At 35.5% G+C, this 144,179-nt stretch overlaps 1 protein-coding gene and 1 pseudogene across 1 annotated transcript in view; both read right to left on the bottom strand.

The window, feature by feature from the left end:
* Positions 1-26,859: 26,859 nt before the first annotated feature.
* LOC129923275 (dynein axonemal heavy chain 6-like) lies at positions 26,860-120,637 on the bottom strand (annotated as a pseudogene).
* A 21,764-nt stretch (positions 120,638-142,401) lies between these two features.
* LOC129923310 (coiled-coil domain-containing protein 1-like) overlaps positions 142,402-144,179 on the bottom strand; it is a 10,426-nt gene continuing 8,648 nt past the window's right edge. Inside the window, exon 4 of the mRNA XM_056013584.1 lies at positions 142,402-142,473. Coding sequence (XP_055869559.1) covers positions 142,402-142,473 — 72 coding nt within the window. The remainder of the gene's footprint in view (positions 142,474-144,179) is intronic.

The following is a 144,179-nucleotide window of genomic DNA, read 5'->3' as shown; positions in this document are numbered from 1 at the left end:
CCATGCTAGCAAATCATCCAAGTTCCCCTCACAGTCAGATTGTCTTGCTAACCGATGCAAAAACAACCCTCCAAAGCTTGCAAAACTCTGATTCCTCTTATGTTATATTAAAAACCTCAGAACAGCACTTACAAAGCTCAACAACAACAGCAAAAAAACTGTTATTCAATGGATACCAGCCCATATACAACTAGAAGGAAATGAGAAGGCTGACACACTCGCCAAGAGTGGGAGAACTAACTCTCAAATAAACTCTGCACTTTATCCAGAAGAAATGAAGAAATGAATTGTAAACAAAATAAATGAGAAATGGACGAGCTCTCATCCAAATCACAAGAAAGATGAAGCTTACTATAAGCTATCCCGACAAGACCAACGTCTAATCTTTCTCAGGACCGGACACAACAGAATGCGACAACACATGCACCGGAAGCTCAAAATTGGAGCCAGTGAAATCTGCCCATGTGGAGTATCACCAGAGAATGCTGACCACGTCCTCCAAAACTGCTCTCTTTACCAAGAGGCCCATATAAGACATTGGCCCCAAATCACCCCAATAGAAAGAAAACTATATGGAGAGCTCCCTGATTTGGAAACCACTGCGCAGTTCATCTCATGTATTGGTCTAGTCATATGAACACTCCAACATAACAATGAGAACGATGAAGAAGAAGAAGAAGAATTAGTTATTAAGAGTTACGAGCAAAGTAATCATTCTTACAAAACGTTGTCAGCTTCATAAAGGAGGAATTGTCTTTTTTTTTTAAAACTTTTTTTTATGTTACTTGCATACTTAGAATGAGAACAATAAACTGACCTAGACAAGAATAGTGAAAGAAAGAGGGACAGAAGGAAAAAACAAGAGAGACTTAGAGTGAGGACAATGGAAAAATCAAGCTAAACTAAGCAACAAGACCTAAAAGACAGTGGTCTATGTCTAGCAGAATAGAACAAACTAAATGTTGATGACTAGCGTGTGCCTGTGATAAGTCAGCTACTGGAAATAAAAAACAGACTAGCAGCAAACACCTAAACCTTTTGCAATTCAACATCTTAGGCCTACAAAACAAGACAACAGAACTCCAACACATACTCAAGAAGCATGATATACACATAGCGCTATTGCAAGAAACACTACTGCCCAAGAAAAAAATAAACATCACAGGCTACACACAGTACAGATGCCTTTGCACCAAATGCCAGGGAATTATGACCCTCATAAGAAACGACACACAAGCCACAGTAAAACAAATACAGAACACTACAGATATCGACATGCAGGAAATACTTCTATGGAGAGGAGGAACAAAGTACACCATCAAAAACTACTATTGCCCACCATCATCAACAGCAGAAATAGACATACAACTACCACACTACACAAGGACAATAATAGCTGGTGACGTCAATGCACACACAACTTCCCTAGGCTATCTCCACTACAACAAGCGTGGCAAAGAAATATAGGATGTAACAAATGCCTCTAACCTACAACTTCTGCAAAACAAAACTTCACCTCCAACTTTCCTCCACAGAGCACACAACACAACTAGCAGACCTGACCTAACTTTTATCTCTACAGACATTACCGACTCTTCTAAAATAAAAGTACTTGAAGACATAGGTAGTGACCACAGGCCTATACTCCTCAATATTGGAACGCCAGGTAGATACCAATCCAACAAAACAACTAGATGGAACTATAAAAAAGCTAACTGGGCAGCTTTTTCACAAGAAACAGACACAAGACTATCAAGCATAATTGACACAGACGTCAAATCAACCTACACAACTATAGTCTCCAACATCTTACAAGCAGCAAAAAAACACATCCCTCGAGGCCAAGTTAAGAAATACAAACCTTTTTGGACACCTGAATTAGATAAATTAGTAAAAGAAACAAACATGGCCAGGAAGACTATAGAAAAAAAACCTACTAGAGAGAACAAGACAACCTACAACAAATTGACAGGGCTTATAAGATACAAAATTAAAACAGAAAAAAAGAAAAAGTGGATCACAACATGCGAACAACTAGATCTAAACAAGGATGGTCAAAAGGCCTGGACCCTTCTGCACCGGTTAGCAGGAAAGAAACAAATAACAAACCCCCAACCTATAAAAGGCACTGACGACATAATAACAGAAAACCTTAAAAAGGCTGAAACCTTCAATAAATATTTTGCCAGCATTAACAAGTCAAAGCCAAGAAAACAACTGGACCAGGCCTTCAGTAATATCTTAAAGAAAGAAGAAAAAGATCCAACAGTCAACTGTCAGATCTTTGACACTCCCTTCACTCTACATGAGCTCAATACTGCCCTAAAAAGCCTCAAGTCAAGAAAATCCCCTGGACCCGATAAAATAACAAATGAAATGATTCGGGGACTAGGACCACAGGCCCAAAACTGTATACTTAACTTTATCAACCATACATGGAAAACTGGAGACATACCACAGGAATGGAGAACTGCAAACATAATACCCATTTTAAAGAAAAATAAACCACCTGGAGACTCAAAAAGTTATAGACCAATATCTCTAACATCCAACATTGGCAAAATGGCAGAAAAAATGATCAATAACCGACTTTATTGGTGGCTAGAAAGTACTTGCTCACTCCACAATGCACAAGCTGGCTTCAGGAAAGCAAGTAGAACAGAAGACCACCTCTTTCGTTTTATCCAGGACACAGTAGAAGGGTTTCATGAAAACAAGCACACTACAGCAGTATTTATAGATTTGCAGCAAGCCTATGATAGAGTGTAGAGAAAAGGTCTATTTTTGAAGATGAAAAAAATGGGCATCCATGGAAAAATGTACAGCTGGATCAGGGCATTCTTAAAAAACAGAACCATCCAAACCAGATTCGAAGGTGTCATCTCTAGTAAAAAAAGTTTGGAAGAAGGACTACCACAAGGTTCAGCCCTTAGCTGCACTCTCTTTCTGACCTTTTAATTTGGACTACAGAGAAATATCCAGTGCTGACTAGATCCAAACTAAATAGAGCCCTCACAACTATCTCCACATATTCAAAATTATGGAAAATGGAAATAAACAAAGAAAAGTCAGTTTATTCAATCTTTAGCCACAGCAACAAAACAGCAAAAAGAAACTACATCCTAAAAATAGACTCTCAGCCAATAAATAAAGAAGAAAATCCAACATATCTTGGTGTAAAACTAGACCAAAGACTGTCTCTAAAACACTTTATGTCAGATTTAAAAGAAAAGGCATCACAAAGATTAAACATAATAAAACACCTAGCAGGAACATCCTGGGGAGCTGAAAAGAAAACCTTAAGACAGTTATACACTGGATATGTCAGATCTGTAATGGATAACTGTCTCTCCATACAAGTAGCTGCCAACAAAACCTATCAATCATCATTAGATACAATCCAAAACCAAGCCTTGCGGCTAATTAGTGGAGGTATGAGAACTACTCCCACAGCAGCCTGTGAAATAGACTCCAATATTGAATCTCTTAAGTTAAGGCGCAACAGAGCAGCATTAGAAGCTATTGAGAGATACAGAAGGTTGGAGGAAATATAGGAAAAACAACCAAAAAAAGCAAAAGACTCTGAATTAACTTACTGATGAACTAGCCCTAAAACACAACCTACCCAATAACAGAGAAAAAATTACCAGGTTTTCAAACATTACACCCGGACTAAACTACAAACAACCAACCATCAAAACACATTTACTAAATAACACCTTAACAAAAGAATCAAATCAGAGCTCAAAGTAGGCACGCTTGAAACAATCAAAAGCTATCAAAAAACAGCTTTCCATATTTATACAGACGGATCGGCTTTCAAAGCTACCATCAATGCTGGTCTTGGTGCCTTCCTGGTCTTCCCTAAAAATAAACACTTTGAGATAAGCGCACCCTGTGGCGATTACTGCTCAAACTTCCAAGCCAAAATTGAGGCAATTACCATAGCACTTCAGACAGTGGAAAACAAATTATATGAAGGAGCGCAACCACCATCAGATATTGTTGTCTTTACAGACTCCCAATCTACTCTGCAAGCACTTAACAGCAGCACCTCAAACAGCCCAAGAGAGTTGACAACACTCATTGTGATAATCCACCAGATGATATCAAAATTAAATATCAATATCACACTACAGTGGATCCCTGGACACATTGGCATCATGGGAAATGAAAAGGCAGATAAGCTATCAAAGGCAGGTTCATCTATGGAACAACCAGATAGACCTGTTAACTACCTCACCCTTAGGTCAATGTTAGTCAACAATCACAAAGAGGAGTGGCTCAACCAATGGGCATCAGGAAACACAGGCAGAGCCATGTACAGAGAAATGACTACGCCTAACAAACTGGACAGTATTAACTTCCTCCCCCGCAAAGAACAATCTACAATCTTCCAACTAAGAACAGGACACACACCACTATTAAATTACCACCTGAAAAAATAAACTCCACACAACTACCCCTTTGCAGACACTGCGCCCACCCCTTTGAAACCGTAAACCATATCCTCTTTGAATGCCCCTCCCTAATCCACCTTAGGCAGACCCTACTTCCACTACAGCCCAACATAACCAACAGCACACTTTTTTTCCTTGGCAAAGTTTGCAAAAGAGCTCACAGCTCAGCAGCAATAAAGCTGGCTAGAAGAAGAAGAATGTGAAAAGTTAAATAGAACTAACAGTATTGAGATATGTGCCTGTAAATGTGCAGCTATTTAATAAGCTTTGTTTATTTTTAATTTTGCTTGTTACATTTCTTTCTTATTAGAGGCTCAATGTATTGAGAAACTATATTGTGATCTTATATTTCTGTATTACAACATTGTTTCTTTATAAAATCAACTTGTCAGGATGTAACCTTATAAATTGAGAGCTTTAATTCATTCTTCTTCTAGCCACATTTTTGTTGCTGAGCTTTAAGCTCTTTAGCTGCCCACTTTTCCTCATTTAGACCTTGTGATGTATAAGACAGATGATGTATAGGTCATCTGTTTCTGTGGCCCACAGTTAATGAGGGTATCATGTGGCCAGCACAATGACCAATGGCCTTTACATTTCCCCAACTATTTCCAGGTACCCATTACAGTTTTGTTGACTCAGGAGCGCCCTTAAAATCCTGAAATTAAAAACCCAGTCATCACTCAGATTCAAACTCGAGACCCCTCAGTTTGAAAGCCAAGTGCTTTACCACTTAGTCACCACAACCTGTCCCATAGAAAAAAATGTGCTGTTTACTTTTTAGCTGTTCTACACTGCCATACAGTCTTGGTTATTTTGTGGTAATTGGTTCTGTCTGCGATGAATTAACTTCTGTGAAATTTCCTTTATTAATTCACTATTGTGTTTATTATATTTCTAAGTAAAAAGAGAGAATGGTGTCAGATCATGTCTCAGTGGTTCAAGTGTAGTTACATAAACAATTTAGTGCTCTTGCCACTAGTCTGGAGCATAAAATTGAAAAAATTTCAGAAACTCAATGAAGTCTCATACAAACTAGAAAATCTTGATGAATTTTATTTTTATTTAATGTACATAATCCAGCTCAGGCTTTAGAACAGTCACAAAAACAGTGTTTCTTGTTTTAAACACCAAAGAGTTGTTTTTTTTAATATTTGGCATGTTCAATAGAAGTGGAAGAAAGAGAGAAAGAAAAATATTGTGGGGTAATAGGTTGAACAAATTTGCTTCTTTAATTCTTAGTTATTTTTTTGTTGCCAGTTTCAACGTGACGCTAAATGCTGAAACAATGAACAATGCATACATATAGCATATGTGAAGCACTAGGGTCCACATTTTTATAAGAGAAATTAGTGAATTATATAAACACAATGAGGGACTGTAACAAGCAGGGCAATAACCAGTAACCCCAGAAACATTCTTTATATATGTAATATGTATGCATCATTCAGTTTCGAAGTGAGACTGCAATTTGTGTTTTCAGTTAAACAGGAGATTATTGCAAGCTTCATTCAAAGACCAATGTCTGAGTACCACTCATGGAATCAAATTTTTAGACAGTCTTACTTACATGAGGTTAAGTGAAGAAACATGAAGTTAATCTTAAAAAGAAATTTAAAACAAAAATCTAACATAAAATGGAAAAAAATCTTACAGTCTGTACTTTGTCTTGTGTTAAACGAACAGCCAAAAGAAGCAAGCAAAAGCTTCATCAGCTTGAAACCACATCAGGTCCACATCTTTTAGTGCTGATCGCTTGATGTACATGACTCTATCAGACCTCTATTAGAAGACTTGCTTACTGGTTTCCAACTCACGGGGACACAGCAGAATTACATCTCTATTCTTGAAAAAAAAAAAGATATATAAGGTTAAGCATTCTGATAGCTGAATTGAACATTTTTAAGTTTCTTGGGTTAAATTTTTTCTTTACAACTAATCAAGTTTTCAGTCCAATTTCTTTTGAAATATAGACAAATGGTCAACATCTTAACAAACTATATTTATTACAACTGTTTCTTATTGCTTTAAACTCAGATCTCAAAAGTGAAGTTTAGGAGATAGGTACTTGCAATCTATGAGAGATGATATAAAGCTCTTCTGTTTATGTGGTAATGGTTAACAAGGGTGTCATGTGGCCAGCAAAATGACCAACTTATTTCAGGTACCCATTAGAATTAGGTGGATACCCCCTTTTGCCAGCACTGCTGAGGAAATGTATGTATTCCTATTCATTTTTTATTGATAAATTCTTAAAGTACAATGAGTAAAGAAGTGAATACACTTAAAATAAACCCAAAACCTTCCACTTTAATTTTTGGCCTAAAGTGACACTTTTTGTCACCAGTACTGGAGAAACACTCATATTATATATATAAATATATATATAACATATAGTTCGTCCATCGTGGTTCGATGATGACCACTTTGTCATCCAGGGGGCTGAGGGCTTTGCACTGGGGTTTTATGCCTCCTCATGTGGCTGGTGAGACCTATGTGAGCCCGGAATGTTCGGACGCACACTGGGCAGGTTATTCCAGCTGGAGCTAGTGTCGTTTGCCTTGCTTTTCTTTTCTGGCGTTTTTCTTCTGCCAGCGTTGTTCTTTTTTTCTTAGCAACCTGTGCGCCAGTTTTCACAGCGCGACGCCATGATGCTCTGTCATGTGCCTCTGTCTCCCAGGTGCCTGGGTCTATGCTGAACGCCTTCAGAGAAGCTTTGAGGGTGCCCCTGAAGCGCTTTCTTTGACCACCTTGCAAGCGCTTTCCTTCGCTTAGTTGGCCATTCAAGAGTCGTTTAGGGATGCAGTGGTCTTCCATTCTGTAGATGTGACCTGCCCATCGCAGCTGGGACTGCATCAGGATTGTGTGGATGCTTTGCAGACACACTCTTAGAAGAACTTCTGTATCTGGTATTTTGTCTTGCAATTTGACATTTAGTATTTTTCTGACATGTCATGTGGAAGTGGTTCAGTTTCTTTGCATGTTTACTGTACACTGTCCATGTTTCTGAGGCATAGAGCAATGTAGGGAGGATGACAGCTCTATAGACCCCTAGCTTTGTGTTTGTGGTGATGCCACGTCTGTTCCAGACAGTTTTAGACAGTCTGCCATAGGATGCACTGGCCTTGGCGATACGCAGATCGATTTCACTATCGATTTTTCCATTCCTGGAGAGTGTGCTGCCAAGATATGTGAATTTGTCCACTTCGTTTATATCCTGTCCATTTATAGTGATGCTTGGATCCAAGTAGGCTTTCCCAGGAGCAGGTAGATATAAGACTTCAGTCTTGTTCGTATTGATGGTAAGGCCGAAGTCTGAGCATGCTCTTGAGAAGTCACTGACGATGCTCTGCAGATCGTTTTCAGAGCAGGCATTTAGGGCACAGTCGTCAGCAAATAGCAAGTCTCTGATTACTGCTGCATTTGTTTTTGATTTTGCTTTAAGCCGCCTCGGGTTGAATAGGCCACCATCAAATCTGTATGATATATTTATCCCGTTGTTTTCTCTATTTGTGAATGCATCTGTCAGCATAGCGGAGAACATGATACTGAACAAAATAGGTGATAGGACACAGCCTTGTTTTACCCCGTTTGATACTTCGAAGGGCTTATATATATATATATATATATATGTTCCATCAAAAGACAAGATAATTACTTTGCAATTCTTATGTCAATCTAGTCGTGCAAGTCAATCAGTGAATTACTCTGCTAAGTCATTGGTTTCCCTTGCTGATTCAGGCAACCCATATGAGGTAGGCATTAGAGTTTAGTGGACTCTAAGGCATCCTTGATTCCAGAAGTTCAAAACACAGTCTTCACCTGTATTTGAACTCAAGATCCCTCAGTTTGGAAGCCAAGCATTTTACGACTCAGCACCCATGCTCCCAGGTATGTTTGTAACTAATTTTTATAACATTGTTCCCTGGTCATATGTTATGCACTCTGGGATCCCCACCACCCAAGAGGAGGTTTGGATTACTACATAAACTTCATTTTTCAAGGAACATAAAAAAAAACTTTAAAAGAAACACTTTTTTTGATAACTAAAATCAAAATTTTCAACTAATTAATTAATTAATTTATTGCTTTTATATAGTGCAACTTTCATGCATATAGCATGCTCAGAGCGCTTTGGCTCAATCTCATTTGTGGACCAGTAGGGGGTAGTTATCTGGGAGAAGGTTTTCCGTGCTGCCAATCTCAAGCGTACTTAGCCTCTAGATCCCACATCTAAAGGCAAAGATTAGTTTTAGATACTGATGAAAATAAATATTTATAATGTCAAATGGCCAAGTCAATACATGCCCATGTGTACCTTTCTAGATTATTTGTGTATAGTTGTGTGTAGCGATCGGAGCTCATGACGACCTGCTTACTATTGTGAAAAAACGAAAGCTTAAAACCTTTGGCCACATTACAAGATCTACGGGGCTCGCAAAGACCTTTCTTCAGGGAACAGTGCCAGGGAAAAGAAGAAGAGGCAGACAGAAAAAGCGATGGGAGGACAACATTAAAGAATGGACAGGCCTGCCATTGAGAGAGGTTCTGAACAAGGCAAAAAAAAGGGAGGAATGGAGAAAGACGGTCGACAAATCTTGCCTGGTGCCCCAACGGTCCAACAGACTAAGGGATAGGTAAAGGTAAGGTAAAGAACAAGGTATAACTAAGAGACATTACAAAATATTATTAACTTAGCTTCATAATGAAATATGTATATGATTGATTAATAAGATTATGAAATACATTAAGATTATTTATTTGATAATGCCCAACTATATAACATTACATTGAGACATGGTGGCTGAGTGGCTTCCGAACCAGGGGAAGTTCTGGGTTCAAATCCTGGTGAAGACTGGGATTTTTATTTTGGGATCATATGGCACTTATGATTCCATCCAGTTCTAATGGGTACCTGACATTAGTTGTGGAAAAGTAAAATCGGTAGGTCATTATGCTGGCCACATATCACCCTCATTAACTATGGGCTACAGAAACAGATGACATTTACATGATCTTCCCAATAGATCACAAGGTCTGAAAGGGGAACTATAAAATAACATAGCAAAATTATGAAATAACTGTAAAAATACTTAGCTAGATTATGAACTAATCCTAAAAATACTTAGACTAGATTATGAGACTTGAGTATGATTACCTGGCTAGGTATAAAAACAAATGCCAGGGAAATGGTTAGAATCATTAAGAGTCAGCCCAGCCAAATGTCAGAGGAAACATCTCCATAGCCAACAGTGGAGAACGTGACAACAGCAAAATTGAAAGACTCAAAAATGTTGAAGTTTGAGCTGCTGCTTCCTCTCTGAATGTCTTGAATAGTGCAGATACTTGAAGGAAGGAAATCAAAAAGAAAACTTAAGTTAACTCATGTAAACCTATGTCTATTTATGTTTATTACTGACAAAAAAATAAGGCAAGCTATTAACTCAAGAAACTGGGTCAGAGAATACATGGTCACTTAATTATAACTAATTATTTAGTCAATTTAACTCACACTCTGTCAAAAACTAACTCTACAGCACAATTTCTAGAGGCTATATTTTAGATTCTGATAAAAAAAAATTTAGGCTATATTACATTTTACACAGCACTATATCTAGTCTAGGCTACATAGCACATAGACACACAGAGATTTATTTATTATTGTTCTTTGGAATATACATATTATAATTAATAATTAATAGCTTTTATATAGCGCTACTTTCATGCTTATAGCATGCTCAGAGCGCTATGTTCCAATCTCATTTGTGGACCAGTGGAGGGGGGGGGGGTATCTGGGAGAAGGTTTTCCGTGATGCCTTTAGGTGCTTTGCTCAAGTTGGGTGTCGAACCTCGAGCCCACTTAATAGGTAGCCAACACAAACGTACTTAGCCTCTGGGTCATGCTTCCCAACATATGTCAAGATCTGTAAGTCTGTTAATAAGAGTAATACTATGTGTACAGAAACAATCAATCTTCTGATCAACACAAACTTGACAGACCCAGATTAGACATATTATTGATCTAAATCAGACAATATGAATAATAATAACAATTGCTAGAGTTCTTAATGTCAAACGTGAAAAAGCTAATGAAAACATTGCTGCTTATGTAATGTGTCTAGAAGAAAGTGGACTCTTCTAATAAAAATAGTCAAAAAAGTTTGTGATACTCGCTATAGCTCTGCATCAGCAATCGTATACAAAATAAAACTAAATGAATCTGAAAATTGACACAAAGAGATGCAGTGATAAAGGAACAGCAACATCAACAAAATACAGATGACATCATATGTAGCATCACCTTGAGTGATAGTTAAAAAACAAACAGATTAGATTTTGCTGTGTTATTAGAGATCACATTAATGTGAGACACTTGAGACTTATTTAAAGAGCTAGGCAACTCATTTATTAAATGTTTTTGAGTTCAATTATTGTGCTTTGGAATATGTGCTTTGTAGCCTAGATATAGTGCTGTGTAATATGTAATATTCTGTTCTACAGAATCTAAAAGATAGCCTAAAAATAGTGCTATAGGGTTAGTTTTTGATATATTATATTGAATTGAGTACTAGAAATACAGATGGATGCCTGCCTGTTCATATGGTAATCGATCAGGCTGACTGTGTATTTTACATGTTTCTGATATTCCTTCAGATTTGAATTTTAAATGTATTTTATCCAAGCCTAAGGATTGCAGGAGATGATGACAGGCAGAGTTTGAACCCAGGACCATTAAGACCAGCAACCAGGCAACCATCCTGTCATCTAGATGTTGTTCCAAGTTTTAACCCAGCTCATCCTCTGCCATCCAGCGAGAAGTTTGGGCTTGGTTGAAGAAATGGTTATTTCTGAAAGATGCGATAGGGTTAACTGTGTGTGATAACCTGACAAATGTGACCCAGGCCAGTAAAACAGTTCAGCATACTGTGTTGGTGTACAAGGGACAGTACTGGTATGAATGTTACACATAAATATGTCCCATGTGATTTTTGGGGACCAAACTGTCAGTCTACCGTGAAGTCGGTCTAGGGACAGTGAATCCTTGAGTGAAGCAGTCACAAGTCCAGAATGAGATAGAGAGATAGTTTTTTATTAAAGTACCACATTATTTTGGAACTCTTGTTGTCAAGTTCTTGAGTTAGATGTGTTCTGTTGAGCAGTGTTTACAGAAGGCCTGTTAGAGAGAATCAGAATTATTACAATATACAAAACCAAACAAATATATATTTTTTCCAATTAATATCGAGAGAGGATTCTCCAGACAGAATAATTATTCTTTTGCCATTTCTTCACTAAACACTGTGTAGGTTGAAGCTATGTGTTCAAATTGATCCAAGTAATTTTCAAGAGTTTCCTCTTTGATGTTAAAGTTATGGAATTTGGAGATGTTTGTTGGGTCGATATATTAAGGTTTACTTTGGCTGCTTCTACTTTTGCTAGTTCTATCCATTCCTCACTTTCTTTTTGTCTGAGTTCTAAGTCTTTTAATTCTTTTTGATGAGCTTGTTGAGCTGCTCTTTCATCTCTTTCTCTTATTCCCCTATATCTGTTTCTAGTTTATCCCTCTCTTTCCTTTCAGCTTTTTCTAATTCTTATTCAATAAATTGTGAGAAATTAGTGGAAGGATCCACAAAGGCTATGGCACCTTACCTGAAAATAAAGGCAGCTATCCAGAGAGCTGAAAGGGGCAGCCTTAACTACTTTGTCATATAAAAAACAAATACTGTTATGAAAGCTTCTACTCACAAGAAAACCTGGACAGATCTCAAAGGAAAACGGCCTCGGCCTGGAAAAGGACATGCAACATGCAAAGCCTTTATAGAGCAGGTGCGCTAGCCCAACTTACTGAAGTGTTAAAGAAATAAAGGATACCTCTTGAGGCCATACAGGAAACCAGGTGGAAAGACATTCTCAGAACTAAGGAGTATATACATACTATATTTTATAGTGGTGGAAGCATTAACTTAGGTACAGGTTTTGCTGTAAAAAGAAAATGGCAGATAATGTCATTGGATTTATACCTGTAAGTAATAGACTCTGCTCACTACGTTTGAGAGGAAAATTCTTCAACATATTATTCATCAATGTCCATACCCCTACTGAAGATGCAGATGGTAACACAAAAGAAGCCTTCTATGATGGACTGGAAAGAATTTATGATGAAGCACCAAAGCATGACATCAAAATAAATCCTAGGAGATTTGAATGCAAAAATTGGAAAAGAACCAGCATACAGACCAACAATTGGCAAAGAAAGCTTACATGAATAGTCCAACAATAATGGCATAAGATTAGTGAATTTTGCATCAGGAAAAGGAATGTCTATCTGCAACACTAAATTTTAACATGAGAGTATTCACAAGGTAACCTGGATCTCACTCGATTTAACACCCAGAATCAAATAGATCATATACTCATAGATAAGAGACATGGATCAGATATACTAGATCAGAGGTGGGCAAATTACGGCCCACAGGCCACATGAGGCCCACCTAACTGTTTTATGCGACCCGCGCATACCTACAGAAATTAGGTGAGCTCATAGATTATACATATAAAGAATGCAAATATATAAAATAACTAATTTTAAATATCTATATAAATTATTGAAATTTCTGATTCTTAGTTATGATGAAGAGGTGAAAGAAATAGTCTCTACACATCATTCTAAAAGCCTAAACTAAACGTAGCATAAATTCTTATTTGCAATATTTTAAAGATCCAGTTAAAGATTCAAACTCAGAGAAGTACTTGAAGATTTGGAAATAAAACATTCCAATGTTCGGTACCACAGTAGTGTCCGCTGGCTTAGCATGGACAAGATATTGAGAAGAATATAGGATTTCAAGGAAGAAATTGTTATGTTCCTTGAAGGACATTGACTATGACTTTGCTACTAATATTTCTAATGAAGAGTGGAAGACTCAAACTTTTTTTTCTTCGGAGGTAATGCACATGAAATGTATGTGAATGCTAAATCTTTTCAAACAAAACTTTCCCATTTTTCCAGGCAAGCAAGTGAAAACAGATTTTGACATTTTCCTTTGCTGAAAGGTAAAACTATTTCTAGTAAAACGGTTGAATTATTTAAATTCTTTGATTGTGGAATGGGCTGAATACTTTGAGGGGACAATGAAGTATATGAACTGTCACATTGGAGGACCAGATCCCTTAGAGAACCAACACTCATTGAAACATCAGAAATAATTAGGACCACGAAGAATCACAAAGCACCAGGAGAGGACCAAATTACAGCAGAACTAATTAAATATGGAGGAAAAGACTTAGATTCCCAAATACACAGACTAATATCCAGAATTTGGGAAGAAGAAGTAATACCAAGAGAATGGGAAACAGCTCTTATAATCCCAATACACAAAAAAGGATCCAAGCTAAAGTGCTGCAATTACAGAGGAATCTCTCTACTAAATGTGACTTATAAGATCCTGTCTAGGCTTATAACTAAGAGGCTTGGAAAATACTCAGAAGAAATCTTAGGTGACTACTAATCTGATTTCAGATCAGATAGATCCACAACTGATCACATCTTCACACTAAGATTTATAATAGAAAAATGCCTTGAATACAGCATACCTATCCACCAACTCTATTTAGATTATAAAATGGCCTATGACAGTATCAAATGGAAATATCTATATGACACTCTACAAAATTTTTGAATACCTAACAAACTGACAAGACTTATACATATGACTTTAAATAACTCAAAAAGTAAAGTCATGATAGAAGGAGAACACTCACTGGAATTTAAAATTAAAAGAGGATTAAGACAAGGTGACTCACTTACTTGCATGCTTTTCAATTTGACACTGGAGAGTTATAAGAAATAAACACATAAACTTGAGGGGAAATATTACTAACTTTTTAAATACTTCAGGAGAGAAAATATGGTTCCACAACCAACAGGGACGATATACAGCTAACCTCTACAATACCTTGCTTATGCAGATGAATTGCCTTATTGGGTAAAGAAACCTCTGACATTGCTAGTTTTTTCACACAACTAGAAGCATCTCGACCAGCAGGACTTGAGGTCAATGACAGTAAACCCAAGTACATCGCAATGACAAGAGACAATCAAAAAGATAGGACCATATATTAAAATCATAAATCACAAATTTGAAAATGTCAAAGCATTCAAATATCTAGGAAGTACAATTGATTTAAAAAATGACCTACTAAACAGAAATAAAGGAAAGAATATCAGGAGGCAACAGGGCATTTTATAGCACCCACCATTTACTTAAGAACAAAACAATATGAAAAAACAAGAAAATAATATACAAAACCATAAGACCAGCTGCAGTGTATGCAAGTGAGACCTGAATGCTGACAAAGACAACCGAAAATATACTAAATACTTGGGAACGTAAAATTCTAAGGAAAATCTATGGTGCTATACAAGATGAAACAGGGTGGAGGACATGTACTAACCATGAGATATATCAATTGTATGAAGACCCACAGATAGTGACGGAGATAAAAGGCTAAGGAGAGATCTGAATGGAGGGATGTGTTGAAGCCAGCTAAAGCCCTCCATGGGCTGTAGTGCCATTGGGATGGATGGATGAAAAGTGTTTCCTGCAAAATGACTGAAAAATAATGACAATATTAAAACAAAAAAAAATATTAGCTCTATTCATATTTTACGATGTCTTAAGTATTTCTTTCAAAATAACTATTTTGTATTAAATAGGTTAAATAAGATCTAGATGTAGTGATAAATCTCATCATCTTGACATCATATGTGATACATATACATGACTTGATCATCATATACATAAATCATACAGGAATGGACTGGATTTCTAGATGCACTAAAATTCTACATCATGCAACAATACAGGATTACAGGCAGCACTTTGGCTTTCTTACTGTCACTAATACCGTAGTCTAACTGTAATACTTGATCTAGATTCAGATCTAGACTCTAGTAGACTGTCACTTAGTTTACTCATAGTCATAGTCACCATATAGATCTAGATATCATAGTTTCGGTCAGACGTGAAGACCACCAGCAGGAGGACGGTGGATGGGAGTGGGCATGGTTCGATAAATTCAAACGACAGTCCAGTGCACAAACCGCACGACCAGGCAGCCATCCACAAATACTACATCTAGAGATATAAATATATATAGAGAGAGAGATAGATCTAGAAACTAGAATCTATATATACTAATAATGTAATATAGATCTAATATAATTATATAGAGAGTAGTTTATTTAATCCGGACATTACATGAATTCGGACACTAGCTGTTTGTGTGGTCATTAAATCTTTATTTTGATATTTAATATGAAACTAGCATGTCCATTTCCAATGATTCTGACCCAATTTCCTTCCATTTAGTTGTCTTTTTATGTAAGAAAAAAGAATTTCAAATGTCTACATCAGGTTTTTGTTTTTCCCTATGTTACCCGGAGGACTTTACCTCTTCCTAGGGTTAAGACTATATTTTTTGGTTTGCTAAGTCTATGCTAATGAGCCCGGCAATACTTATTCTGTTTTTTGGAGCTGTTTTATTTGATTCATAAGCCAAGTTGTTTGATTTTATACAACAAAAATAATAGGGTGTTGGAATTAAATTACGATTTTCTTTACCAAAATTTATTTCAGACAGCCAGTTTTGGACATCAATGTTAATGATCTTATATATTATATTTGTTTGTTTGTTTTTTTCATAGAGAATAAATGGGCAAATGTTTGTAGTGAGCTTGATACATTGAATGTAGTTAAATGCCTAGATCTAGACCTACTAGATAGATTTATGGAGAGAGAATATATATTGTTTGTTTTTTTCATAGAGAATAAATGGGCAAATGTTTGTAGTGAGCTTGGTACATTGAATGTAGTTAAATGCCTAGATCTAGACCTACTAGATAGATTTATAGAGAGAGAATATAGAGGATTCAGCTATTTAGGCAAGAATGGCTATCCTAACCTGTACTATACTACAAAAGATCATCTGTATTAGAAATTTATTAAATTAATTTAATAAACAAAAAACAAAAATTTAGTTAATGTTAATATAGAATTAAAATCAGAGTTTATTGATGCCTAAATATAGAGACTGTCTGAAATAAATTAAATGGTCTCCGGAATAAAATAATGTGGGTCAAATTTGTCTGCATTAAATGAAAACACACGGCCTCGTTGCCCTTAAATATAATAACAAACATAGGTTAGGGGTACAAATATAAGTAGTCATCCTTATTCTCCTTAAACTTAAACTAAAGAAGATTTTGATACTTATTTCTTTTCTATGTCGAACCATTGTCAAATAACGCGCTGTCAAAGTCAAACAAAGTCAAATTTTGGCCTATAGGTGTCCAAATAGCATAAACTACTCTAGATCTAGTTTATAAAAGATCTATTATAATTTATTATTATTTATATAAAATATATTACTATAGATCTAGACAATCACAATAGTCATTATTATCATAATAATAATAATAATAATAATCTTTATTATCCATAAGGAAATTTGTCTTACAATTTGTGCATTACACCAAACAAAAAACATTATAACTATAAGAAACCAAAGTGTACATACACACCAGACTCACTCATAATTTACATGTGACAAAGTTTATACCAGATTGTTCTTATTTAATGATTTGATTGCCAGGGGAACAAAAGAGTGTTTGTGTCTGTTTGTCTTTGCTATCGGTGTCTTGTATCTCTTTTGTGATGGTAAAATCACAAAATCCTGACACAAAGGGTGATTCTTTATTTCGAGGATCTTGTTAGCTTTTTTAGAGATGTTTGTCTCAAACAACTGCCCAAATGGGGTTTGTTTTTTGCCAATGATTTTGCCAGCAGCATTTAGGATTCTATAAAGTTTATTCCTATTTTTAATGCTCAGATTGCCATACCAGGCAGTGATATTGAAACTTAAAATATTGCAGATGTGAGCGTGATAAAACATAGCCAAGGCCTTTTTGCTAACATTAAACGAGGACACCTGACGCACCAGTAGTTAAACTGGGTGATTTTAATAAATGCACCTTGAAGGGTGACCTACCCACCTTCTATCAACACATTTCATGTCCGACAAGAGAGCACAGAACTCTGGACTTATGTTATTGTAACATCAAAGGAGCATTCACATCTCGTGAAAAGCCACCACTAGGATCATCGGACCACAAAACAATACAACTGCTGCCTACTTACCGTACAAAACTTAAAGAAGGAAAAATCATTCAAAAAAACGTACAAGAATGGACTCAAGACAATATTCTCAAACTACAGGGATGTCTAGACTGCACTGACTGGAATTTGTTTAAAGAGACCACTTCCAATCTGGAAGAATGGGTCGACGCAGTGACAAATTACATCAAATTCTGCGAAAACATGTGTGTCAGCACTAAGAGCATCAAGATATACCCCAACAATAAACCATGGGTCACTGCAAAAATAAAATGGGAAATAATAAAAAAGAAAAGAGCATTTATGAGTGGCGATGGACAGACAAGGAAAATTGCTCAACGAAATCTCAACGTCGTTCTTGAGGAAGGGAGGAGAAACTACCGCACCAAGCTGGAAGACTCAATTAATACAAGTGGCATGAGACAGACGTGGGGCATCATGAACAAAATGGCAGGAGCACAAGTCAAAATTAAAAATAATCTTGCTACAAGAGATGAAAAAACATTGGCCAACGAGTTAAATGATTTCTATTGTCGCTTCGACACGAAAGATTTTAATTATCTAAGACTCAAAACCCTTGAGGATGTCAATGTTAACAACTATTTTGAATTATACTATGACTATCTCACACTATCTGTCTATACTATTAGTCTGAGTATAGTCACTATAGACTAGTCACTAGACTATACTTAATTATAATACTAAAATAGTATGACTATCTCACACTATCTGAGTATCCGTCTATACTATTTGTCTGACTATACCATCACTATAGTCACTAGACTATACTTAATTAAAATACTACTATTTTATACTATATTTTTTCATACTAAATAAAATTATAATATAGTTAATGGACCTTATTCACTAATTGTAAACAAACATTTAGCCATGTGATTATCTATATCCTCTATTACTATACAAAGTATGCCATCCGTAGTGGCTGTCACGTGATACATATTTTTTATTGTTTTATCAATATTACAATATTATGCCGTGGCTAAATGTGTTTATTTACGATTGGTGAATGAGGTCCATTAATATTATTTATACTATATTTTTATATTATATATAGTACTTATAGAGTCTATACTTTATTAAATTATTATAGTATTAAATTATAGTTACACTACTAACTAGTTATAGATCTAGACAATGTAGTCATCTAGTCAGTAGATCTACTTATACACATTATAATAGTATTATACCATTTAGTCAGTTTAGTATAGATTTCTATAGATCTAGATCTAATCTATCTCTAGAGATCTATATATTATTATATTTTAGATCTAGTCTATATTAACCCTTTCACCACTAAACAGTTGTCAGAAACTATCTATCACCGAAGACAGGCTTAGAGAAGGGATATATAACTATAACTCTGATGTATCAGAATTTAAAAAAATCAATTTTATGACTAATTTCACAGGAAAAAACTAATTAGATTAGATCTAATAAAACCTAACAAAAAAGTCAAAAACATTCTTTTTATAATAGAAAAAAATACAATAGACCTAGGGTTCACATTCAGCATCATTGAATGATTATAATGATATTATTATTAGATCTAATTATTATGATGATCATTCACTGGTGACTGATTCTTTCATCATGTTTTAAGTCATAAATAGGCCTGCAGAGCTCAAAAACATTAAAATATCACGTCATATTTAGATTTAGATCTAGTTGCCTTCCAATCTCCCGTTTCACTTTCACTAGATCTAACATATAATATTCAATACTGAATTCTAATCTAGCTGCCTAGCATCAATTTTTTTTATTCATTTTCACTACTAAAAAAAATCGTTCTGAACTCAAATTTGTCAAATCATCATAATGAGACAAATTCAACAAATTTATACAAATGGCTCTAGAAACTCTAGATTAGTCTAGATCTAGATCTAGTCTAGACCCTGAGTAGTCCTAGCCTAGTCCTAAGTCAATACTTAGTAAAGTTAAAGTAGACTATAACACTATTAGTAAATAGTATTAGATCTATATTACTATATTTTACTATATAGATCTAGATCTAGTAGTCGAGACCTAGATTCTAAAAGTTATTAAAAATAAAAGTAAAACTAAAAAATTCAATTGAAATTCTAAATTAAGTAAATTACTTACCCCAATCATTGTTTATATCCATATATTTCATATAATATATAAACATTAATATTCCCATTAGAATCTTATTCTATTAAAGCCTACACGTAAGCCTAAATATGTTCCATTTTAAAGGCTAGCAAAAAAAAATAATTTTCAAAAAATCTTAAAACTCCATGCTGTAGAGATATAGTCCTGGTCCCTGGTGCTGTTATTCATTTATGTTTAATATATGTATGTAGAGATATAGATCTAGATAAACATCTAAAAATAGCTTCACTATCGCTCTTCTAGGTCAGAGTTAGTAAAGGTATAAATTTTTATTTAAAAACTAGCAGTGCATGCGTAAACGAAACAACCCAAAATCGGCGACTTTAGTCGGCGCCTTCGACATTGAGGTCACGCTCTAGTTGTCCAGAAGGGCGTCGGCGCCGTAGGCGCCATTATCCCATTGGTGGTTAAAAAGGCTTTTTTCTAACTACCAGGCCTGGACGTGGGGCTCTTTACCCCTGTTCTGTCTGAGGGCTCCCAACGGTAGACGGCCATATCGATTGACTGGGCCAGACCGGACCGTGACGTGTAGGCTACACAGCGCACCGTTCCTGGGCCCCACTCGCTACAAGTGGCTGAGAGCAATGCTAACTGAGGGGAGCTTGTCCCATATTCCTATACTAATACTGTAACCGCCACTGTTCCGTACAAGGACCGCCACTCCAGCTAACGGGACACTGATGACGGCCCCCTTGTGGAACGGCGTGACGGACTTTTTGGACTGGGTTCCGGGCGTTTTTTCCATCCCAACCCCCGAGTGAGAGAAAAAAACAAAACAAAAGCTCACCCAGGGAAGCCCGGCCGGGCCTGGTTCGCTACACGTAAGCTACTTAGACTATCTAGTTTCCACCACTAGACGTTTCCTCCGGAGGGCCACGCTGAGGCGACGTGTAGCTGGAATTTCCTCCGGCTAGTTGACTACCAGTAGCGGCGTATCCCGGCCACTCTAGTTGTCAAATGGTTAAATATTGACTCTATAGCTTGCCATGTTTGTGTTTCAGGACGTCAATAAGATAAACTTCTTGCAGAAGTAATCTTTTTTTGTAATTCGTATTTATAATTTTAAGTTCTCACTTTCTGGTCTTCGCTTTAAATGCTCTAAATTTTAAATTATCTCGAATTATGTAATTTGAGATCGATCTAAGTAAGAAGGAATACTAATAAAACAAATATTGATCAATAGTCTAGGCCAGGCCCTAGACTATGCTGACATAGTTTGAACGTAGAATTTGTGTACGCTATTAACTTACCCACATTTTAACATGTTCAGATGATTCGTTTAAAAATGTTTTTTCATTGAAAAAGTCATTGTGATAGATAAATTTAGATACAGGGATTTAAGTTTGTAATGAACATATTGGTTTTCAGAATACGCACATAGATTACTTTGAGTGATCTTGCTCCTCGTCAGCAATGCAAATTACCTGGAACAAAAAGGTCTTTTAGAAGTACTGGATACACTATCTGGACAAGAATAGGAACATAAAAAAGGCAAAATATGAAAATACTTTTTAAAAAGCTTTTCTATGGTATGGGGAAGAACTCCACATTCGCAACTATAAATTTCAATATTGTAAAAGGAAAGTTTCCCTTTCAGACCTTGCGATCTATTGGGCTGATGATGTTAAGGTCATCTGTTTCTATGGCCAACACTTAACGAGCAGGGTGTCATGAGGCCAGCACAATGACCAACCGCCTTTACTTTCCCAAATTAAGTCAGGTCACCATTATATTTGGGTGGACCGAAATTCAAAATCCCAGTCTTCACCAAGATTCGGACCCAGGACCCAAGGTTTGGAAGCCAAGCGCTTAGCCAATCAGCCACCACGCCCCAGTACAAATTTGTTAATTTTGTTGTTATTGATTCATGTATTTTCTTCGCCAAGGAATAATTGTGCAAAAGTTTCACTCAACTTGATCCAAGAATGAGAATGGGTGAAATGACATGTTCAAACTTTTTACAGACAAGATTTGGTATACGCTTTGTAAAAAACAGGTCTATTGTGTATGTGATGTGGTTTTTTTTTAAAGTTTCTGACACTTCTTTTGAAATGAAGATCATTCATTCCAGGCCAAACCACATGCGTGACGTCGGGGGGATGACGTCATTGACGACGAGCATTGAAGTGCATATCACTCGAACAGGCGGCCACCAGGGGCGTAGCTAGGAATTTTCCATCGTTGGGGGGCCCAGGGCTTGACCTCTTTTGAGGCCTCTGTATTTTGCGTAATATTTTTTTTATGTAAAAAACACACTAATTTGGGTGCTTTCTCAAATGGGGGGGGGGGGCCGTGGGGATTTTCAAATACTCCCCCCCCCCCCCCCCCCACATTTTTTTGTACAAAGCTTATATCAACTCTGTCTGTATGGTCAAAAAGTTTTGTAGTTTTTTTGTTCAAAAAGTATTTTTTTTATGTGTTCTTGTTCATATATTAATTTTTAAGATGGGAATTTCAAGTCACTGTCCACTGAAGGAAAACCTAGATCAAAGTCAGCGCTATTGTGTCTCTAGTGCAGTGTTTCCCAAACACTTCGCACGTTCTGAGTATTTAGCGAAACTTTTCGCTTATTTGTTTTTCACTTGGTGGCCTTAATATGGATTGTGTATGTGTGTGTTTATATTGTTACGATCTTCTCTATTAGGCCTTCTGCAAACACTGCCAACAACACAACACATCTAAAACAACTTGACTACAAAAGCTTCAATAAACAAAGTGGCGGTTTAATGACAAATTACATCAACAACAGCCAATGAACACAATTGGCTACACTAACTGAAATGCTTTTCTTCACAACAGAACTGCCTAACTAATCCCTACAAGTCTCTCTAGCTCGTACAGCTACATCTTCGAGGACTCTCAAGGTACTGCACAGTTTTTCTCTTGCTGTCCTGGACTCAACTGTCCTTTCTTTACACTTTAATAACACACTCTTACATAACACGCACAACAATAGGAGGTTTCTTACCAAGGGGAATAACTCTACACACAAACACATACACATCAACACAATGTCAACATCTCTAATTTTTTCTTTCTCTCTTTGTGTTTCTCTTCCTCTCTCTCTCGTCGTTTGGTATGCTTTGATTCTAGTATCCTCCCTTTGTTTCTACAAAACTGTATAAAAAAAAAATTGAAGATAGCATTAGGGGCACGAATATTTGTACAATGGGCTGAAGGTGACTAAAGATTCTCTCTTTCTCTCTTTAGGCACTGGAAAACATTGAAAAAAAAACATAACAAAAACATAAAAATAACATTTTTAAAAAGCACCAAAAAATAAAACAACAACAACAAAAAAAAAACAATGTTACAAAGACATTAAAAAAAAAACAACTAAAAAACAAAACAAAAAAAAAAAACGGACAGAAGCGAGGCTCACTACCCGATGTTCGCCTATCCGCTTCCACTAACATTTCTACCTAGGCGCCACCTTAAGGCCAGGGTGATCTGGAATTAACTCGGTGTCATTGAACCAGCTGTCTCTGCACCATTTGTCGTGGCGCCTTTATTGACCTCAACCTATCCCTTGGTTTGTTAGCCCGTTGGGGCACCACTCACGATCGCTCAACCGTCTTCCTCCATCCCTGTCTATCCTTTCAAAGACAAGCCCCTCCCATTCTTTTATGTTTGTTTTCTAATCGTTTTCTAATCGCTCTGTCTGCCTCTTCTTTTTCCTGGTATTGTTCTCTGAAAGAAGGACTTTGCAAGTACTGAGGACATAATGGTATTGCCATAATATATTTTTTAACAGTGGTCAGCAGGCCTTCATTAACCTATTATAATGTCTTGAATTACTTTCCTACGCTCTTGCGCGCGCTCCATTGGCTTCCCGTGAAAGCGAGAATCGATTACAAGGTCGCCACACTTTGTCATCAGTGTATATATAACAATGAGATGCCCTTGTACCTTAGCGAACTGATTACTCCATATGTCCCCCAGAGAGCCCTGCGCTCAATGGACTCAACGCTTTTAGTAGTGCCACGTTTCTCCCTCAAAAGCTACGGTCTGCGTGCTTTTTCAGTTCACGGCCTACATTTTGTTTGTTAACAGCACTTTATAAATAAAATTATTATTATTATTTCCGACCCAGTGCAGTCTTGCCAATGTTGACATTATTTTGACGAGAAACTCGTGCGCTAATGGACACACACGATGGCTGTGTAGAAGCACGGAGATAGTTTTGGGCTGTATGACACGTTGCGGGGTTGATTGCAGACACTTGGTAGGCCTACTAGATTGACACGTGATATGACGTAATTATCTTCCTTTTTGAAGTAAAGTTTGTAATATGTAAGATAATTTTTATCGACCCAATCAAATGAAAATTGTTTGTCTAGAACTGACCATCTCAAGTAACTACTGTAACAATAACAATATAGATGCACGATATAGATACACATACGAACAACATTCACACACGAAAAACACATACACACTCATAACCAGCGCTTTATAAAAATAGACTTCTATGAATTCTCGATGACAGAATGTTTATTTTAAATGAGGCTAAACATGGCGGGCTCCCTTTAATTATTGTTAACGAAAATCATGTAAAAATAATTGGTATTTTGGTCATTTTCAGCTCTTATTATGAAAAGATGACCATTATTAAATGTATTTTTTACATATTAATTTTTTTTTCAATGTTATCATTAAGTAAAATACGTGCAAAACATGGTGAACTATTTGAAACATGTCAAAACTAAAAATCGATTTTTTTCCTCAAAACTATCATTTTTGAGTGTTTCTCCTGCCCTTAAAGTGGCCAAGTAGACCCAGTTGCGAACTGCATATTTTGCCACAAAAGCAGGTTCTCTGGGGTCTAAGTTCTTTTTTTTTGCGTCGACTGCGCCTGTCTTATCTGATGAATTACAGACGTTACTTCAAAAGAAAATATAATTACGGCCTGTGAGAATACAGTTATGCTAGTTAATTAGTGGTTTAGTATTTGCTAAGTCATAGCTTTTCCTGGCTGATTCAGACAACCCATTCCATGCTCTAGTAACACTATTGAAAAAGGAGCACTGGTACACATTTGTCCTAGCATATGGAACAAGTAATGTGTTTTACCCATCTGTCTTTCTGAGTATTTTATTATGTTTTGTTTTCAGACAAGATAATTTTTATCGACCCAATCAAATGAAAATTGTTTGTCTAGAACTGACCACCTCAAGTAACTACTGTATTCATAATAATATAGATGCAAATACGAATAAGATTCACACACGGAACACATACATACTAACAACCAGCGCTGTATAAGTTAGACTTCTATGTGCGTCTCGATGACGTCAGATGACCTTTCGTGTTCCTTTTTTTTTTTTACATTTTTATCATCACTGACATATATATATATATAGAACACTAAGGCTTTTTACATACGAATGACAAAACAGTTCATAACGATACAGTACACACACACACACACAAGCTGACCTATTCTATGGCTGTGCAGCTGGATGAGTCAACCTTGCCTGGTATTGGTAATGTTGCATTAATTTTTTTTGGTCGCATGGACATATGGTCATTTTATTAGGATCAAGCTTCACTCCCCCCCCCTTATATTATTTTCGAGCTCTGCCAAGCGCATTAAATTAGATCCATTGATTTCTATTTCCAATAGACTTTTAGGCTAAAATGTCTGTAAAAGCTAAGAAACTTTTAAAAGGTAGATTTAATTGAAAAAAATTATTTTGGGTAAGGATGATTTTGGTAACAGGAATTTCTATTGGCACAGATAAAGGCAAACAATTGAAGACAAGACCTCACTAAATGTAGCAGGCCTATATATAGCTGGATAGTCCATAAATTAATAAAATTAAATTAACCATTTAAAAAATGTTCCACTTAATAAACAAACATGCTCAAGCCAACATATGTGAAACACAAACATACATATGCAATAAATAATATATCACATTTATTATTGTGCATAGTGGGAGCTATGAAACTACGGGTGGCTGCCTGGTCGTGGGATATTGTCTAGTGATATGTGGCCTGGAAAATCCCGGGACAGTACTGCTAGTTCACGCAAGTATGACCTGTGTTGTGGTCATGTGATCAAGAGCCTTCACGGCCGAGAGACACGGTGTGTAACGAGAGACAGTTGAGTCCAGAACAGTAAGGCAGTAAGGACTGTGGTACCTTTGGTACCTTCGAAAATGTAGCTGTACGAGCTAGAGAGACTTGTTAAGTTAGGCAGTTCTATTGTGTTAAAGCATTTGAATTTGATGTAGCCAATTGTGTTGAATTGGCTGTTGATGTAATTGTCATTAAACCGCCACTTTGTTACTAGAAGCTCTTGTTGTCAAGTTCTTGAGTTAGATGTGCTGTGTTTTGTAGTTAAGTAGTGTTTGCAGAAGGCCTGGTAGAGAAGATCGTAACAATACTTTAAATGACCCTAGTACAATAAATATTTATACTTTAAATGACCAGTACTCATTGCGCTATACATTTAGTATCACACCCATAATTCTTGCACAGTTGATTTTCTACAGTTGAGGGCATGGTATGATACCCCACTAAGAACCAAACCAACTTCCACCGGACTCAAAATATATGAGCCACACATGAATTAGACTGGTTGTCAAAGGCTATTTGAGATGTATGCCATTAGGAAGCAGATATAGGTAGTGGATTGCTTATATCCATTACCACTTCCAACAATTACAACTTTGCGGACCTTGAGAATAATTTATTGCTTAACTATGCAATGTGATTCTGACTGAATGAGAGTGGATTTGAATGCCTGGATCATATAATTTCAACTGTATAGATACAAGTCTCATATTATTTTCATTCATGTGTCAAGAGAAGCTCAATGTATAAAAATTGTATTTTATTATGACTAAATAGAAATTTTTATAAAGTATTTTTTACTTCATTTTTATAGTGGTAAAAAATATAATTATCTTAAAGTAGTTAAAGACTTTATTTTAGTGATATGAACACAAGATGTTCTAGATAGTGATCAGAGAAGAAAGTTGCTCACTAACATATCTAACATTGTGTGAGCCTACAAACAAACAAACAAAGAGGAGAACAAACACAAAATAATAACTAGAGAACCATTTGAAATGGACATTGTTTTTATTGTTAAATGCTTTACAACTTATCTGTAAGCAAAATTAATCAGAAATTTGACATAAGAGTGCTGCACCTTTGGCTATCCAGTAATCTTGTGTGTTGCTTGAAGGAAGGTGGACAGTTACAACAAAGTTAGTAGAATGTCCTGCCAAAGAAACAAGGAAAGCAAAGTTAAAACAGTGGAGTTCAAATATTTATAGATCATACTATACACCTAGGGTGCAGCAGCTAAAAAAAACTTTTATTTTTTAATTATCTCTAAAATGTGAATATAATAGACCAGGGCAGAGGCTCCTAACATCATTGCATAAAGAATGTTACTGCCTATTATTATAAAACTACATCTATAGGGTTATTAAATCAAAGCCTGAAGCTATGGTCTTGGTTAGGAGATCTTGTCATCCACAAAGAAGCCCCTCACCTGGCAGCTGCTAATTCCAAAGGAATGACAAAAAAAAAAAAAGGATATATAATATTATAACGACAGCTGTACCAAACTATACAGGCCTTTCCACCTCATCCTGGATTTAACTGTTTCCTATTGCCTTCACAATGAATCGTGAGACACTCAATCATGAATCATCTAGATTGACACCTTTGTTCTTAATATAGGGTTCTCAAAGACCTTCTAGAACAGGGGTCTCAAACAGGTGGCCATGTGGCCCGCGAAACAATTTTGTGTGGCCCGCGGCCAGGTCCGCGAATTAAAAAAAAATTAGATAAAATTTACAATGACCACATATAAGCCGTGAAATGATTTACAACTGCACAAATCAGTAAATGAAGTGTCCGCCCACTGCAAGCGAAGATTCTGTGAAGACAAGCTTTGTTGTTAGCGAGATGATAGCAAATGCATCACGACCATTCACTGAAAGCCAGATTGTAAAAGAGTGTATGCTACAGGCGTGTGAAATTATCTGCCCCGAGAAAAAGAAACTCTTCGAAGGCATAAGTTTGTCTGCGAACACAGTTGCAAGCAGGATCACCGAGTCAGCGACAAATGTTCAACTGCAACTGATTGCCGCTGCAAAAGACTTTGTAGCATATTCCATTGCACTGTACGAGTCTACTGGTGTAACAGACACCGCATACTGTGCTGTATTTATTCGTGGGGTCGACGAAAACTTGAACATTGTTGAAGCGCTATTGGACTTACTAGTAATGAAAGGAACGACGACTGGACGAGACGTGTTTCAAGAACTGGAAGCTTGTATTGACAGGTGTGGGCTACGGATGGTGCACCAGCAATGTGTTCAGAGAAGGTTATTGTTTCAGAGAAGGTTATTGTTGTTGGATTAATGGTAGAGAAACGGTATCAGCTCAGCTTGGCCGGACTTTTAGCAGCCATACACTGCATTCTGCACCAAGAAGCACTCTGTGGCAAAAGTCTACAAATGAAGAACGTGATGAATGTTGTCGTGAAGACGGTGAACTTCATACGTGCACGGGGTCTCAACCACAGACAGTTTGTGTCATTGCTAGCTGATTTAGAAACGGAATACGGAGAGTTGCTTTATCATACGGTCAGATGGTTGAGTCGTGGAAAAGTGATTTTTTGAACTGAGACGGGAAATAGCATTGTTCATGGCAATGAAAGACGGAGACACACCTCAGTGCCCCAATGTTTTTGTCAGATCTTGCTTTTCTTACTGACATCACGCAACATCTCAATGCACTCAATTCACAACTACAGGGCACAAAGCATCTGATTATCATGATGTTTGACCACATCAAATCATTCAGATACAAGCTGACTTTGTGGGCCACTCTTCTGGCAGATGGAAAACTGGCTCATTTGTCTTTTCTACAGAGCATTACGGTTGAACCACAGCGCCTGAAAGACTACGTAGACATCCTCTTCAGACTACTGGAAGATTTTGAACACCGCTTTCATCAATTCACTGCTCTCGAACCACAGTTTTTCCTTCTTGCCACTCCGTTCGCAGTTGAAATGAAAAACGTACCAGAGAAAGTCCAGATGGAACTACTGGACCTGCAGTGTGACACTGTTCTGAAGCAAAAATACGCTGATGTTGGTGTTCCATTTTTTACCAGTTTCATCCCAGAGAGAAGTTTCCAAACTTATTCTGCGCAGCTGCTAGAATTCTAGCGATGTTTGGGAGTACGTACGTTTGCGAACAGTTTTTTCCAGAATGAAGATTAACAAAACAGCATTACGATCAAGACAGACTGATAAGCATCTGAGAGCAACCTTGCGGCTTGCCACTACACGCGACTTCAGGCCTAACGTCGTTGGTCTGGTCTCTGCCAAACGCTCTCAGCTGAGTGGACAGAAACATGAGTGACGAGCCATCTGCAGTAGGTTTTTTTTTTGGTTTTTTTTTTTTTGGGGGGGGGGGGGGGGAGGAACTACAGTTTCTGCTTTTTAATTAGTGACAGAGTCAACGTCAACTTATTTCAGCAAACTAAACTGCCTGTGCAAGTAATAAACTACACTAAATGTAATTAATAATTATAAAAACTTTATTTTAGCATTTAACTGCAGTGACAGTAGTGTTCGTAAAATTTAATGAAAAAACATTCTCTTTTTGTGGTGCGGCCCGCTGAATGGTTGTTACTTTCCACTGTGGCCCACATGCTGAAATGAGTTTGGGACCCCTGTTCTAGAAAGTGATTGATGATCATAAGACTATCATCATCAATTGCATATGTAGTATTCAGAATACAGATCATTCCTGAAGTGTCATCCCTCATCACAGTAGACCACTTACCTAGTTCTGGCCTGTGCTATCAGTGTCAGCTGATTGCACACACAATTACCCCAAAAGAATCAATAATAACAATATTCTAAAACACAAAAACACCCCTAGATGTCAGCCAATCTGTTTTGTATGCTGCAATCTTACACAAATAAAACACTTTTTAAATCTACTTAATATTAAAAACCAATCTATTGAATGGTCAAAGGTAATCTTAGAAATGTCAATGTGAACACATTTCATCATTAACCCTAATAAATTATTGCCTATTTTAGCCTTCTATTATAATATATAAATATAACTTTATGCTTATTATTTAAAATCAGAAAAAAAAAGTGTAAAATAAAATTAATTATGATGAAATAAGAACATAAAAAAATAGACATTAAAAGCACCAATTAAAAAATAAATGCTCAAAGCAGGCACTGAAGCCTGATCATAATTTTAAATTCAGTAATTTCTACTACTAAATGGTTGATTTTTTTTTTTAAGTTTCTTATTTTTAGCATTTTGTTAACATCATTTCTCAAAATAGTACATCTCTTGTTTCAGTCAACATATAGGAAAGAATAGGAAACATGTCTAGCTTTCTATAAAGTACAGTTGGTCCAATCCATACTACATCAAAGAAAGCTTCTAATCAAACTTAAACTTAAACAAACAAAGAAACCAGATAAGCCTACTATACCAGTATTGAAATACATAATCTGATTGGACAACCTGAAGTCATTTTCTGGGCAAACATGTCATCGGCCATTGTATAGAAGTAATGGCATATTGCTATTAGAAATACACTCAGCTCATAATCATAACATAGGAGGCACGGTGGATGACTGGGGTCCAGGGTTCGAAACCTGGTGAAGACAGATTTTAATTTTTTGGGATCTTCTGGTGCCTCTGAGTCCACCCAGCTCTAATGGGTACCTGACATTAGTTGGGGAAAAGTAAACGCGGTTGGTTGTTGTGCTGGCCACATGACACCCATAGGCCACAGAAACAGATGACCTTTACATTATCTGCCCTATAGACCACAAGGTCTGAAAGATGAACTTTACTTTACTTTATAATCATAACATATACACTTTTTCAGTTCCCTTGAATGTATCCCAAACAGTGGCATCAAATAGATCTATACCTAACTATTGTCAGGCAATCACAAAAACTATGTACTGAGCTGAGATCTGGACATATATTAAAACTAAGCTGTAAAGAAAATGGACAGCTTCAGGAAACCAATCATGTTAAACCAATGGATGTACTAAAGCTAAAAAAAACAACAGAAAGCAAACAGGAACTTATCAAATACCTCAAATACAATCTTTACACTGGAAAACCACTAGAAAGATCACATGCACTCTATATACTGTGACTAGCACAGCCAAAATGCAAACACCATTATTGATTTGATGAAACCAATGAATAAATCTGAGAGTTCCTGAAACACAAACAACACGGCTAGAAGCCTTATAGTAATACTATGACATCTTATATCTCTCTGATGCAGGTCTATTTAACACACAGAGACTGAAGACTAAAATATTTCTGCATTAGAGATTTGCTATGGACTGATGCTTGCACCCTGAATGCCTCAAATGAAGCAGATCTTATGCCTGTACACATTTTGGCTTCACAAACACAGTAGGCATGGAACCAGAAATACTATGACCATAAACTGCCTGATGTCAGGTCATTGATGGACAGGTTGAGCAGTATGCACTTTGGATTGTCATCAACCTAGTCCTGAGTTCAAAGCCTGCCAGCTGGCCGTCATGCAGGAGGAATGAGCTAAGGGGTAACAATCTCCATTTCTAAAGGAACATCCAAAATGTATAAAACAAAGAGTCAGCATGCAATAATGTGTCCAGTTGGGGAGCACTGTAACAATATATGCTAATATAGATGATTAAACAAACTTTGTGTTACACATGCTAGTGCAGCATTTGGTAGACTTCAAGAACAAGGAGGGCCAAGGCGAGGACTCAGCATCAACAAAGCTGAAAGTCCACAGTTCTTCCCTCACTTTTATAAGCCATGGTCTCTATAGTCTTGACACATTCAATAGCTGAACTCTTTTTTGATCTGTGCCTCCTAAGAAAAATTTCACATGTAATAGTAAGATCCTATAGATCTCAAATAAACAGTGTCCATACTTAAAAAAAAAAATTCCAAACTCTGCTGGGCTGGGTATGTAGTAGGCATGACTTTAGTCAATTTCCTAAAAGAATTTTTGAATGAATAGCTGTGCAAATGAGGATGTTCTCAACACAGAAATGATTGAGACATTCAGGAATCCTCTTCATATTCACAGAAAGACTAATTGTACTAGCTACAGAAAGACTAATTGTACTAGCTACAGAAAGACTAATTGTACTAGCTACAGAAAGACTAATTGTACTAGCTACAGAAAGACTAATTGTACTAGCTACAGAAAGACTAATTGTACTAGCTACAGAAAGACTAACTGTACTAGCTACAGAAAGACTAATTGTACTAGCTACAGAAAGACTAATAGTACTAGCTACAGAAAGACTAATTGTACTAGCTACAGAAAGACTAATTGTACTAGCTACAGAAAGACTAATTGTACTAGCTACAGAAAGACTAATTGTACTAGCTACAGAAAGACTAATTGTACTAGCTACAGAAAGACTAATTGTACTAGCTACAGAGAGACTAATTGTACTAGCTACAGAGAGTCTAATTGTACTAGCTACAGAGAGACTAATTGTACTAGCTACAGAGAGACTAATTGTACTAGCTACAGAAAGACTAATTGTACTAGCTACAGAAAGACTAATTGTACTAGCTACAGAAAGACTAATTGTACTAGCTACAGAAAGACTAATTGTACTAGCTACAGAAAGACTAATTGTACTAGCTACAGAAAGACTAATTGTACTAGCTACAGAAAGACTAATTGTACTAGCTACAGAGAGACTAATTGTACTAGCTACAGAGAGACTAATTGTACTAGCTACAGAGAGACTAATTGTACTAGCTACAGAAAGACTAATTGTACTAGCTACAGAAAGACTAATTGTACTAGCTACAGAAAGACTAATTGTACTTGCTACAGAAAGACTAATTGTACTAGCTACAGAAAGACTAATTGTACTAGCTACAGAGAGACTAATTGTACTAGCTACAGAGAGACTAATTGTACTAGCTACAGAAAGACTAATAGTACTAGCTACAGAAAGACTAATAGTACTAGCTACAGAAAGACTAATTGTACTAGCTACAGAAAGACTAATTGTACTAGCTACAGAAAGACTAATTGTACTAGCTACAGAAAGACTAATTGTACTAGCTACAGAAAGACTAATTGTACTAGCTACAGAAAGACTAATTGTACTAGCTACAGAAAGACTAATTGTACTAGCTACAGAAAGACTAATTGTACTAGCTACAGAGAGACTAATTGTACTAGCTACAGAGAGACTAATTGTACTAGCTACAGAAAGACTAATTGTACTAGCTACAGAAAGACTAATTGTACTAGCTACAGAAAGACTAATTGTACTAGCTACAGAAAGACTAATTGTACTAGCTACAGAAAGACTAATTGTACTAGCTACAGAAAGACTAATTGTACTAGCTACAGAAAGACTAATTGTACTAGCTACAGAAAGACTAATTGTACTAGCTACAGAAAGACTAATTGTACTAGCTACAGAGAGACTAATTGTACTAGCTACAGAGAGACTAATTGTACTAGCTACAGAGAGACTAATTGTACTAGCTACAGAAAGACTAATTGTACTAGCTACAGAAAGACTAATTGTACTAGCTACAGAAAGACTAATTGTACTAGCTACAGAAAGACTAATTGTACTAGCTACAGAAAGACTAATTGTACTAGCTACAGAGAGACTAATAGTACTAGCTACAGAGAGACTAATTGTACTAGCTACAGAAAGACTAATTGTACTAGCTACAGAAAGACTAATTATACTAGCTACAGAGAGACTAATTGTACTAGCTACAGAGAGACTAATTGTACTAGCTACAGAGAGACTAATTGTACTAGCTACAGAAAGACTAATTTATAAGCTACAGAAAGACTAATTGTACTAGCTACAGAAAGACTAATTGTACTAGCTACAGAAAGACTAATTGTACTAGCTACAGAAAGACTAATTGTACTAGCTACAGAAAGACTAATTGTACTAGCTACAGAAAGACTAATTGTACTAGCTACAGAAACGATTGAACACAAAAATCTATCTTGATATTTAACCAATCTTGTTATGAACAGGAAAAAATGTTGTATATCTATATACAGAGTAAATCAGTGAGAGATGTACAAAGAAGAAACAAGTGAGAGCTAGATCTTAAAATAAACAAGTTAGGTCTTGGAGAAAATAAACCTGTGAGAGCTGTAGCAAGACTTAACCAGACATGCCCATGAAAGCTATGGTAGGAGTTAACAAAAGATAGAAAGTGTTTTGTGAAAACATTGATCCCAGCTGTAAAGAAATTTGTTAACTTGTTACCTGTAGTGGAAAGTGTGCCAGCTCTTGCAGCAGTTTTGTAGAGTGGCGCTGGATAGAGAGATAAATCTGGTTCATAGTCTAGGCGAGGATCCATGTGCATGACAGGCAAACTGGATATCATTTAGAAACAAAGAATTAAAGATGACTCAATTTGTATAGAAATAATGAAAGCAGTAATTTCTTTTTTTCTGATTTGTTCCCCTCAATATGACTATCAAAACAGAAAGTTGTTTCTTTTTTTTTATATTATGGTCAATTGATGGAGGTCATAAATAGTCCTAAATGTTTCAAACTGCATAGTTCTTTTTACACTTTTATTAAGGTTAGCTTGAGGCCAGTGTCTTATGAAGAAAGCACAGATCTGAGCAACATTTTTTAGAACTATTCTACTTGGGTCTGTGTCGCTGGTTCAGATTTTCATCTTCCAGGGAATGCATTTCTAAATTACATTGTCCTATGTAGTTGAGTTATTTTTATTTTTTTTTCTTCAGGCTGAATTTTTTGTAGTGTGTATAAGAGTCATGTTCACATAAATTGTGATGAGACTAGGACACTCTTGGTTTCATTTCTGTCATCACTTTCTCTAAGTCTAACAATATTTGTTTGCATTATTTTGGATCTTCCATTTTGTCAGTCATTTTTTTTATAGTTGAAACATGTTTTCAAACTTGCTTTTTGAACTTCAACAAGCACTGAGACTTCAGTCAGTAGAACACAAGACAAATTCTATTCAGTCAGTAGAAGACAGATGGCTTCTAACCAGTCAGTAGAAGACAGATGGCTTCTAATGTCAGTAGAAGACAGATGGCTTTTTTCAGTCAGTAGAAGACAGATGACTTCTATTCAGTCAGTAAAAGTTAGATGGCTTTATTCAGTCAGTAGAAGTTAGATGGCTTTATTCAGTCAGTAGAAGTAAGATGACTTCAGTCAGTAGAAAACAGATGACTTTTATTCAGTCAGTAGAAGACAGATGGCTTCTATTCAGTCAGTAGAAGTTAGATGAGATGGCTTCTATTCAGTCAGTAGAAGTTAGATGGCTTCTATTCAGTCAGTAGAAGACAGATGGCTTCAATTCAGTCAGTAGAAGACAGATGGCTTCTAATCAGTCAGTAGAAGACAGATGGCTTTATTCAGTCAGTAGAAGTTAGATGGCTTTATTCAGTCAGTAGAAGTTAGATGGCTTCTATTCAGTCAGTAGAAGACAGATGGCTTCTATTCAGTTAGTAGAAGTTAGATGGCTTCTATTCAGTCAGTAGAAGACAGATGGCTTCTATTCAGTCAGTAAAAGTTAGATGGCTTCTATTCAGTCAGTAGAAGTTAGAAGGCTTCTATTCAGTCAGTAGAAGTAAGATGACTTCTATTCAGTTAATAGAAGACAGATGGCTTCTATTCAGTGAGTAGAAGTTAGATGGCTTCTATTCAGTCAGTAGAAGTAAGATGACTTCAGTCAGTAGAAAACAGATGACTTTTATTCAGTCAGTAGAAGTTAGATGAGATGGCTTCTATTCAGTCAGTAGAAGTTAGATGGCTTCTATTCAGTCAGTAGAAGACAGATGGCTTCTATTCAGTCAGTAGAAGACAGATGGCTTCTAATCAGTCAGTAGAAGACAGATGGCTTTATTCAGTCAGTAGAAGTTAGATGGCTTTATTCAGTCAGTAGAAGTTAGATGGCTTCTATTCAGTCAGTAGAAGACAGATGGCTTCTATTCAGTCAGTAGAAGTTAGATGGCTTCTATTCAGTCAGTAGAAGACAGATGGCTTCTATTCAGTCAGTAGAAGACAGATGGCTTCTATTCAGTCAGTAAAAGTTAGATGGCTTCTATTCAGTCAGTAGAAGTTAGAAGGCTTCTATTCAGTCAGTAGAAGTAAGATGACTTCTATTCAGTTAATAGAAGACAGATGGCTTCTATTCAGTGAGTAGAAGTTAGATGGCTTCTATTCAGTCAGTAGAAGTAAGATGACTTCAGTCAGTAGAAAACAGATGACTTTTATTCAGTCAGTAGAAGACAGATGGCTTCTATTCAGTCAGTAGAAGTTAGATGAGATGGCTTCTATTCAGTCAGTAGAAGTTAGATGGCTTCTATTCAGTCAGTAGAAGACAGATGGCTTCAATTCAGTCAGTAGAAGACAGATGGCTTCTAATCAGTCAGTAGAAGACAGATGGCTTTATTCAGTCAGTAGAAGTTAGATGGCTTTATTCAGTCAGTAGAAGTTAGATGGCTTCTATTCAGTCAGTAGAAGACAGATGGCTTCTATTCAGTTAGTAGAAGTTAGATGGCTTCTATTCAGTCAGTAGAAGACAGATGGCTTCTATTCAGTCAGTAAAAGTTAGATGGCTTCTATTCAGTCAGTAGAAGTTAGATGAGATGGCTTCTATTCAGTCAGTAGAAGTAAGTTGACTTCTATTCAGTCAGTAGAAGACAGATGGCTTCTATTCAGTCAGTAGAAGTTAGATGGCTTCTATTCAGTCAGTAAAAGACAGATGGCTCCTATTCAGTCAGTAGAAGTTAGATGGCTTGTATTCAGTCAGTAGAAGTTAGATGGCTTCTATTCAGTCAGTAGAAGACAGATGGCTTCTATTCAGTCAGTAGAAGTTAGATGGCTTCTATTCAGTCAGTAGAAGACAGATGGCTTCTATTCAGTCAGTAGAAGACAGATGGCTTCTATTCAGTCAGTAAAAGTTAGATGGCTTCTATTCAGTCAGTAGAAGTTAGAAGGCTTCTATTCAGTCAGTAGAAGTAAGATGACTTCTATTCAGTTAATAGAAGACAGATGGCTTCTATTCAGTGAGTAGAAGTTAGATGGCTTCTATTCAGTCAGTAGAAGTAAGATGACTTCAGTCAGTAGAAAACAGATGACTTTTATTCAGTCAGTAGAAGACAGATGGCTTCTATTCAGTCAGTAGAAGTTAGATGAGATGGCTTCTATTCAGTCAGTAGAAGTTAGATGGCTTCTATTCAGTCAGTAGAAGACAGATGGCTTCAATTCAGTCAGTAGAAGACAGATGGCTTCTAATCAGTCAGTAGAAGACAGATGGCTTTATTCAGTCAGTAGAAGTTAGATGGCTTTATTCAGTCAGTAGAAGTTAGATGGCTTCTATTCAGTCAGTAGAAGACAGATGGCTTCTATTCAGTTAGTAGAAGTTAGATGGCTTCTATTCAGTCAGTAGAAGACAGATGGCTTCTATTCAGTCAGTAAAAGTTAGATGGCTTCTATTCAGTCAGTAGAAGTTAGATGAGATGGCTTCTATTCAGTCAGTAGAAGAAAGTTGACTTCTATTCAGTCAGTAGAAGACAGATGGCTTCTATTCAGTCAGTAGAAGTTAGATGGCTTCTATTCAGTCAGTAAAAGACAGATGGCTCCTATTCAGTCAGTAGAAGTTAGATGGCTTGTATTCAGTCAGTAGAAGACAGATGGCTTCTATTCAGTCAATAGAAGACAGATGACTTCTATTCAGTCAGTAGAAAGGAGGAAAGAGTTACAGTTAAATATTGAATACAATGAAAAAGTAGATATTAATTAAAATACATTTTGTTTGTTATATCCATTACAAGACACACACTGCAATACATGTCAAGTGTGTAAGTGTGTGGTTTTACAGGCTATTAGTTTGCCCCATGTTGTACTATCTAAGAGTATTTAAGTATTGGTTCATTTTGCTAGATGATATGTAGCTGAATGAAAGTTGTATACAATACTTACTTTGCCTGCATCTGGCCTTTCAATTGGTCACCAACAGTCATGTGATCCCAGTCCCAGGCAAAACCATCCATATAGAGTCCATGTACAAGCACTCCATCATCAGGAACATCCAACTGAAAATAGATAGGATTGAATATAAGTTTACTAGTTATGCTGTTTTTTTTTAAAAATTAAACATGTTTGGGAAACATTTAAGTAAAGTAAAAGTTTCCCCCTTTCCGACAATGTTTTCTACACGGGCAGACGATGTTAAGGTCATCTGTTTCTAAGCCAACGGTTAACGAGCAGGGTGTTATGTGGCCAGCACAACAACCAATGGCCTTTACTTTCCCCAGAGTTGGGTGTACCCAGGGGCGCCCTAAAAATCCTGAAATTCAAGATCCCAGCCTTCACTGACATTCAAACTCTGGCCCTCAGGTTCGGATGCCAAGCCCTTAACCATTTGACCACCACACCCCCTGGGAAGCATTTAGTTTCCTCATTATGTTATGATAAAATTGAGATCTGACAGAGGACGAGGAGGAGAAAACAACAAAAGTTTAAATAAATTTCTCTAATTTTTTTTTTAATTAATGGGAAATAATTTCATTGAATCAAGTGAAATTCTTTTTATACTTCCTAAATTTCCATATCAAGTCTGATCATTTGTTAGTGTTTTTAATTTTGAAGTTCTATATTTTGATTTCGTAAACTGATTTAACCATTGTTTTAAAAATAAATATTGATTTATTAGAGAAATAATTTGATTTTAACTTAGAGTTTACATTTTGATCCATAGGTATTGTTTCGCCCTTTTTAACTGTACGCAACTGCTCCATAACTAGTGCTTCTTCTCTAGAATATGGCAGGAGAATGAACTTGAATGAGAGATGATCAATAGGCTGGTTGTACTTTCTAGCAAAATTTTGAAGAGTTCCAGTCAAGAAACCTGTAAATAAATAGAAGATATAGTCTTCAATAAGTTTTGATTTTTTTTTTTTTACTGTTTAAAAAAAAAATGCTTGCCAACTAAGTACAAGTGGAATCTTTTACACATTTTTTCTTCCACTTCCCATTCTTAAACCAAATTGAAAATGAGCACAGTTATTGATTGTTGATGACAACACATGAATCAATCACAAAATTAAGCAAATAGTTAAAATGTTTGTTTTACATGTTTCGGATGTTCCTTCAGAGTTGAAGATAGTTTACTTCCTAGTCCAAACCTCCCGCAGGACGACGGGGGATGGGAGCGGGCAGGATTTGAACCCTCGACCATCGATAAATCCGAACGACAGTCCAGCGCGCAAACCGCACGACCAGGCAGTTAATTACCAGACAGCAGGCTTATTGTGAACAAGACAGCAGTAGGTCTGTTACAAAGGCAGAAGGATACATAATTTGAGATCTAAAGGAAATCTACAGAGGACAGACGTAGACTACTGAAAGAGAACCTAAACGGATCACAGCAATGTCTACAACAATTATGTCTGCATTGGGTGTGGCAAAATATGTAGGTCACAGCTAGGACAGCCTAGCCGAGTGAAATGCTTCACTCCCCCTTGAGACTCAAATACATGCCTTCTCATTATTAGTCCTAAATGTACTAAGCAAAGTGAGATAAGCCTTGTGTAGAGAATAAGGTGACACATTTTTTTTAAGACTGTAAAACCTTCTATTTTTTTATCAGTACTTGAACAGCTCAGTGACTAGTACATTAGCCTTCCATCCTAGATACTTGAGACCTCCATTTCAAATACAGAATCAAGCAACTTTCTTAGTTTAAAAAAAAAAAAATTGGTTTTGAAAGGGCAGCACCAAAACTTTCTCCCAGATTCAACCCCTTCCCCAACAGAAACTTATTGGACCATAGTGCACTGAGCAAGCTATTAGCATTAAAGTGGCAATAAACAAAAACAACTAATTAAAGTATTTCCAAATGCACAAGTTTATTATTATTAGTCTAGCTCTGTTAAAAATTAATTAGATTATTGATTCAAAATAAGTAATGCTATTAGTTTTTTAAAAGTACTTTTTATATTTTACTTGTTCCTGACATGGTTTTGACACTTTAGTTTTAACAGCAATCACCTGCAGTTGCCTTAAATCAATGTGATCATAAATGGGAAGATCAAAACTCATCCTTTAATATAGGGCAATAAAGTCATACCCAATCATATTATGTTACAACTTAAAAATAATACTCCAAAAAGACAGTAATTTATTTTCAAACACATTTTCATGACGTTTATAGGACACATAAAACTTTGTGAAAAGATATTGTAAGTATCTGACATTTAGATCTACAACTTCCCAACAAAATTACAAACCTTGTGGAAAGAAGAAGCCAGACAACCAAAAAGACTTAGGAGGTCCATTATTGATCCAATTGTCAATAAAACAACACCTCATTATCAGGTCTTTAACCCAAGATGCTAAAGACTTTAACGAAGGATAAGCGTTTCTGGCCCATAATTCTGGGACCTGAAAATGAGTATCAAAATGTGTATCAAATATACTAAAGTGCTTCTAAACATATCGTTAAAACTATTTGATTATTATTGTTACATAAAACACATTAGTGATTTGAAAAACTCTGGATTAGTTTAAACCATTAGTAAGCACAGTGGATTTAAGATATTCCATAATTTATTTTCATTGAAGTTCTAATAATTTATTTTCCTTGAAGTTCTATTTTTCTTTTTTGTTATAATATGTGAGATGTGTGGCTGAGTAACAAGAATTCTGTGGCAACCCATCGAGAGGAGGGGGGGGGGGGGGCTGAGTTTTATTCCAAACTTGACCAGACTTGTGTTTGCTGAGTGCCTGAAGGCAACCCATTGTCTCCCCCTGATCCACAAAAGGAATTGGACTATAATTCAAGAAGCTTGCTATAAAGCAAGAAACTTGTGCTTTACAAACAGAAAGAAATAACCCTAACCAAATTAAAAATCTATTGAAATTGAGTAAGTCATATAATTTACACAACAATGATTTTGTTAGAAAAAACATAATGAATGGAAAGTTGATCCATACATGTGTCAGGCTGTATTTTAAAGCCTTGCCTTATCTGTCCTGGCCCCCTGACACAGTTAATCAATTATGTCAAACAAGAAACACCACTACAACAATTCATATATATTGACTTGATGAATGTTTAATCTTATGATACATTGAATGAAGAGTGAGGACTAGAAACTCAAAATACCTAAATAAATGAAAAGCTACCAGTATCTTGGAATTCCCATATTGACATAATAAAGAAATCAAACAAAAAAGACTATAGTTTATCATAAATGTTTGCAAATCAGACAGTAATATCACAACAAAATTCTATTTCACCTTAAACCACTATGCAAAATTGCATCTTAATTTGGGGGATCCTTCAACATGTGATAGATAAAGAATCTAAAAGATGTCATATAGAGCTATGAGGAATATCACAAATGGATACTTACATTAAACTAAATTAGCACCTTAGGATATCACTAAACATTTAGAGGAATTCCAAGACAAAACACTAGAAAAGAAACTACAGGTAGTAGTAATACCTAAAACACTAAATTGTAGCTTGCAAGTACAATAACATTACCTAATATAATAAATACTCAGAGACACAAGGCTAAAGACACATTTCTTATTCCATATGCTAGAACAAATTAATATAAATAATCTTTCTTTCCAAGAACAATTTGAGAATGAAAAGGAAGGAAGGAAAAGAAAAACAATGAGTTAAAAAAGAATTTTAAGCTCTTTTTCACATGAGGTATTTGAAGCTGCAAATACCTCGGAGCTATTGTCTCAGATGAGGGAAGAAAACCCAAACTATTGGCCCGAAAAGCACAGTCCACAGCAGCCCTTTCAAAACTTAAAATAATATGGAAAGATAAGGGCTTAGCCCTCGGCACCAAAATCAGACTGATGCGCTCTCTGGTCATGGCCACATTTTTATATGCTTGCGAGTCGTGGACGTTGAATGCAGAGCTTGAGAGGAGGATCCTAGCAATGGAATTGAGATGCTACAGAAAGATCCTAGGCATCACATTCAAAGACCGCATCACAAACCAAGAAATCAGAGACAGGGTTACTGTAGCGATTGGAGCCCATGACGACCTGCTAACTATTGTAAAAAGACGAAAGCTTAAAACCTTTGGCCACATTACAAGATCTACGGGACTCGCAAAGACCTTCCTTCAGGGAACAGTGCCAGGGAGAAGAAGAAGAGGCAGACAGAAAAAGCGATGGGAGGACAACATTAAAGAATGGACGGGCCTGCCATTGAGAGAGGTTCTAAACAAGACAAAAAAAGGGAGGAATGGAGAAAGACGGTCGACAAATCTTGCCTGGTGCCCCAACGGTCCAACAGACTAAGGGATAGGTAAAGGTAAAAGGTAAAGGTAAGGTAAGGTTTCACATGAGCCAGTGGGTAACAGGATGAATTCAGGTTGGAATTATTATCTTCTTTTTTAACTAAATTTGTATAAGAGAAGCTGACGTTAAGTTGAAGCTTCCAATAAAATGTGTGAAGTTTTTCGGGAAAAATAAAACTAAAATTTAACAGATAGATCTACGTTCATTCTAAATGTAAACAATAAATTACTTACATGGTTATTTAAAAAAGCATTGTATACATTCTCCAATTCCTCACTCATCACTACGAAACCTTTGATGGCTTTTTTCAGTTGTTCTAATGATGTCTAAAGGAGTAAAAATAAATTTGAAAAAACTTGACCAAATTATCTCTTAAAATGAAGCTCTGACTTACTATCATTTCACCATTATCACGAGAATTCCAACAGTTATTGCTGGGTATTTTCTATTCTGGTATCCATTGAATAACAGTTTTTTTGCTGTTGTTGTTGAGCTTTGTAAGTGCTGTTCTGAGGTTTTTAATACAAGAGGAATCAGAGTTTTGCAAGCTTTGGAGGGTTGTTTTCGCATCAGTTAGAAAGACAATCTGACTGTGTGGGGAACTGTGTGGATGATTTGCTAGCATGGTAGCAGCTAGTGCTCCCCTTTCTGCTCTGTGACTGTCAGAGAGCTCTCCAGTGGCAATGGATTTTTCTAGTTTTCCTCCATCTGGCCATTCGATGAGTATTCCAGCTCCTCCATTTGTGGTGGCTTTATGGGATGAGCCGTCCCTGTAAACTCTGATCCACTGATTGCTAGGATAATTGGTTTGTAGAAAACAGTTCACTATTTCCTTGAGCTCTGTTGATCTGTAGTCAGATTTTCTTTTTATGTTTTCAATATGGTCCCTTATAGTAGGAAGAGGGCTTTTGTCCCAGGGTGGAGATTCATTATAGTGTATCGAGGATTCCAGAGTAATTTTTTCAAGTTGTTGAATGCATTGAAAGCCTAGAAAATTGAATGGAGCTACCAACTTGCTTTTACAAGAAACGGCCAGTTAAGAATTTTTGATTTCACTACATGAGATATTGAGGGCACGGTGGCTGAGTGGTTAAGTGCTTGGCTTTGTGATTTTTAGGACGCCCCTGAGTCCACCAAATTCTAATTTTAATTTAATTCTAATCCAAATTCTGACTTTAGTTGGGGAAAGTAAAGGCGGTAGGTCATTGTGCTGGCCACATGATACCCTGCTTGTTAACCTTGGCCAGCAAAATAGATGACTTTGACATCATATGCCATAAATATTGCAAAGTTGAAAGGGGAACTTATTCTATGTCAATATCATATCATAAGCAATCTTAATTCGCCTCGTGAACTATTCGTTAAATAAATCTAGACTTAAGATTTCGTTTACATAAAACCTTTTATAATAACAGTAAGGTCTTTGTATACAATAATATAAAACATACTCATTAATTATTCTATATTTAAATCTTATTAACATGTACCTTGATTATTATAAGCAGTTTATTGAATCTTTCAGTTTCTTGCATCAACACTATGGTTAAAGAGTTTATGCGACCTTTGGCGTCAGGCTAGTGAATAAAGAAACAATATTATGCAATCAATTTGTCAATTACTACTAAGCGTATCTAATATTATTGAAAAAAACAACAACATGGTTTTTGATATTTTAAAAAATATTGTATGCACTATTATGTTGTTTTTCTTTAAATAAGAAGCTTTTAATAATGTAGTAGTTTTCACATTCAGCCAGATGTAAGACTGACTTATAACAATTTTGTTTCACTCAAATGTCATAAGATGTAAATAATAAAACAATGACTTAAAATTTTTCAATGTTTAATACAGTCATATCCAAAGAGCTAAATTGTATACAGTTAAGTCATTTGGCTATTACATGGCTGTATCATTAGAGTCATAGTATTTATGTTTTTTAAAGCAGTTAAAATAACTGAAAACAAGCTGGGAAATCAACTGGTATATCATAATCTTATTGTTAATCTATATAATTTGTTTGTGTATTTAAAGTCATGGATATTTTTTTTCCTGCTTTTTCAAGAACACTATTTTTGTAAACTATCACAAAGCTTATAGATATATATTAAAAAATTAATCTTGCTTAATACAAAATAATGGCCATGCTACAGGTTTCTTTTTTTTTTACAGGTTTTTCTACGATTTGCTTAACAGAGCTATGATTCTACTGGTTAGCTTGTCTATTAAAACTTGTACATTTTAACAATTGTCCTTATATATGTTTTACTTATTTCGGATGTTCCTTCAGAGTTGAAGATAATTACTTCCTAGTCCAAACCTCCCGCTGGATGACGGGGGATGGGAGCGGGCAGGGTTTGAACCCGGGACCATCGATAAGTCCGAACGACAGTCCAGCGTGCAAACCGCACGACCAGGCAGCCATATAGGGCAGATAACACATGCAACACATATTTCTACAAATGTAAATAAGGTCTTAGTTTCTTTTTTCTTTTTTTTTTTTGAGTAATGATGCTTCTTTTTTTTTGTCTAGTCATTGTCAATATTCCAGTATACCAGAGACTCATATCCACAAGTTGTACAGAAGTGCTACATCAAAACAATCTCACTCGTACAATAGCAATCTAGAAACTAAGCAAAGTTCAGAACTATGACAATAAATGTTAGACTTGGAACTTATATTAAGAACAAAGAGAGCAATCGATTATGTTAGGTATTATTGCATGCTAAGAGAGCAATCTACTGTTAGGTATTATTGCATGCTTAGAGAGCAATCTACTGTTAGGTATTATTGTATGCTAAGAGAGCAATCTACTGTTAGGTATTATTGCATGCTAAGAGAGCAATCTACTGTTAGGTATTGCATGATAAGAGAGCAATCTACTGTTAGGTATTATTGCATGCCAAGAGAGCAATCTATAATGTTAGGTATTATTGCATGCTAAGAGAGCAATCTACTGTTAGGTATTATTGCATACTAAGAGAGCAATCTACTGTTAGGTATTATTGCATGCCAAGAGAACAATCTATTATGTTAGGTATTGCATGATAAAAACTAAGACACTACTATATAAAGCTAGACACTAAAGCATCACAAGAACTAAAAGACTATCATGTAATACTAGGAACTATGGAACTATGGATCACTAACAATATTAGAAACAGAAAGGCCTACTAAGAATTAAAAGGATGGCCCAATAAATGGGAATATGGAAATCCATTGCTGGTGGCCCATACTTCAATAGGGGTGATGGGCTGTAAGTAAAGAAAGTACTAAGAATTAAAAGGATGGCCCAGGATAAAGGAATATGGAAATCCATTGTTGGTGGCCCATACTTCAATAGGGGTGATGGACTGTAAGTAAAGTAAGTACTAAGAATTAAAAGGATGGCCCAGGATAAAGGAATATGGAAATCCATTGTTGGTGGCCCATACTTCAATAGGGGTGATGGACTGTAAGTAAAGTAAGTACTAAGAATTAAAAGGATGGCCCAGGATAAAGGAATATGGAAATCCATTGTTGGTGGCCCATACTTCAATAGGGGTGATGGACTGTAAGTAAAGTAAGTACTAAGAATTAAAAGGATGGCCCAGGATAAAGGAATATTGAAATCCATTGCTGGTGGCCCATACTTCAATAGGGGTGATGGACTCTAAGTAAAGTAAGTACTAAGAATTAAAAACTACCATTTTTACTTGGAACTAATAATATTAGTACATACTGTAAACATATTGGGATTCACTCTTTCAATATCCAGTTCGTCAATCAATCGATCCAGGACAGCCTCAGCAAGTTCATAAGTAATATCATCATTAGACATCCCACCATCAGCTGCTACGATTCTCGGTTGAACATCAAGTATTGTAGCTAGATAAAAATTTGTTTTACTCCTTTAGTTCTGCATGAACAAAAATTTTTGTCTTAAATTCCAAACATCTCACCCTTTTTTTGTTGATTTATTTGAATAAGAAGAATCAATTGATTTATTAGTGCTGCTAACAAAACAGTAGGCTCAAGGTAATAGGTGAACAAAACAGATATATAAAGCGAGAGTTTCGAACTGGTTTGAACATTCTTCTTGAACATTATCAAATGTGGTTCTCCTGAGATCAACAAAAAGCAAGTTCTAAATGACCCTGTATCTTTTTAGGGAGAAAAGTGGCAAAGGAGTCTGTCCATAGAGCATAAGACTCACTGATGGCTACAATGTTGTAAGCCATAATAAAGCAGTGTAAAAAAGATTATATGACAATTTATTATATGACAATGATTTATATTCTTAACTAAAGTATTTCAAAACAAAACCAGTGTAAGTGTATATAGCAGTCAATTGCGACTGTTACCAAAACAAACACAGACTTACCAAGTAAAGCATTGGTTTCATTCAACTGAAAGGCTATGTTTGCATTCTCATGGAGCCCAAAGATTTCTGGCTCATCTATAAGTGGTAGAGATTCAATGTAAGCCTTGACAGTAGCCAATGTCTTGACAAGAGGTGGATAGTAAATACCTTCAAAAATAGATTAAATTTAAACAATTACCTTCCATGGCCCATTGTATTTAATACAAAACAACATAACTTTTTTTTCTCAAAGACATTATTTCTTATGAGGCTGATGACTTTTGGTAAGCAATTACTTTGCTTTTAATTACTAATGAATAATACATTTTAAACAAAAGAACAATTCCCTCTCCCCCATACCTGAAATAAATCAAGGTTAAGGGCATGTATAAATCTAGTCAGAATATATAAAATTCTAATTAGATGATACAGATGCAGACATGGCAATATTAAAAAAAAGGGTAGCCTAGACTAGAATACTGGATCTAGATATTAATACAAGTAATACAAGTTTCAAAGATGTCAAATGTTCTTGAAAAAGTTCATGTATTTATTGAACTCTTTGACCTCCAGACAAAATTTAATTGTAAGAAATTTATATTTTGAAAAATTATAATGGTCAAACAAGTTTCAAGTGCGGCCAATTAGCTAGTTATTCTTTTCCCAAAGTTATACTTAAACTGTTAAATTTGTTAGAGCTATTTTTGAGATCTGTGTCCATCCAAGTTTGTCGTTTTTTTTTAACCCTTTTGCCAGCTGATAAGAGGAATAGTAAAATAAACAATGTATCACGAGCTAAAATGTTCCTCACCCTGACAGACTAAAACAGTCTTAATCAAATCTACTTTCACTATGTTAAATCTTTGCTCAAGTTGCATAGGATTCTGAAGTCAGATTAGAATGGATTTAATCTAATTTGTTATATCAATTTTGATTAGGCTCATACTTCAATTCTGTAACTGGTTATAATTTATGTATGTTTTTTGTTTGCATATTTTTGAAAAGGAATTTTGCTTTGATCACTTCATGCAACTATTTTAAAATGCATGTTACATGCCTCTCTATGACATGCATCTTAATAGCAATACAGACTTTTTTGATCAGTTGTCAATGCTTCTAAACCTGCAGCTTCTCTACAATCAATAGAGATCTAAATAATGTTGATGTGCCATAAACTATTAACTATACCAGCACCTTAACCTAGTTAAATCCTTTTACAAATTATTAGTAGAACATTATACAAACTTACAGATGAGAGAAATCAATTTGGAATATTTGTATTTTACATCAAAATATGTTGATCTGTGTTAAGGACAATGTGTGTATGTGTGTGTGTACTGACTGAAGTAATACTTGTACGAAGACGAAGATGCTACTTTCAAAGGTTAGATCACAGAAAAAAAGGAAACATACTCAATTTATTTTAGTTCTAGTTTGAAACCTGCTAATAAACATCAACATCTGCCACAAATAAATTAAAAGGACTTCCCTTATAATGTACTTTATATTGAATATACATTACAATTACCTGATTCTGAGTATTTATATTTTGGTTTTAAGGTTTCAGGTCTGAAAAAAAACTTTAAAATTGTCCTTAGACATCTTTGATCTTGGGCATCTGTGACTCGACCACCATAGGTAATCTGTGGTGATAAAAGAAGTTTTAAATCATTCAACTAATTGTGTATTATACTGTACAAAAAAATAATCATTCATAAATGTTAACCTAAAATTTGAAAATTAACGAATATAGATTAATGTATGAAGTCTTTTATGGATGTATGTAGTTTGAAAATTGTGGTGGTATTTTATTTTAAAATGTTAAAATGCACAATTGCATTTTAAGAAATGTGATAATAATTCAATGTGAGCCATCTGTGGTCTGATGACAAAATGATACTTTTCTCTCTTGACTCAATTTAGCCCACTTCTGTTACTCCTTTAATCCAGCTTGGTCTCAAAGCCTGATATTGCATGTCTAGCTGCTGAGCAAAATCCATATAGAATATATGATATAATGTGCACTGTTTTGTCATTTTCGCTCCACATGAAGTGGGCATACATGTCTGGTCAATTCCAATTACAAAATTATTAATTAAGTTGTCTCAAACTATTACAATAATTTCCTTTAAAATTTTTCTTTTTAATTACACGTTTATAACAAAGTCATGAAAAGTCAAGAGATAAATATTTTTGGCTTAGTGTTTTAGAAAGAAACTAAAATATTTATATCTCATGCGCAAATGACAATACACACAATACTCTACCTCTCTTGTTATATAGATCAGTGTCTCCCAAGGGATGTAACCATCTTTACAAAACATTTCCATGTTGAGCAATGCACACTCTCTATCACTATCATTAAAAGCGTACTAAAATAAAAATAGATACGACTTATTTATAAGAAAAACTGTATACACACATTTTTTTTTCTAAAAAGATAATATTTTGAAATGAATTACTTTAGGAAAGTGAAGAAATGATCATCCAGAGAGGACTAGTGACATTCAGAAACCCTATATAAAGAAAGAGAGAGAGTTGCAGAGTCAAGACAGTCTAGCACAGTGGAGTCCAGTACAAGATCAGAACAGTACAACAGTTATTCAATTAGAAATTTTGTGTTGCCAATAGTACACTATTTGGTATGTAATACATCAGACTCAATAAAGTACACTATTTGGCATGTAATACATCAGACTCAATAAAGTACACTATTTGGCATGTAATACATCAGACTTAATAAAGTACACTATTTGGCATGTAATACATCAGACTTAATAAAGTACACTATTTGGCATGTAATACATCAGTCTTAATAAAGTACACTATTTGGCATGTAATACATCAGACTCAATAAAGTACACTATTTGGCATGTAATACATCAGACTTAATAAAGTACACTATTTGGCATGTAATACATCAGACTCAATAAAGTACACTATTTGGCATGTAATACATCAGACTCAATAAAGTACACTATTTGGCATGTAATACATCAGACTCAATAAAGTACACTATTTGGCATGTAATACATCAGACTCAATAAAGTACACTATTTGGCATGTAATACATCAGACTCAATAAAGTACACTATTTGGCATGTAATACATCAGACTCAATAAAGTACACTATTTGGCATGTAATACATCAGACTCAATAAAGTACACTATTTGGCATGTAATACATTAGACTCAATAAAGTATCACCCTATTTAGAATCTGAGTTGCCACATTCTCGCAAATGGTGGTAGCTGTTTTGATTTCAATCAAGAAACAAAGGAGAGAGACACAACAATATCATTATTGTTAACTGTGTTAGGTTCATTATGATTTATTAGTTGTTTAATTAACAGGTCCATATTGCTGCATGTTTTGATGCTGAATATTTTCTTTTTTAAAAAATAAAAGAAATATTTATAATTTATATGTGTGTTTGTTATATTTTTGTGTGTGTTGAGCATTTTTTTTTTTTTATATTCATGAGCCACCAATTTTAGAACTTGCATTGCCAGGATGGTCTGTACTGAACAAAAACACATTTTTCTTCCCTAATTGCATTTTCTATTTTAAATTGAACAAATCTAGTCTACCATATATCACAGTAGCTACTCCCATAATACAGCCTCTCATTACTTTCAAACATTGATTATCTCTTTATCTCTTTCTCTTTTTTTTTTCTACACAGCACAGGGAATACATTTTTCTAATACATAACTTCCTTTACCAGTTGATTAATGTCTGTCAGGAGTCTTTTTTTCCAAATAAGATTTAATAACAATATTATATAAGTAATCATCCAGCTTCAATTACTTCTGACTCTATACTGGTATAGTCTTTCACAATTGTTATAAGGAAAGGTCAAAAAAATTATTTTCAATATACCAGCTAGATGAATTTTCTCGAAAAAAAAAAGGTTGTTAGACAATAATAAATGTTTAACAAAATTTTTTCCTAGTAACCTAGAGAAAAGTTTTTAGTTTTGAATATCCAGCACTAAATGAAAGTTAATATCTTAACACAGTCAGATGCCACATGCCTAATTAACATTAATTAAGGCCAACTCTCGTCAATTTATTATTTTATATCAGCTTCATGTCATAATTAATTTAATGGGACAAGCCTTAATAAACAAGTTGATTCTTTTGGAAAAAAAAAAAAACAATTTCTAATAATAGCAAACATTAAAAACAATAATAATAATAATAGCAAACATTAAGTTCTAATAATAGCAATAGAAACACAGAAGAAAAAAAAAGAAACCCTTATTCTCTACCCCAAAATTCTTAAGCTTTTTCTTTAGGGCCTCACTGGTTTTTTTTTCCAGCTATTTTTTAACATAAATAACTTATTTTTTTAAATAACTTCATGACACATGTGGCTGAGATTGCTTTTCTATTTCTTTTCATTGTTCATATTGTAAGGTTTTCTTTGCTGGTAGTGGTAATGGCAATAAGCACTATACTACTACAGCATTCATTTTCATGACTGACGGATTATATATATATATATATATTACTATGAATAAAGAGAGGACAAAAGCAATTAAGAAAACTACATGACAAATGTAGAGAGTATAGATTCCCTACTCATCATGAACTGCCAGGTTTCTTTTATCCACTTAGTTTGCAATCTTAGGTACCTAACCCTGATTAAGTGTTGCCTGAAAAAGTATTTTGAGCACTAGTGCTAGCTCGTGGCTTAGTTCTTTAAATGAAGCTAATATGAGTTTTCTTTGCCTCAACTCTTTTCTTCTGACCCACACATAAGTCAGCTCTGCAAAGATCTCTATCTGCAGCTGGGCAGATTAGGCCAGATCTGACCATATTTGACAACTGAGTCAACAAAAAAAAGTTAGCTGTGATATTCATACTCTCCTGCCTTGACTACTGCAATCCCGTGCTAGCAGGGGTATACAGGACAACAACATCATTCAGCTAGAGCAGGGGTTCTCAACCTGTGGGTCGCGACCCCCCTTGGGGGTCGATTGACAATTTGCCAGGGGTCGCCTAAGACCATCGAAAATATATATTTTTTTTTTCTATTCTTCTATTGCTGTGTGTGTTAGGGGGGGTCGCGTTAGAGTGGGAGATTCTAAAAGGGGTCGCCGACTTTAAAAGGTTGAGAACCGCTGAGCTAGAGCAAATTCAGAACAATGCTGCATGAATGGTCCTATGAAAAACAAGAAGTGATTCTGCTACTGCTCTCTTGTGTACACTCCATTGAATGCAAGAATTGACTACAAAACTAAGAATGTCCTTTTACTTTAGTGAACTGATCACTCCATATGTTAGAGAGAGAGCCCTGCAGTCCATGGACTCAATGTGACATGTTTCTCACTAAAAAGTTACAGTTTGTGGGCCTTTTCAGTGCTTGTCTAAAGGTTTCGAACTCACTCCCCATTGATCTCAGACAAACAGCTTGCTTCACTACTACATTCAAGAAGAACATTAAGACCTATCTGTTCAAAACTTTTTTTTTAGATTAATGGGTCATTTTAACACTTGAGTTTATGTCTGTTATGTAATAGCTTTAATAGTATCTAAAAAACAAAAAAAATTGAATGGGTCCTTACACTAATAGATAATATTCCAGTTCTTAACATAACTCTTACTGTAATATTATGGTTCTACACTCTAACTGTAATATCCCAGTTCTACAGTCTTAACATGACTCTTACTGTAATATTCCAGCCTAATGGTCCAAATTTTTTCCTCTCAAGAATAACAGCATGAAAAAAACAAATGCCAAAAATGATCTTCCTCCAGTCCATTCCCAGAGCTGTTATAAAAAATTTTTTAAATTTATATAGAAACAATAACACAAGTTAAGTCAGTCATTATTATTACTAATCTTTAAAATGTCTTTTTTTTGTCATTTTTAAATTAAAAAATCAATCAACCTACACTATAATAACAAATATAACAAATATGGAAAAGCTCCAGACCTTTGTTAACAGATGCCTACGCCGCATATTAGGAATTATGTGGCCAGAAAAGATAACTACTATCGATTTGTGGGCGAGAACTAGACAAAAGCCCATAGCCCAAGACATCACAAAACGAAAATGGAGCTAGATAGGACACACCCTGTGAAAACCAGCTACCAATGTTGCAAGGCAGGCACTTGACTGGAACCCACAAGGAAAGAGGAAAGTGGGCAGACCCAAGCAAACCTGGAAGAGGTCAGTCATCAGTGAAGCTGAGGGTACTGGAATGACATGGCAGCAGATTAAGAAAGCTGCTCAGAACCGAGTTCAGTGGAGAGGTGTGGCTGCGGCCCTATGCTCCCCTGGGAGTGCACAGGATTAAACCAACACTATAATAATCCATACACAATACATAGTGTAAATAACATTATTACTATTAACACAGAGGACTACATTATCATCTCTCAATACTATCATAGTGTTGGAATTTATTGTTAATTATTAAACAATTTTTCTAACAAAAAACAAAAAAGTCTTACGGTGGTCTTCAAAAAATGAAGTTGACATATCTATGAATGCCCTTCTTAGATTGGCTCTAATGCCCTTAGGTGGCTCATTAGTGACTTTGATACTATTCTGAAGAACACTGACAGGGAAATGTTTGGCAGGCATTGAAGACAGATAGAGTCTAAAGTTACTGTGTAAAAGTGAACTGGTCTCCTGGATATTTTTAATAATGTCTTCCATGGCATTCATCCATGAAGCGGCTAAATGGCAATTCTGAAAAGAATTTTATCAGTTAAATTTAAACTAAATGTTTTGGTTTAAATAACTTTTTAAAGCAAAAAATGTTAAGTCTTTTAAAAATAATACAATCAAATTTTTTATTAATATATTTATAAATCTGGGAAAAAAAAATCTATGTTTATACAAAAATAACAAACATTGGTTTCTGTTTAGTCAATGGCTAGGAGAGATTATAATATAACAGTTACCTATTTACTTTTTGAAAATGACAATTGGAAAGGTCTAAGAAAAAAACAAAATGCTAGCTTCTGTTCCTTACCTGTACAAAAACCCATTCACCAAATTTGGTTGCATTCTTGATCATTTTATCTGCCACTGGACCTTGACCTTGGCCAAATGAAATTGATTTCACACTATAAGTGAATAGTTAAAATAAGGAATCAAACCTACAAATTACTTTCTAAATGTGATAAGGATTTAATAAAAACAACCAAAATGTAATTAAGCAATAACTAATCATACATAAATAAAATTTAGCAAATGTCATGTCTTTCGTTAGCTCTAATAATAACATAATAATTAAATTTCCCTCAGGAGAAATTCAGAGAGAGAGACAGACCCGTTTACATCGTTTTCGTTGATCTTACTAAAGCCTTTGATATGGTCAGCAGAAGTGGCCTTTTCAAACTCCTAAGGAAAATAGGTTGCCCTCCCAAACTACTGAAGTTCATTGAGTGCTTTCATGAGGAAATGAAATGTACTGTCAAATTTAATGGAGCCCAATCAGCACCTTTTGAGGTTAGCAGTGGTGTCAAGCAGGGATGTGTGCTCGCACCTACTCTGTTTGGCATATTCTTCTCCTGTCTACTGCATCATGCGTACAACGACATCAAGGAAGGTGTGTTTCTCCATACAAGATCCTCTGGAAAACTATTTAATGTATCAAGGCTGCGGGCAAAAACCAAGGTTAGGAAGCTACTTATCAGGGAACTCCTGTATGTTGATGATGCAGCTATTGTTGCTGATTCTGATATTCAGCTTCAATTCCTAGTTGACAAACTATCTGCTGCTAGCCAGAAGTTAGGCTTAAACATTAGTCAAAGCAAGACTAAGATACTAGTCCAGAACACAAATACTGCACCTCAAGTAAACATTAATGGCCAACTACTAGAAATTGTGGATCACTTTTGCTATCTCTGCTCCATCATATCCAACAATACTCTACTGGATAAAGACATTAACAACAGGATAGCCAAAGCAATGGCCACCATGTCACAGTTGCAGAAAAGAGTGTGGGACAACATATTGCTGACTAACAATACTAAAGCCCTAGTCTACCGGACCTGTGTGTTGAGCACCTTGCTATACGGAAGTGAAACTTGGTCAACTTACTCATGGCAGAAAAAAAGCTGAATGTCTTCCACCTCCGATGCCTAAGGCGGATCTTTAAAATAAGGTAGCAAGATAAGATAACCAATAAGGAAGTGCTACAAAGAGCAGGATGCCAGGACATGCACTCTGTTATCAGCAGCAGATGCCTTGGCTGGCTTGGCTACGTTCGTAGAATGCCAGTAGATCGACTTCCACAAGATATTCTATATGGTGATCTAATAGAAGGCAGGAGAGCCGCTGGTCACCCAGTTTTACGTTATATGGATGTATGCAAACGTGACATGAAGCTCTTCAAAATCAACACAAGCAGCTGGGAAAAAGTAGCAATGGATAGATCTACATGGAGAGAGAGCATAAAGGAAGGGTCTCGGATAGCAGATGCCATACACTACAGAAGCAGAAAGAAGGGTGATAATGCAATGGCACCTGGTGATCACATATGCCCAACCTGCAATCACAGCTGTGTATCAAGGATTGGCCTCTTTAGTCACACAAGATGTTGCAAAGGGAAAAGATCGTCTCTCCTGACGTAAAATGCCACAGAAATTTCCCTCAGCCAGCTTGCTCCAAATTAAAAGTTATACAAAGAAGAATTTATTAAATATATAATTAAACTGTATAAAGATAAAACAAATAAAAAATTGATAGGTTTCAAATAAGTAACACTTCTATCCTTCTGATGGTATTTTATCGTATCATCAGAGGGATAACATACCATCAGAACTTATAAAATACAATGGCTCAAATATAACAAAATTTTTAGGACTATCTGCCAGAAAATATGGGATTAAAAAAAACATTGCCACAAGAATAGAACCAAATTTTTTTTTTATTCCACTGCTCCAGAAAGAAAACTTGAGACAATAAAAAAAACAAACAAACTATAGAACGATAAAGTCTAATAGTTATCCAAGCAAAATAATGCTAAAAATAATTTCAACAGACTCAAAAGTTGAGGAGGTCCTTTGCAAAGGTAGAAGCATTCTTGAACATATATTTAACATTAGACTGTTAAAGGAGAAAATGTCTTAAACAGCTAAATAAACTGGTACACGACTTCACAGATTTAAAAAAAAAAACGTTTGACTGGTTTTGGCATCATGGTATGTGGCAAGGGATGAGGGAGATCAGCTTGGATAAAAACATTATCAATAATATCAAAGCCCTATACCCTAAGGTAAACAGCTCAATACTTCTGAACAACCAAGTTGGAGAAAGTTTTAGGACATCCATTGGAGTGAGGTAAGGATGCATTCTCTCTCCAGCTCTTATTAACATATTTCTGAAGCATATTATGATGGAAACTCAAGAAGGATTAACTCCTACTTGACCATATGGGCAGCCTTTGTTCATCTCAGGTTTGAAGACGATATAGACCTCATTGGGGAAATTTCAGACCAGGTACAAGATATTATGGTATTTATGGTAGAAAACTAATTTAATGAATATATTTATTGATATTATTCTGTATTTACTTTTCATGAACTCCCATATCTTTAGCAAAACGTAGAAATGATGTCATTGGATCTGATCCTGGAGAAAGAACGAAGACCAGTGGAGTAGTCTTAGACATACTTTCATAGAGTTCTGGCAATGTGACAGGAGGACTTTCAACAAATTGTTTCCCTAAACATTCAGAAACAAACTCTGTCACTGCAAATGTTGTCTAGGATAAAAACAGAATTGACTTAATATAAAAGTTAACAATAAATCTAAAAAGGATATAATTAATTTTTATTCACATAAAACCCAAGAAAAATATCTTCGTTGAACAAAATTTACACACAGTGCTTTATAGTTAGAAGATTATTTTGATCCTAACTGCTACTTTTTTCTATCATTTTCAATGGATCAACAATCTCAATAATGCCCCAAGATATCTATTAGCATTGAAGGATAACCCTGGTATCATCAATTTAGATTAATCTAGATCTATTCAATTAGTCTTTCTACCTCAACATTAAGTTAATTCATGTTACAGAGAATATCAAGTCCTTTTAAACATTTGAACATTGTGATTGTAAGCATTGTTTTTAATTCATCATATTGTAAAAAGCCAGAATGAGCCTTTAACTGGGAAGGAGTTGCTAAGCCAGAATGAGCCTTTAAAATGTTTTACATATTTCGGATGTTCCTTCAGAGTTGAAGATAGTTTACTTCCTAGTCCAAACCTCCCGCAGGACGACGGGGGATGGGAGCGGGCAGGGTTTGAACCCTGACCATCGATAAATCCAAACGACAATCCAGCGCGCAAACCGCACGACCAGGCAGCCATCCTTTAACTGGGAAGGAGTTGCTTAGCAGGCCATAGATCTAGATTATCCATTTGACTGTCCTAACCTAGGGATCTACGATGCGATGTGATTTTACAGAGAACCTGTGCCGCAGAACATAGATCTAATTTTTAAACTATGACCATGGTAAGAAAACTTAAGGATATGGCGCAAGATCCTTTGATCCCATTTGCCAGTTTCACAGTTAGAATAGTAGGTCTATGTACTGGTTTGTAAGACGTGAGTATGATGCTCTTTCATTTGGGCACACAACAAAACTTTTAATTGAAAACTCACCCTTTCCTCATGGAAAACTTTAACAAACATTAATTTTTGAAAAGCTGTCAGGCGATCATTCCAATTTCCATTAACTCTATCTGGAAGAGGCAGATCACCATCGTTATATTCAGCGGGATCCAAGACAGCGTAGAGATAGCGCTCCGGAGGAGGATTGGCTCGAACCTAAAGTTTTTGATATAAAAAAAATCATGCTTTCTCAGTTATAATCTATACAATTTTAAAACGCAGAAACTTTCACAAGCTTCTTGCATTCATAATATTGTAAAACCTAGACCTAAAGGCCCAAGTCAAGCTGAATATAAAATACATCCTTGTTAATAAAATGAGCCTTTTTAAAATTCTGTTAACAGTTATTGTAAAGAAAAACACTTTTTTCTCTTGCCTCCTGTTAGGAACATAATAGTACAATAGAGTCAAAATACACTGAATGACTACACAACACACATCTCTAATATTTGCTGAACACATTCTTATGGATAGTTACAAGCACACGTTTACATAACAACAACAACTGATACATTAAATCATTTTCATAACCTTCACCCCAGACCCCCTTCGGTTCAAATTGTGCCTAGGATTTACAAGGAAAGAACTAAACTAATCATAGACCAAAATAATTGTTATCTTGTTCATTTTCTTTATTTCCAACAGTTATTGTATAAACTTTATGTCCATTGCTTACATAGATTGATAAATCATTATGTAAAATGGGAATACCCACTAGAGAAAGTGAAATAAAAAACTTTATTTTCGTCACAAGGCACTATTGTTTTGTTATTGTCACAAGCACTACAATTTTTGTGTGAAAGATGCCAACTCACTTAATTGTTCCTAGTTGGAGGCTCAAATTTACACTCTTGAATTTAAAGGTTTATGTCTGCATCTTCTGCCTGTTGTTCCTTATGTCTGTATCTTCAAGGTGTTTTTCTTATGTCTGCATTTTCTGCTAATTGTTTCTTGTCTTAATCTTCATGCTTGTTTCTTTTGTCTGCAAGCTTGCTGGTTGTTTGTTAAGTCTGAATTTTTGTGGGCGTCTCCTTAATCTGCATCTTCTGCTTTTGTTTTTTTTTTTATGTTTGCACTTTTGCGGTTGTTTTTTCATCAGGTAACTGGCTTAATCAATAAAATGCATTTCGACCTCATGAATATTATCATCATAAGGTTCAACAAAAGCTGTTGCATTTTTGGTGCAAAGATAGCAACTATCTGCTCTTTATTTTACGATCTTCATTTGGTCCATGTGTTCAGCTTTTTAAGATAGCAATAGAGCTTCGTGAGTGATTTTGTAATCAGGAAATCCTGATATGAAGCCAAGAACTGACCAACCCAATAAATGTGACTGGACTCGCCATCTGAGTCTAATTCAGTAACACGTGAACTAAAATACAGAGAGCTGTACACAGTATACATTAATGATTTCAACGAAAGATTTTTATTATAGGTTCATCCAAATGTGTTCAGACTAATGTGAATTCTTTAGGGCCATAAGAAATATAGGGGTCTTATTTTGATTGTTCATCGCTTTATGTGTATTGGCTCACCAGGCTACATACTATTACAGAAAATGTGTTTGGCTAGCATTACAGAGTAAACAGAAGGGGTAGCAAGAGTCTCTTGGGCACAGTATTAAAACAATGAATCTAGAATGACAAAACTAAATTTAGTCATCCTGTATGGAGGCCCCATCAGTTTCTTTATCAAATTGCAATATACTGCAGACAATTTAAAAATTATAATCACAGAATTAATGGGAAATAAAATAATGTAATAATTCAAAACATTAAAACACATTTTTTTTTTAAGAGATTGGTAATGAGCCTGGGCTCACGGAACCCATTTGTGCCATGGTTACTATGCCACAAACTGTAAAATATTTTGTATAATTTAAAACCACAATAAAACAATTTAATATAAGACAAGTGATTAAGGCATATTTCTCATTCCAAATGCTAGGACAAATTCTAAAAAGTGCTATTTATTTCCTACGCCTGAAATGGGTTGCCTAAATCAGCCAGAAAAACAATGCCTTTGCAGAGTTAAGTCTCTCATTATTATGTACAAATAGATTAAAGAGACAGATTTCAAAGAATGAAACGATCTTTTTTGAAGATGTCCTAATTATTAAGATATGTAGCCTTCAGTTTGATTGAGACTGATTGTTTTAATATTTTTTTATATGGGTAATGCATTTTGTTACCATTATTATTACCTCAGGGCCTTCATCCAGTCTTATCCATACAGGTGTTTTATTCAAATCATAATGGATGTAACGGAAGTCTTCAAATGTGTCACTCATCTCGCAGGCCATTTTCCAAACATTTAATGGAAGCCACGTTGTGTTTTCTGGTTTGGGGACATTTTGCTGTAGAAAATGTAATGGCTTTTAATTACAAAAAAAGAAAAAAAGTTTTTATTTTGATAGAAGTTGTGTGTTCTATAATTGTTTAACCTACCTCTTTCAGGGAGTCAGTTACACAGATCGGGTCTTAAACAAGGAAATCCTATGCCGAACTGGGAGTCGAACACTTAGTGAGGTTGTGACTGAGCGTCGCATGAGGTTTGCAGGACATGTTCTACGTCAAAATGAATTACGCACACCAAGAGTTGTGATAACATGGAAGCCAAAACGAGGAAAGCGCAAACATGGACCTCAGAACAGTGGACACCAGGTGGGAGGAGGCTTCAGACATTTCCAGTGACAGATCTTTCTGGAGACAGCTTGCCGCCCAATGCGCCGAACGGCGCGGGAGGACCTAAGTCTAAGTCTTTCAGTGAGATTCTAAATAATCCATAAATATGTCAAGTTGTCAGTGGTGACAAAGTGTGTTGATTCTCAATGGTTATATAAATTTAAACTCTCAAATCTAATTGATTTGAATAAGCTACATTCTTTAAGATGTACAGAAAATTCTGTGGCATTCAGCATTTTACATCTCTTGAAATTTATAATCCTCCCTTTGTAACTTCTCTTCTGCATAAAGAGGCTAATCATCGATACACAGCCGAGGTCACAGAAAATCACTACTCCATACAAGTGTACTATTATTTAAAACTTTTTATTCCTAATGTATATAATAAAATGATAACATATTTATATATCTCTAGGATCTCTAGAAAGTCATTTCATTTCTGTGAAGGCATTTCCTAAAATAAATGAAGTTGAAATAAGAGAAGAAGAGAAATAATAATCAAAATGTCTAGTACCTTCTCTATACCTCCAATAGGTCCACGGAGAAAAAAATTCCACTCCAAGGGAGTTATTTCCCCTTCAGTTTTCATAATCTCTGAGCAAAGCAAAAATGAAAATACAAGCTTGTGTTTTTCAAAGAGACCTCTGAAAGAAAATCAAAGCAATCACTAGAGGAATATCTCATTTCACATGTCACATTAATCTGTAAGTAAGATCAAAGTTAATTTAGTTAATGAATTCTTTAAGATTTACAATATAAATAATGGGTACTTGACATTAGCTAAGAAAAGGCTAGCTTCATAACACCCTTGTTAACCATCAGTAATAGAAACAGATGACCTTTGCATCATCTGCATCTGAAGGATGTGAAAGGGGACCAAGCATACTACAAAATAAAGCATGACCCACAAAACAAGATATACTAGAGGCACTATGAGATACATTTAAAATAAAGCATGACCCACAAAACAAGATATTCTAGAGGCACTATGAGATACATTTAAAATAAAGCATGACCCACAAAACAAGATATACTAGAGGCACTATGAGATACATTTGATTATTTTATGGCCTCCTTCAGTCATGAAACAACTATTGGTCTCATGTAATTGAGATGAATACATAGGCTATGATTGGAACCATGTCACACACGCAGCAGTCCTCCCCCCCCCTCCCCTCGCAACCAGCTGATCTATCCAAATGAAGGTTAATGCCAATAAAGTTAAGGAGTAAATTTTATCGGCATCCCAGACTCTGCCAGGGTGTAGCACTGTAAGCTGCCCAAGGGTCACTGACTCTTGATTTTTCTTCAGGGTTGACTCCTGAAAACTTTCCCCATGTTTGGATATAGCTGCAATGAGTAGAGATTTGAATTAGAGTTTTCCTTCTCCTAGGTGGGTAGCCAGCAAGCTAAGGAGCCCCTTCCTGCCTGAAGATTACTTGTTAAAGCACCAGTGCTCTTCTTTACAGATAACAGTTCAAGCCGGATCCAATATCTTAGTTGGACTAGTTATCAGAGGCTATTTGAGACGCATGCCACATGCGATTGGAAGCATTTTATAGGCAGTGGAGTGCTTATTTGCATTACACCAATTCCAGTAATGTCAATATTACTGAAACCATGAGACATAATGCAGGTAACAATACAAGAATTACCTAGAAACATTCTTGTAAATACATACTGTAGTCTCTTCTAAGCAAATGTCTAGTCGTGTTTGAAGGTCATCAGACTTCTCACTGGTTGAGATTGTATTGTTAAATAGCTGAATAAAATTTTAAAATAATAAAATGGTTAAGATGTTTCTGACTAAATCCTAAGCATTTGAAACATTGGAAAAATAAAGGCTAAAATTCAAATTAAACTCAGACATGATTGCCTAACTTTGGACTGGACCAATTTTCCTTTCAGACAATCAGATGATGGGGAGGGAGATTTTTTTTTTTTTTAAATTTTATTAGTAATGTGGGTGTAGGGGAGAAAACTACTCTATTCTAGCATCATTTCATTTTTCAAATTTGTTTCAGATTTTCTAAAAAATACACCAAACTAATTTCTACTTCATACTCATACAGATGGCTCCTCGGTCCTTTTGACTACTGCCTAGTCCTGTTTTCGAACCCTACCAATTTATTACAGAGGCACAGATGACAAAAATGTTGACACCTTGTAATTCATTCTTTTAATCACAAAGAAACAATGGATTTTACAGAAGAATCCCATCTAGCCTTGTCAAGAACCATAGCTGCAGTGCTAAAATTTGTTGCAGGTTGGCGTCATTATCATCTTATATACCGTCATTGTCATCTAATATACCATCTAGCAAAGCATTCATGGATAATAAAGATTATTATTATAATCGGTTTACAGGGGTAATGTTTAAAGTGGTTCTGCCCATCAGCAACACAATACACAAAGAAGCTAAACATTTTAAAATGAATTTTCTAAATTAGTTAATAATGACACTGTATTTCAAACTTTAACTGTAAATAATGGATATTTTGGATAAGACATATACTGATTGTCAAAGAATATGAGAAAAAAACACATGTGCTTATACATGAGTAAATTATCTGTTTTTATTGTTATGACTATCTATCTATCTGCCTGGAAACACTGGACTCAGATTGCTGGGTACTTTATCAACTCTAATAAACTATGTCAAATACTGTACAGTTGGAAGTTTGAAAGACTGCACAAGCACTTCACTGTAGAGAACCTTACAAAAAGGTACTGCTCTACTTAATTGAATCATACTAGACTATCTGTTTTGTCCAGAACTGAACTGAACCTGGACTCTACCAGACTATCTTGACTCTGCCACCTCTTCTCTTTATAAAGGGCCAATGAAGGCCTTCTAGGAAATGACAGAATGTCCCCAGACCTTTTTTAGACAAATCACATGACCACATCACAACCTATTTTCAAGTAGAGTGTTCCTGAAGGGCCATCCCTCATCCTGGTTTAATGCTAGCAGTAGATGGCTTCTGTCACCTGTGTGAGCGTGTCATATGCACATCTAACCTTACCCATATCAATAAGTTCATTTATAACAATATCCTTTTTAAATACTTGCAAAATGTATATGAAGTAAATATGGGTAAAGTTAAAAATTTTACATTTATGCATGGGCCCACTACAATTTGAAAGAGACCAACTTTGGGTACTAAGATCAATACTTATTGGTTTAGGAATGTAAATTACACATACTAATGTGATGATTTTATTGGCTTATCCATTCCTTTACCTGTTTAAAATACTTGAGAGAGAATTGATACATGGGATCTACTTCCCCCATGTCAGACACCACAAAGTACATAACCGAACCCCTCTCAGAAACACAGCGATATTTCTCCCGGGCCACACTGATCTTTTCTTCTGTTGTCTCGGATTCAGCAAGTCTTTGTTTGATAACTGTTGAGGTGACCTGTCAAGAAACAATTCAATCTAAGTCTTTGATAACTGCTGAGGTGACCTGTCAAGAAACAATTCAATGTAAGTCTTTGATAACTGCTGAGGTGACCTGTCAAGAAACCATTCAATATTTTTCTTTAAGTTGATCAGAATTAAAAACTAGTTAATACATGTCTGCTATACATTTTACATCTGAACTTAGTTCAACAAGTGTATCTACACTGTTACTTGATGTTTTTACTTTAAATTGGCAACTAAAACCAATTTTTTCCCAATAGCAGTAAAATTTATTGGTAGACACCCTCATGATATAATTTTCTGGTAACATTGTTAGACCCATTTTAATCTTAGAATTTTGTTTAACTTTATGAACATTGTTTTTTCTTGAACCAAGTCTAATAAAACATAATGGTATTTTTTCTGTTTGATTTCTAGTCTTCTACATCTTTGTTTTCTAAATCACATTATAATTATATGATCATTATTACATATTAAACTCTGCTAGCGGAATTATAAAAAAAATTATTTTAGTGCTGTGTTACTTCTGCCAAGAGATATAAGGAATGAGAGATCCTCAAGATGTACTTGGGACATTTGATTGATGCTTTAATGGTCATAAACACCCACATTACCAATGGAAACAAGTGAAACTCACACATGTGAAACTCTCACATTTCAAGGCCTATGTGATACTTGCCTTAGAATCATTCAATGTATTGATAAGTACTTCATTGTCCAATATATTTCCTTCCGATTCAAAAAGTAACTTCAGAATTTTATCTTCAATAGATTTCAGCTGGTTCTTATCAGCATTGATTCTCATGATGAGTTCATTTCTTTGTTCTTCCAAGTCTGGTCTCTCTAAACTGACAACATCACTACAACCAATAGAAAGAAAAACAACCTTTTCATGTCTGACCTATTAAATGTAACTAGTTGAAATTTTTACTGCTCCTAGTTAAAAATTAGTCTATTTAAAAACAGATTGTATTCCCAAAAAAATTATATATTTTCATAATCAAAACAATAAAACAACATTTACATAAAAGTAGATTTTATAGTAATAATAAAAATTGTAATGTATTTAGTTTAACCAATCTTATTTTTTTTTTTAAAATCTTTTTAACAATTCGACTGGTTAATTTAGTCTTGAAAGAATGCTTTGGATGTTAAGCCAGAGCTAAAATAAAATGTATGTAACAAGAAAAAAAAAAATAGATGCAAAAGAAATTTTCAACCTAAGAAGTTGATCTTCAAGGCCTTTCTTGGTGACTGTGAAATTGACAACTGTTACTTTGATGCAGACTTCTGGCAAGTAATGTGGATTAGACAGTTTGGTGGTCATATAGAAGCGAAAGTTTCGATCATAGTCTATATCGCTATCCCCCAAGCGAATCAACACACGCCCACCCTGAAAAAGACAACGAAAAAAAAGATTAAAAAGTAATTTTTATTAAATCAGAATGTTGGCCTAAAACTCTATACATTGGGTATCAATTTGAAAATTTAGTTTTTAACTGCAAGTTCTATCCTTCCAATTTCCTTTTAAGCTCATTCATGACAAATTCAATTATAATTTCACTCATGTTGATTTTATTTATAATAATCTCATTCATTACTAGTTGATTCATCATGATTCTATTTATGGTCATTTCATTTATTATAATATTATTCATGCTAAAATTTGTCCTTATTATTTAATTGATGGGAGTCAGGTAGTGTGATATGCTGGCTGGACTGTTGTTCGGATGGTCTCAATAGTACCAGATTCATAACCTACAGTTCAGCGAGAGGTTTGGTTAGGATGAAATTACCATCAAATCTGAAGGAACATGTGAAATATTTTACATGTGAATAGACTTCATTACTTTTAGAAATATTACAAGATAAACTAACTTTTGTTTTAATTTTAAAGATTACATCCAAATAGCTGTTCATTGAATATTTCCTGTAAACATGAGACACGAGTTAAGTAAAAGTAAAGTTGCCCCTTTCAGACCTTGCTATCTATGGGGCAGATGATGTTAAGGTCATCTGTTTCTATGGCCAACAGTTAACAAGCAGGGTGTTATGTGGCCAGTACAACGACCAACCGCCTTTACATTCCACAACTAAAGTCGGGTACCCATTGGAGTTGGGTGGACTCAGGGGCAAATGAACTCCATCTTATATTTTCTTATATTTCCAATAAAATCTATTGTGAGCCTAAACATAAAACTTAGTTCATTCCCTTAGAAAAGGAAAGAAAAATTAACATAGTTATAATGAGAATGATATTCGAGAATGTTTAAAATATCATTATCTAGATTTCAATCTACAAAGGAATATGGTAAGCAGACAAGATAGGATAAGATGATCTGTTCTCTGCTATAATATAACAAGTAGGCTCTGACCAGAAAATAATTTTCTAATTGGAAATACGTTATGACTACATATACTCTATTAAAAAAAAACCAGGAACATTCCAAGACAACCACTAAGGAGACCAGATACAACACTAAGAAATTCATTGAAAGCATTGGCAAATGGGGAGGGGGGAGGCATTCCATAAAATCATCCTTAACCTTTTATGTATTATCATTTTAGCCTCGCATTTTTTCATTCACAGTTACCTACAACACTATACTATTTATTTTTGTACAAAATATATTTTGATAACTTCAGCAACCAAGATTGGTGTTCTAAAAGATTACAGTAACATTTTTTTTCGTCTCTGTTCAACAATACATTTGCATCTGAACACTCTGCATTAACACTGTTCTGGGCATCTCTTTGAGAATCCTGGGATTAAAGCAAGCAATAGCTTTACTTCACACAAATACCTAATTAGGAACACCAAAAAACTCAAAATTTTTGAATCTACTCTTATAGAGAAACATGTTAAGTCCTTAGAAATGAAGCATTTTCATAATGTCAAATTTGATAAAAGTGACCTTACTTATGAATATATAACTGAAAAAGTCAATAAGGTTACATAAAAGGTTCAAATACCTAAAGGAGTTTAAAGCTTGATATGTTACTTGTCATGTAAAGCACTTTAGTTATAGATGGAGAAATGAATTGAATGTTGCACTGACCAAACCCTCAAAACAAGGGTAGATTACGTAAAGTTGTAACAAGTCAGGAGACATAACTCCATCATTAAACCTTTTTGCTTTTACAAACACAGCTTTTACACACACAGAGAAAATTTTGGTATACAGTAAAGTGTTTAAATGTTTAGTTGTAATAGAAAAATGTTACCTGTATAAATGTTTGTTTTAACAAGACAGGTTCTAGTGCTGGATCCAAAGCTTCACCAACATCCTCCATCAAAACAGGTAAACCTGCTCTTATGCAAGCTTCCAGTGTTCTCAGAAAGTTGGAATTTGATAATTTAATAATTTTAAGCTTATTTAGAGCCTCTCTATTTCTGATCCATCTATTGGCCTGAAAGAAGTGTCAACAATAATACTCAGCTTTAATCAATACAAGTACATACTAGAAACATTATTTGTTTACTTAGAAACTTTACCTGTTCTTGTGGGTCAATCATCAAAGGCCACCTGCGACCTTTAGTTACAAGAACAGCGTTTTCAATTGACACAGCATCTCTTGGCAGACCGTCAGCATTCCATTGTCGAATTTCATATATATCTGCCAAGACTGACACAAGAGTCATATTTTCTGTTGCAGGTATTTGAAGCTCAATCAATCGTTTAGTCCAACCTGTAGAAAAGTTTTTGTATCCAAATTATTAAATACATTCAAATGTCTTATAATGAATCTAAGTATTCATGCTAGATACATCAGAGTATTTCAGTCATATCAATTGGTCGTTGTGGTAATATTTAGGTTATGTTATGCTACTTTCTTAAAAATGTTCTTTCTTAATATAAATATTTCTAAAAGTTTTTAACAAATAATTAAATGTGAGAAATACAAGATACAGTTAAGTTAATAATAGTTAAGTAAAGTTCCCCTTTCAGACCTTGTGGTCTATAGGGCAGATGATGTAAAGGTCATCTGATTCTGTGGCCTACAGTTAACGAGGGTGTCATGTGGCCAGCTCAACGACCAACCGCCTTTACTTTTCCCCAACTAATGTAGGTACCCATTAGAGCTGGGTGGACTCAGAGGCACCCAAGGATCCTGAAATTAAATATCCCAGTCTTCACTAGGATTCAAACCCCGGACAACGGTTAGGAAGTCAAGCCCTTTACCGCTCAGCCACCGCGCCTTCTAAGTTAATAATAATTGAAGTAAAATATTTTGTTTCTAACTACTAAATCATATATCTGAGAGTAAAGCATAACTAAATAATGAAAAATCAAGCTAGACCTAGTAATATTTTCAAGAGTTATGAGAACAAGAAGTTTGTATAATTTGATGTTTGGCCAGGAAGGTATACAGTCTCAAATGATCAATTCAAAAGCAGAAAGCAGGAGGTTTGGACTAGAAAGTAGATTATCTTTATCTTTGAAGGAACATCCGTAACATGTAAAACATTTTATAAACATTTTTTAGAAACAGCCTTCACCATTTTCAAAACCTAATTCATTTTGTACTATTCATATTTTCTTATTGAGGATGATTAGTTGTCATGTATCAAGATTAATGGGCGATTAGGAAAACTTACAACTGAAATGAATCAAAAGCTGCTACAAAGGTCTAAAAAATGTATTTATGTATCCAACACAAGACTTAAGCTAGTCAAAAAACAATCAGTTAATATGGTATAAGCAGACATTGCATTAATAAAGGTTTCGTTTTTTAAGTTTTGGACATTCATTCAGAAATTAAGATTATCATGTACCAATCTAAACTTCTTGAGAACCAAAGCAGACAGCAGTGGGAAGGGTTCAAACTGATGACAGTTCTAAAGGCATACCACACGACCAGTTTGCTCTCTTAATGGTACTAGTTTTCAAGGGTGTCTGTATCTAAACATTTTAAAAGTACATTGTTTTTGATGTTTAGACTTACCTTCTACAAGTTTTTGCCTGTAAGTAGAAGTAAAGGCTCCATAGTAAGCTACACAAGCTGCTGCTATAAAAACATCTCCTACTACATTTTTCAACTGTACATCAAAGTTGGCAACACTTTCCTCCCAGCGAACCTATAAGAAACATGATGTAGAAAGGGAATAAATACAATGGCCTCCTTCAGTTGCAAAATAACTATGGAAATGAGAAATGAGATGAATGCCTGGGCATTAGTTATGGTTGGAACAATGTAACCCAAACAGCTATTTTCCAATTTCTCTGCACAGCTGATGAATCCAAAGGAACAGCAACTGCTGATACAGAATGCGAAATGCGGTGGCGCAGGCTCTGCAAACTGCCTTGTCTGCTCCTTATTTTTCCTCAAGATAGACTCCCAAAGCCTTTCACATATTTGGGTATAGCCGCAAGGCAGCAGAGGTTTGAATTCAGTTTTCCTTCTCCTAGGTGGGTAGTCAACCAAGGCTAATGAGCCCCTCCTGCCTGAAGCTTACTGGTTTAGGCACTGGTTACACATTTTCCCCAGTTAGTGATAACAATTCTCCCATATCTAACATCTAACGGGTAGAGGCTGTTTGTCAGAGGCTATCTGAAAGCCATTGAAAGTATTTTTTAGGTAGTGGAGTGCTTATATCCATTACCACTTTTAACAACCTTGCAGAACAGAGAATAAATATTTCAAGGAGTAGAGAATAAATATTTCAAGGAGTAGAGAATAAATATTTCAATGAGCAGAGAATAAATATTTCAAGGAGCAGAGAATAAATATTTCAAGGAGCAGAGAATAAATAGTTCAAGGAGCAGAGAATAAATAGTTCAATGATAAAGATGAGAAATAAATGAGTTTTTAGTAATGTCCCATTTCTTATTTCAACATGAAATCATGAGATTGAGATGTTGTTTTGGGATTCAAAGATAGTTGAGCTACTGAAATGTATATTTTTTAAAGTAGAAATATGAAAAAAAATCACACCAAGAAAGTGACAAAATCATTGTAGTCTCACAATTCTTTCCAAGATTGTGTGTCATGCATGTCTCATCTCCAATATGGAAATATGGTTTTAGTGAATGAATGCACATATTTTAAAATCGTTAATTTATTCCTCAAGGTGATATTTTTGTTTGATCATTTCAATTTATCTTTGATATTATAAAAACTACGCCCAGTAGGCCAAGTCTGACTAAGAATCATATTTTAATGTTATAATAGTTCTCATAGATTTTAAAATAACCTACTTGTTCATCAGCTAAGGCTGTTGTCAGTTTGGAAGAGCGTTTCAATCTGGCGGCAGTCACAGCCATGTTTCTTTCCAAACTTTTTTTTTCAGCCATACTCTTGTCAAAGACAGCCTGAAGATTTTTAATTTGTTTCTCCACTTCAGCCAGTTGGTCTTGTTTAGCTTTGAGGACACTTAAAACCTCATTGAGAATGTCTTGAGCCTCAGCCAGTCTGACAAGGAAGAGATAATACATCTTGTAATAATAATATGCCAACTATACATATACTTCTGTAATAAAACTATATATATCCCATGTTCAAAGTGACATCATTATGATTTAGTACAAAGTTTACTAAGTAATGACCACTAAAGTTATATTAAAATAAGTCTAAGAAAACAAATATAATTGAATATTTTTTTACTTATACCTAGAATGATTTAAAAAATAGCAACGCTTTGACTGCTAATTATTTAATGCTTTGACTGCTAATTATTTAATGCTTTGTCAGCTAATTATTTAATCCTTTGACTTCCAATTACTTACGCTTGTTTCTTTGGCTCAACTTGTTTAGCTACAGCAGAGTAAACATCAATTGCTCGAACCCATAGGACTAAAGTTTTACAAGCCTAGACGAAGAATAGATTTATCAAACAACATTCCATCATTACTCGGTGGTCATAAGAATCTTCAAAACATTATATCACAAATATTTTCAGATAAGTAGTTAATGATTTAAGATTTACATTCACTATGAAACTTTTCCATAAACAATGTAATTACAAAATATAATGTCTACTAAATAAAAAAAACAATAATGCATCTATAGACATTTTTTTTTCACACCAAATACAGAAATTGTTTTTCAGCTTAGAAGATTGCTGGTTGGCAAATAAAAAAGAAGAAAAAAAACAAACAAAACAAAACAACATTCAATGAAAAGTGGAATTGTTTTGACATACTATGGGCTTAACTTATCAGACAGATCATTTTATTAGTACAACATTTGTGGGTGAATGTTAGACTGTGTTACTCTTCAAGTCTCTGATCCAAATAAAAGAAATGATTTCACATTCACATTTTGTTGTGTTTTTTTTTAACACCAGATCTTCTGTAGAATATTAAACACATGACTAGCCTAGTTGATCTAATTTTAAACATCTATGTTAATCATCCCTCTTTGCTTATGATGCTTTCAATATAGACAGTATCATCTCTTTCTACTAGGTTTTCTCCTTGAAGTTGTAGTTGTGCTTCTATGATTTTTAAATCAGTTTTCTCCACTTCTATAATGATCTTGTTTCATTTGAAATGAGCATGTTGTAGTTTTTGGAGGCAGATATCATCTTGTGAAATCTAGATCCTCCATTTTTTTTTTGTCCATTGAATGCATGTGTTGCCAGCTTTTTACTTTTTCATTATTCAGTCTAATCATAATCATCAAACTCCATTAGAGTGAGGGCTTGAGAGGCTCAAATCCTCTCTTGCAAAAGCCCTGGCCAGAAACCCTGCTGTCTTGCGAGTGCATAAATGTCGCCATACAGGTTGAGAATTTTGGGTTTCCCAGACCTGTCGAGACGGAGATCAGCAAATCTGGGGCAGTCAAACAGAATATGAGGCAGGGTTTCCTCTTCTTCCTCGCAGCGGGGGCACAGTGAATCAAAATTTGGCCATAGCCGCGAGAAATATGAGCCAACAGGACAGTAGCCTGTCCTGCACTGTGCTATAATAGCTTGCTCAGGCCTGGACAGCCAGCCTCCACCACGGGGAGTGCAGTCAGGGCGCCTCATGTGCTCCCAGACTCCACAGGCTTTTTGGGACTCAGTCTAATGAGTTTTTAGAAATAATTTAATGATTCCTCTGACAAATAAGTTACCTTTGAAACTTTGGCTACAACGTCAGGTACAAAACTTGGCATGGATGTATATTTCCTGACTTGAGCCAGCTTGGCAGCTGGGACATTTTCTTTGTCATATTCATAAATTTTTTTAAAGAAGTTTGTGTTTGCCAGCATGGCTTTACAACTCGCCCAGTCTGTCCTGAAAGACATTATTGCATATGCAATCAACATTTAAGTGCAATGAATTACTGAAGGTCACAGTCATTAGACATTCACCAAGTATAAAACCTTAATGTTTTGTTTATTTATTCCACTTACTTGTTGCCTAAGAGAATGGCAACAGCTACTAGAACTGTCTGAACAAGTTCTGGAGGTTTGGTAAATACTCGTATCTCAGCAATGTCATTTTTGTCTAGTGCTAACAAAGCCTGAAAATACAGATCATAGTCATTCTTATTATAATATATCTGAGTGATAGATTTTCTGTGTTGTAATTAATCTTGAACATGATGTTAGTATATGAGGTGGAATCATACAAGACTGTCAATTATTTTCTCACAGAATGCCACAGTTTAATTGAGCTGAACAACCTAGACTAACTAACACTCTGTAAGGCAGTGTGGAACAGCTGGGAAGAACAGCATGCCACTGCAAAGAGCCTACAGCTAAGCAGCTAGAGCTTATGAGTTTATTAAAATAAATTTACTGTTCCTCCAAACGCTTCAAGAGTGATAAGTAGCAATACTTCATTTGAATAGTGGTTTATAATGAAGTTTTTTTGTGAGTGTCATTTGTTCATATATATACTCTTTTTAAAGTTTAAATTTAACATCAGCTATTTAAAATCTAAATAAAGTGGTTTATTTGAAGTTTAAAATTAGCAAATTATTTTATGTTTTTAACATTTGAAAAAAAAACAGGATAAAAACAAGAAAAATCACAGAGACATTAAGGTAAAGACAAAAGCCAAATATGATTAAATCAGTGATCTGCTAGTCACAGATGACTGCGCTCTACATGTCTTAAATTAAGTGGGTCTTCAAAAGAGCTTGATCCTCTTCACCAAGGCAAAAAACTTGTTCTGAAAAAATGTTCTGTACTAACCTCCTCCCAATAAAATAGCCAAGGAAGACATTTTTAAAGATGACCAGAAACTAATAAATGTGAAAGAGTTTGTCTGTTTGGGATGTAGATGCCAGCCTAGATGATGAGGTATACTTCCATGTTGCTTGCCACAGACTTTAAAAAACAAGTATGGTCAAGAAGACTATTCACTTCTACAAAATTAAAAATTGACAATACTGTAACCCTGCTATGCTTCAGATTCCTGGAACTTATGTTCCAGTCACATCAAAAAGCTGATCTCCTCCCATCTCTAATGCATAAGAACTTCACCAGTTAAAAATCTTTGACTACATATGAGATTTTAGGATGTTACAGCTGTCACAGACAGTATTCATGCAACAGCAAAATTGCCTCCCCAAATGTTTAATGGGGAGCTGTGTGCTGGAAAGTGCTACCAAGGGGAACAATCAAGTGATATATAGACAGCTCTCTAGAGATGCCACAAAGAATATGAAATAAAAATTCATGACTGTGCAAAGCTATTTCTAATTGCTCCTCGTGGCATGAAGTCGTGTATGGCAGTATTTTGAGATTTGAGACACGGAGATTATGGTCATCAGTAAAAGATAAAAAAAGGATCAAAGTGGGCAACTCTCAACATACCCAACCTTCACATGCCTTGTGTTTTTCAAAATGAAGATAATCTTCCATAGCAGTCTTTGAGTTAAAAGAAAATGAGATTGCGCTCATTTTGGATTACAAAGGAACAATTACCTTGCCAAGTAATAACAATTTATGACAGAAAATTTAAAAAAGTATAGTAGTAATACATAATATACTCAACCATAACTTATAGATACAATAACACAACATAATGAAATACTCCAAAAGACACAAAGATATAGAAACATTTCTTATTCCATCTGGTAGGACAATTGGTACAAGTGCTTCTTCCCTATTGCTATTGGAGCAAAAAACATGTTGCCTGAATCAGCCAGGAAAATTAATGATTTAGCTGAGTTTGAGTCTCTAATTACCTAGATTAAAAGAATGCTGAAGATGTAATTATCTTGTTTAGAAAGAATGTCTGTAATTTATAAGATGAAGAAATAAAAATGTTTTACTTTCTCTGCAACTTCCAGCGCAGGTAGCGCCTCGTTCAAGTCTCGCTGAGCATCATCTGCTATAGCCTGAGTTTCTTCAGCAGTTGTTTTCGCTTTGGCTTCATCGATAGCCACATGTTTCTGAACCTGATTGACAAATTGAAAGAAATCCATACATATCAAATATTGCTTAAACTGATTAGAGCTCTGAAAAATACACAGAAGCAATTTCTGAACCTAATCAGAACATAGTAAAATATATCAAAAACAGCCTAGAATCTTATTAGTGCACTGACTAGAGGTCTTATGTTCTTAAATAATGAATGGTTGCTAAATCAAATTTTAATTTGAGTAATCACTAATAATTGTTATTAGCAGTGAATTAGTTTACACTGCTATTGCTCAGTACCAGGAGAAAGAAGAAAAGGCAGACAAAGAAAGTGAATGGATGACAACATCAAAAAGTGGACAAGCCTGTCACTGGAAGAGATTCTACTTAAGGCGAAAGACAGAGAGGAATGAAGGAGAATGGTCAACAATTAAACAGACTAAGTGATAGATGAAGGTGATGTTTTCCTCAAGATCTCATGGTCTAGAGGTGCAGACTTTTCAGTTATTTGAAACAAGAACATTAATTTTAATAGCCTTAAATTTCAATATAATATAGAAAAAAACAGAGCAATTAAGATTTTTGTTTCCTTCTTATTTCCTACAAATCAAAGATTAAATAGTCCCAAACATAGTTAAGTCATAGGTCTTCAGACCACAACTATAATTTATCTACATTAATAATGTCTCCCCTTTTTTATTTATTGATTGAATCACGTACATTTGCATTTGTATCTTTTTGTGTTAGGCACTATTCAGACCATAGTGTTTTTTTGTTGTTTTTTTTAGATACTCCACACCAAAATAGCCCTTAGTTCATCAAATCTTAAAATTTAACATTAAAAATACAATTAGTAAATATAAAAAATTGAAAATATTAAAAGTAGAATGATAAACTATGTAGAATTTTATTTTCTTAGCCAACACATTTAAAAAGGAACATCAATACTATATCACTACTAAAAATCAGTAAGTTTAAAGAAAAAATTATATCTTGGCATGATTGTTTCTTTAAAGTAAACTCTATTAACATAGACTGACTTCTTTACTTAAGCTTTGTAATACTATTTCAAATATAGTGATATATATTTTTGGTGCTTAAGCTTAACAAGAGTTTGACAACAATCACCCTATACTTTTTTAATAATTACCAAGATAATTGAATGATGTATGTACAAACGTAATACATTATGTTATAAATAGAAAAGTCCTATTTTCAAATGTCAACTTACAACATTAGCTTTCTCTTGATCTATTTTAAGTCTTTCCATCAATGCAGCAGTATCAGCAGACTTCTGTTTAAGTTCAGGCTCTAAGGCAACAAGTTCTTTCTTCATATTGTCAACCAAATCATTGGTCGAAAACAGCTTGGAAAGTCCATTAGCTACCCTCTCACGAGCAGTCTTAATATTACTACAAGAAATGTATGCAATAGAAGCATGTTAAATAAAACCAACATGAATATAGCTAGTAACGTTTTCTACAGCCTAATCTAGTATGTTAATACTCTTTAGTTGATCCTGATTTGTGCTTGCATTATAAGATATCTGAGTAACAAATATATTATTCTTATTATGACTAAAGATAATCCTAGCATTAAAACATGTCTATAATAAAACTAGTTGATGGTTGTGGACACAAATTTTACCATTTGAACTATTAACTATCACTTTTTAGTACAACTGCACTATAATAATAGTAAAGCTTTCTCTTTGAGACCAAAGATTAATGAGGAGTACAGTATTTTACATGGCTACACAGTCCAAGCTGTGACCTGCAACTGCACTATAGAATAGTAGCACAAAAAATGACTAAATTAGGATAAGCATTAAGAATTAGCCACCAGCAATATATATCAGTGCATCCAGAACCAAGGAGATGAACCATTTAGTGACAGTCATAACTTAGATAGAAAGATCAAACTTCCGTTATATCCAGATTTAGCTTACTATATTTACAGCCATCAGCTCTACTACAACTTAGCTATTTTTAACTAACCTCATTTGACAAATCTAATAACTTATTCTAAACCAATAATATATACTTATGTCAAAGTCAAGCAAAAGAACATTACTTTAAGGATAAAAAAATAGAGAAAGATTAAAGGGCTGAGAAGAGTCTCTCTGAAAAGGATAGATTTGTGCAATGGTCGAAAAGGATAGATTTGTGCAATGGTCGAAAAGGAAGAGCAAGATTTAGTACAATCCAAGATAAATGTTTTTTTTTTACATTAATAACATCCAAAAATGTGAAATAAGTCTGGCTTTATTTAATAAAAAAATATTTATAAGGAAGAACTGACATTTTTATTTTGAAATATTAGAACAATAGAAGGTAGTTTCTATTCTAGGATTTAATAGGAAGTGCAATTTATGATCACTTCTTTCAAATTATATTTATTTAGAAGAAATTAGTGTACCTTGTTTTCTCTTGTACCATGGTAATGTACAGGTTGATCAGCTCAAGGTAGGAAGTGGGTGTGGTGTAGTAACGACGCTTTAGCTCGGTGAAGAATCTCTCTGACATTTCTGTAACACTCATATGAATTTCTACACACATTTTAGATACATTGTCCTGTAAATGAAATACTCAAACTATTACAAAATTTGTGGGACATGATAGTCAAGTGATGAAGCACTTGGCTTCAAACAGATGAGAGGGATTCAAGTTTGAAAATCAGTGAAGACTTGGAGTTTTAATTTTGAGATTTTTTGGAGGCCCCTGAGTGCACCCAACTTTAATGGGTACCTGATATATGATTTCTGGATGCCCCTGAGTGCACCTACTCTAATGGGTACCTGATATATGATTTTTGGATGCCCCTGAGTGCGCCTACTCTAATGGGTACCTGATATATGATTTATTTTGAGGCCCCTGAGTGCACCCAACTCTAATGGGTACCTGATATATGATAGGTAAAGAAAAGGCAGTTGGCATTGTGCTGGCCACGTGACACCCTAGTTAACCTTTGGTTATAGAAACAGATAAGCTTGTTTGTTTAACATGTTTCAGATGTTACTTCAGAATAGAATATCCTTATTTCCTAGCCCCCACCTCCTTCAGGTTGACAGAGGAAACCAGTGCGCAGAGTTTGAACCCGGGACCATCAAGATGACAGTCTGGAGTAAATACTGCTTGATCAGGCAACACAAGTTTTATTCATCTGCCTTTATAGATCACAAGTTCAGAAAGAGGAACCTCTATATAATATGTGTTTAGGGCAATAAAATAGCAATGTCAAACCTATGTAATCAAGTCCTTTTGATAAAACACCAATGTAAAATGAATAAGAACTTTCTTGTTGTAATGGTTCAGATGCTACACTTAATTGTAACTTGTTGACAAAATATTTTGCTACAAAATATTCAAATTTGTTTTGCTCTAAATTAAACATTTCTTGTATGTCTATTTGTATTAAGTGTCAATATTAATATTTTTTTTAAGAACAATTTTAACTATTGAGTTTTGTTTGTTTACTTAAATAGTAAACATTATTTGTTTGAAGATTAGTTTGCTTCATATTTTTTAAGTGGTAGTTTCTAGAAAAATGCAAGTCAAGTTTTTCAATTGAAGACTTGAGTGAATGTTAATGATCATAGATATTTGAGAATCACATTTTCTTTCTAATGCTCAATAAAATAATAATTTAGTGTAAAACTTACTTTGATTTCATCTGAACATCCTAAAGATACGGTTTTAAAGAAAGACTGTGCCACTCCTAAAAGAGCTTCTTTCGGCCATTCAATGAACCAGTCTATGGTGCAACAGTTGACCAAAGATGGAAACATCCGGCATCTTGATCGAAAGGCAGAGCCCACCGGAGACATGCACAATACTATGTGCAGATTATTTCTGGAAAAAAATACAGACCGATAAAGTGCAATTAAATTTAAAGGACAGCTTTACAGAAAATAATATTAAACAAATTTATTATGTCTGGATTAAAATATTACAACAGTACAGAGTCTTAAAGAATTTATTTCTCTGAAAAGTTTTCTTCATAACCATCGAAATAATTTTTTTATCTTATCAGTCTACAGATATTCCTTGTTAATCTAGTTATGCACATTAATTTTAGACCTTAACACTTTTGTAATTTCAGCTCTTTTGTTTTCTTTTTAAGAATGTCCAAATGAAGATCTAAAGGGTAAAAGTGTTGACTCTATCACAACATGATATCTATACTCTAAATTCACTTTAATTGCTCTCAACAAATCTGCAACTAATAGTTCATTCTTGAGTGCCTTCTAATCATCTTGTCTTACTTTTTTTTTTATTTTGTAAAATAATGTTTTACATGTTTCGGATGTTCCTTCAGAGTTGAAGATAGTTTACTTCCTAGTCCAAACCTCCCGCAGGACGACGGGGGATGGTAGCGGGCAGGGTTTGAACCCTCGACCGTCGATAAATCCGAACGACAGTCCAGCGCACAAACCGCATGACCAGGCAGCCATCCTAACTTTTAACTTTTACTGTGACTGTTCATTCGTCAAATATATATTTACCTATGCATGCACAAATTGTTAACTTCTATCACATACAAAGATTATATTTTCAAACTTGGAAATCCAAAACAGGATTACAATTTACAATGGCAACCAAGCCCCATGATGACCTTCTGACCACTGTTAAAAAACACAAGTTAAGACTGTACAGTGAGATTCTCAGGGCTCGCAAGAACTTGTCCGCAGGTAACAGTACCAGGGAAATAAAGAAGGTGGTGTAAATGGAAAGGATTGGGAGGACAACATTAAGGAATGGATGGGGCTGTCTACGGAAGAAACTCTAATCCTGATAGAGAGAGAAATGGAGAAAAACTGTCAACAGATGTTTATGGTGCCCCAACAGTTCAACAGACTGAATGACAGGGTAAGGTGAAGATGACCATATGTATGTAGTGCTACACACCAGTCAAGTGACAAGCACAATTCTCTGAACATATGTTTATGGTGCCCCAACAGTCAGACAGACTGAATGACAGGGTAAGGTGAAGATGACCATATGTATGTAATGCTACACAACAGTCAAGTGACAAGCACAATTCTCTGAACAGATGTTTATGGTGCCCCAACAGTCAGACAGACTAAATGACAGGGTAAGATGAAGATGACCATATGTATGTAGTGCTACACAACAGTCAAGTGACAAGTACAATTCTCTGAACAGATGTTTATGGTGCCCCAACAGTCAGACAGACTAAATGACAGGGTAAGGTGAAGATGACCATATGTATGTAGTGCTACACACCAGTCAAGTGACAAGCACAATTCTCTGAACAGATGTTTATGGTGCCCCAACAGTCAGACAGACTGAATGACAGGGTAAGGTGAAGATGACCATATGTATGTAGTGCTACACAACAGTCAAGTGACAAGTACAATTCTCTGAACAGATGTTTATGGTGCCCCAACAGTCAGACAGACTGAATGACAGGGTAAAGTGAAGATGACCATATATATGTAGTGCTACACAACAGTCAAGTGACAAGTACAATTCTCTGAACAGATGTTTATGGTGCCCCAACAGTCAGACAGACTGAATGACAGGGTAAGGTGAAGATGACCATATGTATGTAATGCTACACACCAGTCAAGTGACAAGCACAATTCTCTGAACATGATGACAATGAACTAATGACTTTCTATGAACAGGTGCTAGATATCCTCCACCCACACATTCAAATGAACAAGGCAGTTTCCAAGGGTAAAGGATTGAACAATTTTTGGTTCCATTAGCCATGATATGTTGGATACTTATCTGACACACTGAATGCAACAAAAGCTACATGTACCTGACAGTGAATACAATAAGCCTGTAATGACACAAGATGCATAGAAGTTGAGGTTAATCAGGTTTTTCCTAAGTGATGTGACGAGTAAGAACAGAGTAGGATTACGAACTAGAAGAATAACGGACAAGACGCCTTAGAGGACGACGCTAGGCTAGCAACAACAGAGGACTGTGCCCTTTTTATTGTTCATTAAATTGTTGAAGTTATCAGCCTGCGTTATCAAGTATATTATTTATTCATTCTGTTGTTGTGTCTGCTATGAACTCACATGCACCATTAACATATATAATCATCAACAAAATAGATCATCAACAAGCCAAATGAAACTGTTATAGGGGGACATTGAAAAGTCAAATGAACGTGAAAAATGGATAAAGAAAAGTCTAATGACCAGGTACAAGTTCAAAGTTCAAACATACTTGACACACTGGATACAGTTAGGTCTAGAGTAATTTATACATGAAATATAGTAAGGTCATAAGTGCCTGAGGGTTAAAACAATAATGTCAACTGTACCTGACACACTGGATACAGTTAGGTCTAGAGTCATTTATACATGAAATATAGTAAGGTCATAAGTGCCTGACGGTTAAAACAATAATGTCAACTGTACCTGACACAATGGATACAATAGTCATAGATAGCATCTTTATTTCCTTCAGGAATTCCTGCCTCTTTAGCACCTGGTCTGCAGCCTATTATCAACCTTTCATACTTGTCAGGTTCAAACAAGTTTGGAACTTCTCCAGAGTTCAACATGTTGTTAATATCTTCTAGAAATTCTTATACCACAATCTGTAAGATGACAAAACTCACATATTTTTTTCTGTCTTTATGTTGTAGTATAGCTAGCACATTAAAAAACTATTGAGCAGTGGTGCACGTGTATGATTATTGATGTTTATGGTCAATTATATTGAAATTAGTGCAAGGGAAACATTGATGACATGGCATTTGACCACCATCTTTTGTAAGACAAGTTTTGTGGATGTTATTTGTTGTGGCGAAATTTAGAGGGGATTTCAATCTGCATCATTGTGACCTACTTGTAAAGTAATGTTATCTAAACAAATTAAGTGGACACCCATAAAGGCAAGACACAGATAATTGGTAATTGTACTGAGAAAGGCTTCAAGATAATGAATTGCTTTGTTTTGGAAAAAATTCCAAGAGGATGGGAAAAGGGTTGCATTGCAAAAAAAAAACAATTTCTAAAACTAGTTAAAATGTAGATTCTATTGTTGCTAATTGAAAAAAAAAAAAAGAAAGTGCATAAACACTAAATATTTAATAAGACATAATAATATGGACTAATTAATTAAAATAAGTACTATATGCATAGTTATATACAGGATTTTACAAATCAAGTTTTCATATAAATCTAATGATTTTAAAAATGTTTGTTATCTTTAATGATCTCAGTATAGGCATAAAATGAATATTTGTATATGTAATAAAAATTTTTAGGTTATTTAAATATAAAATATTTATGACTATGAAACTGATCAAATAGACAGTTTACACCAATCTACTTTTATCTACCATTCTATCATCAAAATGAAGAAACTGCATATCCTGATCAGGGACTGCTGTTCACGACAATAAGGTGCACACCTACCATTTGCAAGAAAGATCACAAAAACTAGTAAATGCTCTGGTTGTTGCATGTCAAGGGTTCAGACTTACAATAAGTCTCACCAAGACTCAAGTCTTGCACAAGAAAAAGCTTCTGCAGCAGTGGCAAGACTCTCTAATTATGTCTGGGAAAATACCAAACTGACCACAGCGACCAAAAAAGCTGCATAGTGTGAACTCTTCTTAATGGTAGTGAGAGCTGGTCAACAAGCATACATCACGAGAATAGATTAAACAGTTTACCCTTGCACTGCCTGTGACACATAATGTCCTTTTCCTGCAGGGTTTGTGTCTCCCATCAGGAAGTTTTGAAATTAGCCAATACACACAATATCTATAATATTATGACACAGAAAAAGACTAAGTTGGCTTGGACATGTCACTTGCATCCCAAATGGAAGTTTCCTAAGCCCAACCACTATGCCAAGATTATGGAGTCTCACCCAAGGGATGCCCAAGACTAACCAAGCAAGATTTGATGATCACAGGCTTCAATGAAAGTATGTGGGAGAAGAATCACCCAAGATTGGACATACTGGTACAAACATCACCCAAGATTGGACAGGGTGAAGGTAGACTGTGCACACTGGTACAAACATCACCCAAGATTGAACAGCATGAAGGTAGAATGTGCACACTGGTACAAACATCACCCAAGATTGGACAGGGTGAAGGTAGACTGTGCATACTGGTACAAACATCACCCAAGTTTGGACAGCATGAAGGTAGACTGTGCATACTGGTACAAACATCACCCAAGATTGGACAGCGTGAAGGTAGACTGTGCATACTGGTACAAACATCACCCAAGATTGGTCAGCATGAAGGTAGACTGTGCACACTGTTACAAACACCACCCAAGATTGGACAGCATGAAGGTAGACTGTGCATACTGGTACAAACATCACCCAAGATTGGACAGCGTGAAGGTAGACTGTGCATACTGGTACAAACATCACCCAAGATTGGTCAGCATGAAGGTAGACTGTGCATACTGGTACAAACATCACCCAAGATTGAACAGCATGAAGGTAGACTGTGCATACTGGTACAAACATCACCCAAGATTGAACAGCATGAAGGTAGACTGTGCATACTGGTACAAACATCACCCAAGATTGAACAGCATGAAGATAGACTGTGCATACTGGTACAAACATCACCCAATATTGAACAGCATGAAGGTAGACTGTGCATACTGGTACAAACATCACCCAAGATTGAACAGCATGAAGGTAGACTGTGCATACTGGTACAAACATCACCCAAGATTGAACAGCATGAAGGTAGACTGTGCATACTGGTACAAACATCACCCAAGATTGAACAGCATGAAGGTAGACTGTGCATACTGGTACAAATATCACCCAAGATTGAACAGCATGAAGGTAGACTGTGCATACTGGTACAAACATCACCCAAGATTGAACAGCATGAAGGTAGACTGTGCATACTGGTACAAACATCACCCAAGATTGAACAGCATGAAGGTAGACTGTGCATACTGGTACAAACATCACCCAAGATTGAACAGCATGAACACACATGATCACACAGATATTCACATACATACAGTTTGACAAACACACATGATCCCACAGATATTCACATACATACAGTTTGACAAACACACATGATCACACAGATATTCACATACATACAGTTTGACAAACACACATGATCACACAGATATTCACATACATACAGTTTGACAAACACACATGATCCCACAGATATTCACATACATACAGTTTGACAAACACACATGATCACACAGATATTCACACACATACAGTTTGACAAACACACATGATCACACAGATATTCACATACATACAGTTTGACAAACACACATGATCACACAGATATTCACATACATACAGTTTGACAAACACACATGATCACACAGATATTCACATACATACAGTTTGACAAACACACATGATCACACAGATATTCACATACATACAGTTTGACAAACACACATGATCACAAAGATATTCACATACATACAGTTTGACAAACACACATGATCACACAGATATTCACATACATACAGTTTGACAAACACACATGATCCCACAGATATTCACATACATACAGTTTGACAAACACACATGATCACACAGATATTCACACACATACAGTTTGACAAACACACATGATCACACAGATATTCACATACATACAGTTTGACAAACACACATGATCACACAGATATTCACATACATACAGTTTGACAAACACACATGATCACACAGATATTCACATACATACAGTTTGACAAACACACATGATCACACAGATATTCACATACATACAGTTTGACAAACACACATGATCATACAGATATTCACATACATACATATGTAACTCTCTCTCTCTCTCTTTCTCTCTCTCTCTCTCTCTCTCTCTCTCTATATATATATATATATATATATATATATATATATATATATATATATATAAACTCTTTTGCCAACCTGTGTATCAGTAAATAAAAAAATTGTGGGTTTATTTTGAATGCCTGCTGTATCATACAATTTTTTCAGGTCATCATGGAATGAAGAATAGTCATAGCCTCGAAAGAGCTCAATCTGGAAGCAGCGATAGTTACACATGTGGGCAGACAATCTGCACACAAAAAAAAAAAATCACATACTTAGGTGTGTTTTTATCTACTAGTATATATAAATGTTCTTTTAAAACTGAAAAAAAATGATTATTTTAATTCAACAATCTGGTAAAAATATTTATACATATTTATATATGGAACCTTGTTAATGACTGTTTTCCTGTTCCTCCCACTCCAACCAATAAAGCATTGCCTCTTTCTTGTTGAATCATCCTGACTAGTCGAGTAATATGTTCCAATGCATCCATAAAGAACATAAGACGCATTTCTTTAGGTGATGTAAGGTTAAGGTCATCTAGATACTGTCTCAAACAGAAGGAATTTCTACATAAGTAAGTATTAAAAGCTTTGTAGAGTTCTATATATTTTAATTTAGTTGATTTAATAAAATATAGAGGTTAGACTATGAAGTGCTTGATGATAACTTTTGAAATGGTTAAAAACATTATACCTATGTAATTATTTGAATATAAAACTAAGTTTCTAAATGTCTAGAACTTTATCGTTTTATTTTGATATTTTTATATGAAATTTTCATTACAAAATATAAATTTTAGAAATCATTAAATAGCAGTTTGTTACCTCCCGTTTGTTCATGTCAGATATCTCCTCATAAAATTTCTCTTCTGGTGGGCATCCCATCTTCATGAAATTACCAAACAGTAAAGGATCTTTGATAAATGAATGCGGATCAAAGTTCTGATGAGGGTCAGATGTTTGGAGTTAATTTTAAAAATTAAAAAAAATTGACATTTGTATTTTAGATAGGATGGCCAAGTGATAAAATGATGGTCTAATAAATAGGGTAGTAAAATCTTGACAATCTCAGTTCAGGTCAGGAGAATGAATGAGATTTAGGCTGGTTTGTAGCTTCATTATTCATGCTTATGGTAGTGCGCTATGGCCCAATCTCTTTCTTTGTGCTATCTGGGAGAAAATTTCTGTGCTGCCTTCAGGAACCCAGAAAACACAACTCAGCTCTTAGTCTGGAATTTGAGCCCCTTTGATGGATAGCACAGCAGTTTAAGCTATTCCACCACTCTTCACAGATCCTCTCTCCCCCCCACTTTAAATGAAATATAGATTCCATTGCACTGATCTAACTAAAAACTATTAAACATGTTAGTTATGGAGTGCGTGCCCATGTTTGTACTGACAGAGAACTGTTGCTGCTAAAGTCAGATTTCTACAGATGAGTTGGTAAAAGAAGCTTAGCAGCTGATGAAAGAAGTAGGAGATGAGAGACAGAATGTGTGTTGATTGTAGGTGTTGAAACATTTTCAGAATTTATTCAGAGTTTTGTATCAAGTAAGCTAAATGCTTACTAGAACTACAACACAATGACAAGCTCATCAACAATGGAATAAACTTCTATACAAATATTCATCAATCTGACTGAATGTTCACATTGTAATATGAATAGGAACAAGACTGTTTGCACTTTTTACACCAATTTAAGAGCATTGACCTAAATGTTCACATTTTAAAGAGTTATTAATAAAGATTAATTTGCCTTTATTGATGCTATTACTTCTATTGATGATTGTATTTATTTCAGTTCTAATTAACATTACTGATTAGATTGGAAACAATAATTAAATAAATTAAAAATAATGATAACAGTAATTTAAACATAACCTCATTGAATGTTTTGTACAGAATTTCTGCCATAAGATTGTGGAAGAAAAGCTTGTCTTCATTGTTAATCAGTCGATCATGGAACACTCTTTGAGTCTCGTGAATAAATAGACGAACAGTTTGAATTTTTTCACGGAAGATTCCTGCATCAGCCTGCAATATACCTACAAAACAATAAAATGTCATTACAAATTTGAAAATTCTAACAGAAAATGAAATTGAGATTCTAGCAATAAAATTACAAGGAAATGGTTTGTTAAAAAAAAAGTCCAAACCATTTTTGTGAGACTTTGTAATCTATTTTTAAAAAATTTGTTTAATTAACCCCCGGCTTTTGTTACTGTAAATTAATGTAGCTCTAATTAAAAAATCTGTGCTTTTATTGTGGAACTATTTAAAGTTGTTTGATATGAAATTGAATTTATCAACTTCTTCATTGAAGAGCTGTTTCTCAATAATGTTAGTTTACTTTTATTTGTAATCAGAACCAGTCTGCATTCTAGGCCTTATGGTCACTCTCGAGCTTTGAGGTGATAATAATTTTCAAACAACAATTCTTTCACTTAGACATTCTAAAGCTTTGTTTTCTTTTCATAGTTTCTGATTCACAGTACTAGTTGAACAATATTTTCAGTGGTATTTTAAAGCTATTTTCATATCATCTTGCAATTAATTATAATTATATCAACAGTAATTATTATAATATGGGATATTGAAAAGGTGAAAATTTCATGAAATTTTGTTGTTTAAATGCTTAGTAGCAGACAATTTATAAAGTAGAATGCTGACCTTGGACTACTTTAGAAAGGTCTCTCAGATTGAAAACGTAGTGAGATTTGGCAGGCGTAGGAAGTAGGTCTGAGCTCATTCTAAAATAGAGTTCAACAGCTGAGTTAACTATTGGTTCAGCTAATGTACGGGCATTGCGAGAGAAGTCTAGTAAAAACCCATTGATGATTGCCTGGAAGTAAAAGTGAAGTCAAACATAATAGGCCCAATAACCTAAACTATGTTTTTATTATTAAGTAAATACTTTGTTCAATGACTAAAAGAGGCCAACAAAGTCTTTATCAAATTTATTTTAATTTACTAGTCAAAAAAGTTATATTTTATCTAATTATCTTTTTTTTTTCCACAAATAGTTGAAAACATTTTATATTTCAATAAATTGTAATTTATTTCAATGTGTGTTACAGGACAGACATTCTATCTGAATTGAAGACTAGAACATCCTAGTCCAGACCTGACAGGAGTGACCAACATGACAACATTCACAAATACTAAATGACCAGGCAGTTTACCCTGACATTTGAGAATGCAGTCAATACAATTTACAATCACTATTTTTTAACTGAAAATATATATTACACTCAATATTAATATTTTAAGTATAAAATATCAATACCATTAAAAATTAAATTATAACATGTTTAAGTGAGGCCCTTGTTAAAATGGTTGCCTGATGATACGGTAGGAGCTCTGGACTATTGTCTGAATGGTTCCTAGTTCAAACACAGTCACCATCCTCCACTACCTGAGGGAGGTTTGGGCTACAATGTAATAATCTTTTAATTTTGAAGGAGCATCGAAAACACATAAAAAGCAAAAACAAATATTGTACTAAAGAAAAGTATCCATAAAAAAAACAACTTACTAAAAACATCTGTTTTAGGCTCATTTCAGTTGGGGATGGGATGGTGAACATGGAAAAATGTCGAAATAACCTTGGTGACACAGGATTTCTACCGCCACCAGGAGGCGAACAGGCAGCAGCAAGGGTTACATCCTGTAACAGAAAAAATTGTTTGAGTCAGTGCACAAAGCTGTGTAGCAGTGCATCAGCATTTTTTTTCTTTTAAAATGGACTAAAAGAGAATTTGAAAGATTATTTCATGGAATCTTGAACACAGGATTAAATATGTCCACTTTGCTGATTGTCAGTAATGATTTCTCTGGTTTGATGATAGATTATTTTGTGAAAGCCTATATATCTCCACACCTGTACCTTCTTGTCAGCACTAAATTCTCTATATAATTCTGATAATATAACTTCTGGTAGCCCAACTTTCACTTCAGAATAGATTCAGAAACAGGACTATCATTTCAAACCAAATTTCTTAAGTGAAATAAACACTCAAAATATCTTTAAGAATGTTAAATATTAAAAGTGCTACTTGAAACTCTTTGCTGAGTGAAAATATTTGAATTAAATTGATCATCTGAACTTTTGTGTTGCAAAGCCTATTTATTCTCTTATCAAAATCTATCCCATCATTTAATGACATTAACACACACACATATATACTTTTTTTTGGGGTAAGTTTCTACAAGGCTGGAGGAGTAAAGATGATAAAGACACTTTTTAAGATTTGCAACAGGATCTGGCAGTCAAGAGACTGGCCCAAGCCCTGGTTTCAATCACTCATCATCACCCTGCTAAAAAAAAGGCTATTTGCAACTCTGTCAAAACTACCATGCCTCATAAGCCATCCCAGCAAAGTCCTATTAAAAATTATATTATACCATCTAAAACCAATAGATGACAAAAATTTTAGTAGGACAAGCAGGTTTTAGACAAGGTCACAGCACAACAGAAAAAAAATCCTAAGCTTCAGGATACTCTGTCAAGTCTTAATAGATTTTAAGAAAGCTTTCAACATCAAAGGTTACAAAGGTACTGCAAGCATTAAAGGAAGAAAAATTACTAACTTGTGCTTTGCTGAATACATAGATGGTCTAGCAGGGACTAGCTTACTAGTTGCTCAAAGACAAGACTTCCACAGCATAGGGTGTGCAAATCAATGTTGAAAAAACACTAATTATTACTCTAATAGCCAACAGACATTAGTATTGGAGGCTTAAAGAAAGTTGACAAGTAAATTTAAATACCTAAGAGCTATTGTTTCAGATAAAGAAACCAAAACTGAACTACTGGCCAGTTCACAGGAGCACTTGGTTAACTCATAGCAATTTAGAAAGACAAAGGTATAGCCCTCCACACTTAAATCAGACTTTGGCCATGGCCACATTCTTATATGCTTGAACTGCAGAACTATAGAGGAGGATCCTGGCCATAGATATATGCTACAGAATGATCCTAATTATCACATACAAAGACTGAAACATAAACAAAAGATTAGATACTGGATCACAATGACAATCGGGCCCAGAGATGACCTGCTAACCACTGTCAATAACAGAAAACTAAAACTTTATGACCATATTCCTTTATGACCACAAGGTCTTCAGGGCTCGCAAAAAACTTTCTGCAGGGAACAGAACCAGGAAATAGAAGAGGCAGCACAGAAAGAGATAGGAAGACAACATAAAAGAATGGATGACCAGTCATTGAAAGAGATTCTATTAAAGGCAAAAAAAAAAACAACCAGAGAGGAATGGAGAAAGACAGTCGACAGATCATGCGTGGTGTCCCAACAGTTAAACAGGCTAAGGGATAGGTGAATTCTTTAAATGATATTTGCAATGACAAAATTGAATACTTTTATATTTATGCCTATTTAAAACAACTTTATAGTCTCTTCACAGCTTGTCAGTCCAAGGTGGAATTAGTTTTAATGATTTCAAAATTGCAGTCAAAGAGGGTTTCCAGTATGAGCCATTCTGAATCTTTTAAAATTATTTAACATTTTATATCATGGCGAGCCAGTATATTAAGAATGCTACCCTCTAAATACAGACATGCCTACCCCCCAAGACCCAGAATGTGGAACACTCAGGTTGAAAATGTGGAATTTTGGGCCCCAATGTGGAACATAAACACGTTTATGTTTGTCAGCCATACTGTATGCAATATAAATAAAACTTCAATTATATTACTTTAACAACAATACTAGTTTGCTTCTTATAAATTAGATGTAAATAGTATTTATATAATTAAAAGTAAGAAAACCTTTAATTCATAATTGTGTCCTTTGTTTTGAAATCAATAGTTCTAACTCCTATAACTATATGATGAATTCTAAAAAAAATGTATTCTAATGACCAAGACTCAAATGTTACTAGATCTATCTATTTTTTATTTGTTACTACTAGATCTACATCTAAATCTAATGACTAGATCTAGATTATTCTAGATCTACTTGATTATCTATCCTTTCTAGGGCTCTACTCTAGTCACTCTAGATGTCTCTAGTTGTAGATCTAAAATAATTTAAGAGTCTACTAGTCTAGGCCTACATCTAATAAGTCCTCTAAGTCTAAGAACACAGATTATAATAATTATATTATAGATCTAGATTTAAATATTTATGTCTAGATCTATGGACTTAAAAATCTAGAGATCTATCACCTTCTAAGTCTATTCTATTTAGTATTTCTAGATAGATCTAGAATCTAGATTTAGTATCAAGTATCATCTAGTTATCTAGTATTATGATTATCTAGTGCTAGCTGCCTAGACCTAGAAACTAATTTAGACTATGGAATATAGATTAAGTAGATATATAGCCTTATTTAGGCCTTAGCCTTACACTGTACAGTGTCTAAGTTAATTAATTACATTTAGGTCTAGACTCTAGATAAAGTATTAAAAAAATAATCATTTTTCTTAGATTACTTAGAAACCTAAGAAACCAGTTCAAGTTGTCTGAGTTGAGTTAGAATACTAGAATAGATCTAGACTAGACCTAGTGACAATCTAGTCTAGCTAGACTAAGACTAGTACTACTAGTTACTAGATCTACTACTTACTTACTAGTAGTACTAGTAGTAGTAGTAAAAAGTAGTAGTAAGTAGTCTAGTAGACTAGTCTAGAGTTAGATCTAGATCTAGAGTCTAGAGCCATTGTCTGATTTGTCATTGTCGGGAAAAGAAAGGGATTTGAATGGAACATTTGGGCAATTTGGCTTATTAATTACTTATTAGTACTTGCGGTCCGCACTTACTAGATTCTAAGAATTCCTCTAGTATCTAGATTCTATACCTAGACTACTAGATCTATGTCTAGATTCTAGATCTATGGTCTATGTCTAGAATCTAGATCTAGCTCAACCATATCTAGATCTAATATCTTCGTAAATTACGGGTCTGGAAGGAGATGAAAAGTAAACAATAAACACAGACCTATATATATTTTATTTTGCATTCAGTATTTTCATTTCGCACTATTAATAAATAATGAAAAATCGGCGATTTTTTTGTGTGTGTGTGTGTCGGAATTCAGACTTGGCGGAACAAAAAATCGTGAATGTGGAACGGCGGAACATGTGAGCTTTTTTGATGCTTTTGCGGGACGGTCCCGCATAATATATTTAAAATATATAAAGGGTAAAAAAAAGTGGTCCACATTGCAAGACTCTCCCCATTGTTCTTTGGCTGTTGTTATCATGCCAGGTACATCAGTTTACAAGAATCGATTACAAGGTCGCCACACTTTGTCATCAGTGTATATAAAAACAATGAGATGCCCCTGTACATTAGAGAACTGATTACTCCATAAGTCCCCCAGAGAGCCCTACGCTCAATGGACTCAACTCTTTTAGTGGTGCCATGTTTCTCCCTCAAAAGCTACGGTCTGCGGGCTTTTTCAGTGCACGGACCCAAGGTTTGGAACACACTCCACATTGATCTCAGACAGACAACATGCTATACCACTTTTAAGAAGGACATTAAGACCTACTTGTTTAAAACTTTTTTAGATTAGTTTTTTATTTCTATTGTCGTGTTTGTGTTTGTAATGTTATTACAGCGCCTTGAGCCTACATTTTGTTTGTTAACAGCGCTTTATAAATAAAATTATTATTATTATCAGTTTCATCAAAAATCTTCAACTCATACACATGCACTCAAACAGTAAACATTTTGTTATCCTTTATGAAAAAAAAAACGTTTGCAATTATTTTTAGCACCTGAATCTCTTTCCAGGTCATTGTTTCTCTGTCATATAAACCATCAAAGTCTAGATACTGTCGTAAAAGTTCAATAGGTGGCTGAGAGCCGTAGGTGTCAAGTTTGGGCATATTGAGATCGTCAATAAATATGACCAATCGTTTACCTTGAGGTGCACCTGTACACAGAGAAAAGCATGACAGAAGGACATTGGTATGAATAATGAGCATTGATAAAAGTTTTGAGCAGGAATTAAGATGTAAGTATACCGGTACTTTTCAAGAGTTGTATGTTACTACTATGGTCTTGTATGTCAGCCATTAAGGATAGGATGGCTGCCTGGCCATGCGGTTTGCGCACTGGACTGTCATTCAGATTGGTCCAGGGTTCAAACCCTGCCCGCTCCCATCCCTGTCATCCTGCAGGAGGTTTGGACTAGGAAGTAATTATCTTCAACTCTGAAAGAACATTTTACAAATATGTAGGTAAAGGCGGGGCTTTAAGTCAAAAGGGCAGGTCGTCACAAATCCTCAAAAACATAATCTGATGCGCTATCGAAAATGTAAGACTACAGTTGAGATGCTTATAGAAACATATATAAATGATGGTCAATTATAGCCCCTGCCACTTCTTTGTTCCCAACCTACATCTATTGGACTGTATTGTTTTTTTAATTGTTCTAAAAGTGGAGTTCAATTTTCTGAAATTCTGTAATTAAACATTAATACTACTGAAACATTAGGTCAGTTTTAAGCTATAATGTCACCATGCATTAGTTAAACATTGAAATTGTTCTTATTCTTAATTTCAATCAATCAAAAAGTTAGTTAATTTAATGTATTAAAAATTGCTCTAGGACATGTTGACCCCCAATCATGATGAAGCACGTGGAAAATATTAAAAGTACAATTAGGCTACAAGCAGATACCATGTCACTATGCTGTCATTACTCTGAACTACCTAACAGCACAATGTTATGTACAAAACAAAACTACAGTTGATGTGTGGAAAGCAAACAAGAAAAAAGAAATGCAGGTTAAATTAAGACCTGACAAGTTTTCTTGAAAGAACTTGAAAAAAACATTTAATGGTGCAACTGATCACTGCTTCAGAAACATTTCATGAGTTTACTAGGTAGACCTGAGAGAATCAGGAAAAAAATAACTAAAAATACACAAAGCATAGACTAAAAATCATCTTGCTGAGTTAATTGGGTCAGGGCATTATAAAAAGAAATGCCAAAGCTGAAAGGGAAAAAAAATTGTTGTAGCTGCTATTGGAACTGTCCAAAACAGGATATAAAAACCACTCTTTCACCACCAGCAGGTATATTGAAAGGACAAAGTCTATTTTTCATACTGCTTTTAGCCACAACCATGATCCAATTATGGTGATTTGTGTGTGGGTGATTTGTTACCCCAAGCCATGTAACTTTAAAAAAAAAAGAAAAAAAAAAGAAATGTAGCCTATTTTGTTTGTTCTACTAATTGTTTGAATGCATTTGTTGCAATGTGTGAAGTGTGTTACTTATACATAGATGTAACCCATCCAGACATCATTTGTTATACAGATGTAACCCATCCAGACATCATTTGTTAAACAGATGTAACCCATCCAGACAATCATTTGGGGCAGGGAACCACTCTAGATCCTTAAAGCATAGCTGGCAAAGCGTATCAAGTGAACATAACTTTTTTAATATGTGTTTCAAACATTGAAGATGTTATAGAACTCTATGTGTGTTAGTCATTAAAGACATATATGTTAGTTTTTAAAAGTTTTTTGTTGGTCATTAGAGAAGTGCATATTAGCAGTTGAACACAAAATGTTTGTTAGTAGCGAGGAAGAACATGATCTCTTTCTCAACTTGCGCTCTTCATGTAAATTTTTTTTTTTGCAATAAGCCCCTGTCGATTCTTTTTGCACATAAGATCAAAACAGTAGCCTATATAGCCTGCAAACCTTGACTCAATTGGTAGGGTTTTGAAAATATAGAAGATTATTTTATTTTAAGTAATCAATTTTTAGCATAAAATGATATTTAATTTTATAATTACTGAAATTAATTTTAGTACTAAAAATATCTTGAGAGAGTAAATAAAGAAATTAATAAGTCAGGATATTAACCAAAAAGACATACAAAAAAAAAAAAAAAAAAAAAACTGAGATCAGACATTTAGTTTAAAACATAAGACTGTATAAGAAGTTAAAATGTTACAGTTATAGACAAAAAAATAAATTTACCAATAACATTTTTCTTTCGTTTCTCCAACTTCCCTTCAATAATTTCCTGAGTTCTTCCGCTGCTGGTTTGTGCAGAAAAGTTAATGTAAACTGGTACGTAGTTCATTCTCTCAGAGATGCGATCAAGTAAATCTCTTACTATCACAGACTAGAACAGGTTGGAGGAGACAATATATTCATTCTTTCAGATATGCAGTCAATTATTTCAATTACACAAACATTAACCAATCAAGAAATATTCAGAAGTTGCAACATTTTTTTTTTAGTTATAGTTTAAACAAAAACATTAAATCAACATCTTATAATCATATCTTTAATGAATGGTAAATTGGTAAACTAATTTCATACTACCTTGCCCACGCCTGTCCCTCCTGTAAAGAGCACTGGTTTTTGAACAGAAAGTAACCGCTCTAGGAAGTAGCCATAACGTGCTGTGTCCACAGTGGGCACCATCATTTTAAAAAATGAAATGGATATGTCAAATCGAAAGGATGAGACAAGACGTTCCCACAGATCCATTCTCTTTGAGTCCACCTCAATGTAATAGCTCCATAAAGGATATGTTCCTGGCAGCTGAAAGGTTATATTAATAATAGAGAAACACTCCATCTTGCAAATAATTTCAATGTTCATAACTTCAGTATTCTTTTTAAGGACAACATAACATCAAATTTAAACAGAACATGTTGTCATTTCAATAGTACTTCAGCAGTGCATCTAGAATGCACTACATCTAGACTTCTTTCCAGCTACTAGATTACTCAATGAAGTAAGCTATAAGCAAGCATCAGTATTCAAAATGCACTCAAGACTCACGTCTCTGTATCCAATCAAAAAAACTATTTTTTATGCTTATAAAGAAGACTCCTTGGTGTATGTTTTGTTAATTGTTTTCTACTATCACTACCAATGTAGTCTTTTACTAGATGGGTCTAGTTTTTAATAAAGTCAATAGGTTTAGTGAGTAGAAGAAATATACCCAGTTCTTTAAGGTCCAAATTTGTTGTTATATTATCCAACAATGAAATCAACTCTGAGCCAGTTCAGCACTAAATTGTCTATGATGTATAAATAGAATATCTGATTGAAACTATCAACACATAATATTGTTTCAGTTACCTTGGAATCTTGATTTTCATCAAATTGTTGTCATATAAACAGATCAAAAGCATCTCTGTACTCATCATTGAGGTTACCCCCAAGAGCCCAAAGGTAACAAAACACAAATATCTGGCACAGAAATCGAAACATCTTGGAGGATTCTAGTGACCAGTCAAATTGACCAAGCTTGTAGAAGAAAATGGCTTCAAGCAACTTACAAAATGAGTTTATTTTGCTGATATCTACCTGGAAAATAAGAGTACAGATCTAAATGTTGAGAATTCTTAAGTCTACATTGAAACTAATTTGTTCTTACTGGTATGGATATAGTTCTTTAAGATACTTTGTATTTAATGCAACATCATTTTTAAAAAGCACTGGAATCTTTCTTGGCACCCTGATGGGTCAACCTTAGCTAATAGCATCTGCATGCTTCTATCATTACATTATTCACTACCTTCCATCTCTATCCATTTAACAGTGTAATGATATAATCTTGAAATTCAAAAAGGTGAATACACATTATCATATACACTGCACAACATTCTTTTTTCTGGTGATACTCCACATGGGCAGACTGTCAAAGTAAAAGTCTTTTCTGGCATTACTATACAAAAATATCTTATTCAATTACAAATCTATATCTTAAACTAAAAATGAAGAAATGCAATCAGTAGCAAGCACCTGCTGACTGTCGCGGGTGAAGCTACGGCAAGATCCTGCACCTCAAAGATCATGTGGATGTAAGGTGTAAATTTGATTCTCTCACTATTGGCTAAGCATAACATTTTGTTGTCGTCTAACACTGTGTTCATGTTCTCTATCCATAATGCATTCACAGGGCCGTCACATACTATCCACTGATGATCTTTGGTTGTGTCCTAAAGAGTTCAAAATAATGCCAAATGTATTCACAGGCTAGTCACAATAATATACATTTACACTTCATACTCATGTGAATAATGTAACCTACTATTACACTTATCGTTAAGTAAACAATATATTCTAACACTTATCTTAATGCAAATTTTCAAACTAAATCTAACTGCTAAACTCTTACGTTGACACAAAACCTGACAGTCAGTCCCATCAGCCCATCTTTCCACTCAAGCGTTTGTTTGTCCACACCTCCATATAATTCATTCATAGTAATAGATTTTGGATTCATAACATACACATGAACTGGTTGATAGAATTCATTCTGTACACCTTGATTGTACAAACTGGTCAAGGCTTTTTCTAGAATCTAATGAAACAAGTCATCAAAACTTTAAAACATTTTTTTGCTTACATAGATAGGGTTTTTATTGATTTAGTACCATGAAAATGAAGAAGAGGCAGACAGAGAAATCAATGGGAGGACAACATAAAAGAATGGATGGGCCTGCCATTGAAAGAGGTTCTAACTAAGGCAAAAGTCCGAGAGGAATGGAGAAAGACAGTTGATGAATCTTGCCATGGTGCCCCAATGGTCCAACAGACTAAGGGATAGGTAAAGGTAAATTGATTTAGAATTAAAATACATATTATACCTATTCTAATGTTATGTCTTTTCCAATGTAATATCAGATCTGATGCTTAATCTAATGCCTTAATAAGGTTGAAGCACAAACACTACACAATACACATTCACCAAACTTTAGGCATTGGCAGTTAATCTTTTCATTCACAATAACTGAATATTTTATTTTTTTTTAAATTGTGTAAAAAAATATTATGAACAGAATGAAAAGTGTTTAGGTTACAAGCTAAATAGTTAGGAAGGAACTGCACCAAATAACTAGCAATGAGTCTGACTACCCTACAAAACATCAGGGGTAGGTAACAAAGAGCTCAGATCATTTAAACAACTGCACAACAAAGCCTGCCAGGTGTCAAAATTTGTATTGATTCTTTTTACTTTCCAAATAACTGTCTTTTATTTTCTTTTTTCATTTTAATGATGCTGTTAGAATATTTTCAAAGAGAATTTGACAACAGTTAATAATTGTTTATTTTGGTTGAGTAAAAAATTTCAGATAACCCTTTAGCAGCTGTATGCATTGTAAAACATAATTGCCTTAAAATATCAATGATTCTTAACCTACACCTACATCATGAAAAAATTCAGAAAACTCAGAATCTGTCCAAAATAGCTAAAACAACACATGTATTTTTTACATCTAACAGTCCATCTTTAAATGTTCTAAGTGTAAAAGATAGTCTTTAATATATTTTAACTCTTTCTCTCCTACTGACGATACCAGCGTTGATTCCACCAGAATGTGGTCAATAATTATGGAGAGAAAGAGTTAAATTTGTTCAAATTGTTATACATAATTCCAAGGGAGGAACCTTTTTTATTTCTTGTCTTTGTCTCACTGGTGCCACAGAGAAAGTTGATATTGAATGTGTTTAATTATTGATTGTTATTAACTTTCAATGTATAGACCTAAGAAACAAGGTCATTGTACAACAAAGGGACATAATGTGGATAGATGACTATATATTTTTTTAAAATATTAGCTTAGCAGATCATGTACTTTTGATGGATTCCTTATTAAACTCTGCTTTTTAGGCCCTGGTTCAAACTTTTCAAATGCAAGAACATAAAGTCATTACTTTAAAAAGTAAAAAAGTTGTAGAGAATTGTGTGAGTCCCAGAGTGAATGAAAACTTACACGTTTAAGATTTACATACCTATACACTACAATTAGAATGGCTACAAATGTAATACAATACCCTGTAAATTGTGGTCTTTCCACCCCCAGTTGGTCCAACTAACATAACACCATGTCTGACAATCATAGTCTCCAAGAACTGTATCACTTTCACAACTTGCGTGTCCACCACTTGGAGCTTCATTTCTAGTTGGATGTTCATGATCTCATCTTTCAGCTGGCCATAATCATGTTCTGGTATGTTCACACCAGGAAAAAGATCTGAAAGTATGCCCTGCAAAACATTATAAAACCACTCAGTGAACACGTTTCATAACTATTTCTTAATACTTTTTTTTTATTCCACCCAAAAATATAATTTTTTAAAATTTTAGATTTATCTATAAGAAATATTCTGGTTAATGCTTGTGATAAAACCATAACAAAAACTTTCCACAAATGAATTGATAATTCATAGATAACAATATGTTTGTCTAAAAACTAATTAAAAGCTCAAGCTCCATGTAAGTAAATACACATTATTAACATGCAATATGAGTGATTATTTAGATTATGGCACAATAATAATTTACAGTTTTTACTATTGTATGGTTCAGTAAGCTTATAATCAGAAGTAGGGCCTACATGAATAGATGTAGTGGTTTATTAATCAACAGAGTAATTTATCCATTCATCAAATGGTTCACATTTATTACAGGGCTGAACACTGTGGTTTTAACTTCATCTTTCTATTGTTTTGACATTTGTTAGAAGAGTTTATATATATAGCTGTTAGTTCTTCTTCTTCTTCATCGTTCTCATTGTTATGTTGGAGTGTTCATATGACTAGACCAATACATGAGATGAACTGCGCAGTGGTTTCCAAATCAGGGAGCTCTCCATATAGTTTTCTTTCTATTGGGGTGATTTGGGGCCAATGTCTTATACGGGCCTCTTGGTAGAGAGAGCAGTTTTGGAGGACGTGGTCGGCATTTTCTGGTGATACTCCACATGGGCAGATTTCACTGGTTCCAATTTTGTGCTTCTGGAACATGTGTTGTCGCATTCTCTTGTGTCCGGTCCTGAGTCGAAAGATTAGGCGTTGGTCTTGTCGGGATAGCTTATAGTAAGCGTCATCTTTCTTGTGATTTGGATGGGAGCTCGTCCATTTCTCATTTATTTTATCTACAATTAATTTCTTCATTTCTTCTGGACAGAGTGCAGAGTTTACTTGTGAGTTTGTTCTCCCACTCTTGGCGAGTGTGTCAGCCTTCTCATTTCCTGCTAGCTGTTAGTCTTTTATAACAGTTCAAAGCATAAACAAATAATAGTGATACTTATACTAATAATAATAATAAATGAAAAAGTAAAAACCGAGTTACTTGAAACAGTTTAGCATCATTGAACAAAAACTTTGGAAGATTGCTATCACGAAGCGCTCGAATCAGAACTACATCTTCCGGTTTGTCAGGATTCTGTCTTTTTAAACTGCCAGCCATAACCAGGACAGATTTAACAGCTCGCATACCTAAAACAAAAATGTGTACATTATCATAAATTTGCTTTTTACCTAAATGAAACATATAAGCACATTTTATTTGAGTGTGTACATGTCTTTAGCTTTAGGATATAATTATTCAGGAGTGTCTACTATTTTCTAGGACATTATTATTTATGAGTGTGTACTTTTTTTCTAGGAAATACTTATTTAAGTATGTGGGAAGCGTGGTCGAGAGGCCAAGTGCGCTTGAACTTGGCTTGGCTTGGCTACCTAGAAGGGGGCTCGAGGTTCGACACCCGACTCGGGCAGAGTTGTGTTTACTGAGCGCCTAAAGGCAGCACGGAAAACCAACTCCTAGATACCCCCTCCCCCCACCGGTCCACAAATAAGATTGGACCAAAAGCGCTCTGAGCATGCTATAAGCATGAAAGTAGCGCTATATAAAAGCTATAATAATAATAATAATAATGTGTCAAGGTTATTACCAAAGTCATAATAATCTTGTTGCGAGAGTTGTTCACTACACAGTTTGTACATTTGAACCATTTTCTTGGCTAATGTTCTGGAGGACTCAAATCCTTCTGAGTACAAGATAACTTCAGCAATCAGACCTAAAACAAAAGAAGCAATAAAATATGGCCAGATTTTTCAACTGGAAATAATTTATCTACAAGGAGTCACTTTGTACCGGAGTGACAATAAACTACATATAAACTTCATCTGTAAGTTTATTATATATCATTTTTATCAACACTGATGGCCTTAATGGAAAAAGTTTCATTGGTCTTACAGCAGAAAATGTATCAATACTGAAATGAGATGAAAAGAATTATCCCAAGTTGAATAGAGAGACAATATAGCATATCTAGCATAAGATCCAAGCCATCTCAAATGACAGAGGCTGAGAAAGAAATTGCATGTGATACCAGAGATAAAAGTAATAAAACATTCAAAAGGATCACTCAACTTTAAACTGGTTCATAGGTTTAGGTTCTATTTTTGTTGTCTTATAAATTAAATACATAAATAAATCTCCGTAGGAGTCAAACTTTGGCCCGAACCATGCAAAGTACAAGACAATGGCCTGCTCTGCACAATGAACAGTTTGTTCAGGCCTCCATGACAGGCATCACATGTACTTGCAGATTTGGGCCTTTTGGGATTTTTCTAAACACTTAGCCATTGTTGTACTTTTAGCTTTTGAATACTACTAAGGAAAAGACCTTCTAGATGTTTCATCCTCTTACCATAATCTGGTACCATCATTGATATAGGTCTAAACAAAGCCTGTAAATTATAAGGTAATTCTGTCCGTCCAGCGTAACCAGGATTCATAGTGATGAAGGCTGCACATGTATGAACCAGTTTGATCTCACGCCCTTCAAACATGAACCTATTGAGCTATAGAGGGAGACAACATAGAAAACTTTGTTCTTACCAGTCTAGTAATCTAAAGAGAGAGACAATTTTTTAAATTGTTTTTAACACCAATCAGGTTAACCAATTTCATTACCGAATCCCTTTGACCGTAACCTACATGGAAACATACATGCACTACATGCAATTACCAAGCTTCTATCTAGGGGTTTTAAAAGTTAGAATAAACGCACCCACCTCTCAAACCATCACTAAAACAGAGGTAATGATAATGAATAGTCAACATTAAATTGGAAATAATGATTATGACGATCTCAGGAATATATTAATATATGGTGTGGTGTAAAAAAAAATATATATATGAAAGTTTTAAATTGCAACATTAGAAAATACAAGAAACTGCTTGACACATAGAATTTGGAAAAATAAGTAAAACAAAAACACTGCCCATGATGAAATATTGGTGTGTTATTCTGATGAAATATTGGTGTGTTCATTTGATGAAATATTGGTGTGTTCATTTGATGAAATATTGGTGTGTTATTCTGATGAAATATTGGTGTGTTCATTTGATGAAATATTAGTGTGTTCATTTGATGAAATATTGGTGTGTTATTCTGATGAAATATTGGTGTGTTATTCTGATGAAATATTGGTGTGTTATTCTGATGAAATATTGGTGTGTTATTCTGATGAAATATTGGTGTGTTCATTTGATGAAATATTGGTGTGTTATTCTGATGAAATATTGGTGTGTTCATTTGATGAAATATTGGTGTGTTATTCTGATGAAATATTGGTGTGTTCATTTGATGAAATATTGGTGTGTTATTCTGATAAAATATTGGTGTGTTATTCTGATGAAATATTGGTGTGTTATTCTGATGAAATATTGGTGTGTTATTCTGATGAAATATTGGTGTGTTATTCTGATGAAATATTGGTGTGTTATTCTGATGAAATATTGGTGTGTTATTCTGATGAAATATTGGTGTGTTATTCTGATAACTCTTTGAAAGATTGATTTTGTTTCGCTTTTTAAACCAGAGTTGCTGATTTATTCACATTTACATACACACTTGTATCTACTGATTATAATATGGAAAGTTTGCAGTAGTATTTAGTATAAAAATTCCAATCCCATTATTCAAAATCTACAACTTAGAGAAGTCTATAGACTTGTGAGGAGCAGAATAAGTTGAATAAGATTATAGGAATGAGGTACATTTTCTCACACTGATCTTTGTATTTTATAATGAAGGACTTATTGGAGTTAATATGGTGTCTTTATTTACTGTGCCTTGTACAAATGAAGTTATTTATTTCTTAGTCTGCAACACTTTTCATAAATAATACTGCCAAAAAAACTAAGCCTAACGATGTTTGCCACTTTTTCTAGAGAACAATGTTTTAGTCTGATTAATTACATTGATTATTTAACTCCCTTTCCATATAATATTTAAACAAAAACACTCTTCTTTTAGTAGGCAATAATGGAGATTAATAAAGGACTAGATTGAAACACTAGAGGCAAGCATGTAGGCCTTGAGTTTTATGTCAAAAAAACAAACAAACATGTAGTCCTTGAGTTTTACGCCAAAAACAAACAACAAAAAAACATGTAGGCCTTGAGTTTCATGCCGAAATATAATCTAATAAAGGTAAACTTTCATCTGGGTCGTTAGACCTAATAAAAACACGAGAAATCTTCATTCAGAAACCTAGAACCTAAGTATTTACTTTCATGCACAATGTTCGATATGAAAATATTATTTTCTCATTAGATTCCTTTGCTAATAATTTTTTTTGTCTTTATTACAGCTTATTCTATATTATGATAACCAGATCTAAGTAATTACATTTTGATAAAAGTCACTTTATCTTGATTAGTCATTATTTTATTTATTTTCAGGTAACACTTTTTAATCGACACTTTCTTTGGTGGTAAGACATGCTTCATATTTGCTGCTTTAGCTTCATGCCTATGTTACTTTTGAATCCTGCCTTATCTACTTTTGATTCCTACCTTAGCTACTTTGGCATTTCTGATAGTAATAAGTTGTTGAGCAATAACAGATAAAACTTCAATATTGATTCGGTTGAACTCATCAAAACAGCACCAGGCCCCTGACTGTGCTAGCCCAGAGAAGAATCCTCCCATCATCTGGAAGAATACAATGGAAATTGAAACTATCAGTTATGTTAAAATAACATAAAATTTTAACATCTAATAATTGCTCAATAAAACAGTATTTAATATAGCTGAAGAAGTCAAACCATAGAGTAATCATTATCATCATTGACAGACCTCTGTCCTAAGATGACTATGGCTATCCCATAGAGCCTTCCTTGTTAGGGCTATAGTGCCCATGCATACTATGTAGAACCTGGTAGTTCCAGTCTTTTCCATTTAACTAGCTAGGTCAGCTGAGATCATTGCTACATCATTGCTGCATTACTGCTACATCATTGTTGCATTACTGCTACATCATTGCTACATCATTGCTGCTACATGGCTGTTCAATGAATGTCTCTCTACCACTTCTCTATACATGGTGAAGTCTAGATCTATGTCCATGTCTTCCCAAGCATTTATATGCTCTTCTATTCATATTGTTACAATCTCTCCTCTACCGCCCAGGCTCTCTTCAAACTGCACCACACGACACAATGAACTCAAAGAACCTCACAACTCATCAGGGCTCCAAAGTAACAGTAGCAATTTAATTTCAAATACATTACAAATACTGTACGGTTGGCAACAACATCACACTAACTCGTCTGGTCACATTGCGAGGTAACGTGAAGTCCAGTCTTTCTAACACACTCGCTCTTATATAGAGTCTCTACTGGCCTTCTAGAATGGGATGGAACGTTCTTGGCCACTCAGAATGATCACAATCGCCATGACTTGCGTGCGTAATATTTACACACAGGTCGTTGCCGAACTGGCGTGTACAGTCAGTCACTGGTCACAGTTGACCGCTCATCCTGCGCTGGACTGTGGCGATTTGAGTAGGCTAAAAACACACAGCACTACCCCCAACTGTGTCACCACCAGGTTTACAACAATATGATTTGATGCATTCTGAAAGCTTCATTTGTACATGATGATCACACCTTTATCATCAAGATAGTTAAGCAACTATTTTCTATTTAAAAGTAGGGATCACCACAAAGGTTTTTTTTCCTTTTGATCACATCCACTTGGCAGAGGTGGGGGCTTGTTTCACATACATTGACCATGTTTTGTACTCAGAACGCATGTATTGTAGACTTGCATCTTTTTGGGGTGAGTTTTAGTTTTATCAGACTTGTGAGCCTAGTCTAATGAAAATGGAAGCAGCCTTCCCTTCCAATAGCATATTAAGGATTACATGAAGTTTAGAACACTAGAGCATCGCCAATAAAAACACACAAAAAAAAAAATATAAATCAAGAGAGGATTAATTTATTTCTGGTATAGAATCTTAAAATATATTGTGTTAATATAATTATCTAAGTCACTGAGCCTTGTGGAGTCTTATGTCATTCAGTTCTGTAGTGTTTATGTCACCCAGTCTCATCAGTCACAACAATATGTAAGCCATTAGCCATGGTGTTTTTCAATGAAAGTAAGCCTCTTTATACCATTTAGCTATGGTTTGTCTGCCCCTCAGCCATGATGTCTCTGCCTAAAGGCAGCACGGAAAACCAACTCCTAGATACCCCCTCCCCCCACAAATGAGATTGGACCAAAAGCGCTCTGAGCATGCTATAAGCATGAAAGTAGCGCTATATAAAAGCTATAATAATAATAATAAGTCAATGAACAATTTGAACTAAATATTCAATATTCACTAATTCAAATAAAGTCTTTATAAAAGAAACATAATTATATTTAAGGTCCTAATCACCTTATAATCCAAGCTGTCTGAACAATTAAACACTACACACCATATAGCCAAAGCTTTAGCCAAATCTTTAGTTGTTTCAGTCTTTCCAGTACCAGCTGGACCTGCAGGTGCTCCACCTAGATCAAGTTGTAGGGCTCCCATAAGGCAGAGATAGCATCTGTCCTATGAATGAGCAATGTGGCATGAATAGAAAACTAAAGATAGAGATGGTTGCTGTTTTAATGCATTAACTAGAAAGATGATACTTATCCTTCTAGGAGGGAGAAAGAATTTTGTCAATGTCTCAATGATTGTGATTGTAACTAATTGTCAAAAAGTAACATCTGGCATCACTTGCAGACTTTGAGCTCCCATTCTACTAGATTACTAATGAATAAGGTACTAATATGTTAATCATAAAATCTTCAGGCTAGTTAAGCAACTGAGAATTTACAATTTAAAAGTAGGGATCTACATAAAAGTGGTAGCTGTTGTTTTTTTTAAACTAAAAGCATTGATATTAAGTTTAAAACTAAAAAATTTATTAGCAATTAATTCTGTTGTGTTCAGTAAATTTGTTAAACGTGTTTGCCCAGTTAATAATCATTGATGTAATAGATATGTCAACTTAGCTATTCAAATATTTTATCTTTTTAATTCAATAGAAATATCCACTTGAATCCTCAAATAGTCAGCTAGGCATGTTCTGAAAATTAGTCAGGTCATGTCATATTATTCAAATGTTTTATCCTGACATTAATTCAAATGTTTTATCCTATCAATTGATCAAACAAATATGCCTGTCACTTGGAAAAATATAAATAGTCCAACGATATCCATATCAATAAACTTACAGTCAGAGGTGTAATCACTAGTCTAGGACAGGCTCCAAGGTACTCATAGCCATAGGTGTAGACAGCAATTGACATGCAGACAACACAGTTGTCCACTTCCATATTCCAATAATATCTGAGTTGTTTTTGCCAGTCAAAACTTAAAAGTTCTGATACCTGTCAACACAAGTTTTGTTGTTTCTTCATTTAACAAACAAATGAAAGAAGGCCAAAGAGATTCATGAATCTAGTAGATCAAAAGAAATGCCACATCAAAAAACTTGGCTAAAGAGATTTTAAAACTGCCAGCAGCTACAACTTACAACTTGAAATATTTATAAGATATATTTCCTCTAGATTGTAAATGTTTTGAATGCACATGCAATGTTTCCATTCATGTGCAGAAAAGAAAATGTTTTTGTTTTGTTTCTAGCATTATACTGATCCCCAGAAAGATTTTTTATTTATATGCAGATGATAATGACACAGACCTAAAGAGACTAAAATGAGTCCTATAGTTACAAATGTAAAAGAGGTAAAGCACTGTGCTACATTTCATCACCATTACCGAAACTATTCTTTATTTTTAAAAACAAAAAATTTTCCCAAAAACACAGTTTGTAAAAGCGAAAGAAATGAAACTGTAACTTGTGATTTTCCTTTCTATCTTTTTAAAAAGAAGATCTTGTGTTTATTTAAACGAAGTTTTTCTAAATGGTCTTTTTTTTTTGACCATGAAGTCTTGAGTGCTGATTAATATAGGCATAATTAACCACATTTGGGACAATTAGGATTTTGTCTTTTTTACAATGGATTACCATTTTTAAAATTCCATTTGACTCATTAATTTGTAAAGCTTTGATTTTTTTTCAGACATACTATTTGTAAGATATTAGCTATAGATATTACATTCTAATACAAGATTTTAAAGCTTTTGGTAATCTCAGGGCTGCATGTAAAACATTTCTGTTACCTCAAGGGTCACACATAATGGTCTTTCTTTTTGCACAGCATGGAGGGATAGATAGGGTACTTGGGGCACTATAAGGTGTTGTCATTACAGATTTTACAATGAATACATTTCATTTAAAAATATTTTTAATGCACATTTCACCAGTCATCTTTTAAGAAGAGGTCTTTGTTGCATGAAGCAATATGTATTTTCTAATGATGTCAAAAAAATTGATTTAGCCATCAAATGGAATTTAATAATATTAGGAAGATGAAAAAGTTCAATGTCAAAAAATGTCTGACCTGTTTTTTCACCATTTCTGAAATTATGTCCCGTGCATGAACATTGATTGTAATAAGAGCGCAGAGTGTAGCTCGTGCCAGTTTAGGAAGTTCTCCTCTCACTGCCCCAGCTAGAAGATTTAACTCCTGTTGATAGAAAGTGATTTTGAAAGTACTGATATATTTTAAGTGCTGATACATAATGGTAGAAAAGATAAGTTTTGTGAAATATAAAATCAAATAAAAATTTTTACTGTAAAGCTTCTTTGTTCGAAGTCCCTCATTCCCCTGATAACTGTTCGAGAGTCTCTAAGAATAGCTGTGACATCACGGGTCCACATCATTTGACATATTGTTAGAACAACCTAAGAACAGAATTGATGTTGAAGAACAATGATAAAAATGGTTAGCTCTATCATATACAAAAGTCTGAGATCAATATGTGTCTGAACTCCAACATAGCAGCAAATGAATTCATTAAGTTTTTCCAAAGCGTAGGACAAATACAAATTAATGAAAGTAGAAATAAAGATGTAAACTCAGAAATCCAAGATAAAATTAAAGAAAACAATCCAGCTTACTCCTTGGGAATGACCACTAATCTTAAAATGAAGGAACTAGATGAATCCCTAAAAGTCCTCAAACCAAAACAAGCCCCGGGCCCAGACAAAATATCAAATGACATGCTTCTTCACTTGGGTCCTCAAGCCAAAAGAAAACTGCTACAATTATTCAATGCTAGCTGGAAATCTGGCAGAATTCCAAACATCTGGAAAAAAGCCATTATGATCCCTATAATAAAGCACGACAAACCAAGAAATAAACTGGATAGCTACTGTCCCATCAGCCTCACTAGCTGTACTTGCAAACTGATGGAAAGAGTGATAAATAGAAGGCTGACATGGATCCTTGAGTCAAATAACCTACTCACTGAAGCCCAGGCTGGCTTTAGAAAAGGCAGATCAACAGACGATCAAATTGCCTTCATCACACAAGAAATAGAAGACGGCTTTCAAGAAAAGAAACCAACAACAATTGTGTGGGTTGACTTAGAAAAAGCATTTGACAAAGTCTGGGAACAAGGTCTCTTGCTCAAGCTAATCCAGCATCACATATCCCACAGAATGTACAACTGGATAAAGGAATAACTAAATAACAGAAAAGCCTTAGTTTGCATGCAAGGACTAAGAAGCCACACAGTGGGTATAAAAAATGGCGTCCCCCAAGGAGGAGTCCTATCCCCAACAATTTTTCTAATATTCATAAACGATCTAAATCAAAACCTACCCAAAAAAGTTAAAAGCAGCATGTATGCAGATGACCTTGCCTTAATTAGCACAGAAGAATATGTAGGAACATCGAAATTTCGATTACAAGATGCTCTTGATAAACTCAATAATTGGTCCAAAGACTGGGGCATGTCCATTAACACAAAAAAGACAACATATACCATATTCTCACTGTCAACAAAACAACAAACAATAAAATTAACATTAGATAAGGAAGCTTTAGAAAAAAATGACAGCCCTACTTATCTTGGAGTCACCTATGATCCGAGACTAACCTGGAAAAACCAAATAGATAAAACACAGAGTAAAGGCATCCAGAGACTATCCCTCTTGAAAAAATTAGCTGGCACAGATTGGGGAGCTAATCACAACATCCTGAAAAAGACCTATACCAGTTATGTAAGACCTGGACTAGAATATGGTGCCACAGCATGGGGCTCAGCAGCCCAACTGAAAAATAGACAAGGTTCAAAATATTGGTTTAAGGATAATGACAGGAGCAATCAAAACAACACCCATTAGAGCTATGGAGGAAACCGCTGCCCTGATCTCTCTGGGTGAAAGAAGAGAAATAAAAATCCTTTCCCAATTCACTAAATTGGAAACCTTTGAAAGGCACCCACTCAGAACAAAAATCCACAAAACTGGCAAAAAAAACATCTCAAAAGGACCAATTTCATACAGGAATCTCTAAACCTAAAAAAGAAACACCAACTTGAAAAAATTACTCTGGAATCCTCGATACACTATAACGAATTTCCACCCTGGGACGAAAGCCCTCTTCCTACTATAAGGGACCATATTGAAATCATAAAAAGAAAATCTGATTACAGACCAACAGAGCTCAAGGAAATAGTGAACTGTTTTCTACATACCAATTACCCTAGCAATCAGTGGATCAGAGTTTACACGGATGGCTCATCCCATAAAGCCACCACAAATGGAGGAGCTGGAATACTTATCGAATGGCCAGATGGAGGAAAACTAGAAAAATCCATTGCAACTGGAGAGCTCTCTGACAGTCACAGAGCAGAAAGGGAAGCACTAGCACTAGCTGCTACCATGCTAGCAAATCATCCAAGTTCCCCTCACAGTCAGATTGTCTTGCTAACCGATGCAAAAACAACCCTCCAAAGCTTGCAAAACTCTGATTCCTCTTATATTAAAAACCTCAGAACAGCACTTACAAAGCTCAACAACAAGAGCAAAAAAACTGTTATTCAATGGATATCAGCCCATATACAACTAGAAGGAAATGAGAAGGCTGACACACTCGCCAAGAGTGGGAGAACTAACTCTCAAATAAACTCTGCACTCTATCCAGAAGAAATGAAGAAATTAATTGTAAACAAAATAAATGAGAAATGGACGAGCTCTCATCCAAATCACAAGAAAGATGAAGCTTACTATAAGCTATCCCAACAAAACCAACGTCTAATCTTTCTCAGGACCGGACACAACAGAATGCGACAACACATGCACCGGAAGCTCAAAATTGGAGCCAGTGAAATCTGCCCATGTGGAGTATCACCAGAGAATGCCGACCACGTCCTCCAAAACTGCTCTCTTTACCAAGAGGCCCATATAAGACATTGGCCCCAAATCACCCCAATAGAAAGAAAACTATATGGAGAGCTCCCTGATTTGGAAACCACCGCGCAGTTCATCTCATGTATTGGTCTAGTCATATGAACACTCCAACATAAAAATGAGAACGATGAAGAAGAAGAAGAATTAGTTATTAAGATTTACGAGCAAAGTAATCCCTCTTACAAAAAGTTGAGAGGGATTGTCTTTTTTTTTACAACTTTTTTTATGTTACTTGCATACTTAGAATGAGAACAATACACTGACCTAGACAAGAATAGTGAAAGAAAGAGGGACAGAAGGAAAAAACAAGAGAGACATAGAGAGAGGACAATGGAAAATTCAAGCTAAACTAAGCAACAAGACCTAAAAGACAGTGAGTGGTCTATGTCTAGCAGAATAAAACAAACTAAATGTTGATGACTAGCGTACTGATTAACTATTGATAAAGATTTTGAAGTTAAACTAAGTCTAAACTCTGGAGCTAGTAAAATGTTTTTAACATGTTTGTCCCAAATAATGATCTACAATAAATATTCAAAATTCAATACATTATTTGCATAGTGTCTGCATGTATGAATTCAATAATTAAGGAATAAAACTAAAACTAAATGAGTTTTTTTCAGTCAAAAGGTAATTCTTTAGCTAAATATGTACATAAAAAAAAAAGAAATGCACAAAAATAATTTGTTAATTAGAAAGCAATTAAACTATTTAGTTTTTATCCATGACTCTGAAAGTTCTGATATAGATTTTGTTTATTTATTATTCATACTAATAAAGTAACGGATGCATGCATGTGTGTGTGAACAATCTATTTGTATTGCCCTTATTCTTCATCTCTCAGATATATATAAATATGAAAATAGAGACTTTATTGTACAGATGTCCTTGTTGGAATGAAAAATGTGGAATGCTGAATATACACGCATTAATTGTCTGTCATCATTTGGTCCTTAAAACAATGAAATAAAGAAGGCTACATTTAGATACCATATTTCAAGTTGCTAAGAACTTATTGTATTTGCCTATGATTTTGTCTACCCTGACATAATCTAACACTTAGTCCCAGCTGTTTCATGTCTTTGAAAAATGTTTGTTGTGAGTTTGCCAAAGACTAGTGATGCTCAGTTTCCATCATCATCATCATCACTCCTATGAGTTCCTCATAGAACATAGAGCCTTCACAAAAACATGCCACTCTCCACAGTCTCTTGCTAGTTTTTTGATGGTTTCCCAGCTCTTCCCGTCTTCTCTGCTTCTTCAAGTACACTGCGTTGCCATGTTCTTTTTGGTCTTCCTCTGAGTCTTGTTCCCAGGGGGTTCCACTCTAAGGCCTGCCTAGCTCTGTTGCTGGTATCTTTTCTAAGGGTGTGACCAATCCATCTCCACTTCCTCTCTAAGATCTGCACTTCTATATTTTTCTGTCCACTCATCTCCCACAGTTTGGTGTTTTCTACTTTGTCATACCAGTGTATTTTTAGGTTATTTCTCAGGCATCTGTTGATGAAGGTCTGTATTTTTTTTGTTGTGGCTTCAGTTGTTCTCCATGTTTCAGAGCCATACAGTAGGACAGCCTTGACATTAGAGTTAAAGATTCTTAGTTTAATCTTGTTTGAGATGTGAGGAGATTTCCACGTTGGTTTTAGCTGTGTAAATGTCTGACGCGCTAGATGCACACCTGATGCACATACCATGCTGTGGTGTGACAGCTTGAGTGCCTCAATGACCCTCAGAGCTATACTGGCGGGAGCTCATCACTCCTGGCATGTACTACCAAGCCAGACAAAAGGTGCATCCCCCTCCCCGGGACACAGGGGTTGTGCGATAGGCTAACAACCTGTCCATTGAAAAAATAGTGTTATAGAAACCAGAACAAAAACACAAACATTGTCAGAGGCGAAAGTAGAGCTCCACAAAGGAGACTTATGAAGCTATGCAGGGAAAGTCGAACGAATCCTGTGAGGCTGACCACTCTACTTAAACCAATGAAAAAGAAACACTTCCTTATTCAGAAGGCAGCATTTAACTTGGGAACATGGAATGTCCGTACTTTACTAGAACCAGGTAGATGTGCTCAAATTGCAAAGGAAATGGCCAACTACAAACTACATATCCTGGAAATGAGTGAATTTCGATGGAACACATTCTGTGAAACAAGACTGCAATCAGGAGAAACCCTTCTCTTCTCTGGAAAGGAAAAAGAAGATGACTTACATGAAAATGGTGTAGCAATACTACTAAACAAGGAAGCTTTCAAAAATCTCAGCTTCAGAAAGAATAATTAGAGCCAAATTTTAGTCTAAGTTCAAAAATGTTCACATCATTATGTGCTATGCTTCCACCAACCTTGCAAGTGATACTGACAAAAATACATTTTATGACCAATTGCAAAGTATAGTTGACAAAATACCTACAAGAGATGTTTTGATCCTCATGGGAGACTTGAATGCCAAAGTGGGAAGTGACACAGAGAGAGAGAGAGAAAAGTATGGGCACCCATGGACTTGGCATTATAAAAGAAAATGGAGAAATGTTTGCAGACTTCTTCACATTTAATGAATTAGTGATAGGAGGCAGCATTTTCCCCCACAAAAAAATGCCACAAAGTGACATGGGTTTCACTAGACAATAAAACAGAGAATCAAATTGATCACGTTACCATACGGCGGAACTGAAGAAGTACATTACTAGACTTTACCGCTTAGCCACCGTGCCTTCAGCTGAGGCTTGTGGGAAGTTTTTTGTGTTAGGGTGAATAGATTGTGCAGGTTTTCCCTTATAACCCTCCACATCATACTGTGGAAGTCATGACCACCTGCAACCCAGCCATATCCTAGAAGTTTTGTAGGAGAAAAACGAAAAAAACCTGCATGTCATTTGCCAACATAACCCATGATTAAAGATTACTTACCTCAAACCTTTCTTTATCATGTGGTAGTCTAACTATTCATTTGTGTTTGTTTTGTTATAAGTTATATGCCATGAGAATCAAAGCCAATAGTGTATTTATCAATATTTTTGACTAAATAGCTGACAAAATTAAAATATTTTGTTATTCAATTTTTAAAAAATTTAGCCACATATCTCTTTGCAAGTTGATATGATTCAATCTTCTGTAAAATGACTCCCAAGCGGAGGTTACCTCATCAAATCTGTAGTATTTTTGTTATTTTATGAGAGGCTTAAAGTACAACTCTTTTAAAGTGCTATTAATGGTCCTATATTTAAGCAATGGCCTCACCTCTAAGTTAGGATTACCATAAAACTCATTCAGGAAGTCTATCAGGCTGTCAAGAGTTAATGTTGTAGAACAGACAATCACATGCTTCTTGATCTTAGATAGACCCAAACGGTAGTCTCCACCACAGTTAACTCTTTCCATGTAAGTGGCTAAGATTCCTTGAATCTAGAATGGATTTATAACAATGAACCAGTTAGAAGAAATGAGTTAAAATGTTTAAGTTCCATTGGAATGTTTGTAGTAAAGTATCCCTTTACTTAGCTAGATTGGGAGACTTGAGTATGATTACATGGCTTGATATAAAAACAAAGGCCAGGGCAATGGTTAGAATCATAAAGAGTCGACCCAGCCAAATGTCAGGGAAAAATTCTCCATAGCCATCAGTGGAGAACATGACAACAACAAAATAGAAAGAATCCAAAATTTTGAAGTTTGTGCTGCTGCTTCCTCTTTGAATGTATTGAATAGTGCAGATACTTAAGGGAAGGAAATCAAGGAGAAAACTTGAAGTTAACTCAAGTGTCAACTTATTTATATTTATGTTTATCACTGACAGAAAATAAGGCAAGCTATTGACTCTAGAAACTGGATCAGAGAATACATGGTCACTTAATTTTAACTAATCATATATTCAAATAAACTCATGTAACTCTATCAAAAACTAAATTTATAGTGCAATTTCTAGGCTATATTTTACATTCTGTAGCACTATATGGCTATACAGTACATATATTACACAGTATACAGCACAATATCTAGGCTATATCTAGGCTACAAAGCACAATAATTAAATATTAGTATATAGATCTATATATAAAAATATATATCTATTGAATTGGATACTAGTAATGCAGATGAATGCCTGCCTGTTCATGTGGTCATTGATCATGCTGTTTGTTGCTTTTACTTGTTTCTGATATTCCTTCAGATTTGAAAATGTATTACATCCTAACAAAAACCTCCTAAGAATTGCAAGAGATGATGACAGGCAGGGTTTGAACTGAAGACAATCAAGAACAGCAACCAGGCAGCCATCCTGTCATCAAGATGATGTTCCAAGTTTGAATCCAGCTCATCCCCTGCCATCCAGCAAGAAGTTTAGGCTCAGTTGAAGAAATGTTCATTTCTGAAGGACATGATAGGGTTAACTGTGTGTCATAACCTGACAAATTTGACACAGGCCAGTAATACAGTTAAGTGTAGAGTGTTGATGGACAAGGAACAGTACTGGTATGAATGTTACACATAAATATGACTCATGTTATGATCATGTGATTGAAACCTTAGGGGAACCAAACTATTAGTCTACAGTGAAGTCAGTCCGGGGATAGTGAATTCTCAAGTGAATTAGTAGTGAATTCTCAAGTGAAGTAGTATGAGTCCAGAATAGATAGAGAGTTTAGTATGGCAGTACAGCAATTTAGAGTTTAGTAAAGCATTTTTAGCCAGTCTATCCTGTAGACAATTGTGTAGTATTTATATTGGATGTTATTTGTTTGTTATTAAAGAACCACATTATTTTGGAAATCTTGTTGTCAAGTTCTTGAGTTGGATTTGTTGTGTTGATCAGTGTTTACAGAAGGCCTGTTGGAGAGAATCATTACAACATATAAAGCCAAACAAATAAATTTATTTCCAAAAAATATTGAGAGAGGATTTGTTTTTCAGTAGCCTCACATGGTAAATAAAAAAACAAGTGATGTTGACAAACAGTAGCACCATCTGCTAAAGTAATGTCACTGACATAGTTTGGTTTGTTAGGTGGAGATCATTCTGCCAGAAAATTATTGTGTTATTTCATTAGTGTGATGGTCTGGAGAATCAAAGGGAACCTTATGATACATTTATTTTTTTAAAGATGAAGATCATTGTCTCAGAATGTATTGGAAAAAATGAACTAATTGGTTCATTATTAAGAGTTGCAGACATAGGAGAATAATAATAAAACTTCCTTTGCTAAGCAGATCTTAAAATAGCCTATTGGCTGAAATAAAAGGAATGACTAGCAGCAGACAACAAGCATTCTACAGCACCCAGCACATACTTAGAAGCAAAAGTAAAGTGTATATCAATGAAAAGAGAAAAAAAAGTATATATAAACATCATAAGACCAGTAGCCATGTATGCAAGTGAGACCTGGGCACTGACAAAAACAACAGAAAGTCTGCTAAATACTTGGAGATAACAAATCCTTAGAAAAATGTATAAAAAAGAGCAGATTACATTGGGAAGATTACTCCAAAAGAATGTCAGACAACAGATGAAACGAAAAAAGTATACCAACAAAAAACAAAGGGCAGAACATAAATAAAATGGATTGAAGATATGGCGACAGATCTACAACAACTTAGAGTTTCGGCATAGAGATAAAAAGCTCAAGAGAGATCTGAATGGAAAGATGTTACTAAACTATAAACTACATACTAAATTTAAAGCAACGATATTTTAAGTTTTAAGAATATTATCGACTCATGATTCTTGTTCTTGAAAAGCATACTCTCTGAAGAAGCTTAAAGGAGAAGGTGACAACAACAAAGACAGTTGACAGCCATTTTCTGATTCTGGGACTTAGAATAAGACTACTTAAGTTAAAGATCTAGATAGATTCAAGTCATATCAAAGTTATCATAGTAATCTTGATTGTTATAGACATAGTTAAAGATCTAGATTGATTCAAGTCATATCAAAGTATTCTTAGTAATCTTAATTGTTATAGACATAGTTAGATCTATGTCTTTATGAATCATATTATTGTCACGTTGACTATCATGAATACCGTTGCAGGCATTTCACAGTAATGAGTCTATTCAGACTCTATTGACTAGATCTATAGGATATAGATGTAGTGATAAACCTAGTTATCAGGACATCATAAATGTGATAACATGATGTTAAGGTGACATTACATATAATGTCATAAATCGAACAGACTTAGTCATAGGTCAGACTAAATTTCTAGATGCATTAAGATTCTACATCAGGCAACAATACAACATTACAGGCAGCACTTTCACTTTCTTACTAAGTGTTATTGTAATACTAGAATACCTAGATCTAGTACTAAGTAGTAGACTGTCACTTAGTAGTCATAGTCACCACATAGATCTAGATTTCTATATGAGTGTTTCTCCAGTACTGGTGCCAAAAAGTGTCACATTATGCTAAAAATTAAAGTTGAAGTTTTTGGTTTCATTTCAACTGTATTCACTTCTTCAACCAGTTCACTTTAAGAATTTATCAATAGAAAATGAATTGCAAGATGTAGATTTTGACAGCAGTGTCTATTCAAGGGGTACCCCCTTTTGTGTCACAGGTGCATCACCGGGACACCACTTGATAATTTAACAACGACCAATTGATAAATTCATTGTATTTTAGCATAATAGAACTGTCTTTAATTTCTATATTTCTAAATATTAGTCTTTAGATACTAAAATTTATGCTTTTGCATAGAAAAAGTGGATTTGAGCTCAATTCAAAAATTGGGACACCGTAGCACCTGTGACACTACAGGTTAAAGTTTTTTTAAAAGATATTCTGTGAGAATATAGAAATTATTTTATTTTTGCACTAAAGTGATCCATTAGACTTATTATTAAGTTTACTATTCTAGTCATAAAGTACCCATTTGTAAAAATGCTGCTTTAATTTCACAAAATGTTGCTGGTGCTTCATGGGACACCATTTTTTTAAAATAATGTTTATAAGTGTACATTTTTGTCTTATCTGTGCACAAGTCAATGATCGTTATTATTTTAAATTATTGACAATATATATTTTATATCTTTTGTTAGTTTTAACACACAGAAAAGGGTTTTAAAAAAAAAAAAAAGAAAAGAAAAGGCATAAAACTGTACACAAATTTTATTTGACAAATTCAGAAATCAAAACATTCCACACTCAAACTATTGCCATTTGGTATCAACATCACTTCAGTAACAATCATGTCTGCTTACACTAACTGTATGTCCTGCACTTCTGGACATACAAATATATTTTTTATTTCTGTGCAGACCTGCCTACCAAAAAAAGTCCAAATGCGTAATGCTGATGGTCAAAATGCGTATTTTGGCACCAGAATGCGTAACACTTACGCGAACCACTATTTTGTCATATATATATATATATATAATATTAGATCTAAATGTCATGATTAGATCTACAATCTAAATCAATACGACAATAGAGATGATATCTAGACTAGATTTGGATCTATGTCTATATAATGAATATAATCTACTCTAGATCTGGGCTCAAGAGTATTACTGATGCCGTGGATCCGCTACAAACGTAGGTCTACTCCAAACTTTCGTAAGCCTACCTTCATCCTTGATCTATTCTATATTAAGACTAAGAATTTAATCTAGTCTAGATCTAGACTAGATGGTAGTAGATGTTATCGATCTAGATCTAGTCAATCTAAATCATACTGCAACTAAATTGGATCTAGATTGTAGAGTAATGTAGAGACTCATGACATAACGTAATCATCAGTCGTAATGTCTAGCTAGATCTATTCCTGTATAACAAGTTATCTAGATTCTAGATCTAGAATCCAGATATAGATCTAGACTAGATATCTACAATGTCACTCAATGTGTTTTGAATCGATAGCACTTCGATATTTTTTTTCTATACAAATGAATACAGGAATCAGGGATTCAACATAATTATTTTCTACTAATGAACTTACAAAAAAAAAGTCACGTTGGTGTATCAGCTAACTGACGGTACCAACCCGCCACTCCCCCACTCTCGCGTTCTTCATTTCTAGACTAAATCTATGCTTTTAAGAACCAATCAACGTATAGATCTGAACACAATGTGTTCCCCCACCTTTTCTGTTCCCTCCCCCCCCCCCCCTCAACAGGACGGCTTAGCGTGACCTCCGTGACCGATGGTAAGCTAGGCCAAAGGGGGTGGGGGGGGGGGGGGAAGGATACGAAATGAAGAACGCGACGGGTTGAAAGCGTATTTGCGTACTGACTGTCATTTTTGGGAGATTTTGTGTAACGAATACGCATTTTGCGTAACGGTAGGCAGGTCTGTCTGTGCCTTTTTAAAAAATTATTTCTGCGCTGATCATCCAGGACTTCTATCACAACACCTGTAAGAAAAAAAATTACCAGCAATGTTGAAAAGTTAATACTTCAATCTAAAACATACTTTGAACTTGTTTATTGAAATTAAAAGGTACACAGTGCAAAAAAATTATACCTGGATAGAATATTTCCCCATACTTGACAATCACACAGCTATTTACAATGTACTTTTGATTAGTGAAGGAATTTGTTTGGGCCTGAAAAAACAACATGGGGCTGAAATACTTAATTTCTAAAGTGAGTCTAAAATTATTTAGCAGGGTATATTATTAAAAAACAACTTATACAATACAGGTAACATAAGATTCAATGAAAATTTTTAAAATGTTTATATGTAAAAGCTCTTTACCTTTGAATTTGAGCATATGGGACTGGCATCCAAAGAGTCTTCAAGATTTGACTGAGATTGCACTACTGAAGAAAAAGAAACAATTTCATTTAGAAATCAATTAGGTAATTTTAAAATGAATAATGTTTTTTCTCAGATAATTGTAAAGTGCTATTTAAAAATAAATAAATACAAGTACTTACCATTTTGTTTCTGAAGTTTGAACACCTTCCAAGATCCACATATTTCATCATGCAGGCACTGACTGCCATATGAATTTCTGCATGGAAAGCAGAAACAGCTTCTATTTCTGTAAGCAATAGTGTTAGATGTAATACCTCTCACTAGGTCATTGAAAGATCCTTCTTTATTTACTGGTCGCCACTTTGTTACCTTTCGCAGTGTACCATCACCCTCGAGTGATGAAGCTGGATTTTTTTAATGTCAGCTCTGTGTCCTTTTTTGATCAGAAATTTATTAATGCCCTCTATATAAAGAAAAATCTTCAAACAGAACTCACATAAGCAAGATTGCATCTTATGTTAAGTAGCTTTTGCATGAAACGTTTTCCTGTTTGAGCACTAACAGATGATTGAGAGGGATCAGTTCTTGAGACATCCTCTCTACTGTAAAAAATGAATATTGTTTCCAAGGCATTTTGTGCAATGCAATCACTTCGTTTTTTTTTCTTGCAATTTGTTCTGATTTGCACTTGGACATAAAACTTCTTGGAAGACCAAAATGTTAGAAATGAGTAGCACAACCTCTGAGTTTCTTGTACTTACTAAGGATACTGCAGAGTACATGTCTATGAGCACTAGACATCTGACTTTTTTTTTGTTGGTGGAGTGTAGTTAGGTTTTGATACTTTCTTTAATGTTGTTTAGAAAGATGAGCTTTCTTCTCTCAGGTAGGCGCAGAAAGCGTATGTCATTGACAGCTTTACTTTTTCTTGGGGAGCATATTTGTGTGAGACCATCAAAAACTGCAGCATATTTCTTGGGTGATCTAGGCAATTTCATCAAAGCCCTTGAAACAGCCATTCTTTTTGCCACTGGAGTCTGGAATCCAGTACCTAGTGATTCATCAACCTCTGCTGAGATTACATTAAGTGGACTATTAGCTTGCTGTTTTCTTTCTTTGCGTTTTCTGTTTATCCAAGCTTCTTCATGTGGGCTTAACTAGGCCCTGTATGCAGCTTTTCTTAACCTTTCCTTTTCTCTCCACTCTAAAACAGCAACACGGCCCAGGCTTTGATGCTTGTAAATTTAGAGTCTTTCTTGGCTTGTAGACGCCTCGAAACTCTAACAGATACTCCATTACTGAAATCTGTAATTTATAAAAATGTATAAGTATCAAAATAAATAGATCTATTATATATAGGCCTACTAATAACTTTCATAAACATATATTATATATTGGTGCATTATTTTAATCTAGTCTAGTAATGCCCATAATTGCTTGATAGGGATAGACTCAATCAATAGTATAGGACTAGTACTGTTAATTATATTAACTTAAGTTAAGACTGAAAGAACTGAATACAATATAATTGAATATACTGTATAAAGACTATAAACAATACAATGGAAATTAAGTGCAGGTTAAACCAAACTTTGTTTTAGATATAATCTACATTTTAATATAGAATAGGTCTATAATATAGATCTAGATAATTTTCTAGATACTTGTCAATTTAAAGAAAAATATATTATTAAATCTAGAATTAGATTCTAAATCTAGTCATTAATGACCTAGTCTAGAGTCATTAGTCTAGATTCATAAAAGATCTAATGATTTCTAATCTAATAATCTAGTTTAGATCTAAATCTAGTCATTAATGACCTAGTCTAGAGTCATTAGTCTAGATTCATAAAACTGATAAAAGATCTAATGATTTCTAATCTAATAATCTAGTTTAGATCTAAATCTAGATATTGAATTATATCTAGACTGACTAGACTACTCTAGACTCTTGTACTCTACTCTAGGTCTAGATCAAGAGTAAATCTAGCTATAATATAATGAATTACATAATTAGATCTAGGTCTAGATCTAGAGTAAATGTAGATAATGAATTACATAATTAGATCTAGATCTAGAGTAAATCTAGATTTAGGTCTAGAGGTCTAGTCAGTCTAGATTTCTAGATCTAGAGTTTAGCTTTTTAAAGTTTTAAAGACAAGTGTCCGAGATGCACCTCAAACGAAAGATCAAATAGTTCTAAATCTTATTTACAGAATAAGTAAATTTTAATTATTTAATATTTCTTAAACAGTACCGCTTTATTTCTTTTAGATGTAGCTAATATTATCTGACACTGTAAAATCTTTAACAAAGTATCACTAAAATCTATTTGGACTTAACAGACGTAAACTAGGACACCATTTGTAAATAAACGGAGTAGTGTCCACTGAAATGCCCCAAACGATGTAAAGTAAAATTACAAAAAAAATATAAAATGAAAGATGTCAAAAAAAAATGTTCATTTCAAATGATTATGAAAAAAGTTTATTACATATATTAAAATCATTTAATCTTAATTGAAACTTTCCATGAATACAGAAAACTTAACAAATCCTGAACTCGTATTAGACGCTACATGTGACGCCACAATTTATGCATGGAAAAATCCAACACGGGGTCCCATGGAGCACCTCAATGCCTTATCCAATTTACTTCTCAAAATAAAAACAAATTAATTATTTTAAATCCCTACACATGTCTACTATTACATCAACATAATTGTTTTAGAAATATAAACTTTTTGTTTAATAACAGGCTTTAAAATTTATTAACTTTACGATTTAAGACTAAATTGTATTCAAGACGCTTCACGTGACGTCATGATTGAATGGTTAAATTTAGTAACCTCGTAATAAAAAAGCACTTCGATTAGGATATTACAATCAAACTTATTTGTAATAAGCTTACATTTCAGAAGAATAATGAAATATCTACGTACCTGATGGGTTGTTGATTCACAAAAGATCACAAAAAACAGATTAAATGATTAAATTAATCTGTGACTCACTGTAAGTGTTACTCACTGATGAGTGTGAGTAAGAGATTGTCTCTGACTCTTAACTTAACTCAGACTGTCACTGTTAGTCACTGTAGTTACTTGTAACTTACAACTTTTAAACTTATATTGCCAGTGAGTCTATCTGGGCTATCATTAGTATCATCATCATCATGCTATGCCTATCATCTATGCCATAGGGCCTATGCGCCTATGGATATGCGTATGACATGGTCTTCATCGCCATCGATTTATAAACAATAAATGTATGAAATTTATGAATGATTCAGGAAATACTAGAGTAGATTCTAGTAACTATATAAATCTAGATTACCATGATGAAATATCTAGCGTCTATATACCAGACTGTAAATTAAAGTCTAATAGTCAATAGAGCTAGCTAGTCATGTTAGTTTCAGACGTCAATAATAAAAACTTGTAGCGGAAGTCATCTTTTTTTCTAATTCGTATTTATAGATCTAATGGGAGCATCCATTGTCTTCTGAGACATGGGGAGCCATCATTTATAATTTTAAGTCCTCACTTTCTGGTCTTCGCTTTTTCTTTTTTTTTTTTTTAACTTTAAATGCTCTAAATTTTAGATGATCTCGAATTAAGTAATTTTAGATCGATCTAAATAAGAAGGAATACTATCAAAACAAATATAGATCAATTGTCATTCATTGTTTGAATGGCTGCCTGGTCGTGGATGGCTGCCCGGTGCGTGCGGTTTGCACGCTGGACTGTCGTTCAGATTCATCGAGGGTCCCGGGTACAAACCCTGCCCGCTCCCATCCCCCGTCGTCCTGAAGGAACATCCGAAACATATAAAACATTATACGAATGATTTGTGTACGTTGTTAACTTCCCCACCTCTTAACATGTTCAGATGATTCATTTAATTGAACAAGTCATTGTGATAGCTAAGTCTAGATATAGATCTAAAATCTAATTTAAAAAAAAAACAACAGGAATTTAAGTTTGTAGTGTACTTGTTGCTTTTCTGAATAGATTTTTGAATGATCTTACTCCTATCCAGCAATGCAAATAACCTGGAACAAAAAGGTCTTTCAGAAGTACTGGATACACTATCTGGACACAATAGAAACAAGAAAAGGGCAAAATATAGAAATACTTTTAAAAAAAAAGCTTTTATAGGAGGAAGAACTCCACCTTCGCAACAATAAATTTCAATATTGTAGAAGATATTTTATTTTTTCCATATCAAAATAATTGATAACCAATATATAATGGACCTCATTCACCAATCTCTTCTATATAATTTACGATCTCGTGTTTAATTCATGTTGGTTGTCACGTGACAGTTTTTTTTCCGTTGTTTTATCAATAAGATCACGTGATTAAATGTTGTTTGTTTACAATTGGTGAATGAGGTCCATTGGCAAATTGGTTAACTTTTAATTGATTCATGTTTTTTTAGGTAAAAAAAAATAATTGTTTAAAGTTTCAACTTGATCCGAAAATAGATGTGGGAGAAATAACGTGCACAATTATCTATGGGGACGAAACCCTACATATTTAGCATATCTGTGACTGTTGAATGATTAATTTCCCTTGTTGGCATTAAACAAAATATTTAATTACCAGTACTTAAAAATCTTATCTTATCTTAATCTTATATAATACAGACGTTACTTCAAAAAAGAAGATGATTACGTCCTACGCGTCATGCATTTAGTCATGCATATTAACCAATGACTTAAATTCTGCCAAGTCACTGGTTTTCCTGGCTAGCTCAGGCAACCCATTCCATGCTCTAATAGCACTAGGGAAGAAGGAGTATTTGTACAAATTTGTCCTAGCATATGGGACGAGGAATGTGCCTTTATCTTTGTGTCTTTCAGAGTATTTTATTAAATTTTGTTTTTGTATTTGAAGATTATGATTCAGTGTTTTATGTATGATTGCTACTTTACTTTTGAGCCTTCTGTCCTGAAGGCTTTCTAAATTTAGTGATTTACTAAAGGTGTTACTCTAGTCAAATGTGAATATTCGTTTGTTATGAATCGCACTGCTCTATTTTGTGTCTGTTCTAGTTTCTTAATGTTTTCTTGAGTTGAGGGGTCCCAAACAGAGGATGCATTGATTAATTGGTTAATTTTTTGTTATCGATTCATGTATTTACTTCACCGAGGAATAATTGTGCAAAGTTTAAGCATGATCCAAGAATGGGTATGGGAGAAATAACGTGTTAAAACTTTAGACCAGACAGACAGTGAGTTGATATAAGCTTTGTAAAGACAAGTTGATTGTGTAAGTGATCTCCCAATTTAAAGTTTTGTTTTTTTCAAGTTTCGTACACTTATTTTGAAATGAAGATAATTCATTCCAGACCAAACCTCATGCGTGACGTCAGGGGATGACGTCATTGACGACTAGAATTAAAACGCATATCACTCGAACAGGCGGCCACACATTTTTTTTTACTAAGCGTATATCAACTCTCTCTGTCTGTCTGGTAAAAAGTTTGTACAGTTTTTTTCTAAAAGTATTTTTTTTTTATTTTCTTTTTCATATACTAATTTTTAAGACGGGAGGGTATTTCAAGTCACTGTCCACTGAGAGCAAACCTAGATAAAAGTCGGCGCTATTGCATGAGCAACTAAACGTGTGTCGCTAGAGCAGTGTTTCACAAATTGTTTCCTTAAAGCAGGGGTCTCAAACACGTGGCCCGCGGGCCACAAGTGGCCCCCGCGAAACTATTTTGTGTGGCCCGCGGACACTTCCGCAAATTCAAAAAAAAAAAATAGATAAAATTTACAATGACCACATAAAAGCCGTGAAATGATTTACAACTCCACAAATCAGTAAATGAGGTGTCACTGTCGCCCACCGACCGCTTAGGCTTTCAGAAGAAGCTGGGTGAACGGTGGTCTGATTCTAACCGCTGGCCGCTAGCGAGTCAGCGACAAATGTTCAACAGCAACTGATTGCCGCTGCAAAAGACTTTGTAGCATATTCCATTGCACTGGACGAGTCTACTGGTGTAACAGACACCGTATACTGTGCTGTATTTATTCGTGGGGTCGACGAAAACTTGAACATTGTTGAAGAGCTATTGGACTTACTAGTAATGAAAGGAAAGACGACTGGACGAGACGTGTTTCAAGATTTGGAAGCTTGTATTGACAGGTGTGTGCTACCGTGGGAAAAAACTTGTTTCAGTGGCTACGGACGGTGCACCAGCAATGTGTTCAGAGAAGGTTGGTGTTGTTGGATTAATTGTAGAGAAACGGAATCAGCTCAGCTTGGCGGGACCTTTTGCAGCCATACATTGCATTCAGCACCAAGAAGTACTCTGTGGCAAAAGTCTGCAGTGTGACACTGTTCTGAAGCAAAAATACGCTGATGTTGGCGTTCCAGATTTTTTACCAGTTTCTTCCCAGAGAGAAGTTTTCAAACTTATTCTGCGCAGCTGCTAGAATTCTAGCGACGTTTGGGAGTACGTACGTTTGCGAACAGTTTTTCTCCAGAATGAAGATCAACAAAACAGCATTACGATCAAGACTGACTGATGAGCATCTGAGAGCAACCTTGCGGCTTGCCACTACACGCGACTGCATGCCTAACGTCGATGGTCTGGCCTCTGCCAAACGCTCTCAGATGAGTGTACAGAAACATGAGTGACGAGCTAACTGCAGTTGGCCTAGTAATTTTTTTTTTTTTTTTTTGGGGGGGGGGGGGGGGGGGGAGGGAAATACAGTTTCTGCTTTTTTATTAGTGACAGACACAACGTCAACTTATTTTAGTAATCTAAACTGCCTGTGCATGTTATAAACTACACTAAATGTAATTAATAATTATAAAAACTTTATTTTAGCAATTAACTGCAGTGTTCGTAAAATTTAATGGAAAAACATACTCTTTTCGTGGTGCGGCCCGCTGACTGGTTGTTACTTCCTACTGCGGCCCACATGCTGATATGAGTTTGAGACCCCTGCCTTAAAGGAACACTTCGCACGTTCTGAGTATTTAGCTGAGCACTTCGCTTATTTTTTCTATTCACGTGGTGGCCTTGTTATGGTGTTGTGTATTTATATGGTGATGGTGGAAAGAGGTTAGCGGTTGTGAATGATGCAATATTGGTGGCATTGACGTCACTTGGTCTTAGTTAGGACAGACGACTCAAGAACGGAAGACTGAACGGTTGATTTATTGTAGTGAGTTAGATTTTGTTAAGAAATATGAATTATTACTTAAGTCTACTACATCTATTTCATTAATCACAAATTGATTTTGTTTATATTATAATTAAAATGTTATTTAGTTTGTTCACAAAAGGAAGTTATTCAAGTTATTTGAAGTTTTTAAGTTAAGATGCATTACGCCTAACAACGGTTTAGTTGTCTTCCAGCAGTCTGGTGCTACAAGTCAACGACCGGTAACAACCGTGACCTCCGTGACATATCGAAGGCGCCGTAACAACAGGCCTACTAGTTAATTAATTATTCTAGTAGTCCGCGGAACACCCATTCAGGCTTCGCGGAACCCTACAGTTCTGCGGAACACAGTTTCGGAAACACTAATCTAGAGAATGCTGACCACGTCCTTCAAAGCTGCCAACTTAATCAAGATGTCAAACAAGTTCATTCAGAATATTCAGATTATGTTATGTTTTCCCTTTTTCTTATTCCGAGTTCAGAATTTCAAATCGGGTATTTAATTTATGTGACATCAGTATATGTGAATATTAGAATATCTCAATATGCGTCCTTTGTTTGGGTTGGCTGCCTGGGCGTGTGGTATGCACACTTGACTGTTATTCGAATGGTCCCAATGGTCCTAGGTTTATGCCCTGCCAACTGCCATCCTGCGTTGACCTGCTCGATGTTTGAGCTCGGATAAAATTATCTTCAAATCTGAAAGAACATCCGAACGTAAAACATTTTGCAAACCTTCAACTGAAGAAAACATGAAGACATTCGAACAGACGCGGCCTCGAGATTTATAGCAATCAAATATTCAGATCTGACTAGAGTGACGCCATTAGTCAAATCACGCAATTTAGAGACACTTTAGCACAGAAGAATGACAATAAAGTAGCACTAATACATTGAACCATAACTTACAAATGCAAAAATACAACTCAATAAAAAAGAAACTCAGACACAACGATAAAGGTACATTTCTTATCCTATATACTAGAACAAATTTCTTTTTCTCCATAGTGCCATTAGAGCATAAAATAGATTGCCTGAATCAGCCAGGAAAACCAAAAACCTGAGAGTTTAAGTTCCTAATTAACACGCGTGACTAGATTAACAAATGTATTCGATTAGGACGTAATTATCTTTTTGAGAAAGGTATGTAATTGATAAGATAAGAAGTATTCTTATAGCAACCCAGTTCATTAGAGTAGAAGTAAACAAGAGATTGTTACGTAAGACTTGAGACTGATTTTGGTACTTTATTATATGGATATTTGTTTAAAAGATGTCCGGCTAAATAAGAATTAGGATTAGATTAGGTGGACGTATGAGCGTTCTAAGAATCCACGTAGAATGCAATATTTCTGTTCTCTAAATGATTTGTGTATTTCTGGTCACACAAATGATTATAATTCAAAACCCATCTCCCATTCAATTCATCATTAGTGAGTGAGTTTAAGTGATTAAAGAAGAAGATGTAAAGGATTGATTTAGATGGCGTTATAATTTGGCTTTGTAGTATACAACAATTGAAAGCCGGACATTTTCACATTTTAGACCAGTGATGCCCAACCTAATTCGGTCCGTGGGCCATTTTAATTTTTAACACTCGTGTCGCGGGCCACACCACCGAAATGATCAAATAAAAAAGAAAGAAAGAAAATTGACTTGAAATCATTTTTATGTAATTATTCACACATTAATTGCTTGTTAGAAATTTATTCGAAAACATACTTCTGAATATCCGGCTGCATAGATGAGACACAAAGTCAGAGTACTGAATCCAGACTCTCGTCCGTGATACGAGGATTTAATATTGGTTTCGCCTGTTTCATCACTGAAAAAGTTTGTGCTTGTAAACAAGGTGACCATCCTTAACTCTTGTTTCGGGGGATTTAGACAAGTTTCTGCAGGCACCACGGAGTAGAAATCAATTGTCTGCATGGTTAGAAATGTATCAAGAAGTGATGTCTGGCTTTGTAAGTCAATCAGTTCCAGTTACAGGGATGACAGGGCTCTTGACACATCAGCCGCTAATGGATTTTCGAAAAGACTTATTTCATTCTTTAAAAATGTGAAAATCGATAAATCTTTCAGTGAATAATCCTTCATTGGCCTCAGAAATTAGATCGTTTTTTTGATCTTTTTGGGTTAGACATATTAAGCTGCTTGTATTTTTGTAGATAGGTACAGGCTAGAACTTGAAAAGATGCACCTCTTCCCCTGCTGAATGAAGAGCTGCAGTGTTGTTCGAAAGCGCTTATGTCAGCATAAGACATGCTAAGAGAAATCAACTTGTAGTTTGATATTGAGTTCATTCCGATGTAATGTAATGGCTCATAAAATAGCCAAATCCCACAACTTTGTGTGGTAGTTCAGTTGAGATACTTGCTTTGAATGCTCTGTCTCAAATATTGATTTAAAAAAAACAACGTTTTAGTACCTTATCATATGCTCCAGGTTCAAACCCTTGTCACAGAGGTTTAGTTGGTGAATAAAGCAATGAAGCTGCAGACACTTGGTTCCATTTGACTCGACAACCTTTCTAATAACTCTTGCTTCCAGTCCACAGTGGAATCCAACCATACTTCTGGCGCCATCAGAAGTCACTCTCATAACTTTCTCCCAAGAAAAATATCCTTTATGATGGTTGAAACCTTTTTGAACAGGTCTTTGCGTGATGGTCCCATGCATCCTCCTTATAGCTATTAACTCCTCTATTATTGCAATATTGCTGCTTATACCGTAAATACCAAGAGTTAAGCGGTACCAGATATGCCTGTTTCATTATGTTTTTGTTTCTCTTAAAACATCCACAGTATCTTATCAAACAAATATGTTGACTCACTATCATGTTCCTAAAAAAAAAAAGTAAAGGTCGTTCACTTTTCCAGGAAGATTTCAAATTGAAGTTTAAAAGGTCATGGTACCAATCTATCTATGAAAGCGTGACTGTCCTAACATAGGGAAAAATACATTTTCATCTTTTATTTTCGGAAGGGGGAAGATTTTCTAAGCTCTGTGCTGACGTTTCGGCGGGCCGGATGGAACGACGTCGCGAGCCGGATCTGGCCCGAGGGCCGTATTTTGGGCATCACTGTTTTACACTATCACCCAGCCACACCCCTAAAATGAAGTCTCTTTAGTTGGCTACCCGGTAAACGGTTGCCTAAATAAACATGATTAAATCTAGATTGACCGGAAGTGTCTTTGTTCTCAGAGGGTGATTAGACAGAGCCCAGCTTGTGTGATATGCCGTAAAGATCATTAAAGTTTATGTATTTGATCTAGTGATTTAATTGTTTTATTTCGTTAACTACAGCTGATTCAGGGACACATAGAGACGTATCGAGACCTAAGGTAGATTCTATCGAGTTATAAGTAGATAAGAGTTATATAATATTATATAGGAAAGCTATGACATATTTTGGAGGCTCGTTTATCTAGTTACTTGACTTAGTCTTGGAAGACAGGCAGAACTGCGGTTCGTCATTGTGAAAAGGTCAAGGACCAAGAAGGCCGTGAAGTGTGTGCGCTCACGTGCAACGGCGGGAGAAAAAAAACTAAGTCAATCAGCCGAGACGAAACTAGGTCAGACACAGTGATAAAATAATTTGTTTTGTTTATATTTGATGCTACACACATAAACAAGAATGGCAGACAAATTATCACAGATAATAGCCGCTGGAAAAGAGATGGAATTGACTGGAACCGCTTTACAAGAGTGGGTAAAAAAAAAAAAAAAAAGAGAAGACAAAGATCGAGATGAAAGAGCTAAAGAGAGGGAAGTGAGAGCTAAAGAGAAAGAAGCTGATGTAGAAATACACAAATTGAGAGTAAGAGAGTTGGAGCTTAGGGAGACGAAAGGAGAACTTAAAGAGCATATAAAACCTGTATGGAAACCAAAGTTGCCACCTTTTAATGAGAATGTGTATCAAATGGATGCATATTTGGCCAGATTTGAAGTACATGCTCAAGCTACAGAAATACCTAAACCTCAGTGGGGAAGTCATCTATACACATTGTCACAGGGAAAGGCACTGCAAGCTTGTATCAACTTTTCTAAGAAAGATTTAGAGGAATAAGCAAGTGAAGGAAGTACTTTCTAGATATGATGATATATTGACGGATGTACCAGGGAGAACTGCAGCAATTAAACACGACATCATTCTCAAAGACTCTGAACCGGTGAAACAGAAACCGTATCCAGTACCTTTAGGGTATATGAAGGAAGTGGAAGAAGAGATTCAGTTGATGCTGAAATTAGACATTATATCACCAACAGAGTCACCTTACACAGCACCTATGGTGGTAGTTAGGAAAAAATCAGGCGCAGTAAGAATATGTGTTGACTACAGGAAGCTTAACAAAGTTATTGTGCTTGATTCGGAACCATTACCCAATCCAGAAGACTTTTTTTTACAAAGCTAGACCTGACCCGTGGGTATTGGCAGATACCTTTGGTAGATAAAGCTAAACCACTTACAGCGTTTAGTAGTCCTTTTGGTTTATTTCAATTTAATGTCATGAGTTTCGGGCTAGTCAACGCACCAGCAATGTTCAGCAGAATGATGAGAAAGGTATTGCAATAATCTACCCCATGTACTGTGCTACCTAGACGACATCTGCATTCATGACATTACTTGGTCAGATCACCTACAACATCTAGAAATGGTTCTAGATACATTGAGGAGAAATGGTTTAACCGTGAGACTATCTAAAGTGGAGATTGGTTGCAAGAACATTTCCTTTCTAGGATATGTAATTGGAGGACACTCACTGAAACCGCAACCTGAACTACGACAACGGATTATGAATCTTCGTCAGCCAACAACCAAGAGACAGGTCCGTAGTTTATTAGGACTCTGCAACTTCTATCGAAGATTTATAGCAGATTTTGCAAAGATGACTGAGCCACTCACAAACCTGACCAGAAAGGGAACACCCAATGTGATTAGATGGTCACATGACTGTGAAATATCGCTGCAGAAGATAAGAAGATAAAGAAGGCGTTTGCTGAGGAACCGATCCTGCGTCTACCTGAATGTCAGAAGGAATTCATACTAGCTACTGATGCATCTGCTGTTGCTATCGGGGAATGCCTAGCACAGGAATCACAGGGCATACTACATCCCGTTATGTATGTCAGTAGAAAGTTGTCTTCAGCAGAACAACGATACAGCACCGTAGAAAGAGAGTGCTTGGCAGTTGTTTGGGCAGTAACCAAGTTGGCCAGGTACCTGTTAGGCAGAACATTCGTACTCCGCACAGATCACGCACCCTTACGTTGTTTAAACACAAGTAAGTCGGTGAATTCCAGGGTAACTCGCTGGGCCCTGATGCTTCAGGACTTACATTTCGAAGTGCAGCATATTCCAGGTAAAGGAAACGTGGTAGCGGACATTCTGTCACGCTTATCATGAATATAAGCCTACGTGGCTTCTTACAAGCATGTGTTGCCTGATCAAAGACTGTGTGTCATCAACTAAGACTGTGTGTCTTCAACTAAGACTGTGTGTCTTTATCTTCTAAGACTGTGTGTCTTTATCTTCTAAGACTGTGTGTCTTTATCTTCTAACACTGTGTGTCTTTATCTTCTAACACTGTGTGTCTTTATCTTCTAAGACTGTGGTTCTTATACTAAGACTGTGTGTCTTAAATATAGACTGTGTGCCTATTACATTGATGTCTGTGTGACTACATTGAAATCTTTGTGACTATGTTTAAGTCTGAATGACTACATAACCGCCTGTGTGGCATATTCAGAGTCTTTGTGGCCTATCGAACGAACATTTTTGTTGTATTGTGGTGTAATGTTTACTATTTGTTTTATAATCGTTTTATTTAGTAATCTTTGTAAAAATCGATTATAATTTTAGGAGGGGCGAGATGTCACGGATGAATGTGTGTATGTATGTATGTATAATCTATTTTTACACTCTGCGCGATTGACCGGAAGTGTGTTTGTTCTCAGAGAGTGATTAGACAGAGTCCAGCTTGTGTGATATGCCTAGAGACGTATCGAGACCTAAGGTGAATTCTATCGAGTTATAAGTAGATAGAGTTATATAATAGGAAAGCTGTGACAACTACCATATGCCAAAGGCAATATTTTTTTAGTGAGCTGAAAGGTGGTCGAAATAAGCCCCCCCCCCCTATTTTTTTTCCCCGAAACGCTTGAAAGGTCAGCTTGCTTTAAATGACATAGAAGAGAGCCACTGGCAGCAGTTGACATACAAATAAAACACCAAAATTTACAATGTTTGAAATGTTCAGTTGAAACTGGAACATTCCAAAAACTAAAGCGGCCATGACCTTCGAACATTTGTTTTAACCAAACAGGATGAATAATAACAAGAGAGGGAAACAAACGCTTTTGTAACGTTTAGACGTAAAATCAAGAAATTCGCCCCCCCCCCCCTCCCTTTTTAAGGCCTACTAAAATACTTTGATAAACGCAGAAGATAGATTTCTTATGATTTCTTATACTGAAGAGCGTGACATGTGACCATATATCTATGCATCAGTCAAGCAGAAGACAGTGAAAAAAATCCGTGGCCTGGAGTGGGAACAATGTCTCCGTTATCTTCATAATTAGATTTACATGATGCGAAGTGAAAGAAGATAAAATTGCAGCACTGTCATGAGAAGAATGAATCTTCGGTTACATTAACAAATTTTATTTCTTTTTGAGCTCATTCGGAGGGCCCTGCTGAGTGATATAGCGCTTGGCTTCCGAACCGGGCGTCACGGGTTGAAATCCTGGTAAAGACTGGGATTCTTAATTTCGGGAAGGGTACCTGACATTAGTTTTGGAAACGTAAAGGCAGTTGGTCGTTGTGCTGGCCACATGACACCCTCGTTAATCGTAGGCCACAGAAACAGATGACCATTACATCGATCTGCCCTATAGATCGCAAGGTCTGAAAGGGGAACTTTACTAGTTCATAGGGCGTGTGAATGGGGGATATCTGGATTCCGGAGATACTAATTATGGCAGTGATGCCTAGCTTACGGGCCTCTGGCATCTCCGGCACGTAACAGGACCCCATATCTCAAATAGATCAAGGACTATTCAATTCTAAACACGGCACTGAGGTTGGATAACTATTGACTTATGGGAAGTTGGAAACCTCTATTATGTAAATGCTCTCGTGTCGTTTTACGGTGTGAAGGTACGCTATCATTTGATGGAATGGGTGATTCAATGGGGAGATGAATGGTTTATGTATTAATAGTTATATAGCAAGTGACCTAGCTGGGGGGGGGGCGGAGGTACCTCACCAGGTGACATCCGTCAGTGCTGACACCACAGTGAATAAATTTAACTTTTGCAAAAGAAAGCTACAAATATTTTTTTTGTAATTTATTCCTACTTAATGTTCAAATAACAGAATGAACTGAACATTCCTATTAGTCATTGTGCAAACAAAAAAAGTGAAACAAAGGCCATTATGTAATCAAACCCACGACATTGTTGTTATTATCAGCTGTCACAATCCGCCTATACATGGGAGGTTACCCCTGCTGGATGTGAAAGTCGTTTAGAGGGTTGGATCACTGGCGAGCAACTCCAAACCCTAGTTTAGTCTCTTGACGACTGGAACATCTTATGTAATAGTGGAGGATTAACATACTCTCCAAAGAGTCACAACTCAGAACTTTGGGAATCACTGGTATAGCATGCAACCAGGTGCTCTCTTCTATGTCAGCCAAGGAAAGTTGAAAGTGGTCTTTGAAGCGTTTATAATAAAAACAAATATGAACCAGAGTACAAAGCTAAGAGCATAGTCACCCGATGATAACAAATTTTGCAATCTTTCCAGTTCCCCCCCCCCTCTCTCTCTCTCTGACTCTCTGTAGCTCACCTCCATCAAATGACTAAACAAATATCTTCTTTAAATTTCCTTTTATTGAAAGTCGAGTCTAATGTTCGTTTCCGTGTTTGTCTTTTTTTTTAAATAATTGTTTATAATTTATAATGTTATAATAAAACTCTCTGCTTAAAATCCATAATAGAAGTTTTCATTGAAAAATTAAAGAAAATTGATATAAGCACGTTTCATTTTCCCAATTTATTTATTTATTTTTTTTAAAGGGGGGTGCGTGCCTTGTTTGACATTAATGTTTTGCATGTTTCAGATGTTCCTCCAGAATTGAAAATAATTTACTTCCTAGTCCTAAAATCTCGCAAGACGATGGGGGATGGGAGCTAGCAGTGTATGAACCTGCGACCATCGACAAGTCCGAACAACAGTCTAGCGCGCATAGCGCGCGACCAGGCAGCCATCCTACATGTATGCTAAGAATCGTTGTTTGTTTTTAAGCCAAGGATAAGAGGTCAGTTGGGGTCAACATTCCAAAGTCAGGACAGGACTGTATTTGACCAGTTATTCTGCTACACATACGAGTGTGTGTACACGTTGTTTTGTTTTATTTATTTTATTGTCACGTGAGCAGGAGACCTGGTCCCCAAAGAGGCAGGATGACCTGGGTACTTATCTTATATATAATACAGACGTTACTTCAACAAATAACATGATCACGTCCTATGCGTCATGCATATTAACCAATGACTTACATTCTGCCCAGTCACTGGTTATCCTGGCTAGCTTAAGCAACCCATTCCATGCTCTAATAGCGCTAGGGAAGAAGTAGCATTTGTACGAATTTGTCCTACCTTATAGGACGAGGAATGTGCATTTATATTTGTGTTATTCTGAGTATTTTATTAAATTTGTTTTTGTATTTGAAGATTATGGTTCAGTGTTTTATGTATGCGTGCGTGCGTGCGTTCGTGAGAGAGATAGAGAGAGAGAACCTATTTGTGGATCCTTTAAAGCGAGACATTGCCGATAATAATTCATTCTATAAAGGATTGCTTAGGCTGCTTTTCAAAATCATGCATTCTTTAATGCGTTGCATATATTGTTTTCTTTTAAAGAGCATTATATTCGTTTTCAACGTTTTTTTTAAAGATCATTTTCGTGTTAAGTAAGACATCTCTGTCGCGGAGCATTTTTAATATTTATATATAGATATATATCAAGTAGTGAGGGGCGAGTCGATTGTTGCTGAAATTATACTATTGGATAAACTGGCTTCTAGAAAAGAATTCATTTTATACAGTTTTCATGTTGTGTGGAAATCTTTTCGTCATGCCGATTCTTGTGGTCCCCGGATACAGTATGAGAAACATTGAGTTAAGTGCTATGTGAACTAATAGAGCGTGACTAGACACCTTTTTTTCAAATTTAATGAAAAACAACACAGCTAGTTTCTAAATACTAGCCACGCAAGCGAAACTCATAGGCCTATACTAAAATCTTAAGCTATAGCACATGACAATAAAAAACACGACCCAAAATACACATGTCAACATTGCGACTTGAATTGAAACATTTGATCGTATAGGATCATCATTCACATGCGCACTAACACAAATACACACACACACACAGAGATACAAACATATGCAATTATTTCCTATGAACATATTCATGTTTTGGTTTTGTGATGAAATAAGAGAAGAAGTACAGAAATTCATAATTGAAATGACCAAGCACTACACGTGCCCTAGACTGTTGAACCGTTGGGATACCACACATGATCTGTCGACCATCTTTCTCCATTCCTCTCTATCTTTTGACTTGGCTAGAATCTCTTTCAATTACAGGCCCAACCATTCATTTACCTTGTCCTCCCAGAGTCCATCGCTTTCTCCGTCTGCCTCTTCTTCTTTATTCTAATGCTGTTTAATGAAGGAAGGTCTTTGCAAGAAATGAGGCCTTGTGATTTGGCCATAAAGTTTTAGTTTGAGGTTTTTGACAGTTGTTAGCAGGTCGTCTTGGGGTCCAATCTGAGTTTTGATCTTAATTCTTATCTGTTCCTTTGTGATGCTGACTTTGTATGGGATGTCTAGGATCCTCATATATTAAATATATATCATCTAAATTTCACTTCTAGAATCTTTCTCTCTAGTCCCACAGTCAGCGTCCAAGATTCATACACATAAGAATGTGGCAGGGACCAGGGAGCGTGTAGGTCTGAATTTAGTGTCGAGGGTTATGCTTTTGTCTTTTCAAGTTGTTTCAATTTTTTGCAGGTGCAGCTGTCATTTTTCTCCACAACCTTATCTCCACATTTCTTCACATTCCCAAATTAGCTTTCTTATCTTCACAATTTCATCTCCACATTATTATATTCACATTCTCATATTAACATTCTTATCTCCACATTTTCATCTCTACATTCTCATCTTCACATTCTTCTTTCTATATTCGGTGTTTTAGTTTGTAATACATCAAATAAAATGTGATTGAAAAGTTATTGACTTTTAATTTAATGTATTAACTGAACAAAATAAATAAGAATTTTAAAACATCATAAATCATGCAATGCAACGCGCATTCCGTTCAAACTATTTCTGCATCCCTTGGGATTCGCGTAGGCTACCACACTTTGGAAAAACTGTGTTAGAAGAGACAATTAGCTGGCCGAGTCTAGATGAAACATTAAGGAATGTGTATGGCCATTTCAAAAAGTGTAACAATTACAAAGTTATTTTAAACAAGGTTACAAAGACAGTTGGTATGGAAACACAAATTCAAAATCAGCACCCGAAGTGGTCTACCCAGGCAGGTAAAAAGGCAGATTTCAATATTTTCAGAAAGAATATCAGAATAAAATTCTATCAAAAGCTAATGACAGAGAAGATTGGAAAAAGAAAGTTGACAGATCCTGTGTGGTGCCCTAACGGTCCAGCAGACCAATGTTAATGTCGCAGGGCTGAGCCGAAGGCTCTTCGAGCCCTAAGTTTGAAAAAAAACCTGCTTGGACGCCAAACAATAAAAAAAAAAAAAAAAAACCTGTGTGAACACACAGTTCTGTTTGGGAGAGACCCTAGACAATGCCTATGTAAAGCATTGCTGTTGACCGATGCGTTTGATCCCCGACACGTGGGCTAGATACACGGCCGAAGGCCGAAAATGCACCGGGATCTTCTGCCATTTTCTTTCAATGTACCAAGCTAACTGTGCGGGACCCGCCATTTATGTAACGGTCCCTTTGAGGAACAGCGCAAGGATTGGTGACAGGTTTGTGGGGACTTATTTACAACTCCGCCCGTGCAATGAGTGGACTCTCGTCTACCCGTGGGCATCCCCACGGGAGTTATGTTTCGCCATTCATTTAGCCTAGCCACTTCCTCAAATAGCCGTTTCCACGCGGGCGCCACGATGAGGCAGGGCAGCGTGCCCGCGCCAGCAGACCAAGGAATAGGTGAAAGTAAAGGTGAAGCTACATGTGAACGTGGACGGACAGACAAACCACATAAAACTAATAGCGTCGTTTCCCCTTTCGGAGGGCGACTAAAAAAAAAAAAGGGAGAAGACGTTGACCTTAATACCTTGTAGACTAGACATGTGTTATTGTCACGTGATTTAACCTGTGCTAAACGCGGGAAAATAAGGAAGATGATGACATTGACCTAATTCATGTTGGAGTGGGAATGTATCACATAACAAGAAAAAGAAAAAAAAATAAAGCTTATATTTAGAATAATTGTATCAATTGTTTTGTATTAGTTATGTAATCCAACTTGTAATAGATCTAGATTTTTCTAGACTAATATCAATAGGAAAAACAGTGATTTGGCAGAATTTAAGTCATGCATGACTAAATGCATGACGCGTAGGACGTAATCATTTTCTTTTTTGAAGTAACGTCTGTATTATATAAGATAAGAAGATAGTAATGATTGTGTGCGATTAGAAACATATGTGAGAAATAAAGTGTACAAAACATTTTACCAGGCAGACAGAGTGAGTTGATATAAGCTTTAAAAAAAAAAAAGTTGACCTCCCATCTTTTAACAAAGACATCGAAGTGGCTATATACATTTTTTTATCAACATTTGGTGCACTTGGTGATGGTCTTGGTACCCTCACTGACAGCGTGCTCGGCCAACTCACCAAGAAGAAGGAGACGGCCGGCAGACTGAATCTCGAGAATTGATGGTGATGTGTTTGTTGTAGTGAGCTAAACTGTTAGCTTCAGTGGTGGTGCCCCAAAGAGGTCATTGGGTTCATGATAGAGATATGGCTTTTGAGGAGATACCTAGTGTCACAGTGCTCTTGTTTCAAAACTTTGGAAATGTAGATGCTATAGCTTTCATAAGCTTTCCTTTTCTTTTACCACTGGTGCGTAAAACTCTAACCTTGCCGACTTTAATTCTTGGCTCCACTTGACGATACTTTAAGTGAGAGTTTTCAATCTGTGCGTGACAAAACTGAGAGTGAAGGACGAAGCGGTCCCTTGCGTGGAAATCGGGCGAGCACGCCACAGAAAACGAACGCGTCGAACCAATAGGAGTGCTGCTTTTTTACACTATTAATGTATATAGATCAAAGCTCTTCGAAAGAACATACACTTTTTAAACCAGGTTGACACAAAATGATTTAGTGTTGCTCCCATATGGTCTGCCTAGTGTGCAGTCGAACTACAAACCGTCATGGGCATATAATGGACCTCATTCACCAATCGTAAACAAACAACATTTAGTCACGTGATCATATTGATAAAACAACGAAAAAAAAACTGTCACGTGACAGCCACTGTGTATTAAAATTAGATCGTAATTTGTATAGAAGAGATAGAGAACCACGTGGCAAAATAGTGTTTGTTTACGATTGGTGAATGAGGTCCATTGTGATGTTTCGTAGCACGCTTTACATTTATTATCGTTTATATCAGTGGTTCCCAAACTTTTTTATCTCGTAGACCCCTTGCCATGTTTTCTGCTTTTCGGTAGACCCCCTGCCAGTGGCGTAGCAAGGTACCCTTGGGCCCGGGTTCAAGAACATCTTGGTGGGCCAGGGTTCAAGAACATCTTGGTGGGTCCCCTCCAGCCAATAAGACAAATTTAGTGTGTGACAAAAATGAGTAATCTAAATGCAAAGACATTCTAATGTAAAGATCGTACCTTTTTTAAAAAAATAAGTTATTCGAATGGATATTTTTAAGGTCATACGATGTGAATGAGTGGGCATTGCATCGTATTGGTTTCAAAATCACCACCGCAAGAAAACAAAGAAACAAACAAACTTTAATGAGAATGTATTGGCATTGGCATCATATTGGTTTCAAAATCAACCACCGCAAGAAAACAAAGAAACAAACTTCGAATGGATGGTTTTGAGGTCATACGATGAGAATGTATGGGCATTGGCATCGTATTGGTTTCAAAATCAACCACCGCTGGAATCCGCTATCGGAATAATTTAAATAGGCACTCGCTGAACCTCCAAGAAAACATTTAACATCTATATTTCATTTAGTATGGGGATCCAACCCAGGACTTGTGTGACAGGCTCGAGCTAAATGGGAGATGGGATAAACACGACTTGGTGTTGGACCGAATCGATGTTGGAAATCAAGTGCCAGTGCTTCTTGTGACTGAATTAGAGACAGTATTATAAGCGCACATTCTTAAAAGCACGGGATAAAATGATATTATTAATTAATATCTATTCGTTTTAAGACACATTAGGAAGTAATATGTAAGCATGTAGTTTAAATATTGGACTATTAGTGTTAAGTTAAATTTTAATTTAGGTGATGGTCAGATGTATACGACGTAACCACTGCCTGCTACACAAGTAAATATCACTCCAGTACTGCGAGGACTATAGGACATAACCACTGCCTGCTACACAAGTAAATATCACACCAGTACTGCGAGGACTATAGGACGTAACCACTGCCTGCTACACAAGTAAATATCACACCAGTACTCCGGGTTCAAGAACATCTTGATGGGCTCCTCTCCAGCCAACAATACAAATTTAGTGTGTGACAAAAAATGAGTAAACTAAATGTAAAGGCATTCCACTGTAAAGATTGTACCTTTTTTTTTTTAAAAGTAATTATGTCATAACGTTTGATTCAGATAGGACTGTATATAAGTAATAGTGTCTTAAAAATCAATGTTTTTACAACTTCTTAACAGAGTTAAACTACTTAAAAGTGTTTCAAATGAACAAACAAATGTTCTTCCTAAGTTCTAAGGTGGGCTCCAACTGGCCTTGAGGCATGGGCCCAAGCGTAATGAGCTCCTTCGCGCAATGGTTGCTACGCCACAGCTGTGGGCCCCTATTGCTTGTGGGCCCGGGTTCATTGAACCCCTTCGCGCCATGGATGCTACGCCACTGCCCCCTGCTTAACTTATATTGCATTTTTGCAAATTCATCAACTCCATTGTTTAAAACTAATTTCTAGCTGTAGTGGGTGTAAGAATGAAAAATAGAAATTTATCTTTTTTTATTCATAAAATTCAAATTTAAACCAATTAAAATAACAATTAATATTTTTTACTGGAATCACCAAAACACACTGGAAATGTCTTTTTTGCACGTCTATTATCCGTTGCTATGGATATTATGTTTAATATAGGAATTTGTTGTTCTATGACGTAACCATCAAACATTAAAAATTAATTAATCATTAGACTTGCTGCCCACCTAACAGAAGGAAAACTGAATTCAAACCTCTGCTGCGTGCAACTTTACCCAAACACTGGAAACGTTTCGTGGGTCAACCCTGTTAAAAATAAGAAGCCTACGAGCCTCAACCAGTTTGAAGCACACAGCATTACATTCTGTCAGAGCCTGTGATATCGCTTGTCCAAAAACTGTATGTATGTCGTTTGCAAAGAAGTACATAAGAAGCTTTTAATTTTATAGCTCATGCCTTCAATGTGCCATTGAACTGTATTATTGCTTAAAGAAATTGTTTTAATAATATCTGATGTAGGTTTGTGTAAAACAGTTTTTACAACTACAACGGCTGATAAAATCAATGTTTTACCTATAGTGTTTTCCGGTTTTTGCTATAAGTAAAGAGATATTGTAAGTCGCCTACAAACCATCATCTTCTCTATATGATGTCGAAGAGGGATTTTGTGAGTCTATTCTGAACTTTATCTTTGAGTGTTCGAAAGTTTTTCAAACCATTATCTATTTTGTCAGGGTGGCATCGTCTCAAACGATCCTCCAGCGTAATTGGTTTCATTTCGTCATAAAACCGCTTATTTGACAAGGAAAGAATGAGTCCCAGTTTTAAATAATCAACAGTTTTTCTTTTTTTGTTTAACATTAGTTACATGTAGACAAAATTAAGCTAGTGAAATAAGTATTGAAATTAAATGCTACAATTTTTCGTTTGAATAGCATGATACATATTTAAAGGATTAACTAAGGTACAAATCATAGATTAGTTTAGTAAATAATTACATTAATGGGATGTGAAAATTAAAGTCGCAACATGATTAAATGAAATTTATTATCGTAGACCCCCGTAGACATCTCATGGACCCCCAATTTTTTTTTTTACTTTCGTAGACCCCTTGGAAGTCTTCGTAGACCCCTGGGGGTCTATATAGACCACTTTGGGAATCACTGGTTTATATGATTGATCCCTGAAAATTTCTTCTCATAATTAACAAAGAGGGTTTTATTTTTTTATTAAATAAGACTTTAAAAAAAAATTCCCCTTTCAGACCTTGCTTAAGAAAATTGATGTCAGCTGGGTGGACTCACCAGGATTGGAACCCCAAGCCGGAAGCCAAGCGCTTTACCACTCAGCCACCACGCCTCCAAAATAAGACTTAAATCGAAATTATTTTTAGATACTAAGTAGATTTCAAATTAGATACATTGATATTGGGGCGATGTGGCTGATTATTTAAAGAAAAATTACGATGTTTTTTTTTAAATTCGGGCTATTGACATATTTAAATTCTGCGTAAAAAGTTGTGATAGTAAACATTTTAACTTTTTTTTGCTTCACTAGTCGACCGGCGGCGTAGCATACGTCGCTATTTTGCAGGGCCGGCCTTAGGTGACCGCAGTGGGCTCCGCACTTATGCGACAGCAGTACGCCCCGCACTTTCATAGGACCCGCGCTAATTCTAGGTTTACGTTGTGACGTTGGGAGTTTTGATACTACTCTGAACTTTGATTCTTCATCGTCGGTGAACATTCGTCCTGGCTAGAAGATACTAATGTTACCTTGAACAGTTTACAGAATCTTTGTCTTGAAATGGAATATTGATGAGGTCAATACTATTTCTATAATATACTATTGAAGTATTTAAATTTAACAATGCAAACGCGACATGAAACTCTTAAAAAATCGACACTAGCAGCTGGGAAAAAGTAGCAATGGATAGATCTACATGGAGAGAGAGCATAAAGGAAGGGTCTCGGATTGCAGATGCCATACACTACAGAAGCAGAAAGAAGGGCGATAACGCAACAGCGCCTAGTGATCATATATGCCCAACCTGCGATTGCAGCTGTGTATCAAGAATTGGCCTCTTAAGTCACACAAAAAGTTGCAAAGGGAAAAGATCGTCTCTCGAGACGTGAAATGCCACAGATTTAATCTGAACTATATCATTATATATATATATATATATATATATATATATATATATATATATATATATATATATATATATATATATATATATATATATATATATATATATATATATATATATATATATATATATATATATAATAATAATAATATATATATATATATATATATATATATATATATATATAATAATAATAATAATAATAATAATATATATATATATATATATATATATATATATATATATATATATATATATATATATATATATATATATTCATTTATTATTATCATTAATCACATGTCATTTTCATTGTATAACTATTGTTATAAACCTGGTGGTGAGACAGATGGGGGTAGTGCTGTGTGTGTTTTGGTCTACGCAAATCGCCCCAGGCCAGCGCTAGACGAGCGGTCAACCGTGAAGAAAAACAGTACACGCCAGTTCGGCAAAGACCCGTACACGTGTTGTAAATATTACACACACAAGTCACGGCGATTGTGATCAACCAGAGGTCAAGCGACGTTCCATCCAATTCTAGAAGGCCTATGGACCCTATATAAGAGAGAGTGTGTTAGAGTCAAGACACTTCACGTTACCTCGCAATGTGACCAGTACGAGGCGAAGTCAGAAACAATCACCACACTGGAAATTCAACAACTCACTTTTAACAGACACAAATTACCTTAAAAACATAACAACTTTAATACAAAACACTTTCGACACAACGGACCCAAACACTAACACAGAAGACCTTTGGGCACTACTTAAACGAAGCATAAAACAACAAACAATAATAATAGCCACTCAAAACAACAAGCAGCGCACACAACAAGAAAAACATCTGAAAAGAAAAACTCCAAACACTACAAGAAGACTCAATCGACATCGAGACAACATAAGAACTACAAACACTATTAGACTATAAATACACAGGGGCACAAAAAAAGATGCAGACAAAGAAACGTAACAGAAGGGCCAAACAAAGCCTTCCTAACCATAGAACAGAACATACAAAGAAAACGCAACATAGATAAAATAACAGACACACTAGGCAACACACAAGAAGATAATACAAATATAGCTGAGGCATTCAAACAACACTTCCAAAGCATTTACACGAAAGAAAAAACAGACGCAGAGGCACAAAATGAAACACTAAAATTTTGCAAACAACTAAAAGAAGAAGACAAAACCGCAATAGACACACTACTCACACTCCGCGACATAGAGAAAGCAGTCAACAGCCTTCAAAACGATAAAACATCCGGACCAGACGGCCTAACAGCGGAATTCTACAAAGCCTTTCTGCCCCTTATAGGCCCTATCCTTTTAACAATTTTTAATAATGCACAAGAAAATGGCAAACTTCCGCATCTCTTCAGTGAGGCTTACATCACTGTGCTAGAGAAAGACAAAAACAACCCAACATCAATAAACAACTACAGACCCATCTCCCTTCTCACAAAGACTACAAAATCCTAGCCAAAACACTAGCGAACAAACTACACCCAAACCAACACTGCAGCACACCAGGAAGAAACATAGATACAATGAACCACCGCATACGCGACATCATAACATACGCAGACATAAAAAACACACAACTAGTAGTCTGACCATCGATCAGGAGAAGGCATTCGATAGAGTAGACAACTTGCTATTCAAAATTCTTGAAAACAAACAGCACAGGAAACAAAATAATAAAGTGGATTAAGCTAATGTACGCTGACCCACAGAGCAGCGTACTAGTGAACCTCACCTTGTCTAACCCATTCCCTGTGGAGCGATCAGTTAGACAGGGCTGCCCCCTCTCCCCCACACTATACACATTATGTATAGAACCCCTCCTACAAAAGATTAGGGAGGACACAACAATAAAAGGCCTAGCAGTCCCGGGCGACCAAACCACCATCAAAATACAAGCATACGCAGACGACAACACTTTCCGCATGACACACACACAAACGACATAACGAACATAATACAACATTTTTAAAAATACGGCCAAGCCAGTGGTTCCAAAATAAATTTAGGGAAATCCGCCATAATGGGAGTAGGCAAATGGAAACACAGAAAAGATTTCCCCGAAAGCCTACAAGGCGGAAAGACCCTAAAGATATGCGGGATCACGTGAACGCCAAACCCCTGCATACCACATAGTGAAACATGGGACACACTCATCATCCAAAGAGCACAAAAGACACTAGATAAATACAAACACATAGGTATGACAATCTTTGGTAGAGCCCACATATACAACACACTAATACTCCCCAAAGTCATCTATCAAGCAACCACAACAGAACCCCCACCACAGTTCATACCAACACTAAACAAAATCACTCGCAGCTTTATTTTTAAGAACACAATAGCTAACGTAAAACACACAACACTAATACAACACAAACATAACGGCGGCATAGGACTGCAAGACCTCGCAACTAAAATTCGGGCTCTGAGGCTCAAGTACGTGGGGCAACTGGCCAGGGTGCCGGAACAGAACGGTTTTGCCATCTACCTAATCGGTCTACGTCTCCAGAAGCTGATACTAATACAGAACACTCACCCACACTACTCAAACACATACACAACACCTTTTCACGAAGCAGTCATTAGGAGCATTAAAGACAACAGCCAACACATACACAAAACAAAAGAAATATACACAACACTCATACGGCAGCAAGCAACACCCCTCCAAAAACGCATTAAATGGCATAATGGAGACGTAGACTACCAGACGGCCTTCAGAAACCTGCACAACAAACACATCTCTCCGAGGTCACGGGAGGTCGCCTACCGTTTGATCCTCAACATGACCCCGACCTCGGAGAGAAAAGGCACAAAGCAACCGTGCAAAATGTGCAGGACCGGAGAACTGGAAGATGAGGGGCACCTTTTCTTAAGATGCCCCGTCGTCCAAGCAGCAAAAAACACCCTGTGAAGGCTACTGTCCGGGAGCACTGGGGTGCCGGTGGACGTGGACAGGGCCATCACGACAAACCAGATTCCGGCAGCCAGGAGTAGGGAGGCGGACATCCTCGGCAACATAATTGCCGCAACATACAGACAACTGGTCTGGATGACAAGGGCAAATGTCTGGATGA

Source organism: Biomphalaria glabrata, chromosome 16 (genome assembly GCF_947242115.1).
Source record: "Biomphalaria glabrata chromosome 16, xgBioGlab47.1, whole genome shotgun sequence".
Lineage (NCBI taxonomy): Eukaryota > Metazoa > Mollusca > Gastropoda > Planorbidae > Biomphalaria > Biomphalaria glabrata.
The sequence above is the reverse complement of the archived record's forward strand: the minus strand, read 5'-3'. Positions and strand labels throughout refer to the sequence as shown.